The sequence below is a fragment of the Rhopalosiphum padi genome, chromosome 4, assembly GCF_020882245.1.
Source record: "Rhopalosiphum padi isolate XX-2018 chromosome 4, ASM2088224v1, whole genome shotgun sequence".
Taxonomy (NCBI): domain Eukaryota; kingdom Metazoa; phylum Arthropoda; class Insecta; order Hemiptera; family Aphididae; genus Rhopalosiphum; species Rhopalosiphum padi.
The window spans coordinates 25,269,098-25,413,276 of NC_083600.1; the positions used below are offsets into that span (position 1 = coordinate 25,269,098).

The 144,179-nt window shown below is 27.3% G+C and overlaps 12 protein-coding genes and 1 long non-coding RNA gene across 20 annotated transcripts; 5 read left to right on the forward strand and 8 right to left on the reverse strand.

The window, feature by feature from the left end:
* Positions 1-2,865: 2,865 nt before the first annotated feature.
* LOC132928417 (desmoplakin-like) lies at positions 2,866-5,324 on the reverse strand. Its single transcript, XM_060993063.1, has 5 exons — positions 5,148-5,324; positions 4,738-4,913; positions 3,431-3,566; positions 3,212-3,357; positions 2,866-3,085 (listed from the first exon to the last, which is right to left on the reverse strand). The coding sequence occupies exons 1-5, from the start codon at positions 5,316-5,318 to the stop codon at positions 2,866-2,868; spliced, it is 849 nt and encodes a 282-aa protein (XP_060849046.1). The 5' UTR covers positions 5,319-5,324.
* Positions 5,325-5,626: 302 nt separating this feature from the next.
* On the reverse strand, positions 5,627-8,477 carry LOC132928846 (uncharacterized). Its single transcript, XM_060993757.1, has 4 exons — positions 8,243-8,477; positions 8,018-8,177; positions 7,688-7,923; positions 5,627-5,670 (listed from the first exon to the last, which is right to left on the reverse strand). The coding sequence occupies exons 1-4, from the start codon at positions 8,475-8,477 to the stop codon at positions 5,627-5,629; spliced, it is 675 nt and encodes a 224-aa protein (XP_060849740.1).
* A 568-nt stretch (positions 8,478-9,045) lies between these two features.
* On the reverse strand, positions 9,046-12,870 carry LOC132928421 (protein Skeletor, isoforms B/C). The gene is made up of 13 exons (XM_060993066.1): positions 12,392-12,870; positions 12,106-12,322; positions 11,848-11,956; positions 11,605-11,770; positions 11,463-11,535; positions 11,149-11,323; positions 10,833-11,075; positions 10,630-10,765; positions 10,056-10,248; positions 9,895-9,995; positions 9,548-9,802; positions 9,380-9,487; positions 9,046-9,311 (listed from the first exon to the last, which is right to left on the reverse strand). Exons 1-13 carry the CDS (start codon positions 12,444-12,446, stop codon positions 9,115-9,117), a joined length of 2,028 nt encoding a protein of 675 aa, XP_060849049.1. The 5' UTR covers positions 12,447-12,870; the 3' UTR covers positions 9,046-9,114.
* A 1,790-nt stretch (positions 12,871-14,660) lies between these two features.
* On the forward strand, positions 14,661-27,620 carry LOC132928422 (transcriptional activator protein Pur-beta-B). Of its 4 annotated transcripts, none has more exons than XM_060993069.1 (8): positions 14,661-14,936; positions 15,425-15,484; positions 15,811-15,846; positions 23,524-23,642; positions 23,801-23,903; positions 25,111-25,229; positions 25,314-25,553; positions 25,632-27,620. In XM_060993069.1, exons 1-8 carry the CDS (start codon positions 14,894-14,896, stop codon positions 25,785-25,787), a joined length of 876 nt encoding a protein of 291 aa, XP_060849052.1. In that variant the 5' UTR covers positions 14,661-14,893; the 3' UTR covers positions 25,788-27,620. The 4 variants fall into 4 exon arrangements, with proteins under 4 accessions (XP_060849052.1, XP_060849053.1, XP_060849054.1 ...); XM_060993070.1 differs by having other exon boundaries at positions 25,314-25,541; XM_060993071.1 differs by lacking the exon at positions 15,425-15,484 and having other exon boundaries at positions 14,666-14,936.
* Positions 27,621-30,400: 2,780 nt separating this feature from the next.
* Positions 30,401-35,286, forward strand: LOC132929904 (uncharacterized). 2 transcript variants are annotated; one of them, XM_060995535.1, is made up of 4 exons: positions 30,401-30,841; positions 31,819-31,904; positions 31,971-33,045; positions 35,011-35,286. In XM_060995535.1, exons 1-3 carry the CDS (start codon positions 30,766-30,768, stop codon positions 33,042-33,044), a joined length of 1,236 nt encoding a protein of 411 aa, XP_060851518.1. In that variant the 5' UTR covers positions 30,401-30,765; the 3' UTR covers position 33,045; positions 35,011-35,286. The 2 variants fall into 2 exon arrangements, with proteins under 2 accessions (XP_060851518.1, XP_060851517.1); XM_060995534.1 differs by having other exon boundaries at positions 30,405-30,841; positions 35,028-35,286.
* Positions 35,287-35,319: 33 nt separating this feature from the next.
* Positions 35,320-41,511, reverse strand: LOC132929903 (sedoheptulokinase-like). Of its 2 annotated transcripts, none has more exons than XM_060995532.1 (7): positions 41,043-41,511; positions 37,192-37,466; positions 36,849-37,114; positions 36,665-36,790; positions 36,462-36,599; positions 35,907-36,099; positions 35,320-35,620 (listed from the first exon to the last, which is right to left on the reverse strand). In XM_060995532.1, the coding sequence occupies exons 1-7, from the start codon at positions 41,259-41,261 to the stop codon at positions 35,422-35,424; spliced, it is 1,416 nt and encodes a 471-aa protein (XP_060851515.1). In that variant the 5' UTR covers positions 41,262-41,511; the 3' UTR covers positions 35,320-35,421. The 2 variants fall into 2 exon arrangements, with proteins under 2 accessions (XP_060851515.1, XP_060851516.1); XM_060995533.1 differs by having other exon boundaries at positions 37,192-37,433; positions 41,043-41,507.
* A 3,697-nt stretch (positions 41,512-45,208) lies between these two features.
* LOC132929173 (uncharacterized) lies at positions 45,209-47,954 on the reverse strand. The gene is made up of 3 exons (XM_060994322.1): positions 47,880-47,954; positions 47,507-47,649; positions 45,209-47,340 (listed from the first exon to the last, which is right to left on the reverse strand). The coding sequence occupies exons 2-3, from the start codon at positions 47,618-47,620 to the stop codon at positions 46,633-46,635; spliced, it is 822 nt and encodes a 273-aa protein (XP_060850305.1). The 5' UTR covers positions 47,621-47,649; positions 47,880-47,954; the 3' UTR covers positions 45,209-46,632.
* Positions 45,300-50,986, forward strand: LOC132929174 (MOB kinase activator-like 3). 2 transcript variants are annotated; one of them, XM_060994324.1, is made up of 7 exons: positions 45,300-45,994; positions 46,074-46,229; positions 48,152-48,244; positions 48,336-48,486; positions 49,513-49,740; positions 49,820-49,935; positions 50,688-50,986. In XM_060994324.1, exons 3-7 carry the CDS (start codon positions 48,203-48,205, stop codon positions 50,820-50,822), a joined length of 672 nt encoding a protein of 223 aa, XP_060850307.1. In that variant the 5' UTR covers positions 45,300-45,994; positions 46,074-46,229; positions 48,152-48,202; the 3' UTR covers positions 50,823-50,986. The 2 variants fall into 2 exon arrangements, with proteins under 2 accessions (XP_060850307.1, XP_060850306.1); XM_060994323.1 differs by lacking the exons at positions 45,300-45,994; positions 46,074-46,229 and having other exon boundaries at positions 48,030-48,244.
* On the reverse strand, positions 50,983-51,935 carry LOC132929175 (large ribosomal subunit protein eL32). The gene is made up of 4 exons (XM_060994325.1): positions 51,794-51,935; positions 51,495-51,594; positions 51,247-51,399; positions 50,983-51,183 (listed from the first exon to the last, which is right to left on the reverse strand). The coding sequence occupies exons 2-4, from the start codon at positions 51,585-51,587 to the stop codon at positions 51,028-51,030; spliced, it is 402 nt and encodes a 133-aa protein (XP_060850308.1). The 5' UTR covers positions 51,588-51,594; positions 51,794-51,935; the 3' UTR covers positions 50,983-51,027.
* Positions 51,936-55,840: 3,905 nt separating this feature from the next.
* Positions 55,841-59,707, forward strand: LOC132930804 (heat shock protein 60A). Its single transcript, XM_060996866.1, has 10 exons — positions 55,841-56,011; positions 56,584-56,742; positions 56,894-57,146; positions 57,210-57,358; positions 57,450-57,573; positions 57,644-57,812; positions 57,927-58,134; positions 58,195-58,507; positions 58,578-58,756; positions 59,237-59,707. Exons 2-10 carry the CDS (start codon positions 56,584-56,586, stop codon positions 59,408-59,410), a joined length of 1,728 nt encoding a protein of 575 aa, XP_060852849.1. The 5' UTR covers positions 55,841-56,011; the 3' UTR covers positions 59,411-59,707.
* A 1,124-nt stretch (positions 59,708-60,831) lies between these two features.
* On the reverse strand, positions 60,832-65,068 carry LOC132930803 (exosome component 10). Of its 2 annotated transcripts, none has more exons than XM_060996865.1 (15): positions 64,960-65,068; positions 64,790-64,895; positions 64,107-64,240; positions 63,911-64,022; positions 63,579-63,850; positions 63,327-63,513; positions 63,114-63,257; positions 62,861-63,051; positions 62,595-62,751; positions 62,385-62,533; positions 62,166-62,328; positions 61,887-62,090; positions 61,603-61,806; positions 61,147-61,386; positions 60,832-60,964 (listed from the first exon to the last, which is right to left on the reverse strand). In XM_060996865.1, exons 2-15 carry the CDS (start codon positions 64,790-64,792, stop codon positions 60,908-60,910), a joined length of 2,217 nt encoding a protein of 738 aa, XP_060852848.1. In that variant the 5' UTR covers positions 64,793-64,895; positions 64,960-65,068; the 3' UTR covers positions 60,832-60,907. The 2 variants fall into 2 exon arrangements, with proteins under 2 accessions (XP_060852848.1, XP_060852846.1); XM_060996863.1 differs by having other exon boundaries at positions 61,887-62,093.
* Positions 65,069-66,813: 1,745 nt separating this feature from the next.
* LOC132930805 (4-hydroxybutyrate coenzyme A transferase) lies at positions 66,814-73,770 on the forward strand. The gene is made up of 8 exons (XM_060996867.1): positions 66,814-67,486; positions 68,954-69,106; positions 69,168-69,316; positions 71,855-71,945; positions 72,011-72,415; positions 72,489-72,626; positions 72,706-72,855; positions 72,917-73,770. The coding sequence occupies exons 1-8, from the start codon at positions 67,315-67,317 to the stop codon at positions 73,099-73,101; spliced, it is 1,443 nt and encodes a 480-aa protein (XP_060852850.1). The 5' UTR covers positions 66,814-67,314; the 3' UTR covers positions 73,102-73,770.
* Positions 73,771-97,887: 24,117 nt separating this feature from the next.
* LOC132930353 (uncharacterized) lies at positions 97,888-106,037 on the reverse strand. Its single transcript, XR_009662215.1, has 3 exons — positions 105,784-106,037; positions 100,333-100,435; positions 97,888-98,179 (listed from the first exon to the last, which is right to left on the reverse strand). It is a non-coding gene; the product is annotated as an uncharacterized LOC132930353 (long non-coding RNA).
* Between the last annotated feature and the right edge of the window lie 38,142 nt (positions 106,038-144,179).

A 144,179-nucleotide genomic window follows, 5' to 3' on the forward strand; every position in this document is an offset into this window, starting at 1 on the left:
AAAAAGAAGTCTATATGATAACTAATTGATAAGTCTTCTTAAATTATATATATATAATTAAAAATTTGGTCTTCGAGTATACTCAAAAACTACAAATCAGAATTTTAATAAATTCAGTACTTTTTAAGAAAAATAGGGATAAGCATTATCGAGGAATCATTCTGTGTAATGTTTCAGTAATGTGTAACAGCTTCAATCGATTATCTGTATTCGTTATTAATTACTCAGTTATAAATTCCCAGGAAAGTGTTTTAAATGCACATCTCTAGAATTTTTTTGTTAGAGTTGTTTAAAACAGTGTCTCCAAAACTTTTTACATAATTACTTGCCATATGAAGCATAAAAAAAATTTTATTTGAGTTATTATACTATTACAAGTTTTATATTTATAGTGTACAGTGTTAGATTTGAGGTAGGACAGAGACCCTTTTAAAAAAAAAATGCAGGTGTACTCTTGACTCTTCTAATTATATCCCAACAGGGTCGGCCTGGGTACCTGAGGGCCCAGGCAGGAATTATTTTCTGGAGCCCAATAATAATTTTATACTGTATTTTGGGGGTAACACAGTACAGCCAGTACAGGGGCCCAGGAACTATAATACTGGCCAGGCCGACCCTGTGTCCCAATCAATATTCAATAACAATATTTAAATACACACATTTTGTTTTACACTTGTTTCCTTCTAAATTTTTACCATCTCAAACACTATAGAATACTTATATCATTTTATCTTTTAATAATGTTTGTGACCCATTAAAAAATGTTTAGAACCTATAGGTTAAGAAACACTGGTTTAAATTATCAGAAGTTTTCAAAACTTCAAACCTATAGTATTCGACATCAAACATATTTTGTATAAAGAGAATGTCTTCAGAATGCTGACAGTCGAAAGAGTTATAATATATTATATCTCTATAGTATCTCTATTATATTATGATAATAATGAGTCAATTATACAATTTATCAAACACTATTAAAATCACTGTTCCTTAATGTTCACAGTAATGCACCTACATTGCCTATACACCACGCCGCGCAACAAATGGAACCTAGCACGATTCGTTGATATTTTCACACTGAAAATTCAAAACATTTTGAACAACTGTGATGTTATTAGATCTTAAAAATGTTATGACTATAAGTTATAACATCCCACTCAGTAAAAACAAGTCGGGAGAACTCACTGCGAATGTGCTAAATTCCCGGTTTCTATACGTATTTTAATACTATGAGATCAGCTATAAATAATTCCATTTAAAATCTATAAAGAATTTGGTAACCTTTATATTTTGGTACCTATTTTTTAATATTGTCTAGTATAAATCTGTATTAAATACTTATATTTTAATATTTTTTAATTTATAGGCTAGTATGTATATGCATTTACAAACAACCGCAACAATGTACAAGTAATTAATGAATGAACGAAAAAGCTGGAATAATGTAAGGTGTTCCAACTCATTCTAAGCTTATGTCAAATTATTAAAGTTGAATACAATTAATTTTAAATATAATTAAGTCAAAAATATAAAATTTCATTATAATATTACGTTAACAGAAAAAAAACATTTATACCTAATCATTAATTATGAAACGAAACAATAGTTATATGCACTCTGAATTCCAATGCCAGTGCAGGTCTTTAACCGTTCTGAAATAGTATAATATAAATTATAATATATTTTAATATATCATATTCCAATTCTTACGAAAAGTACAATAAACTATATTATTTATCAAGCCGATAGCAAAATGATATAAAAAATAATAAAATAATAAATTTTAAAATACGATATAATATATTTGGTAAGTAATAACAATATCTACTGACTGAAGTTTTAAATTACTCGCTAACTTGTTTCCTGCAGTTGGTCCTGCAACGTTAAAAATCCTGGCCTTGCTACTATATTTGCATGCAGTATTAATGATTTCCATAACTTTTACAACTCGGAGTTAAAGTTCGGACATAAATATAAGTATTTGATATTTTTTTCTACTTAAAATAAGTTCTGTAATTATAAAACTATGTATTTTTTAATATTAATCCATGTATTTATTAATTTTATTTATATCGTAGTATTAGACATAAATATTCGTAAGTTAATATTTCGTTATTTATGAATTTTCAAGTGTTTTTCTACATCTTTCAACTTCCAGTAATTGTAAATTATATTAGCGTCCTAATTTGGATAAATTATGTTATGCCTACAACGGCTACAACACTAAAGCTTTAGGTTTAAGTTGAAGTTGAAGTTATGTGAGATCCAGTTATTACTACTTGTATGGTATGATTCAAATAAAACAAGTTCAATGAAATTGTCCTAACTTAACAATAGTGATATTAAAAAATTAAAGTCCCATAATTTCATGTATTTTCTATGCGGAATGCACCACGCATTATACAAAAAATCATCCATTAAATCGAATATATATAAGATCCATCGACCTTTTATTTATATTAATATTTTGTTCCTATTATATAAGACGTTTACAATTTAATATATTGTATTTAAAAAAACCGCATCTCCTATTGTTATATAATAAATCAATCACCTATACTCTCGTATCGTATTCGATAGATAATTATTACGAATAAATGTTATAGAAACCATCCCACAATTATCACTTAATCCTTATTATTTCCTATCCTACCTCTAATACATTACCAAACAATCTTCCTTGTTGTATAAAAAAAATTTAAATCAGAACCTAAGTTCTATCTGATTTTTGAAATATAAGTACTGTTACTGAATGCTCCTTCCATTTATGCGTCTTGTACAAATGTGCTCCTTGCACATTGCTATTTGTTATATAGAGTATAAATATTTTTTATTTTTAATAAATAAAAATATTTAAGTACAACTTTATTTATTCGTCAGCTGAATATACTGCTGAGACAACAGTTTATTATAATTTGCTTGTTGACGGACCAATTGTTTTAATTTATCTAACTGCAGCATCAAAGCTGTTTCTCTTCTTAAACATTCTTCTCTTTGTTTCTTTATCTCATACCGTTTTTGAAATACCTTACTATCTAAAATTATATTTTTTTCTCTCATTTCAACAACTTTCAACATTTTCGTCCTAAATTAATTTTTATAATTATTGATTTAATATGAAATAATTATTTTAACGTCTTAACGATGATATCCACCAATAAGTTATATAATATGTTATATGTAGTTACAAAAATTTACACTAACGACTGACCTGTAATTCAAAATAGCATCAAAAATATCAATGAATTTTTCTGTTTTGATTGAAGATATTTCCGTTTGGCGTAAAATATTCAATTGAATATTTTTATAATCTTCTTCAAGTTTTGTCATTGTTCCATACTGCACACTTAGAGTTTTCTAAATAAAATTAAATAATTTTAAATTTATAAGTTCAAGGAGAATTGCAATGTTGAATTTGTTAACTACTTACATCTAGTTTTACGATTTGTGATTTAGAATTATCAATTTTTTCTTTAAATTCCGGAACAAACTCTATTATACTGGCGATGTTTATATTGTTATTTCTATTTTTTTCATAGTCTACGAGTGAAATACATTTTTCTAATCTATGTATAAAATAAATAATAATAATTTTTATTATGCTTATTAAACCATTTCTTAGAAAATTAAGAGTTTCGCGCCTGGAAACAAAAAGTAGAGTTTCCATAACATTAATAAATTAATAAATTATACAATTTGTTTTTAAATACATATAGTCTAATACTGTTAATTCAAGTATATTCATAATAATATCATATTTCTTATGTATATCCAGCCAATAAATAATCTACGACTTGATTTACGAATGATTTTCCAGTGACTTTCAATTTTTTCTATTTTATACAGTACTATATAATATACTTCTTATTAACTATATAAATCCGGTAGTCGATCGTTTATTTTAAGTACAAATAATACGATAAAGTAGTACATTTGAAGCTACCCGCTATCTATATTATATTTTATTAAATTTACATTAACTATAAAATAATACCTATTATCTATGATCAGAATTAATATATGTATTATATAGGCCATATAGCAATTATTCCCCAGTAGTTTGTAGGTACTAGGTAATACTAATACTAATATATTAATGTACAATATATTTGTAATATTATAATATATTATTAAATTTGTATGATCAGTGGTGGATTTACGGGGGGGTCCAGGGGTCTGGACCCCCCAGACGCTGATATATATATTTATTATAATTTGGCAGAACTCGGCAAAACTAAAAGATGACTCGATTTTATTTTATAATATAATATTTAGGTCCACTACTGTGAACCGTTCACATACAATACAATAAACACAATATAATATAATAACTTAGATTAAAAAATTCAGTAAATACTTGTTTTTATAAAAATAAAAATAATACATTTGAAATAAGTACGTGTTATGTTTTAGGACCACCGTCCACCACCGCAAAAAAAAAGAATTTTGAAGATCTGCCACTATGTATGATAACCTACAAAATATACACAACTATATTATATCTAAATGTATTACCTATGTAAAATTAAATTAGTTCCGAATTCATAAATGAATACTAATATACTATACTATTCATATGTTTTTGTGAGTAAAAACAATGTAGGTAATAAATAATAATATATTTGGTCTCTATATAAGTTGAAATAAGGCTCAGTAATTATACTAACTAAAATACTGGACAAGATTGTAGGAATTTCTACTGTTAACATTAATTTAAAAATAAATAATAATAATTACTTAAGTTCAAGAGGTCTGATGATATTTTCATTGTAAAATTGTATTTTTTCTTTAGTTTCTTCATTATGATACTTCATAATGGAATTCATTATTTTTAAATTGGTTCGTTTTTTTTGCTGCTCCAATTTTACATTTTTTAATTCATTTGATTCTTTTTTGTATTTTAATTCAATATTCTAAAATCAATTTAAAGGTAGATACAAATTTAAAAAAAAATAAAATATATATTATAATTTATAAGAATAAAGTTATAATTTTATCTATAGTAAGGTCTAAAAGTCTAGTTTCTTAATCACTTTTCCAGAACAGTTCTTTTTTTTTTTAAGAATCTTTTATAAACTTGATAATTAGGTGATTAAATACATAAAGGTACAGTAAAACTCACTAGAACTTATAAAATATGCATTCACCTCTAATTGTGATCGCTTTTTTTCAATTTCAATTTGTGCATCCAGTATAGTTTTGTTTTTATCAACACAGAGATTTTCTAGTTTTTTTATATTACTATTTTCTTCGTCAATTTTTTGACGTTTTATGATAATTTCTTTCTGGTTTTCTTTTATTTGACTTTCAGTATTCATTAAATATCCGAGACTATTTTTAAACAAACTTTAATTAGATATTATTAATAATACAAATAAAATCCTATAAACTAAATACATCCAAATTAAAGGGGATTTCAAACAATGAGTAAATTTAATTGAGAAATATATATTGAATTCACTCCTTTTTCATTTTTAAATAAAATCTTGATTATAAGTTATAACATTGATTGCAAACAATATAATATAAGCAATATAAAGACTAAGTACATCAAACCTTATAGTTTTGTATGTATATAAATTGCGATAAACATAAATTAGAAAATTATGATTTGAATATTTAATTATTAGTGTTCATATGCCATATGCCTAGTGACTATATCTACTATGCCTTTTAATAAATTTATAAATTTATAAAATTTTTAAAAAATACCTCTAAAAAAATTTGAAATTATCATTAGTTTTACTTTTGATTTTGGAATATTTTTTAAATTTAAAGATTTTAAAAACAAGTTAAGAGGAGGTTAAATTTTGAAATTAAAAAAGTAGTATTGTAGGTTCATGTTGACTTCATGTGAAATTCAGTAATGTCATCATCTTATAAGTTTATCTAATTATTCTAATTGGTACAATGGACTTATCATAGATATTTCTTGTTACAAGCTAATGTTTGTTTGTTATCCCCTTAATAGATACATTTATAATTTTTATATTATACTATATAATTAGGTACCTATTTTAAAAGGTACCTTTTTATTATATATAACTAAGCTATTTAAATATTGAATTAATAATACAGATATATGACTCAAGTCTCAAATAAATATATCAATGGTGTAATAACAAACAAGGCCGAATTAGTGAATATTAAGTTTCTATAATATATAGAGTGTAATTGTATGCCCATTGATGAGTCTAGAATCTAGATTGCTGAATGCATAAATATTAAATAATAATAATTAGCAATTGCTCTTGCCTTATTAATTTATTATTAACCAATTCATATCATATAATAAAACCACAGTTTATTATTATTCTATGATTAATACTTGTATTGTGTAATAATTAATAATAAAAAATAAATATCTCATAAGGTAATACTTAACTGATAACTTTAATAACTACCTAATTGATTACTAATAAAATAATTAACTTCAAAAATCAAAATATGAGCACATCATCAACTAGCAATTTAATTGGCCAATAATTTATGTTTTTAACTACATAGTTGCAAGGCCTTCAAATATACAAGAGGGTGGAGGGAGAAGACCTGTTTATAAGCTGTTAAAGAAAATAACCTCTTCCAAGTATATTTAATTTGTAGTGTATAAATAAAAAATAATAATAGTAATATAATAAATTTAATGTAAAAATTCTATATATATATATGTTATCCATAGATGTAGGTACCTATAGATGGAAATATAACAATATTACTTATATACAAAAAAAAAAAATAATAATATATCACTCTGATAAAACTTAACTTGTTTAATAGAAATTCTTCAGAAACAGGAATCTTATTATGGAACTCATTTAAGTATCTACATTTTTCTTCAGCTATTATTTTAACATTGTTATATTTTTGAATCTGATTAAGTATACCACTAATAATCTTGGAAGTTTTACAATTAATATCATCCAAATCTTTATTTAATTCTGTATTAATGTTTCCCATTTGAAATTGAAGATCATTATAACAATCACATTTTTGTTTGTTTACATCAATAAGTTTATGAATATTTTTATACATATTTAAAATTTTTTCTCCCTCCCAAATTAAATGAATTTCTAATTTCAGACATTTGGCCCTTAGTGATAGACTTTTTGACAATGACTCAACTATATTCATAATGTTATTCTTTACCATTAACCTATATTGTATCAAACAATAATTCAAATAATAAATAATAATTTATAACTAGAAATTTAATTTTATGAAATAGTTTTCAGTTTTTCATTGCTTATTAGTTATTAATCTGTAAAAAGATAATGAAGTAGGTATAATTGTTGTTTGGTATACCTATTATATTTTTATAAGCATTAATTCTGAGTAAAATGTAGACAATACAACAATAAACCTAAATTTAATAAATAATAATGATAGCTACACTGCTACAGTCTACACTAAACAATTAACATAATATATGTTCTAACTTCTAATAACTAATAAGTAATAATTATAAAATCCATTAATACATCATGATTTATAAAAAAAAAAATTGGTAATAATAAGAGGTACCTAGCACAAGACACTTAGTATTTATATATTATATAGTACAAAATAGTATTTCTGCTAAAATAAAAAAAATTATAGATTATTCTATGGTAATACACTTAACAATAGATACTATAACCTAATACCTAGTTAAATATGAATTATTTTAAATATTATCTTATATTTTTACTACAAAATAAATGTTGAACATACATGTTTTGTTGATATTTAGATATCAATTTACAGGCTTCATTAATCAACAAGACATTTTCATCATTTTTTTTTATTAGACTTTCTTTCCATTTTCCAAAGGCATTTTTAATTATGAAATATGTGTTATTGAACTTATCAATTTCTTGATTTATTATATTTTTTTGTAAATTTAATTTTTGATATATTTCATTTGTTTGTTCATCAAGTAATAAGCTAATAAATTATTTGTACATTCTATAAAATGTTCAAGTGTAACATTCTATGTCTTCAGTAATTAATATCAATTACACTTTTCCTAAAAACTTACTTTTCTTTATGATATGCATTTAAAATATCTGTAGTTGACCTAATTGATTTTGTTACGTCATCAACTTTAAAATTGATTTCAACCTCAAATTTCTGCATTTTTTGTTTGTAATAATCTTCATTATTAATCATCTGCATTGACTGAAGCATTTTTTTATCATCTTAGTTATAAAAAAAAAATTGTTTAAAATTATTGTTATTTTTATAGCTACTTAAAATGTATTACTGTAAATATTTTGGGGTATATGATGTAACAAATTATTATTAATATCATTCATTATTGTCTGACAATCTGTTTGTACAATTTCTATATACGCATTAATATCATTAAATATTGATGGATCAAATTCATCATTGTGACTAGACTGTTTTATTTCAGAAATTAGTACCTTTAAAGACTTTGCTTTTTGTTCTATATTTTGTACCAATTCATTTCCGGAAAAAACTTTATTTGCATTCATTGCAATTATATTAATATATTTTAATATAAAGAGAAATAATTAGAATTAATAAAAAGTAATTGTATTTTTTATTTAATTAATTGACAAATTGAATATTTCATAGAATTATTTTCATTGTTTTAATTAAATTATTGTTGTTATAAGCAACCAATTACCAGCATTATAATTTTTCATTTTAATAGTGAAAATGCAGATTTTATATATTATCAATTTTTAAATAGTCTAATAATTGTTTTTTATCAATTGTTTAATAACATTAAACAATAGTATTAGTTTATAGTGATTATCTATACAATAATTACTTTACATTTACTGTTTTTACTTTCTTATGTTTTGTTATTTAACTATTCTTTTTATATAATTATTTCACTACAGTGCATGTTAACAATGTACTTCTTTACTCTTAATATATAAAATATATACATATATATATATTATAAACATATACTTATTATATGTCACTCTGTTATTCTTACTGTTGGCCTTAAAGGCATAATCATCTTCATTGATGAAATTATAAATAAATATATTTTTCAGATATAGATATTACTTAACAATCATCAATAACTTTTTTTATGCATAAATTATTATATTTATTGTAATTGTAATCTGTACAAATATATTTAAATCTAAAATATCACATTTGAATAAAAATTAAGTAAAAAAATATTCCTAAGAAACAATTAAATTGTACTTGAGCAGCTGAATTTCTACCTGTACTAAATTTGTCAACAATATGTAACTTCCAGCCCATATTACTTTGAACAAAACTATGGTAATACACTATATCTGGCCAAGAAGAATTAGGTTTAAATTCCAATATAGCTGGATCTCCTAAAATAAAAAATAATTTATACTTTTATTTAAACACCCATAAAATTTAAATATTTGTTTCAATTTACCTGGTTCACATCTCATATCCAATGATTTATTGAATTCTTTAAATGAAAGAAAGTTATCATCTAAACGCCGATCAAATCCTTTTCGTTCACGCAAACATAATGGACCCGCTAAATACATTAAAATATTTATTATTTGTTTAAAATTATTATCATATAAGAGTTATATACCAGAAGTAGGTCGAGCTTGTCTCCTTAATGTGTATTGAACACCAGCTAATATTCTAGTATGTTTCTGCGCGACTTCTGTCATACCATCATAACCACCATTTGGTTCATCAGTTATTACAAATGGATGATAATACTGTGAACTATGAGGATTATTACCTCCATAAATATGAATTACATATGTAATACCACGTTTTAACCAAATTTCAGGTATTAAATATCCATTTATAAACCATGCAAGTCCAGGTGAAGGTAAACCTATAAATTAAAATGAAAAAAAAAATTATTTCATTCAATAAATATTTAACTTTTTTTAACAAGTTCAAATATATTAAATTTAAATTACTCACCTGTTAGACCTTGAAATCCATTTTTTCCACCTGATGGACCTAGAGTAGCAGTCATCATACGTAAACTCGAATCAATAATTTTTGGTTGGTCCCATACGTCTCTAAAATTAAGATATTTATAAAAAATAAAAATAATTATTATTTGATGAATTAAAATTTACTTTTTTAAAGGTTCAGTATTCACAGTAAATGGGTAACAAGTATCAATTGGAGGTTTAGGATCTAGGTCAAGTTTTAATACACTTCTCGGAAAATAATCATGAATACTGGGTTCTTTTTGATGATTCATACGACCAATTGCCCAAATCATTGAATTTAAAGCATTAGTTTTAAACTCTTTATCTCCAACATCATCTAAAATTATAAATTGTAGTGTTTATTAATATTACTATAGGTATAAACCTAAATTTTGAGTTTTATAAACCATAGGAATATTATTAATATACATTAAGTATAGTATATCCTTTAGAACCTTTACTTAAATAAGTAAAAAAAAAATAAAATAATGATAATTACTTCTATAATAGAATTAATATCATTAATCATAAATGTTTAAAATTTAACTATAAAGATAGAAAGTTTATAATAGGTAATCTAATTCTAAAATTAAACAATAAATGTTGAACCATCGTAAAAATTTAAAATAAATGAATAAAAAAAGTTGATTTATCCCTAGCACAACTTTTATTACAATTATTTTTTATTAATTGATTGATTAATAGACAAAATACTTACATGATTGTAAGTTTCTTCTATATGTTATGACATTGATTCCATTTTCTCTAGATGCAGTATGTACTTGATTGTCATCTAATCCACCAACTAGAGTATCTCTACATACTCCTTTATACTGTCCCAATACTTTTACACACTATTATAAAAATCAATGCTATTATAATATTATTTTGTAAATTTAAATACAAATTAGCACTACAAACTGGAGATTTGTCCGTAATATTATAATCCATTGCTTGGCCTCTAAATCCATCAATGTATGTTATAGCAATATCGGCTCCTAACATTTGAGGTGCTTCTTCAGATCCGCTGAACCCAAATGCCATATAATTATCTTCATCTATTTGTCCTGCTAGTCTTATTGTAATTTGAGGGCCAAATACTTGCCAACTTAGTTGAAGCTTTTTATGCAATTGAATACAATGCATAATATTTTCTATTTTATCCTAAAATAAATATTGGAGAAATATAAATAATATATATTGTTGACAATTGTTACTTCATTATAAAAATACTAACAGCAACTTTTTTCAAAGATGGGGGTACATTCGGTTCATCGGGTATTAAAACCCAACCAAAGTTTTCTTTAGTTTGTATATCATACACACTCAACCAATCTATGTCAAAAACTGTAGTATCTCCCACCAGTTCTAGTATAATGGTTTCATTTAAATAAGTTCTTAAATTGTCTAAGCTATAATAAAATCAAATTTATTACATTTTTTCTATTATTCATACAATTATTTCTATACACCAAGTATTTTTACAATGTTAATTTATAGTTTACAATTTTACATTTAATTAAATAAATCTGAAATAAAATATCTACTCACTATCCTGATTCATCTGGAATTTTTCGCCCTTTAGCTGATGGTTGAGGTCCATTCCCAACAACAAAGTATGTGTCTATAAATAATTTAAAAATTGTTTAAATTATTTTAATGTTAAGAAATAATATTTAATATATACATTAACCTTTTCCAGCACCATTGTAAGAAAACATAGGAATCTTGATAGTTTTAGAATCTAATATTTCAATTGGTCCTGATGAAACTCCATGTGATTTAGTTGTAAGATCACCAATTATTTGTTTAACTGGTGGTTCAAAATCTTCCGGAACATAAACATCACCAAATGCAATCTAAATTATATGTATATTGTAACTAAAAATGTTGATAAAATATTTATTCTAGTTAAGATAAGACATAAACTTCTTACATTTTTTGAAAGATCATAAATAGCAAACCAATTAATATCAGTTAATTTTTTATTATCGGGAAGTGTTAATTTTAATTCTTTTCCTAAATATCGTTTAAGCACATCAGTCCTATAATAATATTAAAAACAAAATTATATAATAATTTATTTTAATAAATTTTTAGTAATCATTTAATAAATATCATCAGTAATTAATTTGGCTTATACAGATAGTATAAATAAATTTAAGTAAATAATTTAATAAATTAACTTTCTTACCGTCCATATTCGTTAGCTAAAATAAATCCTTGAGGACCAGGTCTACTAGAAGCTCCTGCCCAGAAAAACGCATCATTCGCACTTCCATCAAACGTAAAATCAGATATCAAAATTGTATATTCATTAACAGCAAACACTTCACCACCTACTTGATGATGATATGAGTTCAGAGTTCCTAATGATTTACCTCTATACTCGGTACTTATGACATAGTTCCCTGTAGGATATAAAGAATTTCAATAAATATTATTTATATTCTAGAAGGCATTAAAGTTTCCACAATTACTTTCAAATAAAAAAATTGAACATAGTAACAAACGGGTCATTAACACAGAACACATTATCTTGTTCACTTATGAACTATAATACAATGATATTTAAAATGTGTAAACTATTTTTAGTTAGAATTTAAACATGAAGGTAGTAAGTCTTCACATTTTGTTCATGATTTAATAACGTAATTATTCTTTATCTTTAAACTAAATTACATTATATCACCGTGATTCACAAGAATGTCATGCGCGATGGCAGTGGCAACTACCTGTTGTACCTACCAGTGCCCAATAGACTACAGAGTTAGAGTGAGTCAACTGAGTCATAATATAAAGAGAGAGATCTTGATAGAATTAGAAAGTGACAGTGAATATTGTTCCAGTATAGTGCATGTAATAACTGTCCATACTCCATTATTTTTGAATAAAAATGTAGTTCAACATTCAACGTGGCCAATTACTCAACAATCTCCCGTCTACCTAGCACAATTTGTACTATTTTTATTAAACGTTCCCACCTATTAAAAACAGCCTATATTCCTAACTATAGTCAATACACTTACTCAATACCGATTTATTAAAATCTACACTCTATAGTTACTACTTACTACTATATTTAACAACTTACCATAATAATATATATATTATCAATACGGCTATAATTGACTATAGTTTATTCTCAAATGATAAATGTTTCATTGAATGATGAACTAATTTAGAAGCATATCTTGTATAACTAAATACATGCGGTATAGGTATTTAGCTGGCAAGCTATATAAGTATTCAGCATTTTAAGGTATTTTACGTAATTATACATATTTATATATGTATAGGTACTGTATGTCTGTATATATACAATATACATAGCACTTAGATCACTGAATAACTTATATGTATATAAATATATAATATTGGCCTTGATGATGTAAGTATGTGGTTTTTTACTGTAATAATTCAAAAAAAAATTATAAAATATATCTTTATATTCGTTATATATTAGATATATATTTTGTTTAAAATATAAAAATCTATATCGAGTTAAATCTAAATAATAAATTTGTTTAAATTTTGAATAACCCGATATTTTATATACTATATACATCAATATTCAATACTATTTACTAAGATATGTACTACATCGATATCTTAGTCATGGTATACAAACACTGTATAGGTACGTGTTTGTTATTTGAAAAATTCATAAATTTATTAAATTATAAATTAACATTCAATATGTACCACTACCTACTTAAGATTTAATAAAATAGAATATATAGCTAGTATAGGTAGGTATTGTCTCTTACAGATGTACTCATGTATTGTTTTAAACAATAACACAAAATGAAGGCCAATAAAATGTATTCTACCATAGTACCATTGATTCAATGTTATATCAATTGACAAATAGCCATTAAAGATTATTGATTCTGCCAGAAAACAATGAAAATACACGTATACGATACACTAATAGCAATTAAATCTTGAAGCTGCTACTATTATTTTAGTGTAAAGGGAACAAAAATTCATCGATAAGCAGAAGTATAAATGTGATGCTCGAGTCATAGGCACAAATGACTGGGGGCTGGAGCTAAAACCAATTGAACATTTCAATCGAATTTTTTTGAATACGGTAAGCCAATTATAAAAAAAAATCAAAATTGTCTTTTCGTCTTTCCTCCACGCTGCGCGCCGCAGACGATTGAAGGCTACGGAGTACGAATTTACCGATCGAATGACCGGATCGGGTGCTGAATCGTGTATCGCTGTGGAGGGTAGGGTGATTATACCCACCACGGCCACCCGCGAGACGGCGCCGACGTCGTTACATAATATAATGTTACATTTTTGTATTATAACAATACGCAGACAGCAGCCTACACCGTACACTTGTGGTCAGGTGGCAAGTGGCAACTGGCAAGTGCGGCGCGCGCGAAAACGGTCGGTCTATTCTTTAACAGTCTTGCAGATGGCGCAGTGCGATCGCTGGTGTGCGCACGCACGCCGATGGTTCCTCAACGCCACAGATCAGCAGCTGATCGTCCGTACAAGGAACTTTCCGGCGCGTAAAAAAACAAAAATTGACGGTCAAAGAACGAGCGAAACGACGCGCGCGCGTTCAATGACAGCGGCCGTAGGTGGGGACTGGGGAGAGACCGAGAGACTGAGCGAGCGCTGACGCGCGCGCGCGCGCGATTCACGGGTTCTCGAGTGCCCCCGCCAGAGAGAGCGAGAGTGCGAGCCCGCCGACTGCTGACTGACGTGGGCCGGCGGCGGGTAGCGGGGAAACGACAAAAAATCGTTCGACCGGCTGTGCGTCGGTGGAGTCGTCGTCGTGTGTCGGTGTGCGCGTGTGTGTACGTATCCCTTGTGTTGGTGTGTGCAGTGGTGGTGCTTGAGCGTGCGAACGAGCGAGCGGACCAGAGGATCGCTCAGACGGGCGACGAGTGTGTGAACTGTGTGTGTGCGCGCCAGGTAGAGCGGGGCGGCGGTTTGTGTGACTGTGCGTTGTCGGGACGATGTCGGACCGAGAGAGCGGCGATGATCAGCCCCAGAGCCAAAGTGAGTTTGTTGTTTTAAATGCATCGCGTAAGCACCGGGACGTCGCGCGCGAAAAACCGTCGGCGGCGCGCGCGTACGACCCGCCGCTGTTTCCCGGGAGATAACGAATCCGCGAATCCAAGATGGCTGACCCTGAGCCGCCGCATCGGTGATACCCGGCCCGCATTCGGTGCACCGGTTTTGTTCCTCTCCCTGTACCGTTGACCGAAATTCCATTATCGCTCGCAACTCTCGTCCTGAGTCCGAGTGTCTGGTTATCCCTGTACCCTGTTTCCACGTATTGCGAATGCACACACACTCGTCACCCCCCCCTAACATATGTCGGTACATTTGACTCATTCCTTTTTTTTTTGTGTCGCGACAAAGTTGAAATAACAGCTAAAATAGGCGGCAAAAAACCACCCCCATCACCCCGGGGCGGTAGTTAAGTTCGTCGACTCCCGTCTCCTCCAAATAGGTAACGCACTAACGCGCCCTTTGTCTTGTAGGTATTGCCGGTCATCAAAATAACATGTCCTCCGGAGACGCGAGACTCAGTCGCAGACGAGGTATTTGTTTTTATCGTGTCGGATGACTGTCCCAGCATTTGACTGTTACCAGACGGTCACTGCTACGCTTACCCCTTACGAGCAGTGGTGTCATTTAAATTTTTTTTTTTAATATACATTTTTAACAGGCTATAAACTCTGTAGAATTTATTCATTTTCCAGGCCATAAATGTAATTAACATAATTGGATTTTAAATACTCAAATCTATATCTTACGTGGTCCACGTCATGACGCCACTGCTAACAATACTATATTGATGTACAAATAATAATTTACTACTACGGTAAATATCTAATGTGTTGGTTATTTTTATTTTTATTTCCAGGACAAGCTTCAAATGGAGCTACAGGTTCTGATTCTGGTAAGAATAATATTTCACAGTTACATCATTTTTATTTAATTGACGACTGTAAATTCTACTTTAGTACTAAGCGAGTTATCTTTATTAAAAGGTATTTTACAACTGACATTTTTTTATATTATGATAGTATGATATTGTGCCGTAATTATGGTTTTTTAATCATTAAGGGTATAATTTTAATTTGTACATTTAGGCTTAAATTAGTAAATATATTAAATAATTAAAAAAAAAATTTAGGTCGATTCGTGATTTATCCAATCTAGAACTTCAATATTTGTTGGAAAACTGAACAAATATTTTATTTTATATGTATTTCCTATATTGACTATATTAACTATCTAGGTTTGAGGTATAATTTACCGTTTAATAGTTTATCTATTGTATTATAGGTACCTCTACTTATTATTTATAATTAGTATAATATATTCCAATACTTATCAAATTATTTTAATATTATTATTTATTATTATGTTCTAAAATTGTGTTTTTAAATTATATATAATGAGCATAATTAAATATATCGTATTTTTGTTCTGAAATTTAATATTTAATTATAGTTATTTTTTAATGTATATACCTGCATAAAGTTTAGTATAGTATATAGTGTGTGTACATACATACTTATGAATCTTGATATTTCTAAATAATTTGCTCTCTGAGTAAACAATGTTTTTGCTTTACTGTCAATCCACTCTGTTTCTAAAAATGTTTCCCAAAGTTAAAAGTTTTTAATTTTTTATAAATAATTACATTTGATGTCATTGCAATAATTTCTGTAGTTTACAAATAAATCTAACAGTTTTTTATTGTATTTAATTATTATTAAGATATCTTGTTAAAATCATATCAAAAGAATTTGAATTATTATAGAATGCATTTTCTTAAAAATCCTCTAGACAAATCCTTGTTAAAGTAGTTAGTTATTACATTTTGATTGATAAGGAAATGTTCATTTTTATTTGAATGTCAGCAATGAACTTAAGATCTTTCATGGTTAATTGGTATGTTATTATCTACTATATTTTTGTTAAATTCTGCGGTAGATATGAGCAGAGCTGACTTATGGTATCAAATTAGACTCTTGACCATAGCAGCTGATTTTTATTGTCAAAATTTAAATATGACATTGTAGCTATTGCACATAAATGGTTTCTTGAACTTTCCTGAAAATAACTATGAAAACTAACATAAAAGTTCAATTTTTAAGTTAGTTATAGTAGAACACAAAAATGGGAGATACTAAACATATAATAACTAAGAGCAATAAAATACCTTGATCTGGCCCTGTATGTTGGTTAGAGCAGGGGTCGCGAACTAAAGCCAGCCATAATTTGTGTCTGTCTAAAGTATTCAAATCAAATCATTATGAAGTACAATAAAAACAATTAAAAATATTGTGTTACACTCTACATAATATCATGATAATTTTACTTTTAAGGAATAATTTTTTATTTTTAAGGCCCAAGGTAGTTTGTTTGGTGAGCTTTGAAATATTTAATTTTGTATCAATATAAAAATGTATTATTTAAATTTTTAGTTTATTATCAATTGAAAGCTGTAGCAAATTTTGATGGTTCTATAAATTATGGTTAACAGGCGTCTCAGTATAATTAAATATTTGTTTAATAATTTAGGTTATTATATTATAGTTCTGTAACTTCATTAATATTAATGTACCTACTTTCCTTTTATTAATGGTAATCATACCAAGTGCCTAAATAGAATTAATATTTTTATATCAAAGCTTAGTTATAAAATATTACGTTGACTCAACCAAATAAGTAAAAGTAAATAAATATTATTAAATAATAATCAAATCATTAAAAAATGTATGGGAAATGTTATAAAGTATTGAGTTAATGTTAAAAATAAATATTATTAACACAATCATAATTTGAAAAATGTATAGGTTGATCATTGTATTTAAGAACACAGAATAATCTAGTGTCCCAATCAGTTTTTGCTATTGTTATTCTTAAGTATTTTTAACATTCATATAAACTTGTAAATATTATTACAACTAAAACAATAAAACCTAAATTACAGTATTGGAAGTATAGTAATATAATAAAGGTAACATATTACATAATTTTGTTAGAATATTTTTCTGAATAAAATAAATGTGGTATTATTTTTGATACTTAATTTAAAAAATATTTTGCGTTGCATTTTCGGGTATTAAAAATTAAATAGCTAAACTTTTAAGCAGTGGTGACCAAGTACAACCGGCAGGCCAAATCTGGCTCGCAATCATTTATTAATCAGCCTGTCAAAGTAATTAAAATTAAAAAAATTATATATTCTAAAAATGTAATGATTATAAAATATTTTCTATGTCTTATCGTATTATCGTCAATTACATATATTTATACTTAATATTTATGTATAATTTTATAACATGCATTATAATAGTTAATAATTAAATTTATTAATATACCTATATTGAGATATGCCTAAAATAAAATATAGCATTCAATTCAAAGAAAAAGTTTAAATTCTTGGCTTGCTGAAAATTTTTTTAATTTTTTTATGGCTCTTGGTATAAAAAGTTTGGTCACCACTGCATTATAAAGTATAAAAAAATAATAATATTGTAAATATCAATTATGGATACATATTTACTTTTATTTAAAGCCATCGTAATTTAGTTTTCAATTTTTTTGACAACATAATTATTTATATTAAATGATAATTCTAAACCATTATACATGTAAAATTATATCATTTTTTGTTTAACTCATTGTTTAAAAATTAATCTATTTACTATTTCTAATTATATTGGTTAATATTTGATAAAATATCAGAAGTACCAATTTTCTTTATATTAACTAAATTATTTTCTTATTGAAAAGTAAAATAATTTCAATTCAATTATATTTAACAAGTAACTTAACAATTTTTTAAAGTTAGTCAACATTACTAAATTATTATTAAATTCATTAAAAATAATTATATAGATCCTAGATAATTTAGTTGTTTATATTAAATTTAAAAATCCTAAGTAAAATAACATAATATATTATCTTAAATCTTGTATTTAAATTACTTAATTATAACTAATAAATAATTTTGTCAAAAAAATAATTATTATGGCCTCATGGGTTATTTAGTTACTATATTAAATAAACAGTATTATTAATTTATTTTTATTTTTTTAGTTCTTAATTAAAAGCTAAACAAATTGTTTACAAACTTAGTTAATTTTACAAAAGATCAAAATTCTAGATATTTATAGAAATATAATACTTTTATAACAAACATAAGAATCAACTAAAAATTAAATTTGTATTCATTTTGATAATTCATATTCAAAATAAAAACTAGGTACAATTTGTCAAATTAAATTCTGAGTTAAATCAATTAATAGGTTGGCTTTATTGAACCAAGTAAATTACAATTCAGTAGTTGAACTAGTAGTAGTTCAAATCTAATAAGCTAGTACACTATAACATTTAACCATTTTACATTACATTGTCTAATATTTCTTGTACTATCGTCTATCAGCGAAAAAAAAAAAAATTTAGCAATGTATTAATTTGTAAAACATTACTCACTTTTTATAGTTGTACTTGGTATTAAAAAAAAATTTGGAAAGATAATCGTTTCTCACGTGATGTATAACATACAATGTACATTCTTCGTTCATTTTTGAGCCATTTATTTTATTTAACATTTATCTATCTATTATCTATGATTTCTTAATATTGTTACTCGGTAATAGCGCTTTTCATAAAACGAAATTTTATCATAACATTAAAATCATTAAATTAAACAATCATTTCTTTTTTTTTTATTCTAACAACTAAACTACATAATTTATTGTATTCGTATTTTTTATTAAATTTACACTGTTTCAATGCATTAATAATAAGGACATTAGTTTAACCCCATGTGATTATTTATGCAATTTGTGTATATGTATTTATTTGTGGATCACGTTTATCGTTCTGTATTTAAGCGGGTGGGGATGACTGACATAATATACTGAGTCATTCGGTCTTCCACAAGAGACGCGTCACCACAGTCAAAAGATTCGTAATTATTTCCAGGCACATGGTTGTGTATAGGAATGGTATAACACGGAACCAGCCACCAGTTGTTTTGTGATCAGTCGACGTCTTATGTTTTGGTGTAATTGTCGAGCTAAAGTAGTTGTCGATTTATAAAACTGGTGACCAGTGAATGTAATTTATGAATGGATATTTCTGCAAATGGGGCGAGTGGCGTTAGCGCTAGATATACTTCGGAAGATAATGCTAATTGGAATTATGGAAAAATATCACATTGGCAGTCATCCCTTGGTAATTTATTGGCTTTTATAAAAATAATTTAAAAGTTTCGTTATTATATTTTATTATTAAACGATAAATTTTTAATAATTAATAATACATTTTAATTGAAAATAAGCAAAAGTAACTAATTAGATTTAGATACATTGTTAAATGTGTATATTATTTATCATTGAATGCATAATTTAAATTTTAAAATGAAGAATTTGTCTACAAAATACACTTAACAATAGTAGTGAGTATTTACAATTGGTTCATTGACTGATGATCTAATCTTAATTTTTGTAAATAGTGAGGGTATTAAATATATACTGTTATTTAATTTTGTAAAATTAATTATACCAATAAATAATTTAATTTAATTAATATTGTCATAATATACCTGATTTATTAGAAATTCAACGTTTCACAAAGTATAATATAATTTATATTATAAATACTATGATGGTTGTTATCTTGTAGCTCTAGCTGTGATTTTGAACCTGAGGGTGGCCAAAAATAACTTGATGGTTTCATATTTTCATGTTATAATGACGTTATTGTATTATATTACTTAAAACATATAATGAAGTCAGAAACTTATACTTGTTTGATAGATGATTTTGAATTATACAACTTAAAAACATGAATAATAACATTATATGTATATTGTACGCAGTATTTAATACCTAAATATATTCGTGTGCTATTTTTAACTTTTTGGAAAGGTCAAATCGCGTTACTAAACAAAAAGATATTACGATTTGTAAAAGGTACTATAAATTTTAATGAAATCTGTATATATTTACGTCTATAGTTCGTAATTTTTAAATTATTACTTTTATTTAATTTTTTGACTATTAACTTTTTTTTATAACTTTAAAGTTATAGTTAACAATAATCGTTTAGATGAATTGGTTAACGATATAGAACGAAAAAGTATAAGTATTACAATAATAACTTATTAACTTATAATTTATAAATAATATAACTATATAAGTAATATAACTACAAGGACAGAACTATGTTTAAGCAAGGATACTTTTTCAATGATTATTATTGAAAATTAGGAAAACAATCGATGTACAGTGTATATTTTACACACATGTTAATATTCATTTGATAAAAAAAAAATCACCCTTTGATAATATCCCATGTTTAAGTATCTAAGGACGGAATAAAATGTATTTATTTTATTAGAATTCAGAGTAATTAGCACTGAAACGTATATCTAAATACATATTAATAAATTTTTTTAAATTTTAAATTGTAGAATTTAATCCGAGGGTTATGTTTTATTTTTTTTATGAATATATTGATATTTGTTTTTTGTAATATATACTTAGACTTTTTATTAAATTAATAGATATGTATAAATATTAAATATTATATATAATTATATTTGAAAATTGTGGATAATTATCACAAAATATTTTAGTAATAATTTTAGTTATGATTAGATATTACTAATACATGCATTTGTAATATATTATTTGGCCTATTTTATAAAATTTAGTTCTTCATTCTTATTAATTTCGAAAACTGCGATTACATTTTTAGTGGAACCGTTTTGTTTTTCCTTAAAATGTCAATCACCATTTAAAATGAAAGTGGTTTTCCCAGGGTTTTACCAATTATGTGAGTGTAATAAAATAATTACTCAACACTTAATTACTATATTATAATTAATAGCCATTGAAATTAAACTAATGAATAGGTACTAAAATTGCTGATTATAAACCTTTAATTTCGAATTAACTAATTAAATAATTGAAAAAATTCAGCGACGTATTTAGGAATTTTGCGCCCCAGATAAGAAAAACCCAGGTACCGTATTATATAAAAAATACTCTCAAAATGTACCGCCTGCCTCCCCCTAAATAGGTCTCTGCTTAAATTATTTAGAAATATATATTATATTGGTAGTCCATATCAACTACGAAGAGATCATGGCAGCTATCGCCAATAAGTACAAAATTATTTATTGTTATAATTTGAAGTACCTATTTCTTGATCTTGTTTTATCGTTTATAGTCATCTTTTGTCTTTAGCATAGTGCCCATTACTTTTGTCATTTAACAAAATTAAATGACAAAATTATTTTATAAAATCTATTCTTAAATTATTGTCATCTTCTATAGTCTCTGTTAATAGAAAACTAAATAATAAATAAGAATACATATTTATTATATTCGTTGCTTCCCTCAAGAATTATTTTGTTTGTATTTAGTTTTTTTTATTGAAATATCAGACCACATTTAATAGATCTAAGCCAGACCTAGTAAAATAAGAATGTAAGTGTATGGCTGGGGCTATCACGACGTTTTCTACGGCAAATTACATCTGTCATAAGTTACTCAAATATAAAACAATGAATATCGAATTCGACCAAAAATGCAGTGTAATAACGGCCACTTCTCGTAACATAGATGGTTTGTTTAAAATTATTTTACCATTAATTACTATGCACAAATACATGTATTAAAGTATACAAATGTCGACAAATTTTTTCATGATTTTGATTCATGTTATATATTTGTTGACAAATAATAGGTGAAGCTATACAATTTTTTTTATCGTTTATTATATTTCCTAACCTACTTAATCGTGAAATAAATAGTGACATTTTATTAAATACCAAATTTTCACTTACGTTTTAATGTATTATATGTATTTATCAAATTATGGGTTGTTAATATTATACGTTCAATACTTTAAATCGCGTCTACAACGAACTTATCAAAATAAAATTTAAAATTGTATGTAGTATCTAAAATATTAAAATAATTCATAATACCTAGGTACTTAATTATTTGTTTTTGGAAATTTGTTTGGTTATTAAACATTTTACGCCGTTTTTAACTTGTTGTGTACAAACCAAATGAAAAGTGATTTAAAAAAATCCCACTAAACGAGTATGTAAAATAAACTTAAAAAAATATAAATTATTTCTCGTGATGGTACTATTTACAGCCCTTAATGCGGCAAGTCAGCTGACGTGACCCACTTATTGAGCGCCCTGACCTAATCCCTACCAGTAGTGTTGTACTGTTGTTGCCATCCCCGAGTGTTGTACCCCTTTAGTCGTGTTGCTCCGCTGTTAATCTTTTGTTAGCGGAATATGACCTTAAATGTTTTTAGTTTTCGTTTTAATATTAACAAAAAATTATGTACGTTTATAAATCATTTGATTTAAGCTGACATTAAAATAAAATGCAAAACCGCGATAACGACTTCATTATGTCAGATATCGACAGAGAAATTATATTTGGTACAATATATCAATATCTACAATATCTTTTGTGAATTTTTTTTTTTTGTATTTGTGTAGATAATAATTATTCATAAAGTAATATTTGCTCAACTTAATACAAATTTATTCATTTACGTTAACTTTTTTTTAATATAGGTCAACAACAGCAAAGTAATGAGCAAGAACTGGCTACCAAAATGCTTCAAATACAATCAAAACGTTTTTACTTAGATGTTAAACAAAATAGAAGAGGAAAATTTATAAAAGTTGCTGAAGTAAGTATAAATATATATAATATAATTTGTCATTCAAGTTGAAAATCATTGTGTTTAAATAAGTTTTTAATTAAATTGAAACAAAATGTAGTGGTAGATAATTATTAAAAATGTGTTATAATGTATGTTAATTTTAATATTATTAAATATGTTTATAGATTGGAGCGGATGGTAGAAGAAGTCAAATCTTTTTGGCTTTGTCCACCGCGGCTGATTTCAGGGATCATCTTGGTACTTTCAGCGAGTTTTATTCACAATTAGGTAAATATTACTGATATTTTAAGTAATTAGTGAAATAATGAATATAATTAAATTGACAAAATATGTTCCGTAAGTCTTAAAAGTTAAAACTGAGCTCCCACTAAACATTTATTTTTTATAAACAGTATACATAATATTTAATCTTTATTTAAATCAAAATTAAAATAGAAATGATTTATTCACAATTAATTTTACTTTAAAACTGAAATTCTTTGTACTTATTTATCTATAGGTTTTATTAAAATGGTGAAAAAAGAAAAATATTTTTGTTACTTACCCATATACTGCATTATTGTTCAAAAAAATATATATTTTGTTTGTCTCAAAAATGATCAAAATATGCAGCTAAAATTTTTTTACTTGAAAAATAAATGTAAAATTTGTATAAAATGTTTTTTTTTTTATTTATTTAATTTTTATTTACAATCTGTTACATAAAATGAACAATAAGTAAAATAGATAATTGAATAAGTGGCTTGAGGAAAGGACAGATTTAAGAAGCCTTCCAGTGAAGACACTGTGTATAAAATGTTAGAAAATAAAAATTTCAAAAATAAGTCAGAAAAATTATTTAGTATTACAAATGTTTAAAGAAAACATATTTTCTCTGAATTCTGTTGTGTATTGACTTATGCACTATTGTTTGATATTTTAGGCATTATTAAACTCACAAAATAAAACTAAGTATTTGTATTTTTTGAATTATACTGAATTATGTAGGTTAGTCAATATAGTTGAATAGTAATTAGTAATATACCGAAAATAATAATCACAATACACATACTGATATTGTCAAGATTTTATTAAGTTTATAATATTAATTGTGTCCAATAACATAAATAATAAAATAACTATAGTCATATGTTGATAACAAGACTTTAAATTACTTATAGAAAGATAATCATAAAATTTATGTCAAGATATTTAGAAAATTCTTTTGAACATTATATCAACAAAATATTAGCCAATAAAATTATGATCATATATAGAGTTAAGAAAAATATGAAAAATGCAATATGCTATAAAATGTTCAATTGGTGTACTTTTTCTCTAAAATATGACTAAATATGCAAAATAAAATGTTGTATTAAAATTATTTACATCTTCACATAAATAATTTCCATCTTACCTAAAAGAATGTTACAAAAAACATGTGAATACTAGAAGTTCCGAACCCTATAAATTATAAATAATCATATTTGTACAGGACCGCCAAATTCAGATACCGTTCCTGAAGATGGAAAATTGAAGTCCGAAATGATGATTAAGGACAACCGTCGTTATTACTTAGACTTAAAGGAAAACGCACGTGGTAGATTTCTTCGTGTAAGTGAATATTTTTGTTTTTCTAAAATAAATTAACCAAATTAAGAATGTATGTATGATGCATGTTTTATGTTACCTTTTTAGGTCTCCCAGACCATAACTCGTGGTGGCCCGCGTTCTCAAGTTGCTATCCCAGCGCAAGGGATGATTGAGTTCCGTGATAATTTGACAGATCTACTAGATGAATTTGGTACAGATGATGGTGGCTTCAAAGGTGACTTGCCTGATGGACGTCACATGAGGGTTGATAACAAAAATTTTTATTTTGACGTTGGGCAAAATAATCGTGGCATTTACATGCGCATATCGGAGGTAACAACTACGGCAAGTCTAAATTATTCTTCATTAAACTATCTTATATGATTAAATTTAATTGTATACTAATATTAATTTAAATAATAGGTTAAAGGAAACTTTAGAACGGCAATCACTGTGCCAGAAAAGTCATGGTCCCGCTTCCGCGATTATTTCAGGGACTATTGTGAAAAGATGGCTGAGTGCAACGAAAAAAGTACTACAGCAACTTCAGTGCCAGCTGAAAGTGTCAGTCCACAATAAACCTCCATGTATAAAAAGTTATATAAAAAAAAAAATATATAATTAAATTTTTTTCACACACACTCATACAAACAAATGAAATTTAAAAAATATTTTAAATTAATTTAGCAGGTCTAACGAATAGTATAATATGACAAGGTGGTGGGGATGATATTCAATTCGTCCTATAGGAATGTGAATTTACTAAGGCATCTGATTTATGTTCTAATTGCACATGAGTTTACCAACTGATTGTACAATGTTAAAGTCTTTTCTAGCTTGTTGTTTAAGTGTTGTTCCATCTCATAATTTCTCCATTAGTGCAATATTTGTTGAACATTTATTTAAATTCTAGTAACTATACCAGATTGATGTTTTTGTTTTATATTTTATTATGAAAAATGTTGTTTAAATTTTATCCCAAAAGTTGACATTTATTTTGTTAATTATTTTTGTTTTAGCTTATTAATCATTCCAAAATTTATTCAGTTATATGTATTATTTATTATTTGACATTTTATAACAATGATTTCATTATTAATACTTTCGAGTTAACAGTAAATAATTTATTTTTTATTTATTTATTTTTTTTTTTTGCCTTTTCATGTAGTGCTTAAAATTTTTAGTATCTCGAGAGTACAAATATTAGACAAATTTTCCATAACATAAGAAAGTTTCAAAGTTAAAAACAATTAAAATATATACTATTATATAACCAATATTATATTATGTATATAATATAAATGTTTTATTTTGTGTTAGACATTCAAAGAAAATATTATGTGTTTATTAGGTTTAAAGAAAAAAAAACAATTTTATGTATGTCAGCTTTATGTGTACCTATTTTATTTACAGATCTTTTTTCTAGTCTATTAAAATTTAAAATATTTATTCTATCAAAAAAATTATAATTTAATGTTACTAATTAAGATTTTTTCACGTACTTAAAATTTTATTTTGGAAAAAAATTTCTAATGAATTGTTAAAGTTTGTTGGGTGTGAATAGTGAAGAGAGGACATTGTCCTGAGTGGTCTGTGATTTTGAAAGTAGAACAATTGGAAATTATATATATTTTTCTCTGTTATGTTTGGTTCTTTATCATGTTGGGCACGCGTTACACATATAAAAAATTGATATGCTCAAAGCGGTTATCTATTTTTTTTCAGTCAATTAGAAAAGATTTATGGGAATGTTAAGTTAAAGGATGCAAACACACTGCCATTCTAAATTTTCCCAAATTAAACAATTTCTTTTTAGTTATTACTTTGTTAACATTTCATATTATATTGCATAATCGTGGAAAAATCTAGCAAATTTTAAATTTATACTATGTTAAATAATTTAAAATATTTGTAAATTAAAAGTATTTATTAGATAACAAATTAAAAATTACTTTTCCCACTTGAAGATTAATTGTATTTTATCTCACATGCAATAGTACCTTAATTATATTATATATTATATTCCTTGTTGATTGTTTTAGATTTTTTTTTTTTACTTTATAAATATTTATTTTTCCGTTTGTACTTGTTTTGTACAAAATTTGTTACCAGATTATTATGATTTTGTATAAAACAAGTCACATTATCTGTGTCTGGAGCAAATAAAGTAATTGTAACGTGAAAAGACATTTGGACTTGAACTTTTCATTGTACCAATTATTTCCTTTATCATAAAAAAAAAAAATAAATAACAAGTTTTCTTGAATATCAATTTTGTCCTAATATTTATTTACAGAGTAATTATTTATTTTATTTTTTTTAATATAAGCTATAATAAACTAAATTTATTCTGTGAAATTATGTTTGAGTTTTTGAAAAATTTAACCACAAAATAAATATCCAATGTATTTATTTATTATTTAAATGTTTTTAACCTCAATCCTTTGAATATACATAATACATATATGCGTAATTGTGAATATTTTTTGGTCATTATTAATTTAATATTATAATATGAAATATTATGAGTATCTTTCTGTTAAAGTTATTTAACAGATTTAGACAAATCAAACTTGAATTACATTAATTTGTCAAGATCTACAATTTACAAATAAATATTGGTAATTGACAAGAATCAAAAGCAATTTAAAAATGCCAGAAGTTAGTCATGATGAAGCACCCTTAGTAATTAGGATGGCCATTCATAGACATTATTGGTTTAAGAACTTGAGTCCCAATTTTCACATGGAAGTTCATCATTTGTGTTACTGGTAAAAGTATTAATTTAAATTTTCAATTTTTTTTTTTTTGTTTATAAAGCTACTAATGCTTATCATCATATAGTTAATAGTTATCTTTCATAATTCAATGTAAACAGACAGGTGCATCATTTTTAGAAGAAGGTGCAGGGTGTACATTTCCACAAACATTTTAAAACGCCTTATTTACACTTTACAGTATGTACTATGTACATATAATACATTTGGTATATAAAAAATTAATGGTTATAGGTCAAGTTCAAACTTTTTGTCCTTAATTTCATAAAATTTAAAATCTGGCCACCTAATAGCTTAGTAGATAAATTTACTTTCCACAGTTAAAAAGGGGAAAGTAAACGGCTATACCATAGAAAAGAATTACTAAACATATTTAATAATATTTTTATATTGCCATCAAAGTTATTTATTTCACTATTAATAGTAATATAGCAAATTAAATTAATTTTTGTCTAAAATATTGTATACACAAAATAAAATAACAAACCTACGTTAAAAGTTTCAAGTATACGCTAATAATTTTAAATTACAAATTTACAATAATGTAACTAAAATAATTTTTTTCATTTTAATTTGAACTTAAAATTTCTATAAAAAAAAAACTATTTATAAACTATTTGGTCATAGTATGAAAAAATACTATGATTTTAATGGATTTCGTCAATATTCTTACTAAATATGCTTAAAAATAAATACGTTGATTTTATGTTTATTTACTATATTTTTAATTTTTAAATGTAAATAATATGTGCCTGGAATTGTATGGTTTCAGTATGAACTTAGAACTACCTTCTTATAAAGAAACTTGTAAACATTTTTTAGAACTTAGAAAAAGAAAAGTTTTTATGAACTTCCAACTACTTGAAAGTTTTTGCGATATTGTCAAAATTTTGACTTCAAATGCATATAAAAAATAATTGTGCATATGCTTTTTTAATATTTTTATACAAATACAAGAATAACTTTTGTGAGATCTTTTGTTACATAATTTTTTTTTTTATTCAGTGAACAATTTATTACGTTTGACGTTTAACGTTTGAAGAAAAAAATATTAAAACATTTCCATCTTCCATGCCTCAAATAGAGAAGAAAAATATGAATTTTATCGTTTGGACAAAATGATAATACAAACATTTGGTGAAAATTTTAAGTGTACCTATAGTTATTTGTTTTCAAGTTGCATAAAAAAACAAAAACGATTTTGTCAAAAATTGGTTTTGCGAAAAAATTTCCGAATTTTTTAATTGTATTATTTGTATTTGCTGATTATAAAAATAAGTATTCAGAATTTTAAAATTTGACTTCTTTTATTACATACTAGAACCAAATTGATATCCAAAACGACCAAAACCACTGCCATTTTTGAAAATCTAACCATACAATTTATCGCATATTCATCCAAAAAAAAATCATGATAAAATCAATAATATTATTGATATTCATCGTTCCGCTCAGAATCTAAAATATTTTTATGATTATTTGAATTTAAAATTTTTATGAAATTCTATAAAAATGTGAAAATTTGGAAATTATGGTTTTTTTTTTTTTTTAATATTAATACCTAAGATTTGAAAATATAATAAACGGTATTTTAACATAGACCTATAAATATATATATATATATGTACTTATAGGTCTATGTTTTCTAAAGACGAGCAACGTAGTGCACATGATCATTCATAATCGCGTGGACGGATTGTATTATTTGTATTGTGCTTCAGTAGGTTGCTACTATATACATGGGTTGGGCAGTATCTTCGATACAAATATGTAGCGAGTATTTCATAAAATAATTTTATCGAAAAATACTCGATACTTTAATGTGACACTTTGAAAAAATAATTTTATGAATCCATAATTTAATTGCAGTACAACTTGTACGAAACCTATTAGCCATATTAAGTTATATCTGTATATCACTGGCAGGATTTATTGATGTTATTTAACAATTGACTTATTATAATATATTAATACTTAAACTTAACTAATATTTGGAATTTTAAAGTTAAATGCATTTGTCTAAATTCATAACCTGCCTAATTGTGTATAAATAAACTTTAAAAAAAATCCTATGTATCACCGGCTATTACTAATTTTTTCAAATTTATGTAGTATTGGGTATCGAGTATCTAAATATTTAAAATGTAAGTAGCGAGTATCTCGATACTTCAAATCCAAGTATCTAGTATCTTGCCCATTCCTGACTATATATTTATTAAATTTGAATACATTTATTTTGGAAAAATTATTTTGTGAAACAAAAACTAGTAATAGTTGTTAGACGTATAACTAATTAAAAACTGGCGGGGAATAATATTGACTACATATCGTCTTTTCCATGCACCGCGGAAATTCCTTCAAATCAAGGTGGATATATATATCCACCTTGCTTCAAATCTTCGCTAGCAGCTGATAAATGGTATCAAACATTAAAATATCGGTTATTTTTCCGCGACGTCTGAATTTCCGATTCAAATTCAAATTAAATATCAATCATATTCATGTATGTAATACAAAAAATTATTATCCTCCATTATCTATGTACATAAACTATTTAGGTACAGCTGTATACTAACGGAATTTTTACTTTTAATTTTTAAAGTTTTATCAATTTAACATTTAACTGTCAAGTGTTGAATTTTGAATTTTGATGTTATTGAATACTTGAATGTTGTCACTTTTGCCACAGAATTTCCTCTACTAATCGATCTTTTGTTGGATTTTTCTAAATCCTTCTGTTTTTTAATTTGCGTGTACATTAATAGATTTAAAGTTTTAAAATGAACAAAGAAAGGCGCGTTGGCCGTCGTAGTGTGGTACAAAATCTTGTTAAACTTACTCCCGAATATGATAATGGTAAGTACTAAGTAGTATAATATAATTCTGTACCTATTTATTACTTTTTATTTTAAACGTAATATTATTTATAACTCATTCTATGTTATATAAATTGTTTTATGAACTTAAAGCATCATATTATTTAATAGTTGTATTTTATAGAATTATGCTTGTCAAAGTTATTTAAATGAAGTAACATGTTTATTGCTATCTTTGTTTATCATGTTTATGAGAATGATAGCCGATAGTTAATTTAAAATAAACATGATATTGGTTACTTTATTAAATACAAAATAATTACATGTTACATATAAGTCCTAGAACTGGGGATAACTAATTACTCGCAACATTATGACTGTGACAAAGTCCGTGAACATTAGGATAATAATCAGTCAAGAACTGAATACTTGGTTAGGTTACATACATTATAATATACTAAGTATGATAATATAGTTTATTGAAATAATGTAATAACTATAGTCGGGTTACCTACAATTTACAAACAAATATATATTTTTTGTTCCATCATATTTTATTCAATATAATCTCTACACTATATTAATAAATTAATTGATCTAATGTAATGTAGCTATGTAAAATAATATAAATAACATTTAAACAAAGTAAATTTTTATTTTTAAAAATTGTTATGGTTAAACATTTTTATTTTGCATATTATAGTATAAATATTGTTGTTTGATAAACACATTAATAATTACTGTGCTGATGTCATCCTCAACTATAATGACGTATAATATACATAATACTTGATATATATCACCAGAGGTGTCCAATATTGTTTTCTTGTTCATTAATATCAATATTTTTTTACTGGATTATTTATCTATTTTATAATATTATTAAAGATAATGAATGATTTAAAAAATTGTATTAATTCTTAAAATTAAGAATTTTAATTTTTAATTATAAATATCACCACATAATTTAAGTATATGTAAAATTAAATACTTTATGTCTTTATTTGTATTCTTTAGAAGAAAAAGTATCAGTGGGACCAAAAAAAGCTTTATTTGATGATGATACATTTGTTATGAAACGTACATTGAAGCCATTACATGAGGTATATACAAATATTTATATACAGCATAAAAATAAAAATAATAAGTATATTTCTATTTATTTTCAGATTAACAATTTTCAATTTACTTCATCAAAATCTAAAAGTCATGATAAACTTTATACAGAAAATACTTTTGACATACCTAAATCTACATACATGGATATGTTTAATAACCATAATAAAATTCCATTATCTCCACCTAGTAGAATCAAACTTCTTGAATCATCAATGGGAAAATCTCGCCAAAAGCCTTATGAACCTGTATTGCAATCAAAAGAACTTTTTAACACCCTAATTGACTCACCTTGTACTAAATATGAAAAGGTACAATTTAACAATGCATTATCATCTGCCTCTAAATATTTATTAAATCGCCATTTAGAATCTGTCCAAAAAAATGCAGACATATTTAATGTTTCAATACCTGATGTAAATTTGACTCCTGTCTATGAAAATAATTCTAATAAACTCATAACTCCAAGTTTAATAGACTTAAGTGTTACTCTGAAGCCAGACATATGTCAGTCTCTTAGCCAAAGTCAAACATCAAATCTACCTTTACTAGATGAAGTAATGAAAAATGAAGAAGTTGATGATACTTGCAAAACTCAAACATCAAATATGCCTTTATTAGTTGAAGAAATTGAAGAATTAAAAAACAAAGAAATTGATGATATTCGCCAAACTCAAACATTAAATCTATCATTATTAGTTGAAGATATTGAGGAATTGAAAAAAAAAGAAATTGATGATATTCGCCAAACTAAATTGCAATGTTGTAATTTAATGAAGACCCGGTTCAAAGAAATTGAACTAGAAATTGAAAAACATTTTGGCATTATGGAAAATAAAGTTAATGAAAACTATGATAAATTGCTAAAAAAAGTTCAGGATGGAAATAATGACAGTGAGTCACAAACATCAAATATTACTGCAGAAACAGTGAAGGAAAAAAATTATACTAGAATGACTGGTGCATATGGAATTTTCAATAATTTAAATAAAGATTGCAGTTTTTTGAAAACTCCTAAGACTAAAGGCAAAACTCGAGAAGAAATGTTAAATAAAGGAGTTTTGACACCATGTACAATGTCATTTGTTTTACAAGAACAATTAATGCACCTGAATAGCAGTTCTTAAGGTAATATTATATATTATTAAAAGCTCATATTGTTACCATTAGTTCTAAATTACTACTTAGAGGTAATATTTTGTAATTTTATGACTTAAGATAATTAGTTTTATCATAATTTCTTATCAGACTTACTGCATAAAAAGTACAAATAATTTTTGGTAGTTCCTACCTTTCAAGTACTGTGCTTTAGTTTATTTTGTTTTAAACTAACTAAATTTAGTGATCAATAGATCATCATAAGTAGGGCTAGGGACTTCTAGGAGTTTGCATGTTTTTCAATAATCATTAAAAACATAGCTAAGTAATATAGAAATTTATTTCATGGTAATACGAGTTCATATTTAAAATTTATAGTTGCATATTTTGCATATTTGGCCATTTTTTAATTATAAGTGCATATTTGAGCATTTTTAATATGAAAATGGTAGTTTTATAATTAAATAAATATTTTATACAAACAATTTTAAATTTAGATCGATTTCCTAGACCAGAAATATTAATTTTATGGTTTTATATATATATAAATATATATAAAATTAGTATTGTTGTTTTTCTCGCCGAACGCTCCCATTGTTATTTATGGACTATGGCTTTAATGGTATACTTCACAAGTGATTCCGATAGGCGATAATATTACCAAAATAACATTCTATGAAATTATGAAATTATGACAATTATTTATTATGACAAGTTTTTTTACTATAAATTAAAATTTTATTAATTATGTATTCATATTAAAATAAAAAGGTTTTTATTAAATACTGTTATTTATTTTTTTTAGTGCATATTTTAATAGCATATTTGGTAATTTTTAAAGGCATAAATGCATACATATTTTAAGGTTTTTTAGGGAATGAAGTCCCTAGCCCTAATCATAAGTATAATTCTATAAATAAAAATTTTCAATATTTTTGTAAACTGATCAATCAAACTTTTCATCATGGCACTAATTTGTATAGCATACTATGTCAAAATTGTTCTTATGAGAGTATTAAATCTATTTTGATTAATACCATTATCATCATTATTTAAAAAAAAGCATAGCGAAGCAGGTTGTCCAATTGTTTAGGCTTACTTTATACCCATAGCTCACTATTTTAGTATAAATAATACATATAATATATGTTACCAGTTATATTAACATTTGGATAATGTCGATATTAACTATGTTTTTTGGATAATGTCAATTGTGGATGATAATTTTGTTATAAGTTTATAATGTTATATAAAATGCTATACAATATATGACACTGATTTGTAGTTAGCCTGTTTTTGAACGTAATATTTGCTAGTGCAACTTTTAAGTGTTAATTTTTTATTTAAATAAAATAAAAACAAAAACAGAATTTTATCAATCATTCGTGAAACTTTTGTCCAAAATATTAGTAGATGATATAGAATAAAAAATATTTAAATATAATAAATAAATTGAAAGGCGGCATTAAATCTTATATATAATATTTCAAGAAATAATTTAAAATATAAAATAAAGTACTCAATTCAATGTTGTATCATTTGTAGATAACTCATTAAAAATAAATTCAAATTGTTTAATAGTAATATAATAATATAATATAATATTTTATTATGTCTTTTATGGTAATTACTAATTATCTCAAATATATTTAATATTATTAATAATTTAAACTATTTAAAGTTATTTTATCTCATGCATGATACATGTTTATAGTTGTTCAGACATTATCCAAAAGTTCTTGGTTAATATCATATTATCTGGTTAATATTAACATTACTTGTAAAATATGTATTTGTATTTATTATAATATATTACTTTAAAAATTATTATTTGAATAAAAACAATATAGTGAGACACTTTGACAGTATTTTCAAATATTATTAAAAATAATAAAAATTTAATGAATATTGTCACAAATTAAAATTTCAGAGCTATTATGAAGTATAATAGTGTAAATTGTATTTAATTTTAATATATTTTATGTATATATTTAGTTTACTTTCTGTTTCAGAATTTGACCTGTGAATAATCCAAAAGATAAAACTAACATTATTAAAAGAACTTAATTTGTTAGTCTTCAATTTTTATTTTTATTGTGACGTTTAATTATTTTTATACAACAATTCAAGTATTTAATATAATTTTATTTTTAATGTTAATAATATTTTTTTTTTTTTTATATATTATTATTATTTTTACACATAAATTAATATTATAGTTGCCATGATGACTGCAATATTGTAGTGTTAAATACATTTTTGAATTGATAATTCCATGTTGTACATCTATAAATATACCAAACATTTCTTTTCTGTTCTTATGTATTTTATGTATAATGTGTATAATTATTATAATATATATAATTTAATGAACACTTTTAATTATAAAATAAATTTTAATATTTATTAACTAAATAAATAAGGATTATTCTTCAATAACGCTAAAGCAACACCAAAAGCGGAATCTTCTGGCATTTTTACAATTAGTGGGAGATTAAAACAATGTTCTATTTCTTTTTTTATGATATGATTTCTAGTTATGACTGATCCTGATCCTATGATTCTTTGAATTCCAGCTTTCAACAACATTTCTCTTGGCATCATTCTAAATTTAAATAAATTAATCTTTATGATTTTATGTTATTATTGCATTCAAGACCCTAACTATAACCATTGATTATAAATACTATTTATAATCAATGCCGTAACCGACAAAAATTACAGGGGGAAGGGGTCCAACATTTTTTTAAATATAAATACTGAAAATGTATAGCTAATAAGCTGTACTCACCACTAAAATTTTACTAATTTTAAAAATGTTGGGAGGGTCCGGACCCCCAGTCATGGCCTTGAATGCATTGTTTTAAAATAATTTAATAATATATACTAACTTAAGTAAATTATTAATAAGTCCTTTGCAAAAACCTGAAAACAGTTCTGATAATGTGAGGTTATTATTTGTAACATTCATTAATGAACCAAAGGTTGTTGGATCATGTCTTTCACCAAAAATTAAAGGGTTTACTATCAGAGGTGTCGAATTTTCATCAGGTGATAACTGTAACAATCGATTCCACAGTTCATCTGAAATAAAATTAATATATAATTATTACTTATACATGTGTTAATAAAATATAATATTTTAATATTTAGTAAATAGTTAAACAATATATTATACATATCACATATGTATCAATAGCAGGAGTTAAAAGTATATTGTCAAAAAACATCATAACTGTAACAAGTTTAATAGGATTAAAAAAAAATCTTTCACAGTATAAATCAGCTTTTTATTTTTGGTTATAGTGTTTAAAAATAAAAAGCCATGGTTTTATCTGGCTACAAGGTAATTATAAATTGATTTTCAAAACCTAATTTTAAGGTATGAATTTAATATAATGCTATTGAGTATTGATCAATAAATATGTATTAATATTTTAAATTACCTTCAGTTATAGTCAATCCAAGAACAGATACCCAGCTAAGTACAGATTTAACAAAAAAGTCTAAGACATTTCCGCCATTCAAAGAAGCTGCTACTGCCAAGAATTGATTTTCGAAATATGGAAAATATTCAATACCATCTAATCTAACATAATACAATAAATTACAATAATATTATTCAAAATACTAATTATTTTTAATTTACCGCATTGTGTCTCAATTGTTTTGGCTACAAATGCAACTTGAGCAGAAGTCGAAATGTTTATAACAGCATCTGTCATTGCTGTTAATGTGGCTATTACTGAACATTGTAAATCACCAAGAGCAACACCTTAATGGTAATTTAATTAAATACACATATTATAATTTTTTAAATGTTAATCATTTACCAACTACTGCGCCTTTTGGTATATGATAAATTGTTTCATATAATGTCCCGACATTTATTCCAGGCTGTACAACTGATGGTAATAGATGAACTGGAAAATTTGCTTCAATTAGAATATCTGTATTCCAGGAACAGTCAATTACATCAAAATATCCCCAACTTGCTGCGTTGTGAGTAGACATGACTGGTTTTCCTTGATTACAAAGTATTGATACAATTAAATCTTGAATTGTGCCACATTGCTTAAAATTACTCAATATTTCTGGTCTAAAATTGATGTATAAAAATATTTGTATTCTATTAAATAATAATATTCAACCTCTTGTTGCTCTTATTAAACTTACTGATTTTCTTTTAACCAAAAAATGGTATTACATCCATAACCTGAGTATGCCTTTAAATGAGAACGAGGTTTCGGCAGCTTAGTCAAAAATTTTAAATCTGTACGTGCATCTTGCCATGTGTATAAATTAGATACCAATTTCTCTGTTTCATTTGTGAACTCACTATCCCAAAATGTTTGTACAAATTGTTCATTCCAAAACACTATTCCATGCATTTGACCACAAATACCGATCGCTTTTACCTTATCAGAATCAGATAGTTGGTCAATTTTTATCTAGATAATTATTCAAATAAAAAATACTCAAGTGATATTTTAATTTATGGATTAAATAACTATTCACCTTAATTATAACTATAAATATGAATGTATGTACTTCCATTATAACAAATATATAATACTTGGTTGAAATTATAGTATTGAATTTGTTAGGTACCTGAGTATTTTTTATATTGAATAATTTATATTTTCTAGGATTGTAAGATATACAGAATGATTCATCAAGGATACACAATACACACACTCTCTTTTTTTTAATAATATATTAAGTTTTTCTAAATTTATTTTTGGTATTTTCAAATAAATTTAAAAACCTTAATTTTAAATTCTTGAGAATTTTTATGTTACTTAAAAATTATTGAGTAAAATAAATATTATCCTATTTTCTTTAATTTTTTTTTTTATTATTATTATTATTATTATTATAACGTATCCAAATCAAAATTTGATCTAGTAGTTTTTGAGTTATTTTACATATGTACTAAGAAGTCCATGTTAATGGGTTTTTAAAGATATGGGGACCATGATAATTTTAAAATTTTAGTAATTTAAACTAGTTTATATAGGTCTATGGATTAATCTAACAATATTATTAATTTATACATTTTATTTTTAAATGATGCATGTTCCCTCTTAGGCACAGTCAACTATTCTTTGTACTTCATAGTTGGTTTTATCTATAATATGAAAATATTCTTTAAAATTAACTCTGTCTATGATTGTATTAAATTATGAACGATCTTAATAGTTTCTCTACCTAAGCTAAAAAAATTGATCCTACAATAAATATCAATAAACAAGACTGTAGCCAGAATTTTTTTTTTTTGGGGGGGGGGGGGGGTGGGAGTTAGAGTATAAATATGTCATATTATACAAGTTTTAAATATTTTAGGTATTTAAACCTATTCAATATCATTTCAAGAAAAAATTTCGGAGGGGGGTCTGAACCCTGAAACCCTCCCCCTGGCTACACCCTTGTCAATAAATGCCAGTTAATGATATTTACCAGGAGTTGCTCCCTTACTACTTTTTCCTACACTTTTAATGGCTCTAACTTACTTCCTGTAGGTACTGAAATTTCTGATTTGAATTTTACTTTTACTCTTTCTGTCTGTTCTTTTGCCCACATTGATAAGGTTACCTGCAAAGCTCTTTAAGTAGTGGGTTTCATTTCATTAAAAGAATATCTGGAGTATCAACAAACTATCTCTCTGAATTTTTTGTATGGTGCACTTGTTAGAGTTAGATCAATATTGTTGAGTAGGTATAGTGCAGTTATATGAGACCCTCAGACAGCTGATGGGTGTAAACTACCTACTTCAGAGGGTACAGGGTAAGTTCTTAAGCTTTATGAATATGTCTAGAACATAGATTACAATTCTTATGAATAAACTCGTTTTCTCCATCTTCTTAACGGTGTTTGTTCGATGCACCCGCAATATTTAAGTATTTTCCATACTGAACTAAGGTTAGCCAACAATGATCCGTAATTTCTTGTTTAATATTTAAGTTTTTATTTATTATTGTATTAATAATAATATTTATAATGTATAAGAATGATTCAAGAATAATAAATACTAGACCTGATATTACATCTATTTTATGTTTAATAAACTATTTTTAAGGATTATAATCTTTAATTTAAGATATAAAATTATTTTAATAATTGAAAACTTTTGAATTAGAACATAAAAATGTTCAAATAAATTATAACCACTGAATAACTTACAGTAAAAAAAAAAAGATTTTTATTAGAAGGAAAACACAAGTTTGAATCACCACAAGATATTCCTGAAGTAGTACAATGTACAAAAATACAAGACTTTGAAAATATAAAAAATATTAGAAATTGAATAAGTTCATTATTAGAGAAAAAATAGGAGCATAGGGTTGGGAGTGAGCATATTGGGTGAATAATGATAACCCTGTGCATAAGTATTAGAAATTATTTGTAGGCTATAATTTACATTAATATAAAAAAGATAAGTTTACTATAGTCTATATATTATTTAAATTAAAATGTATTTTAAATAATTCATGATGACTATAGCTAAAATGTATCTGAATACAAAATACTTATAACCAAAGCTCGATCTTAAAAGCACTAAAAATAACTATAATATGGGGTATTATAAAATTATATGTATAAACATTAAACAATAAGAAGTTGAAATAAATAAAACGTTTTGGAAGGCGATTTCTTATAGAAAATTTGATCTAGTTTGTACTATGAAAATGTCAAAATACTCTTAATATTTTTCAAGATAACCTGAAAAACAAACAAAATTAAGGAAAAACGGGATATTATACTCAAAATCCTATTTAACAAAATTGATTTTGTATTTTTGGTGAAATAATTTGAAAAATTAATAATCGTAGCTACTTTCTCTATAGAAATGTTGAAATGTTCCCCGAATGGGCCGAATGTTTATGTTGATATTTATTTGTTGTGTTATTTATAGACATTAGACATTTTTTATTATTATTTAAAAATATTTAATGTACATAGTAACAATTTGTTTTTATAAAATTTATACTTAGAACTAAAAAAAATCGTAAAATCCTCAATTTTTTTAAATAAAAATGTTTGATACTCCAATAATAGGCAATAGTCCAATAGGTACCAAAGATTTGATAATTTAATTATTTTAATACAAGGTTCCATAAAAATGTTTCTTAAAAGATTTACTAAAAACATTGAGTGTACCAGTTATAATATGTAATCGTCTGTAGTTTAAATTTTGACGAAATTGGATATTTATGCGTAAAATAACAATATCTTATTAAACGATTTTTTTGTTCTTCTGTTTTAATTCAAAAAGTATAAATGCATAACATTCCACTGATAAAGTGTTGATAAAATTTTTAGGCTCAATCAAAAACCTTAAAAAATTCATAAAAAATACTAGGAAGTTGTTATTTTAGCAATTTAAAAATGTTTAATATATACAGACACGGTTTGTTTATTTGTTTAATTTGTATAGCTAACGCTTGAAAATGGTTTATTTACTTTCCTACTTTTAATGTAACTTCCATTAGTCCTTACTAAATAATAATATAATTTTAATAAGCTAAAATTGAACGACTGAGAAAAAACATTAGTTAATATCTAAAATACGCAACAATCCAACATTATACAACTATATTTTGTTATAAAATAAATGCATATAACTTATTCTATTACTTATATGTACATCAGTATAATATATTATATTTATTACCTATGTATTACTTACTATCTGTATTCTATAATTATTATTTATTACCAAATACTATTGAATTCGATTATTCGATCATTCAAGCCCTGTTTATATAACAGCATAGAATGTCTTTGAATGAATTGTAAAATAGTAGGTATCTATAAAAACAATGTTACCTATTCCGTATTTGAATAATTTCCTAATATGTGTAGTTATATTAATATATTACCTATATATAATATAAAATATAATAATATATTATATTATAGTATTAAACCGTATACTATATATATTTTTTCAACATACAATATATTATTGATATACCTATCTATGTATATAGGTATATAGTTCGATTTTTTATTTAAATATTTACCTTTTCCATAATTTTTCCTGGTGACTTAAAACATTCTCGCATTGCTTTCAAAATTTTGACAACATCTTGCTCATCACCATTTTGATGACTAGGATTAATTTTTGCTTTGGTTGGGACCGATTTCGCATAAACAGATTTTGAAGTCCAGCTGTCTAAAAGTGAAATTTTTACTGAACTTGTTCCTATGTCTATTCCTAGTATTAATTTTTCGAAATCCATAATGTAAAATTAATATAAAATAATAACTTTGATGGTAATCAACTTATTATTTGTGTACAAATAATAAATGTTTTTTAACACGATACTAATATTTAATTTTATTAATATAAAAATATATTAACATTAGAACCAACTATATGTCTATTTATATGTAAGTAGTAAGTGCAGTGAAGTGAACTATACGTACGCCGAATATTAAATTAAAACTATATAGTTGGGTTGTTTGTTTGAAATGTTTGTACATAAACATAATAATATGTAGTTTATCATACGAACTACAATATCACTATATCAGTATTAAAAAGTAAATACTCTTAGGTTAAATAACTGGTTTGAGGTCATATTAATTTAGGTAAACGAAACACGTCCTTATCGAATTATTCCTTTTTTATATTTTAACCATATAGTAATTAGTCTTATAATACTATTATAGTAGTGTGTACTTGTAATATATCTACTGTTGAAGTGTGCAACATATATAGCTATTGCCTATAGACTAGATTGTTTAAATCAGATAAATACTTGATGAATATTGTATTACTTACACTAACAGTGGACAACATTTTATTGTGAATAAATAAAGTAGGTTGACATTTATTTGCATTGTATATTTGTATACTTATTTAATAAGTAATATTATCTCATGGTCCATGGACCATGGTGAAGACCTACTTATGAGAGTTGATCCTACGAAACCTGTTATATACTCGTAGATAATATAATTGATAAATATATAACTATAAACTAGATCTAATATTAATTATTATAATTTTATAATTTATAACTTGGAAGTACAAGGTATACGGTATAATCAAAAATATAAATAGTATGATACATTTTAAACCACGGACTGACGAACTTGCCTTAAACTATTCATAAATTATGAAATTTACAGATAACTCATATATTGTAGTATTTTACAATATTGACAAGCAAGTAAGCAACCAAATTATTCAAATCAATTTATCACTGCAGAAGCCAGAAATACAGCATTTAGTTATAAATTATACGACCACGATTATTCAGCTAGACATACAATAATGTCAATTTTTAAACATTAAAAAGTAATAATGAATAGGTAATTATTAGTTTGGTATAAGTAATTAACCTACATAAATATAAAATAATGAATTAGCTATATTCAGAAACCATATTAGGTACCACAATAGTTTTGTATGCAAATTATTATTTGTTAAGATTATAATTTAGTTAACATTAGATTGATTTTTTATTTAATTTAGTCAACAACCTATAATCTACTAGTGTCAATTAAAATGACGAATAATAATATTAAGAGGACGTCAATACGTCATATACCCGCATGTGTTGCATGTCTATGTCTTACGAACGTAGGTAAGACATAGCAAATTTGCATTCAACAGATTCAATTTTATGCTGTTAACTTTAATATTAGAGTCAATACCTATATTATCAAACTTAAACTTTAAAGTTAATAACTAGTAAAATTACCTAGGGCGTCTCATAATAGGCTTTTATTGATCTTTTAATTTTTAAGCGAGTTACGAGCATTTTAAAGTTTAAATATTTTACACGACTATAACTCACTTAAAAATTTAAGTTTAAATTTAATTTAATTTAAATTTAAGCCTTTTCCCCAAAAATATTTTTTCGTATTGTTTAAATAGAAAATTCTAGGGACCGAAGAAAATATTCGAGGTATCGACAATTTCGAGTTAAAAAAGTTTGAGAATCGAGATAACCAAGTAGCAAGTTCGACTGTATATTATTAATAATAAATGACTAAAATTAAAAATCATAAAATTTACCATAGAATAAACTTACTTTTAATATATATATATGTTATCATAATGTTATTTATATCGGTATTCGGCGGTGACAATATAATCGAACAAGTTGTTGACTATTACAAAATATAAAAATCAGAAATATAAATAATATAATTATATTACAAATTACAATATACTAAAAAAATAAGCTGAATTTTGATAGATTGTAGGTAACACATCTAGGTTATACCTCACTTATAAACATACTAAAAGTCCTAATACCTACATTTTGTAGTTTCTTGTGCGTAGTCCCTCACCGCTTTTAAAAGGATCACGCACCCCCTTTCGGCTTTCACTGGTTTCACTTATAACTCATCAGCTGTTCAAATTACAATATTTGCATGCGATAAAGTCCCTTAACAAATTCGACTTAACCAGATTGTAAAATTACAAATACAATTAAGTAGGCAAGTAGGTATGTAAATAAAAAAAGACCAAGTCCCAAGATATTAAGGATTTTAAATTAAAAATAATTGGAAACATGTGAAACAGCTACATAATTTCTAAATTAATTGTATTTCAATAATATATTAACAATTATATTAATTATATTATTTGAAAACTAAACTTATATAATTACTAAAAAAAATGCAAAAAATTGGAATTTTTGTTTATTTTTAACTTTATAGGTAATAATGGATACAATATTGGTTCGCAAGATCGCACATAAATACATAATAACCGTTTAATAATTCAATAATTGCACAATCAAATATTATTGTCGTATCTAAGCTACCTGATCTACTGATATATTATAATTTGTAATAACTATGGCTGGGATTAGTGGGATTTGTATGTAAATACTAAATACATATTTTTACTAAACCATTATAAATTTATAAATTAATTATTGCAAATGATAAATTCATTTCACGTGATTTGGATTAAAATAAAACATATTTTATTTTAAATGTTTTTATATATTTCGTCATGAATAAATATTTTAACATTATTTGTAAAATTTGTAAAATTTTTTTTACATATTTCGTAAATTTTGACGATTTTAGTGGTTTAGTAGTATTATACATTTTTACCTCAATAATAGTATACCCATACAAATTGTAAGTGTGTATAATGCATATAGGAAATAATTATATGAAAGTATCAGTATCTATATATTAATTAAATATTAATAACTTGATTATAGTTTATCTTATTCGTTTCTGTTCAATAATAACTATACATTATAAATTATAATGATCTTAGATTATACTTTATATTCATTAATTGACAATTGTTATAGACAAAATATATTTACGATCTTTCAACAGTGTCAGTACTTAAGTTCGCGTGGTTGTAAAAATATCTTTATATTTTTTAAATGAATTTGATTAGAAATAAAAAACAATTAATTGTATATTATTCAAAAATTATTTAGAATTTAATTTTAATTTTATACGTTAACATCATTTTAAAATTTTTCTTATTATATATTTTTTATTTTATACTATACATATTTTGACCATTTTAATTACATATATACATATGTATATTTTTTTAGTTTTTTATTACATATAAATCCCAGCTCTAATAATAACATATTAATAAATAATAAGTTCAGACTAGCAAATTTAATGTTAAATTGATACAATAAATAATAATATAGGTATCTAAACTAAGCTGATTATAGCTGAATCTATGTATATTATAAACCTTAAATTATCAAAAATCTATTTTTTATTTTTGCGTGGTTATTGTTCTAAAACATAAAATAGGTATTAAAATACTATATTGAAGTTATCCAAATATCTGAATATTTTACTAAAAAATATATTATTGCATAATTAGCTTTGATTAATATTTATATAAACCACCAAATTATAGATGTCAATAGGTACTCAATGTTAAAAACAAAGTTATGTGATAGACAAAATAAAATTAAAAATGTTTTCATATTTATTTTCTGCATATTAAATTTAAATTTAGATTATTCAAAAAATAAATGTATACCTAATACCTATTGATAAATAAATTAAACTATAGTGCCATAGTGGGTTTTTTACGGTATGTTCATCATACATTTATAAAATTACTAGTTTTTTTTTATTATTGAAATACATTTTTATAGTTATATAATCTGTATCTACACTTCAGTCATTCTACACGTTATACAATAGGTAAAAGAATTAACAACTATAATAAGTTAAACTTTTTCTTTTTTTATTAAATAAAAATAAAACATTTATAATCTGTATTTTGTATACATAATAATTAATAATAGAATAAGCAAAATGGACAGGATAATAATAAATATAGTAAAATAGGCGTGGCAGCATGACCGAAGATGGCGTCCATACTCCATTGTCACTATTTTAACACTACTAGTTAGTAGTTTTGCTTATTTTTTATTTTTAGCTATTTAAACAAGTAGATCATGATACCAGTTGCGTAGCTATACGGCATACGCTCTCCGTACTTCGGGATGTCGCAATGGTCGCATTGTTGTGATTTTAGCGAGATTCACGGGATAGTAGTTTGTGCCTGTAGTATCCTTGTCTTACGACTAAAGCATCGACTCGTAGTGGAGCACACACATGACACACGAAGCGAGGAGTGATGAGATGAGACGATACGAGTGAACCAAATACACTTTCATGTTCGACGTCAAGATGAATTATCATTTATCAGGAATAATGGCAGAGGAAATATTAGAAATTAATGGCTTAGGGTGTCTGAGACCAGTGAGACCTGTGTATCGTGTATGTGCATGGATTAATCAAGAAAAGACAACAGTACCTATTGGAACAGAATAGATTAAAATTAAATATTAAATTTATCAATTTAATTTATTCTGTGGCATTGGATCGATAGTTTTGGTCTGTGTTGGTTTCGCTATGAACGCTTGATTGATTTTGGCATTTTTTTATATTGTCTATTTGTCTGAGACTCTGAGCACATGTCTAAGAAGAAACAATGTTATTTGAAGTAATGTTTAAATATTTTTAAATATACATGTTATTACTAAAGAGTTTGGAATTATCGAGTTGAATGTTTTTTTTTTTAGATTGTACATTGGACAACCTCTGTAGCTTACTAGTTTACCAGGTGAGAACCATTACAAAGGGCATATTGGCCTGGTAAATCTAATGATTTTTGACGACTGTCTGAAGAGTGAAGGGAGAAGTTTTCCATCACCACATTGAATTCTGAGTACATTTAGGTGAATGATTACAATAATTTGTTGTGTGTCCATAGCCTTGGCAACTAGTTAAACTTAGAAATGAAAATAAATTCATTGTTTAACTAAGTTTTGAATCTTTTCACAATAGACATTTTTTAAATATTTATACAAATTATAATAAATTAATAACAGTGTAATTATATTATAAAAATTATATAATTAAAAATAAATGTATACATAATAATATGTTAGTATAATATATAGGAATGTAAATTGTATGGGTACTATTGTAGGTACTTTAGCATGTATTGGTAAATATAGGTAGGTACTATAAGTATAAATTATTATTGTTTTGTTAAGCACAGTTATTTGCACAGGGAAAATTTATTGAGATAAATGAAAAAACGTTCACAGCTTATAATAGTAAATGACAAACGACTCTTCAGTATGATAAGTATAAATCTGGAAAATGACTTATTAAACAAATAAATTGCCTGGGGTAAGCTAAAGCTAATTTTTTTACTTCATCATTTAAATCATAATCTGTTACTAAAGTTGAATTTTTGTTTTTAATGTCTCTTAAGGTTAATATACTTCTACATTTGTTAGGATAGATATTAACAATATCAATATTATTGTTAATACACCGTAAACTGACACCATTTACAAAGTAGTTCAAAAACTCCATAAACTTATTACTAAAGTTTAACTTAATGAGCAATTCATTAAATATACTTGAGCATGTTTGGAATACCAATGGTGACTTAGAGCATACATCAATTAAGTCGTTGATTTCCCACAGCGATATTGCGGACAAAATTGTTTTTTCAAAAATTAAAGGATTTACCTTGATGGTTTTTTCTTGAATAATTATAGGCAATTTCAATACATTTGATCCTAATTGAGTCCAAACAGTCATTAAAACTGAATTCAATGCCTTGTTGTTTTTATTTAAGATAGATTCTATGTATCTAGCATATATATCAAAGTCTGCCCCTTGATCAAGTATTGATTTTAATTTGATCATGTGATCAGGTTCTATTACATCAAAATTAATAGAATACAGAAATTTTTGAATGTTAGACTGTGTGCTGAGCTTATTATCCGGTATAAAGTTTGGTGGAGTGTATAATAATGTTTTTAAAATCATCTAAAATCAAAAAAAAAAAATATAATTATAAATATTATAAATTTTAAGTTGAATATTTTAAAGTTAAATAAATTAATAAAAATTAATTTGGTTTAATGACATTTCTAACTTAATTAGATTAAATACACCAAATTAATTATTGAAATGTATATAAATAGTGACTTACTAGACATTTTCCAAATATTTCGTCAGAATTGTCAGATAATTTTTTATTTTCCAAATGTTCCAAAAATGCAGATAAACGATCTTTATTTATTTTTCTAAAATTTGATATTTCCATTTTAATAGTTTACATATTTCTTTAAAGTACTGCAACACAAGCAACAAAAATCAAATGATCTTGATATTTAATGATTCATTGCAATTTAATATAATTTCAAATTTTTAACTGCTTTTTAATATTTCGATTTTTGAATACAAATTACGATTCACGATCTATTATTTATTATTCTAATCAGTACTCGGTAATACACTAATAATCACAATAATATAATACTCTTTATAATACTCAATCGTGAGATCAACTTACAACTACTTACTGTAATGTTTCATTTTTAATAAGAACTAAATAAATATAAAACTATATATAATAAATAAAGATAATAGCAATAATAATAGTAAGCTGCTACTACAGTGATTTTTATTATCGCATATCAGAAAATGACAATTGATAATGTTATCCCAATGTACTGTTTTTGTATATCATTGTATTAAAATGGGAAGATAATAAAGCTAAAAATCACTTAAATATCTTAAATTTAAGTTAATTATTATTTAGTGTATATTACTATTAATTATAATTTAATTTTAGTGTTAATTTTTTGGAACAGTATTTATCCACAGAGTATTAAATAAATTCAACATGTCTTTTGGTGGTTTTATTGATTTTTTTCAAAAAGGAAAAGTAAGTTACAAAATATTGCATTTTATTACAAATAATATACTATTGTATACATTGTGTCAGTGTCCAATTATTTATTAAAATACATTTTCAGACATTTAGGCCGAAAAAGAAGTTTTCACCGGGCACCCTTCGTTATTCGTTGTATAAACATGCACAAGCTTCATTAAACTCCGGCATCAATTTAAGGAATGCAGTGCAATTGCCACCGGGCGAAGACTTATATGATTGGATTGCTGTTCACGGTATTATTATTAAATTCTATGCTTGTATTTACTATTGAAAACGCATCATATCTTAGCAGTAAGTTTAAAAATATTCTATAGAAAGTTAAAACTATATTTATTCAACGTTTTGAACATGTAAACAAATTTTTCACATACTTGTATACAATATGCATGTAAGTGTGGCTAAACTTTAAGAGCAAATTTTGCTAAATTCCTAAATTGTTTATAAAAGTCTTTCAAATAACTTTCATTCATTTTAAACACTAGTCACTGACACAAATCAAAGAATTAGTACAGTTGTACTTATACTTACATAGTTATATACTGTTTGTGTAAAAAAAAATATGTTTGATGATATTAAAATATTTTACAATAACCTTTAGGCTTTAGAACTCAGGTCATAATCTATAATTAAAAAAAAAATGATGGTTCATGTAGCTTATTATTAGCATTGTTAGCAACATAACAACACCCTCATACAAGCCTATGAAGAGATAATATTAGGCACTATAAGTATACATTATCATTATTGTACATAGTAAATTGAATTATGAGCAATTAGTATATTATTTTAAAATTTATTTTGTTTTGTTTCAAATTGTATTTTTTTAAATTTTTATTCTATAGTTAGTACTTAGTTGTGGATCATGACACCCACCACCACTACACCACTCTAGAATATAATCATAAATATAGCTGTTGTGTAACTAGTTGACCCACTGAAAATAATCATGTTGGATAAAAATTGGTTTATTTTGTATGAATAATTTGTATATTATTTTTTTTCAATGACTTATTGGTTAAGAATTAAGGAGTAAACAGCATGTGTATGTTAATTAACAATTTTCTAGTATAGTAAGGATCTGAATAGATAGCCATATGGGTAATTTTATGTTTTAACAAATTGCAATGATAGATACACACAATAACTCAACTTTTCCATTAATAACACAATCTAAATTGTTTTCAATAATACTATTCTGCTTAAATATTATCTCTACAGTTTTAACACTAGTACATATCATAACTTATTCTTATTTTCAGTGGTCGATTTCTTCAATCGAATAAATTTGATATATGGCACAGTCTGTGACTATTGTACAGATACATCTTGTCCAACCATGAGTGGTGGCCCAAAGTTTGAATATTTATGGGCTGATAAAGAAAGATACAAAAAACCAACACCATTACCAGCACCTCAGTATGTTTCACTGCTTATGGATTGGATTGAAACACAAATTAACAATGAGAACTTATTCCCTGTATCAACAGGTATATTTGAATGAAGTCTTTTAATAAGAAAACACATAACATTATTAAAATTGTTGTACTTTTTGATATTTGTTATTAGATGTACCATTTCCAAAGACTTTTATGCCACTTTGCAAAAAAATACTTACTCGATTATTTAGAGTATTTGTACATGTTTATATACATCATTTTGACCGAATTATATCTATAGGCGCAGTAAGTATTATGGTTTATAAAAATAAAGGAAATAAAATATTTAACTTGCAGTGAATTAATATTAATTAATTTTTGGTGATAATTATATAATGATAAGTTTATGTAAAATCAAATAAATAGGTATTTCAATTAAAACTCGAGGGTGCTATAATTTGTAGAATTAAATGTTCTTATAAATCTTTATTTTGTATTTTTATTACAATCGTCATTCAAAACTATTGAAGAATATGTTAAATTAAATATATAAATATAAATAAATACTAACAACATCTATTCTATTTTAATCACGTCTTCATTGCTACATGATGTTGTTATTAGTTTATGTATTTTACTATAATTTTAAAACTGTATATGAATTATTGTAAATGTTTTGTTTTTTTTTCATGTAAATAGAATGGGTGTTAAAATTGTTGAGCACATGTCTTACACCTTATCAGGTTTTTTCTACACTCACTATAACTTGAAACAGATAGTTATTTTATTTTGTTATCATAAATCTATACATAACATTTATAAATTTATAATTTAACAATAATCCTTAATCAAAAATTATTGTTTATACAACAAAAACTAATTCATATTATACCAAATGATGTACCAAGTTAAAATAAATGTATTCAAGATTGTAGACACACTACAAAACTTAAATAACATAAAATTTTTGATATAATTGAAGCGAATTCATTATGACCGACCAGTTATAATATATTTTTACCCTAACATAATACTTTGTATTTTAATTTTTTTTTCAGGAACCACATGTGAATACGTGTTATAAGCATTTCTACTATTTTATAACAGAGTTTGATCTAGTCATTAATAAAGAATTGGAGCCATTAATGGAAATGACATCGAAAATGTGCCAGGATTGTCTTCAGAATCAATAATATCTTATATTTTAAAAAAAAAATATGTGTATATTTTTTGAATTACTATGTGGCATTTATTTTACAATTTTGTTACCTTTAAAAATGTATATTTTTAAATTAATATTCTTTTGTTAATTTAATCAGGAGTTGAATAATATATGATATTAAAACAAGAAAATGGATTTTAAGAACTTTTTATTTTATTAATTAATCATTACAAAACTTAACCCTCTTGTGTACGAATGCGTGCGTTTCCATTGGTTAATCTGATAGATAACTCTTGGGCTCTAGAAACAATAGTTTTACGATTTTTGGATGAAACACCATGAGCGATTTCACCGCAGTACTTTCTGTTCTGCATCATCAACATTTCCAATTCCTAAAATTTGAATATTTCATTAGAATCCACATATTCTAGTTTCAAAATGCAAGTTATACTTACTCTGACATTGTGTACAAGAACTTTACGGAACTTTGAAGGCAACATGTGTCTGGTTCTCTTGTCACTACCATAACCAACATTGGGCATCAAATACTGTCCCTTGAATCGTCTTCGCACTCTGTTGTCAATACCCTTAGGTTTACGCCAGTTGGGCTATAAAAGAATAACAATGAAGTTTTTATATTATTTAAGATCTAATATATAACTAGTTAATAGCATACCAATTATATTTGTTTAAATAAACTTACCTTGAGTTTGTCATAACGATCACTTTGATGTCTGATAAACTTCTTTGTACGTTTCTTGATGATTTGTGGGCGATACTTAGGCTTGATCGACATGGTTAATCTAAAATAATTAGATAAAAATCAATCTCGATATGTACAGATTTCAACTAATCTTACGAAAAGAATATTTTTACAAATATTAATAATTTATCATTTCAATTAAATTGAATATTAGGTACGATTTATAATGAAATCATACAATTGATACTTTAGAGGATCGAATTGATAAATTTGGATTAAAATCTTACAAATATACTTACATTTTATAGGATTGACCTACGGGAAAAGTAGACGTACGTCGAAGTGTCGTACATACAGCGAATAAAAGTAAACAACATAGACTGCTAACCGTATTTTGAGGTTATCATCGGTAAGACATTATCTCATTAAACGTATACCAACCTCACGGTTCTTACAAAAAGGTTAACTTACAATATTTTTTTTTTTTTGTTATCAATTATTGGCGCCTAAATTTGAATGCAATCGTTGTAGACTATGTGATTATAGTAAAAAGTTACTATATGCAGTTCTACGAACTATGTTGTAACATGTTCAGAGTGTGGCACAAAATAGATCACTATAATTGATGTGTTACATTTTAATTCAAAAATGTTTATATAAAGTAATTTTTTAAAAAAATATATTTTTTGAAATTATATTAATTATAATGTTTCTAACATAAACTAAATCGTAATTTACTTAACGAGAATATTGATATTTAAAAAATTGTAAAAAATCAGCCACTGGACTTAAATAAATGTTTTTAACATCTAAATTTTTTTAAAAATCAGATGTACAAATTGTTTATTTTTAAATTTTTTTAATTAATTTTTAAGTTTTATATTTTCTGTATTAAAAAATAAAAAAATGTATACTAAAAATGTAGCGCAAGTGCCTATAACTTATATTTAAAAGGAATTGTATAAAAATATTGATTACAACAAAAATTATTTCATTATTTCATTTGACAGATCTCCATGGGACATATTCCAAATATTAATTTTCTTTTACTAACTTTAGCAGTATTGCCAGTAACAACAGGCGTATGTGAGAAATTATTTACAGGTGCAATACCTGTACTAAACATGAGCGAAAGTGCTCATCTTATAATTTCTTGTACCTCTACCATAAATTATTATTCTGATTATATATAAGTATCTATCCTGAATTCCTGAATCACAATCTAGGATGGAATTAGAAAAAATTATGTGGCAAATTACCATTTATAAATATAGCATTGTCCTGGGTTATTGTTATTAATTGAATGCACTAAAAACTGTGAAATATCAATAAATTATGTATTAGAATTTAGAACTTTAGAAGTTTATTTATAGTTTCCAGTAGTTTCAACACTACCATTTATTCTATGTTTTGTTGAAATAAACATTCAAAATTTAATTTTCAAAAACTGTATCCCTACGTTTTATTTTTATCAATTGAAATTCATTGAAAATTGACATTATTTGAAAAATACAACCAAAAATTAATTTGTCTATTCATTAGGTCAAATTATTATTTTATAGTGCCTCCTAATTGTAATCGAAAATTACAATAATTATATAACAATAAAGTTACAATAATTACATAAAAATATTTACAGAAAATATACCTATTGTAGGTCACTGGAATAGCTGCTAATCGAGAACGATTTCAGCAAATTATTAAAAAATATACTACTTACAAGATTTGTATTATTATTTATGACATTATATAATAGAATTATAAAAGTTATATACATAAATAAGATAGATATGTGAAGAAAATATTCCGTGAATGGCGTCAATAATTTACGTCAAGCCTCATCTCATCATAAATATTATTGTACCTAATTGATTTGTTTTACTTTTCAGTGTAGAATACTAGAATGTAGCACTACGCAATTTATAGATAATGTATTAATGTTAGAATATTTAATGCCAGCTATAATATAATAATATATTACAATTTACATATTATATAATAGGAATAGGTACTTATTTGATTTTTTTCAAATTAAAATACATAATATTCATTCTGTTAATAGAATACAGCGAACATGATCAAGTTAATAAAAACAATCAAATAGAGTTATAGTTAATTCTTTATTTTTTAATTATAGTCACGTTAAAGTTATGAACGTTAAGTTATAAGTCAATAATTAACTAACAATAAATTTAACTATACTAATTTAAAGATAATATTGAGAAATATATAATAACTTAATTCAATTCAATTCAAAATAAATTATTAATTTATTACTTTCAAATAGTTGGAAATTAATTAGAATAATAATTAAACAACTTGTTGGTATATAGTGCATTCTAAATCTTAATCTTGAAATTCTGTATTTCTTTTTACTGCACCACGCTAGCTTAATACCTAATCTTTTTGCAGCAATCATACATATTGGAGTCAATAAAATTATTAAAAATAAGAATATTTTAATTAAAATTATTTATATAATAAGTCATTAAATTATAAAAAAAAATTATTAATAAATATTTTAGGTAGGAGATACCTTTTAGTATATTGGTGTATTGCTTAAGTATAAATATGGCTATTAAGATTCAAGCTACCTCTTAAATTAATTAGAAAATTAACTAAATACAATAGTTAAATTAAGGACAAATAAAATTATATTTTTATTTAGACGATCATCTTCGAATAAACGAGTAATATACTCGTAGTACTATACTACTATAATTTAAAATATAGATTATTGGATGTTAGGTAATTATAATTTATAATACAATTCGAAAACGTTTGTTATTTTTTTTTATAGTGAAATTTATTAGGTACACGTATTATAGACAAAAGAGAAAGTTTGTTTTGTAGACTTTTAGGAGTTTAATTATAATTTTAACTACCGCTATAATATATATTTACTTATTTATAGATAAGTTACCTATATACGTATTGTATTTTATGCAAGTAAGTGTATAACATTGAAATAATATTCATCAATGGTCAATGGATATTTTTAATAGGGTTTGGTAAGTTCTCACACAAATCATAGCAGGCGAGTAGTTATATAATAACTATGTAAATTGTAAGTAATTATAGTACAAATATGTTTCAGTTATAGACTAAATAGACTTATATTTATAGTATAAATCAATAAATTCATAATATTTTGAGTTCAATCGATGAAGAAACTAATATGTTACATATTATATGTATACAAATTACGAATTAAATAGAATTGTTATATGTATTTTGAATTTTCAGATGATGTTAATATAGAATTTTTGAAGCAATTGGAAATAGTAGGTATAATGTTCTGACAGCACTTTTAATTATTGCGATAACCATTTTACATAACTTGATATACTTCTTAGAAATACTATTTTTTTAAATTTCAATTGATGTTTTGCTTTTTAGTTTTTTATAAAATAAATGAAATAAACAAGAATAAATAACTACAGCAATTACATTCAACTATTTAAATTGTTAGGTAGTTCTAACTCCTAAGTCTGAATACACTGGGAAGGAAACTTCTATAGATGTATCGTTGTATCATTATTATTCATGTAAAAATTTACATATCTACTATTTGTGTATTTTTTTTTTTGTGTTGGAACTTACATGGCCATACCAATATTAATAGGTGATTTTTACCTATTAAATATATCTCGCGTGGGAACTTACATTAGTTACATTTTCCCTTTTTAATGGCAACTGGTCTCCCCTTATATTCGTTAAATAATAGTATACTATAGTAACAGGTAGGTACCTAAATCGTATATTATGTGTAGGTAAATATTAATCAACTTTAAATTTTGTATTTATGTGAATAAAATATTTTAACATTGTACGAGTTTAATAGTTTATATTATAATATTAATAATTTAATAAATAATATTCATAACAAAAAAAAGCCAAATAATCAATTTTGGGTTCTTAGTCGTCGTACTAACCTAGTAATAAGTACCTACCTACTTACTATTTTACTAGCAATTATAATATACTATATTATATTATATTCTGTGCTATATATATATGTATATACTATATAGAGTATATACAAATACAATTATATACATATAAATATAATGCTATATACAGACAATGAGACAATACAGTATTTGGTATTAGTTACTAAAAATCTTGTCTCAAGTCACAACTTTTGATTCATAATAGTACAATACATAAATATCTCTGAAATACAAAAATAGTCAAAACCACGGTCCACGGACGTATAAAGGTAAATTTTGGTTTTTGGATGCAACGACGCGATCTTAGTTGTAATTATTATTTAGAAATATTTTCTGTTGGTTTATTGGCTACACTGGTGGCGGTTGAACTTTTTACATTATTCCTTCTAGAAATTTCCATAGATTGCTCACTTTGGTCCCGGCTCCCGGCTTCATATCTACATTCAACTCGTTCTGTTTTGTGGCGTGGTACAGTTTTACGAATCATTTTCGTTTGATTTTAAGTCGTTAAATCAACTTCAATAAATTTCATATTTGTTTGCCGAACTGTTCAAATTATTCAAGGTAAGATAAAATTTACTTTCGTTGGATTGCGGATAAAGGCGTATTTTTGGACGTCGGTATACTACAATAATTAAAACCAATTCTAACCTTTGCGCGACCCGGCCGGCTTAATTCGATATCTGTGTAACCTAATTCGTCGCCAAGTTTCAGCCGATTGAATTTGGAAGTATGAAGATGTTCAAATTTTCGACATTCCCCCGGTTTTACATAATTAATAATTGAAATTAAGAATAAATTAAAATCTGTAAAGAGGTTAAATTCATGTTGGAACTACCCATGTGGTTTTTTTTTTTAAATTATCATTCTATAAAAATGGAGAAAGATATTCTAACATTCGTGAAATTGGAATCAATACTGTTGCTTGCTTCTTAAAAGTATTTTTTTTTTTCAATAATGTATAATTTAAAACCAGAATATTATGTTTTGATTAGACTGTATAGTTATCTACAATAATGGTACTAAAACAGAAAGTATTTACAATTTATGATTAAAATTTATATGGTTCTTTAAATCTTTTACATACCATATACTTAACTGTTTTATATTATTTATGATTGTTTTATATTTAATAGATGTACCGTATTTCTGCTGCTCTTGCTAGAAACAATGTACCCAAATACTTTGCCAGAAACTATGCTAAAGACATTAAGTTTGGACCTGAAGTGCGAAAACTTATGCTTGAAGGAGTTGATATCCTTGCTGATGCTGTTGCCGTAACTATGGGTCCAAAAGTAAGTAAATTAATAAATAATTAAGTTTTATAAATTATTATAATACATTATTCCAGTATAAAATATTTTATCATTATGTTATTTGTATTATAGGTATTTATGTTTTATTAATTTATAGAATATAATATCATATGTATATTTTATTTTTTAGGGTCGTAATGTCATCTTAGAACAGAGTTGGGGTTCTCCTAAAATTACCAAGGATGGTGTAACTGTCGCCAAAGGTATTGAATTGCAGGATAAATTCCAAAACATTGGTGCTAAGCTTGTTCAAGATGTAGCAAGTAATACCAACGATGAAGCTGGTGATGGCACAACAACAGCTACTGTATTAGCCCGTGCTATAGCTAAAGAAGGATTTGAAAAAATTATTAAGGGTGCTAATCCTGTTGAAATTAGACGAGGTACTTGGGAATACAATTTTTATAGGAATAAAATATGTAATAATCTTATATTTTTATCATTAGGAGTAATGTTAGCTGTTGACACAGTTAAGACACATTTAAGTACATTATCAAAAAAAGTTCAGTCTGCAGATGAGATTGCACAAGTTGCCACAATTTCTGCTAATGGTGACACTAGTATTGGAAAACTTATCTCTTCTGCTATGGAAAAGGTAATACTTTTACTTGTAGAATAACAGCTATAGAATGGAGTTATCTTCTAATTTTTTTATAATTTGTACTGATTTTACTAATTATATATAGGTAGGAAAAGATGGTGTAATAACTGTCAAAGATGGAAAAACCTTAGAAGATGAATTGGAAGTCATTGAAGGCTTAAAATTTGATAGAGGATATATTTCCCCATATTTCATCAACTCGGCTAAAGGTAAATATTAAATATAATACATACTATTTTTTAAAAGTATTTTTAATAATATTTAATCAAATCTCTAAAGGTGCCAAAGTAGAATTCCAGGATGCTTTAGTATTATTCAGTGAGAAAAAAATTTCATCTGCTCAATCATTAATTCCTGCTTTAGAATTAGCTAATGCACAACGTAAACCACTTGTTATTGTTGCTGAAGACCTTGATGGTGAAGTTATTGGAATGCTAGTTTTAAATAGGTATTACTTACAAATATTATTTTAAAAAAAATTAATATGGTTTTAAATATTTGATATTATTTATGGTGCTTAATGAATTAGATTTATAAAAAATAAATTAATATTTTTATTCAGATTGAAAATAGGTCTAAATGTTGCTGCTGTCAAAGCCCCTGGATTTGGAGATAATCGTAAATCTACCTTAACTGATATGGCAATTGCAACTGGAGGTGTTGTTTTTGGACAAGAAGGCAATGAACTGAAAATTGAAGATATTAAAGCTGGTGATTTTGGTCAAGTCAAAGAAGTGGTTATTACCAAAGATGACACTTTACTTTTAAAAGTAAATTTATTAATATACACATATTTTTATTGTTATATTTATACTAAAAATAATTATTAGGGTAATGGCGTACCATCTGACGTAGAACAAAGGGCTGAACAAATTAGAGATCAGATTAAGGATACTTCTTCAGAGTACGAAAAAGAAAAACTCCAAGAACGTCTTGCGAGGTTAGCATCTGGTATTGCTGTATTGAAAATTGGTGGTAGCAGTGAAGTTGAAGTCAATGAAAAAAAAGACCGTGTTACTGATGCACTAAATGCCACTCGTGCAGCTGTTGAAGAAGGTATTGTTCCCGGAGGTGGAACTGCTTTAATTCGATGCTCACCTGTATTAGACACAATTAAAGTGGCTAATCAAGATCAAAAAATCGGTAAACATTTGATAGTCCTTAAAATGATGAAGATGGTAAAATTAATTTTAATAAACAAATTGTTTGATAGGTATTGAAATTGTACGCAAAGCATTAACCATGCCTTGTATGACAATTGCTAGAAATGCTGGTGTTGATGGTAGTGTTGTAGTTGCTAAAGTATTGGAAGGTAAAGACAGTTTTGGTTATGATGCATTGAATGACGAATATGTTAACATGATTGAAAAGGGAATCATCGATCCAACCAAAGTGAGTTAAATTAATTAATAAAGGTTATAATAAATCAAATAATAATATAGTACATATTGTTCTTTTCAACCATACTAAATGTATCAATTTATATTAAGAGTTATATCAAGGTTTATTTAGGAGACCTTCAGTTCTTTATTCATTTAATTTTAGTTGAATACCATACACTTTTTCATTGAATTCTTGATACATTTCCTAAACCTTCGTTCCCATATCACTATATTATATACTTGATTTCATCAAAAGTCTATTCATGATGTTAATTAGTAAAAATTCATTTTGGAGTAGATATAGCAAAGTTAAATTACAGACTGTAACATGTACATAATTTCTTTAGTCTTCTATTTTTAGTATTTTAATTTTACATAACCATATTAGAAACTCCAGAATTTTTTAAGCCTTAGGGATCAAGTTTTCTATGTATTTTTCAATTTATGAAATATTTTACTTTACAATCACCTTAAAAATGTTTTTTTTTAGGTTGTCAGAACAGCATTAACTGACGCTGCAGGTGTTGCATCATTATTGACTACAGCGGAAGCAGTTATCACTGAATTACCAAAGAAGGATGAGCCATTACCAGGTGGTGGTATGGGTGGTATGGGAGGAATGGGCGGTATGGGAGGAATGGGTGGCATGGGTGGCATGATGTAATAATTTGTTTTAGAAATCACAAAGACTGACATCGCGCAAGTGGCATAAATATTTTTCTATCCTAGTTATGTGTTGTTCTCGATGTTTTATTTTATAAGAATCAAATTTATTAATTATTAGTAACATTATTAGTTTTTTTTTTATACATATTTTTTAAATTCATATGTTTCTATGTACAAATGGATTGTAAGTTTCATTAGACACATGTTTTAAGAGATATTTTGTCTATTGCATAGATGTTAAAATTGGAAATTGTACAAAGTGTTTTAGATCATATAAAACTCATTCCAAAAGTCATTTGCATATTTTTGTTTATTTATTTCAATAGTAATAAAAAATGATGTTGCAATTACAATTTTTTTTTGTCTGGCCTTTGTTTTGTAACAAATTAAGTACCGTCAAATACATAATCATTAATATATGATTCATAATTAGTTGTCTGCCTGTTAAATTTAGAATACACCAAATAATTTAAAAATCACAACATCATGTTTTATGAATTTATATCATTATATTAAGTTTTTTATGCCCTTTTTCCTTCTAGCCATAGACTTTTTTATAAAATAAAATGGAGCTGTTATTTCTTTTAGTAGAAACAGCATGAACATAACCTGGTTAGCAAAAAGGAGGAAATATATTAATCACAGTGTAAATTTTAGGTTAGGTATATTGAAATGTACAACTCAAATTGTTGTGTTGCGTTCTATTCTAATCATGTTTTTGTCATAAAGTATAAAATGATCAAATTTGATAAAAATATTCAATTTATTGCAAGTTGATATGAATCTTAATTTGTAATGTTGAGATCATGAAATTAACAATAATTATGGTCATTTTCAAATATTTATTAATTTCATACTCATAACTCACCTAAAAATTAAAATATTGTAAAAAGCCAAGAGAGAACACTGATAATGTTCTTACCTAAAAGTTTGATAATAGGTCATTCATTTTAATATTAAGACTAAAGCACACTATTGAAACTGCTGAACGAAAATTTGCTATGTCCTATGTGTATAAGACGGAGACAACACATGCGGATGAGACGACCTCTTAAGAAAATATCAGTACACTAGAATTACCAACACATAAAAATGTTTGTTCAGTAGAACCAATCTTGTGATGGCTTTTAACTAGTTAGATAGTTAGAAGGAAATTAAATAAAAATGGTAATTCTAAACCCAAAATATCTGCTTTTGAAAAGTATAATTTAGACTATTCTTTATAATACCTTTTGTATATTATATATTATTCAGAATAAGAGCGTCAACATAAATAAAGCTATGTATGTCCATCACTAATGATTGCTATGCATTAATCATAGAGATTATCTTTAAACCACATTTACATGTATGAAAGTGGTGAAATTAAACTAAAACTGGATAGAAAAGAAATCCTGTTGAGGAAGATAAAACGCATCATAAGTTTCAGTAAGTTATTTAATTTAATATTAAAAATGATTGTATAACCAATTTAATATCCGATACAATTATTTCTTTATACAGTTTTTTGCAATCTTTTTGGCTTTTTATTTTTCTTTATTTTGTTCTTTTTCTGGAAAAAAAAAATTTAAACAATTTTATTTGAATGATCACCTACTGTACTAATTATAAATTTAATGAATCGTGTTTGACACTGGTAATTAAAAATACTGACAATATTTCTATTAATACATTAATAAAAATATTCAAAGCTGAAAATGAAATTTTATTTTCAATATAATTATGTGTATTTACCTTTTGCAATCGTTTAGAAATTAACATAACCTCTTTTGATTGATTGTGGAATTTGGCAAAATCTGTGTGTTCATACTTATGAGGTTTAAAATTGTTTTGTCTTGAATTATTAGTTGAGTTTTGGGAAGCTGAACTCGTACTAGAACTTTGATTTTCGATTGTTATCTCTCTTATAATTGTGCTTTGAATGTTTTTTTTTACATTTGTGTGGTCAATAATTTCTTTTTTAATTTCTTTAACCTAAAAATAAAAAATATATATAAATCAATTATTCACAATGTGATAGTTTTAAAATAAAAATTATGAAATATAAACAATTTATTTAAATCACGTTTAGAAAATGTGCTTTTAGAAATATCTATTAAAATATTAGTATATAATATTATTATTTAAGTATGATTAAAATCAAATACCTATATTATGTGAAAAATAAAATCATTTAAAAGTAAATCTCACTTGAGTTGTTAAATAAAGTTTGTCCGGACATTCCATCGGGATACTAACATTCATTGGTTCATTGTTTTCGCTTATTTTCTCTTTTATCTCTAATGACTTCTTAAGAACATTATTATACTTAATTGTTTTCAAATACAATTCATATGGCTGTTTATAAACAATATTTGTTAAACCAATATGCTTTCTTGATTTTTTGTTTATTTCCTAAATTATTTATAATAATATTATTTTTATGGCGCATATAACAATTAACTGATGAAAATTAAAATTTAAAAATTAAGTACTTGGAATATAGTAATTTCCTTTGGTGTAAAATAAACAATTTCAATTTCGTCATCAACTAATTTATTTAAATCATTTAATAATGTAGGTAATGAGTCTTCTGCATTTTCTTTTGATTTAGAATAATCATGTAAGCTAATCATGTCAACATCTATATGTTTGACCACATCTTGTGTAAAGCTTTTATCTTCACTCAATTTCTCGGTCTGCTAAAATAAATATATTAAATTTAACACACGAGCATACAAATTATTTTTACAAAAACCAAAAATATTGCTAACATTTTCAAAAGTTTGTTCTCTTGCTTTTTTAATTATGTAATGGATTTCATGAAGACATTGTCGAACCAATGGCGGTATTGGCGAACAACAAGCCAGTATGCCAAATGATTCTTTGGGTAACATTTCTGATATTTTAAGCAACATATGATTTGGTAAAATGTATCTGCAAAAATAAAAATAAAAATATGAGTTATTCATTTTAAAGTTTTTTAATCTTACCCTGGACTTTCATCTAATTCTCTGGCTAATTTATCTCTCCAAGCATATATATGTTTTAGTGCATACATTTGTTGGATGTCAAACATTTTTTTACTCCGTTTATACATACTTAAGTGACTGTCATCGCCTAAAATATTCACTTCATACCTCTAAAATGAAACTTAATAATTAATACCAGTAATAAAAAAATATCATCCAGTAAATTTTTACCGTTTTGCACACATCAGCACTTCGTTGAAATACTAATTCAATATAGTTGCACTGATTAGTAGACATCGCCATTAAATCTTTTTTGATCATATCATACACATAGAGTAAATAGTGAGTATCAGAACGAGCATAAAATATGGCTTCAGTCGATAATGGCCTAAACCAAAATACAAAAACATAATTACATTTTTGAATGGCAGAATATTTGTGATAATCGATAGATGATCTTAAATATTTTTTTTTTATCCGTTTAAGATAATTGTTACCTTGTTCTCCAATCATACAGTTGAAATGCTTTGTCAGCATCTACATTACAATAATGTTTTAGTAAGAAATCTAACCCTTTTCTAGAAAAGTTCAATATTTTGGCAGCTTGATATGTATCGAACATATTTACAACATATAGACCCAGATCTCTTTGCAGCCATGGAATATCACTATCCGCTCCATGAAATACCTGAATATGAACACAAATTAATAATGTATTTAATTTTTTTTATTTTAGTTCAAATTGTTTACCTTAACTACATCAGGATTAGTAAATATTTCATTGAGTACGTGCAATTTGTCACGAAGATGTAATGTATCTATAATATAATCTGCATTTCTAGTAGATATTTGCATTAAACATGTAAATCCCTGATATGTTCGATAACTATGCGCCTATTTAAAAAAGAAAAAAAAATTAATTTGATTTATTGTATATTAAATCAAAAAAAATTTAAATCCTACTTCTAAATCAATAGCCAATTCTGTGACGTTTTCTAAATCAGAAATCATTGAATTCAATTGTTCTTCAGTATATACTTCGACAAATTTTGTGTCTTCTAGTGATGCAGGCTTGACAACTTTTGAAACTTTTAAGTGTTCAGCTGAAACCTTAAATTCTTCTAATTCTAATTGATATGGATGTTTGTAACTTAAGAAAAAAAGATTTCAAAATATTTATTTTTGTACATATTTTAGTGAAGTAAATTTACTTACAACATGATTCCGTCTTCATTCGTTTCCAAACATAAATCTAATGGTGTTTTACTGTTTGGTTTACTAGTAAGAAGAGGTTTAAACGGAACTGGTCTATTATCGACTTTGATCTTAAATTTTATTTGTGGTCTTTCAATATTACGTCCATGTACTAATATTCTTTTTTTGTTTACTGCTTGTGTACTATCAGTAGATTCTGATACAAAAGCTTTAGGAGTGACAGATACACCCACATTCTTGAAAGACCCATTTAATGTATCAATATTGTGAGTCTATAAAAAAAAATTATTATTGACTAGTCACAAAATAAATATTTAGCATATTAGGTATACCACTCGGTCTAAGATTGTGTCATTTCCTTCCTCAATAAGTTCAAATTGATGATCTTCATCTTTATCTCGAATATTACCAGGGATTTTTTGATTTTTCAATAATGCAGATATTCTGTAATTCAAGAAATTAAATTAGTTTGTATCAAGTAGTATAATATATAACATTAATTTGTATTATGTAATAATATGTACATACAACTTGAGAACATGATTTTGACGTGATGAAACAGCTTTTTTAAATTTAGGGTAACTATTATAAAAATTCCAGTTCACTCCATTTGGCAAACTGTTAGAAGCTCGAGTGCCTTCAATAACTGTTTTAAAATCACTCTGCAAAAGTAATGTAAGTATTCACATAATTGATGTTATTGTTAAATTACATATAAATTAGGGACAGTAAATTTTTACACATTTACTTTAAATATCTTTAATAGGTATTGTCATAACTACATTAACAATGAATTAAATATATTAATTTAGTTGATGTAAGGTTGAAATATATGTTTTTGATCATATTTTTTGTTTAGTTTACACAATAGTTAAATATAAAGATGACTTAAAACCATAAAACTTAATTTTTAGCAAAAAGAATGGTCCCAAACTGTCTTCAGCAAACAATAATAATAAATAAAATAAAGTTTAAAATAATTTAAAGATATGAATTGATTGAATAAAAAGATATATAATAATTTTTTCTATGCTAGTATGTTTAGACTATGTTATAAATTAATAATTTTACTACATATTACGATAAATGGCAACTTTTATATTATTATCAAACTTTTTAATAGAACCATTTTTATGAATAAAACACATATTTTGTATTAATACAATACTAGTATGTACAGTATTGATTTTGAAAGTGGTTAATTAACTTACCATTTTATTTTAGATGTGAACAAGTGGATTGTAGTTTGTAACATTCAATACAATATAATAACAATTCCTTGAGATTTCACAACAGTATTTGCAAATTCCAAATTTACTGAAAAGAATCAATTGATAAATTTCAATTCAAGAAAGTTTAATCAATATTTCATAATCCATACCAATGCTCCAAAATCCGATTTCCATTTACCAGTCGCGTGTTCACTATTTAAATTTTCAAGTCACAGACTGTGTTGTGCCTTGTGCAGTGTGCATTAGTCTGTTTATCATCTATAATTTATAGTATCAATAAAAATCGTGTAATGATAACAATGACCCATTACAGGTTAACAAATTTTTTACGTTTCAGTGTAGGAAGAGTGAACAATTATTTATATTAAATAATTGTATACAATATTCTACAGCCGAAGAAATACAGAATACAGATTAAAATGAATATAGTATATAGTATATACTACCTTCAGAATTAAGTTTAAACTTTAATGAGACACCACGCTCGCAAGTGTTGTCTCGGTCTTACAAACAAAAAATATGTCATATGATAAATGTGTGTTCTGTAGAACTAATTTCCTATTATCATATAGTTTTAATATTAGAGTTGTCTGACAGCCTACAGGCTATGTTCAAACTTTAAGGTAACTTACCTTCGGTAGTTCGGTAAGTATATTATCTGTGGTCTGTGATTGGTTTTTTACAAGATTTAAATTTTTAATGATGAGCATTTTAATATTTTACATACTCATAACTAGTTTAAAAATTAAAATACAAAAAAACAACTACAGATCACAGATAATGTTGGTATCTATTTTAAATTTGATCATAGGCCAATATTACTCTAATATAAAAGTTAACATTATAAAACTAGCTTTACTTAACGCGAATTTTTTATACTGTACATTTGTAAGACGGAGACAACATACCAGTAGCATCATAAAAATTTTTGTTTTTATACTTATTCTATCTTCTATGCAAGCCATAAACAGCATGTCGGCATAAACCCTTTCTGGAATTAATCCTATTTTTAATCCAACCTATTGGATTTTAAGTAAGCAATAAGCAAATGTATACCACGTGCGGTATAAATAACGTCATTGTATTACATATAGATGCGGCATCCTCTTTAAGTCTTAAATGGTAAACCGTTAATTGGTATGCATTACACATACGTCATACACCGGTACAGTGGTTAGTGGTCCGTAACAAATTTGTCATGCACTCATGCAATGATCATTGATCGATTGATCTATAAGCAGTATAAGCTATCGCTATGGATCACATTTAGAACTTTAGAAGGTAATTTCAAGGTATAATGTTTTATCTTACTTGGTTTATAAAGTAAAAACGAATACATAATAATAAAATGTTATTTAATCTATTCAGTGACTGTAGTACTGTACTCAGTGTACTCTGTACCGTGTAGATAAAAAAATAATTTAAAATACGCTCTCATCGTCGTCACTTTTAATTGGATGTCTATATTATCCTATACTTTAAATTAAATAGTGAACTATTCCTACGCATCGGTCCAATTACGTGTTCGTGTGGTCTATTATTATTATTTCTATAATAAGCAGAGCGTGTGTGTGTTGTGTGTTTGCGTGCATATGTGCGTGTTAATACGAAACGATTACACAACGTAATACGTATTCCCCTGTGCACACATTGACCTAAATCGATCCAATTACAGCCGGGTTCGCCCAGCCACCGAGGCGTTTGTTGTTGTTATTGTTATTATAATACATAACAATAATAATTAACATGTTGTTTACACGTCTCGTTCATACTTCATTTCCGGGACTTTAATCTGCTCGGGGACTCGGGGTGCTTAGGTAGTTGGTACAATTAATTGGACAGTATAAATCACGCGTGTCCGTCCGTCTTATATGCCTCCGCAAAATCATTATTTATTGATTTATGGACTACCGATATGGGTATTTTTGATCGCCGACTAACACTAACGTCACGGCTACCGACGATTAATACTTAAAAGTAGTTGAGACATAATATTATTTTTATTATTAAATATTAATATGTCATATATTATAATCGTTACGTATTAATCTACGATTACCTCCCCCTAAACCCCTTCTCCAAAGCTTGCTCCGTTTTTTCAGCGGTTGTCGTCAGTCGTTCAGTAGTAGTTAGTGCGCACACTTTTGTCTTTGGTGGTGGCGAAAACTGATAACGCATAAATGCACAATAGTCGTTTATCGTTTTATCTGATTAATCGCGCCGTGTCGCCCGAACCGGCTGTGAAATATTCGCCGTTCGTGTTTGTTTAGTACTTTACTACTTTGTGTCCGCAATTCCGCATTCACGTACGCGCGCTCACCACTGCCGCCCGTTCGCTCTTTCACACCAGCTGACCGTCGCGTCGTCGTCACCTACTGACCCACCGCCACAGCCGTCTTATATCGTTTGTCTACGGAGATAATAGCCAAACCTTTCGATCGTTTTGATTGTCTTCAAGCTATCTGTCCGTCGTTCCATTTATTCAACCGCACACAAAACCAATAATGTCGGTTTCGGCCGTTAACAGGATTGGCCTCAGGGCCAAGATATGGAATTCACTGACAGGACGGGTTGGTCCCAAGACCTATTTCACCTATACGCCTCAAGTGTCGCAGGTGTTGGATCGAGAACCGAAGTGGGTGTCTGCCGACGAAGCCGTCCAGTGTATCAAGTCTGGTAATTGAGTATTTTCTGTTTTCGCATATTAATTGTCGCCTAGTCAACTCGATGGGTCCCAACATCAATATCGCAAGTAGCAAATATTTCCAGGGGGGGGACGATTTGATCTCCTGTTTTTTTATTTAAGTTTGAGTAATATCTATGATTCCGCAGAGGAGTAAGTCAGGATAAATGTATTAAGTAAACAATAGTAACAATACTATTATTATATTATTTGTGGTTGGCTTGCTAAAATTGGCGAGGAAGGGATAAGTAATTACAACCCAATTTGAGGCACTGCTTATCGCACAGACACGTCTGAAATCAACGTTTTTTTGGTTAGAGGTGTATCTGAAAATTAACTAATTCAATTGCCATCAAGTTAAAATAATATATTAAATTATATTACTTTAAAGTTATAGGTTTTTAAATATTTTCCAATACATAAACTCTTCTGACAATGGATAATATATGTTTATAAAAGTCTGAGAAGTTATTTAGTTCATATTACTTACCAGCCATGCAACCAATGCTCGCGATAAATTATTAATTCCTTGCCCTTTTGAACTTTTACATAATAAGTAACATTGGTAGTTATACAAGTACCTTACCTAAAAAAAAAGGTTCACATTTATTACCTATGCTAATTAAAGTATTTAGTTCTGAGACTATATAAGCAATATTCTTTTTTTCATGTAATAATTTGCCTTTTAAAACATCCTACGGGCATTCATTTATTATAAAAAAAAATATTTAGATAATGTTTTTTATAGTTAATATACTTATTAAGTACCTACTTGTGTTTTACCTGTTTATACTTTCAAGATTTTTTAGTTGCCTCAAAATTGATACAAATTGATAATGTTAGATTTAATAATTCAATCCTGAGTTTGAAATTATTTTATTTAAGGTTGAATCTATACATTTTCAAGGTTAAATTTGAAATTTTTCAATATGAAATTATTATACATACCAAGATTCAAACAGGAAATATATGTTTTTTTCTAATGAAGATAATTGAAAATTAAATTAAAGTATCCAAAATTATAAATAAAAAAATAGCAATTAAAATTAATAGCTATACAGTTAATTTGTGCTTTTTATAATTTGCATTTAATTAAAATAAAATGTATGGTACTACTAGATGCCTGAAAAATATTGATATAAATAAATAAATTCCTCTGTAAATGTATTAAGATATATAATAAGGATATTATTAATATCAACTTTCTCATTAAAAATAGAAATTACAAATATGAAAAATGTAGTAAAGTACTAGAGTAGCTATTGAATAGTTATACAAATAGTTAGTATATGTATATGTTATTAAATATTTCAATTGTAAGTACTTATATTTTTATCTTAAATAATAACGTTAATTTTTAATTACTTTATAGAATAGATTAAAAACGTGAACAATAATGTAAATTGCAGTAATTACGTATTTCTGGTAATTTCAGTTCTAAAGAAATATTTTATTTACAGATGATACAGTTTTTGTGAGTGGTGCTGCTACTACACCAATTGAAATTCTCCGTAGTATGACTGATCATGGAAAACAAAAGCAATTAAAAAATATACGCGTATGTAGCATTCACACTGAATTTGAGTCACCTTATTCATCTCCAGAATGTGAAGGTGTGCAATTTTTTTTATAATTTTACAATTGAAAAAAAAATTAAAAATTTTTTTTTTTTAGGAATATTTCGACCAATGGCTTTTTTTATTAGTTCCAATATGAGGAAGTGTATAAATGAAGGTCGTGGTGATGCTGTGCCAATATTTTTACATGATATACCCTATGTATTTGAACGAAATGTTATACCAGTAGATGTATCAATTATTTCGGTAAGGAAATTGACTAATTTTTATTCAAAGACCATAGTGTTATTTATTGTCCATTTTGACCTTAACCAATCATCATAATTTAATTATAACCTTAATAAGATATACAAATAGTATCAATAGTCACAGTTAGTTATAGTTATTATTTGTATAGCTAAAGAAAATTACTTTATTTTGTATTTGGAATTTAAAACCTGTTTATATTTACATAATAATAATTATATTTATTTTCAGTTTAATTTAACATGCTATATTGTAGGAAGATTTTTTTCTTGTATGATGTTTTAGTAAATATTATTTATATTTACATAAATTATCTTGATTCATTTGAAAGTGATTTCTTGGTTTTAGTATTCTATTGATTTTATCAATTTATTTTTATAAATAGCTGTTGTTTTGCATACTGTTAAAGTAAAAATATACATCTTTTTACTTTGTTATGACAAACATCAATTATTAAAAATACATAAATAGATAGTTCTACTATTTACTATATAGTTATATAAGATTCATAATAAATCTAATATAAATTATTAAATAATTTGATAATTATAATTTATAATAGTTAGGTTAGAAAAGTTATCTAACTTAAAAAATAGATACACATTGTATTGGAGGTGAAGTAATAACTGATAGTGCAATAAAATATTTAGTCTATAGTAAACACTTATCTTATTAATTTTACTATCCAAATAGACTATTATATATTTAGATATTTCTTTATTAAATGTGAGAAAGTTTTAAAAATTGAACATTGAACCTATAAATATTGATAAATGTTGTTTTAGTTAAAAACTAAATATAAACAACTGTCAATTAATTAATTAATTAAAATAAATAATATGCACATTTTTATCAAATTCAAATTAATTTTTTGATTACCTAATGATAAGTATTAACCTTTGAACACTATGACTTTAAATTAAATTTTGTTATTACACTTGTAATTAAATGAGTAATAAAATGTATATTGTATATACGTATTTGTTTGATATATGAACTCTTTACTTTATACACAATATACTATGTATTATTTTTTACTCATTCACTTAGATCAAGAGGATGTAATAATGAAACATTTTTCCCTGTCTTACAATAATATAGTATACTCAAATAATTGTTAAGAACAATATTATTTGTTTTGCCAGAAACGTTTTTAATCTTATTATTTTTAGTTGTTAATTATTATAAATACTTATAAAAACGTTTTTATGTAATTACAAATAATATCAATATTGTTTTAATTATTTAAATAATTGGTTATACATTTTTAATTATAACCATGTCATAACAACTTATCAAGTTTAAAAAGTTTTTTTTCTATATTTGTTCTATGTGTATCACACATATCTTATTATTCCACCCTATCAATAATTAATTTTTGGTATATATCCTGTTTGATATAGGTAGCGAAAAACAATGATCGTAAGTCAGAATATAAAATGTTATTACTTATTAGTATATAACAGTACTGCTTTTTTATATTTCAAGTCAATTATCATACATTTTCTCTTTAGTGTCAATCAAAACTAGATTTATGTAGTAGTTGTATTATATAGAAAAACTCAAAAATACTTTTGAAGGAATATTATTTTGTTCAATAAATAGGATTGTTCAAATAAAAGTTAATTAATTGGTTAGTGCATATGGTATATATTTTAATTTTCAATATTAACTTAAGTTCTAGTAAAATATAATTAATTATTGTAAACTAAAGTTTTTCTTTTTGTACTCAGCTTATTTATTGTAAATAATTATAAAAATTGATAGATTTATACATTCAACAGTATTTTATAATATATTTTGTTAGTCAAGTAGTATGTTATAGATAAAATCAAGAATTTATTTTAGTTCTATAAAGTAGCATATGTAAATTTGTTGAGAAGTTTATAATATTATATAGGTAACAATTTTTTTTACTGTAATAATTATATCATTATATTGGTTATTTGTTTCTTTAAAAAAATTCAAATATATTTTTAATAACCAGTGGTGGATCTAGAATTTTTTCTGGGGTGGGGGTACAACAACATTTTTCATATCGTCATTTTGTAAACACAATATTTATGATTTTATTTTAAGCCTTACATATATAATATAATTATCAAGGCCCTTGAATCCAGGGGAGGCCCTAAGGGCTGTGCATCCACATGTCCGTATTTCTAAAAAAATTGTATATTATTAAAAAAAAATTATAAACAAAAAAAACATATTATACGATAGTGGATATACTATCATAGACATGGATGTAGATAGAGGTAAACGGTATGTACTTGCTATCTATGTTATGTATATTATGGAGAACATATAAATAAACTATAATAATAAATTAATATAAAATATACTATGATATTATTTTATTATGTTTAAAAGATTAATTGCTTAGCACACATTTTTATACGGAAATACCAAGAATAATAAGAAAAATTAAAACTAAGGCCCCTCTCCAACCAAATCTCTGGAGCCGCCACTGTTAATAACAATATGCTGATTATTGTTTAACTTTTTAATGCAACAGCTTAATATGATTATTTATTTCAGGTATCACCCCCTGATCATCATGGTTTTTGCAGTCTTGGTACAAGTGTGGATTGCATTCGTTCAGCTTTAGGAAAATCAAAAGTAATTATTGGTAAGTCAAATATTGATTTTATATTTTAACGCCAATATTTTTATTGTATTTTTTTTTAAATTTAGCACAAGTAAATAATTGTATTCCACGCACTTTTGGTGAAGCTATCATTCATCAATCACATATTGATTATGCCGTCAGATGTGATCGTGAGTTACCAGCTCACGAACACAAAGATCCAAATCCTACCGAAACAGCTATTGGCAAACATATTGCTGATAATCTTGTTGAAGATGGTGCCACATTACAAATGGGTATTGGTGCAATTCCAGATGCCACTCTCACCTGCCTTAAAGGTCATAAGGATTTAGGAATCCATTCAGAAATGTTCAGTCTTGGAGTTATTGATCTAGTAAAGTCAGGAGTTATAACCAATCATAATAAAACATTTGACAAAGGATTGATTGTAACAAGTTTCTTAATGGGCAACAAGAAGTTGTATGATTTTGTTGATAACAATCCATTAATATGTAATACATTTTTTAGTTGATTAATTAATTAATTAAAAGTATGTATATTGCTAATTTTATAAATGTTTTATAGGTATGAGGCAAGTGTCATATACCAATAATGTACATATAATATCTCAACAACCTAAAATGACCGCAATTAATTCCTGTATTGAAGTAGACTTGACTGGACAAATTGTGTCTGGATCTATTGGATATAGATTATACTCGGGTAAATAAAATATAAGTTATTTATTGGAAAATTAGCTAATAAATATTAATGAATGTTTGCAAATTAAAATTTATTTTAGGGTATGGCGGTCAAGTAGATTTCATTAGAGGAGCCGCTGAAGGTTTCGACGGTAAGGGTAAGCCTATTATTGCCCTAGGTTCTGTGAATCCAAAAACTAAAGACGCCAGAGGTTTACCCAGTAGTAAAATTGTGCCAAAAATTCAAGAAGGTAAAATATTAGATTTTTACATATAAGTTTTTATCATTGATCTAATAAAATTGTTTTATAGGAGCTACGGTTGTTACTACTAGTGCACATGCCCATTATATTGTAACTGAGTTTGGTGTTGCCTCATTATTTGGAAAGAGTTTGAGACAACGAGCACATGCCTTGATAAATATAGCCCATCCTGACCATAGAGAATGGTTAGAAAAAGAAGCATTTAACCGTTTAAAAGTTATGCCAAGTGCATAAGTATAATATGTATTTAACATTTCAATGTATTACTATTTTTTGTTTAATTAATAATCATATTATCCGAATAATTCATTAATTACATTGATACATGATTTATTCTTATTTATTTGCTTAATACATCTCATATCAAGTTTAAATTGATTGATAATACATTGTAATTCGTAATTGGTTTATTTTTTAATTATTTTTTTTACCAAAACACATTTGTTATTGAATCATTAATATAATATTCATTTAAAAATTAATATTGTCCATAAAGAAATTTATGAAATAAAAATTGTTTTATAAACATGATGTATATTTCTATGTAGTATGGAAATAGTATTGTGGATCTCAATAATGTTATTAAAAAAAAATCTAAAATTGTATAATTTTGTCTGTTTATACAGATCATACCTAGTATATTGCTATAATCAAGGAGTAAATTATTCTATTTTCATATAAACAAATATTTATAGATATGTAATAAATTTATTTTGACTATTATGTGTAAAGCATTAATTAAAGTTGTAATGTTTACTATTGTATTAAAAATAGCATAAATGAAAAGTAAGATAGTTGTTTATGTATAACATATCTTTTGAAATAATATATTCAGTGCTTGTCAAAAATTGATTATCAAGTAATGATTATTAAAGTTAATAAAGATAAAGATTCAAATTTGTATATTTCTGTAAATAATATTCATTTATATTATTTATCATAACTAAAGGATTAAGGTAACAATAAAGATTTGTATAATTGATATTTAATACAATTTCATAAAGTAATAAAATGTAATTCATTATTAGATTCAACTCAACTGAAGGGAAATAAATATTAGAAGATCTATCAAAAAATCATTTGGCGGCATAACTTGTAACTCGTAGTAAGTACATAAGAACATTACTATAGAGAACACTATACCTCTAAAATAATATAATACTTGGCACAATAGTATGTTATTTGTATACAAATGCTTAGGCATGGATAGACTCAGAACAACAGAACACCATTTGACCATATTTATTTATAGTCAGAATTAGACACCTACTTGGAGTTTGAAAGTTGGTCGGTGACCACTATGATCCTACATAATATTTATTAGATAAAACTAATCTTAATGTTATAACTTAAATAAACTATAAATAATTATAATATAGGCTATAGGTACTTTTGAACAACTAAATCTATTCATGTCACAAAGAATATAATTCATAATTAAATAACAATGAAATCTAAAATAATCATTTATGCAATGAATTATACATCCAACATCTTTTAAATTTTAAGAAAAAAAATATTTGGGGGAAGGGGGGCTAAAATACCTTTTTTGAAATATAAACATACGTGTTTAAAAAAACTGCATTGTATTTTAGGTATATTTATTTATTGTAACAACAAATTATGAGGAATCTTGTAGTACATTTTCAAGCTTTTCTTTAACACAAACAATAATCTAATCATTAATAATTTAAAAAAAAAAAACTAAAAAAGTAGGGAGTAGACAATTTAAAATGTCTATAAATAACACAAAAGAGCCAAAAAATATTTTAACATTTTTAACTAGAAAATACTTCGAGAAGAATTTAAGTGTCTACAGACTACAGTTATTCATTTTTAGTTATTTATAGTGTATTAATTATTGTTTACTTATAAAGTTATAAACATAATGTTATATTATATTATGCAGGCCACTAATTATTCACTCAAATTGTTGGGGTACTTGGCCTCTCTCCCATAGGCGCAAAAAGTGTGAAATTTAGGGGGGGGGTGCTATATAATCGCTTCTGTACCCGAAATCCAAATTATTGGCATAGGTTATACCGTATAGCCCCCCCATATAAATTCATCATGCATGGCCATGTTTAGTATAAACCAAATTTTACGTTAATAATAATAATAATAATAATCCATTTTACTGTTGTTTTTAATACTGAAGTCAATTAACAATTTTACATTATATAGTACCTATAATCAAATATTCAAATTAAAAGGTATGATTATATTGTTAAGTTTCCTGTGTAAGTTTTTTACTATATTTTAATACTTAATATAATTTATGAAAACAAACATTAACGTTGAGATTTGAGTTTTAGGGTGTCCGTAAGTAATAACCCAGGGTTTCTTATAAATAGTGACCTTAAGGTAACGAAGCATCTTGATTATTTTCGTATAAACATGCAGGTTCCCACTCGAATGTGGACCCTCGTAACTCTTGCAGACTTGCTTAGTCTACAATTTTTTCCCGAGTACCTATTTGTTTATATATCATACTTGTGCAATATAATTAATTGCACGACTATTATATAGCCATACAGGACTATCAGGCGCGGATCTAGGTAAATAATCTAATTATTTGAAAATATTGACTTTATAGATTGTTTACTGGATATTTTAATGTATATTTACTTAAATAATCAAAATTAAAAACAATTAATTATTAAGAAGTAAATCATTGGATCGAGTAAGCTTAGTGATTCGTTCTATACCCACCACATCAACATATAAAACTTAAGCGAGATTCCAGTAAAATCTCTCCTACATAATAAGTCATCAGCCTACATTTCCTCAAGCTAAAATAATAGCTGGCCACTGAATCAATGTTTAAGTGGTGTATTGCGGTTAAATTAATATAACTTATAATTATATACTTAAAGCGTCCGGCTTCAACACAAATGATGGGTAATATATATATATATATATATCATATAATATACCTAATATAGATAATTATATATTATATAAATAGGAATATTATGGTCTTTTATAGGTTACCTAACCTAACGTAGTAACTTATACATTGAACAAAAATTGCATTTCTCGTGAATATAATAAGCAATACAACGAAAAAAGCACAGAATTGTATAATAACATTGTATGGTATAGTAACTACCTATATATTATATAGGTAGGTTTATTACATATATAGTAATATGAGTACATGACTATATATGTTTAAAGTACCCGATCTTAGTTACCCACAATATGATTATATTTGTATAGGTATAATAACGCGTATATTATTAATATAATACTGTATACATCATGTACACGATTAGGCGCGGGAGTAGCGGGCACCGGAGGGATTGAGGGTTGGTTTTCGAGAGGTCTTGAGTACTGACGCGACGGTCCCTCTCACGTTTGTATCACACGATTTATTGGCTCGCACTTGAACCATATTATATTATATAATATACGTGCGCATAAATAACACCCTTTGTAACGAGCATCCTACTCCTAATCGGGTAAATATTTATTCGAATGTCATGTATTATATATGTTGTACACTGCAATATTTTGAAACATAAATACTGGATTATAGGCACCTCTACCTATAACACGGCCTTGCACGAATTAGGATTAAATAAATAATTGTTGTTCATTGGATATTTAATACTTTATAGTATTATTATTATAGTTGTATGTTTTAAAAAACTAATATTTTTGGTTCTTTATAGATTGTTGAAATATACCAATTGAATAACTCTCGTGATAAAAAATAAAAAAAATTGTGAAATTATTATAAAATGCCTCATTAAAAAGCTGCAGATACATATATTTAAATTTTAAATATATGTGAACCCTCCACAGCCTCTCTCATGAGTCATGACCAAAAATGAAAATAGGTAATCGCAATATGAAATGTATTTTTTTTTTTTGAGTAGGAGGTCTTTTTGTAAAAATTGTTTGAAATGTGCTCCCTTATCCAAAAATGGAAAATAGGACATCTATGAATAATTTAGAACTTCGTGAAAAAAAATCTTAAAAAATTCAATAATATCATTAAAACCGTAGTATTTACATGTCTATATTAAAAACTAAAAATACTGTTCTCTTAAATATTATGTAAAGATATATTTATTCATTATTGTGTAATAATATCATAATAAATTATGTATATAGATTATAGAGTATAGACGAACACCGTCGTCACTGTATAATTACCAATTACGCGTTATACTTAAATTTAACGATTTGCCTTTTTTACCGAGAAAATAATATATTATAGACTATAGTGATTAAACACCAGGGTCGGCCGAGATTCCTGCCTGGGCCCTTGCCGTATTATAGTTCCTGGGCCCCTTTACTGGCTGTACTGTGTTATCCCAAAATACAGTATAAAATTATTATTGGGCTCCAGAAAATAATTCCTGCCTGGGCCCTCAGGTACCCAGGCCGACCCTGTTAAACACACACTTACAAACTGCAAAATTCTAATATTAGTTATATACTAATATCTGAGTAATATCCATAAGCGAAACTATGGGTCAAGCACTCAGGCTAGACAGGCCATGGCCTGACCTAATGCCAACAGGTTATCCGCCTCAAAAATAATATAGATGGACCGGATAGGGTAAATACATAATAGTATTATATTAAACAAAAAAAACATATAAACAAATAATTAAAATAATGTTTTTTGTGGTTATTTTCCCGAAATATATGACAGAATCGATAAATATGGTTCAAAATATCCCTAACAAAAATATATATTATAAAATATCTATTTTTATTACTTTTTGTAATAATAATAATACATAATGTGGCATGTATAATATTAGCTTCTTCTACCTATTGTAATTATTAGTAAATTATGAGAGATTTAAGAATAGGTTTTAAAAATGTTTTACTAAAATCAACAAATGAATATTATTTTTAGGTAATTTTGTTTTTATTTAATTTATTTGAATATATTGCACTATGTTTGATAGAGAAATCGACGGATATTATTTCCGTCCCCAGGAAAAGAGATATTTTGAGCGCAATGTTTTGTTTTAAACTGAGAGATGAATAAAATATTCAACAACGATGTTCTCATAGTCAAACAATTTTCAGCTTCCATGGAGGTTTTTTGTAGGTAGCGAATTGGATCTACTACAGTATTTAGTTTAAACATTAGAATAAAACCATAGATTCCTCAGAAATTAAAAAAAAAAAAATTACAACTAATATTTTTGACAAGATCAAAAACTGAATATTCTTAGACTTAAAATCTTAACATGCTAGAAATTTTCTAGATATAATTCAATTTAAAAAATATTTAAGCTTTTTTTAAGGTAAACAGATTTTAAATTCTCATATTTTCTTAGTTTTTATTCGATTTATATGCATGATAAAATTTTCGTTGATTAAAAAAGCTTGAGAATAATACAACCTGTTTGTTCAACTTTTTTTAAGCAATTTTGTTTCTAATTTTGATTAAGTTTCCCAAAATCACCGATTATAAAACGGTGGAGACTCGGATAAAATAATTGGTTGTTATAGTAAAATTAAAGTGTTAATAAAATTATTATTGCTTTATAATAAAAATATAACTGAAATAATAAATATAATTGAATAGATGTTTTATGTTATTATTTAGTTACTTATTATAATATTCTAGTTTTACGTTGAATTTTTTAATACAATTTAATAAAATATAATATCTTTTTAACAAAAATACTTTTTTCATATATCACCCTTAGCGATAAATGCTTAATACCTTAGTAAGTTTTATACAGTTTTGTATAATTTTCGTGCATAATTTAGTAAATTATAATAATATAATATTATAAATGCGATAAATTAAATTTTTTTTTTTATTTATGTTTTTATATTATAATATTATGTATATAGTCGAAACAAGAACTGCTACTAATTTAATAATCGTAATTGTGTTTTTGCAGCGGTAACTGTCACCAAATAAACTTTCTGAACTAGCATAAACTAAACAAGAGCTATAGACTATGACTATATGTCTATATAGTACTGCAATTGCAAATGACACTTAGTTGTCATACAAGTATTTATTTTATACACGTGTGCACAACTACTAGCAGTAATAGCTACTATAGCTGCACTCGAGCAAAACGAGTAGATGACTATTAATAATCGAACAATGTTCACAGTAAATTTGCATCGTTATTGACGCGAAAACCCTCTATTATATGCACCTGCAATCTCGCCATACATTTGAAATGTTAAAAAAAAATCACCGGACACGCCAGACAACTCTGCTAGCTATTTATTTTATTTATGCCGAATGATTTGACAGTTTTTTTTATATTCTTAATGAGACTAAATGTGACTCTAATGAGTAACGGTTTTTCTTTCTCATCGTAGACGGAGCAGCGTGCGAATTTCGTGTATACCAACGTTTATTTTATGTTTAACGGAATATTGGACTTGAGGACCACGAGGTAAGTGATTTTTATATACATATAAACAGATAAATTTTTTTTAGTATTTTACTGACACAAACGTAGTTGATTGTGTAACAGTTATAATAATAAGTAAGCTATATAGACATTAAAATAATCGCAGAGAAATATGTATAATGGGCTCTTTGCCGTTATTCGATCACCTGCATGCAACCAGCTTGTATATAAAACGTCATATTGATGTAACTATATACACAACTATATATACGTCTAGCGATACATAATGTATTAATGTCATATAGTCTACAACAGTCTACACGCCTATGCCTATTATATATTTCTATATATTATATAGTTACACATGTTTATTATTTAATATTGTATAAATATATAAAGATTACATTAAGCAGATATACTGACTTAATACTGCAGTATAAATACTAAATGCTTTAAAAATTATTCAATTAACGTTTACGTGTATATACATAGTGACATAGCTGAATATTAGATTATATAATTATGGCATGATGCGAATAATAATTAGAGATAAATTTATAGATGATCTGATATTTATTTTTTTCCTCTATAGGTATTAGGTAAGGTACTCGCGAAAACCGATAAATAGTTTTCAACATTTCAACCTCCCGTACATGAAATCGACGCCCGAATACTTTATATATGAAGTCAATGGCCATCGGCTGATATTATTGAAACCCGATTCCGATGAATTGGTAAAAATATCCGGCGGGCACTGATCGCATGTGAAATGTATGCAAGTATGTTACCTATATTATGGTTATCGAAAAATTATGGTTTTTGTTTTTTTTTTTTAAAGAAAGATATCTAATCTTAACATACAAAAATTAAAGTATGAGTAATTATTTTGAATATTGCTCCACATTTCGTATTTTCTGCTAACATGCTTTAAATTTTTTTTGGGGGGGGACTTAAATCTCTCACAGTATAAATTTAAAAAAAACCTGGAGCATTTTGTCTATACAAATAAAAACTATAATTTATGACATAAAAATACAAATTATTATATTTACTCAAGTCTCATAATTTACATTCAATAAATATCTATTAAACAAACAAAGTAGCTAACAAGTACACGTATTACGTATATCTATGTGGTGATATTTGTTGAAAAATTTTATATGGCTGGGTATTATTCTCTTACAACATTTTCTACTGAAAAATAACAATTCTTATTGACTGACACTATACCTATATCAGTAATATATTGTACTACAAAAATAAAATCTAAAATTAATTATAATGAACTTAATTTCAAAATTATAGAACAATATGATAATTGGTGTAGTTGGTACTTATTTGATAAGAAATTTATTTGGTACGAGGGACTTATCATAGTTTTGAGGTTGTCTGATTTACTTCCCAAACGGCCAAGCCATTCCATTTCATACACTATTTGCGCCATCGATACCTTGTTTATCATATTTTTTCATATATATTACATATATAGCATAATATTTTTTATTTTATTTAAAAATGTAATTACAATAATAAAATGTGAACAATAATGAATACACCATGATTCATGACTAAAATATATAAATGAACAAAATAATGCAATTAATGATCATAACTCGCAGCAGGGCTATCCAAATCCAACCAGGAATTTTATTTAATTATATTAGCTAATAGCTGTAGTGCTAGTTGGACGCAAATTGGCTATTGAATTTACTTATTTTTAACCGAATCGAAATTCAAGTATGAAGTCATAATATCAACACTATAACACTAAGAAATCATATACATTTTATGATGTCTAATTTTATTTTATTTTCTTAACTCTTAAGCCAAATTAAGGACATAATAATATTTTTTTAAATAATTTTTTTAGACTTATTGTTCCCGTGGATTTTTAAAAGTTTAAGATCATACATGTCCTAACTCTAAATATAATATAACATTAATGTTACATTGTCACATATCGTTAAATCGTTTTGTATATTACAGTCTATATAGTAGATACGTGCAGGAGGAGATGAGCGTGCGCTCCTCGAACACCGGGCATCGACGGCGCTGCAGCAGACGATGATCTACAGACCGCGGTCACGGCGGGCGGGCGGCTTGTTGATTTGACAACCCTTTGAAACGGTTTTGACGGCCGTAAAGAAAACTGAGTCGACGGCAGATTGACCCCGATCTATGGTAATGTAGTGCGCGCAAGCATCTGCTGCCGTACCACGCACACTCATACGAGTGCTGTATGTATATTATTATAATATCTATAGATAGGTATAGGTACACACCTGACGGACGGTCGCCGCGGTCATTAGTCAGTCAATCGACCGGTCAAGCCCCATCTCGGACCACCCTCCGGCGCGCAGATGGTTCACACCGCGAACACGGTATACGGTGTGGCGTGGTGTGGTCGATCCGTGTGTATTATTGACACGCGGCGGCGGTTTATTGTGCGTGCAGCGGCGCAAGGCGGCGACGGACACATCACAATATAACATAAAGCCCATAAAGGATTCGAAGGGAGAAAGAAAGGATTTGTGTACTACCGTGTGTGTTTGTGTATGTGTATGCAGTAATACAGTACTACCTTTACCTTTACGCTAGTGCGCTGTACCCGATTCCCAGCACGACTCTATCGGCTCCCTGACCACGAGCCGTGTCCGAAACCGCTACACCAAAAGAGCTTTGGACAAGACGAAATGTCACACCTGGCTTTTGTGTGTCGTCACTGCATGTGCTGATGGTCGTCCGTCGATAATCTGTTCATATTTCTCTAATATAATAATACATATTATTATTATTATTATTATATACATATTTACGAATGCGCGTCCGAGTCCGACAAAAGATTCATCAAGGGGTCACCTCGTCACTCCCGTTACCTGCAGACTGCAGTTATATACCGCTGCAGCGGTCGTATACATAGACCATCCATGTGCGTGTACTGTTTCCTACATACAGGGTGATTCACCAAACATATGCTCACTCCCGTACTATATCTTCAATAATGAATTTATTCAAATTCTGCGATTTTTTAAAACTTTTAAGTATTTATTATAGGTACTTCTAAAAAATCGTATTTCCAAATATTTAGATTTTTTTATACTAATCAAGGAAATCAAACTCATTTTTTTCAAACAATTACCGCACGCCTGTTTTACAGTGAATCATTTTTCAGATGATTTTTTTAAAGATATAATGCATTTAAATCAAAATTCTAACGAACATTTTCTCAACTATAAAACCGAATGCAAGTATTAAGACTATAATATAATCTTTCTTAGTAATAGTATTTTACATAAAACCTTTAGTTTTTCCCTTTTGGCAAAAACATAAAATAGCAGTCTTATGGCAGATAATAAAACATATTGTTGATCTTACATCCTGATCTTGAGGTTTATTTATTTATATCAACAAGTATGTAAGCGTTGTGATTTATGATAGGAATGGTACGAAATATAATTGTTCAACGTGGAAATGTTTAAATGTGTATTTGGAAACATGTCATTCTATTAGTTTTCACCTCGCAAAGTAATACGTTGTTAGGGAAACCAAAAATTAGGTATAATATATTATATTGAATGTATTCTAAAGCTTTAATGTCTACTTATATTTTTGATAACTCGCAAAAATATCAAGCCTATAAACACATTCAAATTTTTCAATAAAAAACTTTTAGTCTTATTATCTATATGATGCTTTTTATTTATATTTATGTCATACAATTCATGAACTATCTTGCACTCCGATTTGCATACCTACGTATGGTATATATTATGAAGAAGAAACAGCCGGTCGCTACTATACCACATGCTTAGTGAATCACACCGTATATTTGTTATTTGTATACATCATATTATATATTCCGCCATTAGTTATTATATACTTACATACAAATATACACAATGCGAGGATATTTGATTGTACTTCGTTATTATTATATTATTATTATAATATATGCTTTTTACCTACCTACGTATTGTTGACCGCTGTCGGACAAACATACAAGACGCGTGCGGATTTTCGTACAAAACGTTTTGTCAACAAAATCGTATTGACGTTTTGTATAATAATACTATAATATTATACTTGGCGGGTTTATCCTACTGCTGCGTTCTGCGACATGTATGAGGGCTTTGGGGTCATTGGCGCGGCTATGTAGAAATATCAAAAGAGGGCGGTGCACACTAGTGATAAATATATATATTATATATATATATACGACACCAGTTCATTTGAATAAATATATTTACGTCATAATAAAAAAAAACATATTAATTTAACTGTAAAAATTGTTATTAAAAACATAAATAGTAGGTACCTATTGATCTATTATTTTTACCAGCCTTGTAAAGTTGCATATAACAGCTATACTCCTTGTATAGAACTTTTTAAAGAGACTTCTGGCTTTTGTAATATCGTACAATTTAAAAGTGTATATTATAGTTATATTATACATTTCCTCTACGCCTTTACATTTGGGAGATTTAAGTTCAACGAATGTTGTCCAATTAAATTACGAAGGTGTAACGCTTTACAATAATGAAGGAGTATGAGTGCTATAGCGATGTGTTTTAAAATCAAACGAAAGAATACAATAAAGAAAGCCCAAATCATTTACTTTTTACCGTATTCGAGAAAAAATTCATCAAGACAATAATCAAATCCTAATAGTCCTATAATTTCTCAGGTATGATAAAAAGACGTCTTTATCAATTGCCCGCCCATCTTGTGAAAAAATTCTATGCATTAGCTGTTGTTATTTGTTTGTAGATTCTCGTTATCGTAAAACAACATATACATTATTATTTCCGTTGGTAAAATATACATCATTGATATACTGTAATATAGTATTGTTATATTATATAAACACGGATAAAGCGGGGGCCGGACCACTTAGCGGCTCGCCCCTTAAATACGCAACTGTCGGAGATCGATTCTTCAGATCATATGTGAAATAATGACGATCAAATAAAATCCTAAACAACTGAGTTTTATATGCCGACTTTGAAATTTCAATTTCGATTAATAAATGGAGCCCCAAGCCAGAGTAAACCTATACATTTATGTACCTAAGTATAATATGGTGCGTTAAAGTTCGAATTTTGGTATAATTCCTAATCCACTTTAACGGTTAAGTATATACTTAAATATTATATATTTTCTTTACCTAATAATCTCTTATTCTGCATTGAATTTGAAATTTTTGAATTTTTTAGTTATCCCGTGTTTTGAATTCAGGTTTTATACATCAAGAAAAAACATTAACTAAACATAAAAATAAAGTCTAACGGTAAAGCAAAATATGAAAATTTTCAATGAGTTCATTATGATTTATGATAAATGATTCTAGAATAATGATCTCCGCAGATCGCAACATTTCCGGTGGTGGTCGGTGGAATTCGCGATTTATGTCCAAGTGCAATGATAGTTTATACCAGCGTTTTTAAAACTTTTTTTATCCGTGGAACCCTTTTTGATGTCCACTTTTACCGCAGAACCCCTACTCTTTTTTAGGAGTTTTTGCAAATAAATTATAATCATATAATAATATTATGTTAAAGGTGTATTTAGTTCAAAACACATGTTAAAATAAAAATAAAAATAATAATAATTGTATATGTATATATAATACTTTAATTAGGCTAAGTATACATTTTAATTGGATGAGTGAAAGTGCTTTTTTTTTTACAAATATTCCTAATATTGGGCTTTATTGATTGTACGTTATTAGGTTCGTCATCAAGTCTTTTGCGGTATTTTGTTTTTGTTGATACATAGGTGAGAACCTCATTTCACACATATAAGTGGTCGCAAATGGTAAAAGTCCTAACACGGCCTTTTGTGACAATTGAGGATATTCATCTTTTGAACTGCACCAAAATTAGATATAGCTGATAGTCTATTTTATATGGCTTACATTATTATTTAATATACAAATATTTTTTTTTCTATAATGCAAACTTTTTTTCTCCACTACTAATCTTTAGTTGGATATTTTAAATTAATTTTCTTGAAAATTTTGAAAAAATTACTTAAGCTTCGCGGAACCCTGAAGTGATCTCCACGGAACTCTGCAGGGTTCCGCAGAACACAGTTTAAGAAACGCTGGTTTATACGACCGAAACAACGCATAAATTTCTATTCTTTTTGTGCTTATAGACATTACTTGATTATATAATTATGTTATGTATAAATATACGTATTTATTAGGAAGTTCGATAACTCACTCGTACTCGTTTACGCTGCTATTCGGTTTAATGGCCGATCAGTATAATCGTATAATTTTTTTTTTTATGATCGTTTATAATATGTGTAATATGTCGTAAAATTAAAGTTTTTATAATTTATTATCGTTATCGTTGAAGTCTTTAACAAGAAGATAAAATATTTGTAAAAAAACTTCAGTGTTGGTATAATTAATAAGTATACCTATAGGTACTTATACTTACCAATATATTATTATTATATATTATATATTATACACTAAACGGTCTAAACGTATTTAATGAACACACAAGTACCTATAGATACTATAGAACTATACATATATATATATTATATCAAACCTTATGTTAGATAATTAAATTCGTGTTAAACATTTGCAGTTCGCAAAAATCTGCTAAAAATGAATATTAAGAATAAAAAAAAAATGATGTTTAATTTTGATAGTAATTTACTAATTGACCTCAGTTTTGTCTAAAATAAAATATTACATCCGAGGCCGTCTTTTCTGAAAAATACCGGTCGACGACATGATTGCAAAATATATGCTATAATTTATATATACTCAACCGCTGTATGTATGTAGGTAGGTATATATAGTTGGTTGATCATGATTGACGGGCGATAGCTAAATCGACGGATTTCGACTCGCCGCCGCATCGTTTTATACACGCACTTATTATTATTATATTAATTATATTATTATAGCAGTATACATATACATATATAGACACGATGTCGGTGTGTCATGTAAATTGTTTTTTAATAACCATACTATTACATATATAATATAATATATATATATATACCTAGGCAGATCTTATTCCTAAAATTATCACAGTATGTCAATACATACAATTTTGTCCATTTGTATTTCTACGAGTAAATACTAATAGCGTATTGTTCTTAATAAATGTCGTTTCTTTGTGGGTTTATATGATTTTTGAATGCTTATATAGTCCCGCAGGAGTATGCTGATATTCTATGTAACAACTGCAGACTACGTGTGGTATACGAACGTTCCTTTTAGTCGTTCTATTTATTAATGTACCTACCTGTGTATATGTATAGGTATTTCGCTTCAAGTAAAATTATTAGGGCGTGTTGTCTACATCGATTTTTTTTCATACTTCAGTACGCACGTTGTACGAATAAAATACGATGAGATAAAATAATGAATTGCGTCCGTTAAACTTAATTATTATATTATAATTACGTATTATTTTATAAGTACTATTATAGGTACGTCACAATGAAACCGTCATTTATATAGACTATAAGTGTTTATTATATCATAAGTTTGCATTTTGCAGGTTCGTTTTTATCTATACATAAACGTGTGTAATATTTAAATATTTTAAAGAGGAATTTTAATGAAATTTACCATTCTTGTTTCTATTAATGAACAGATTAACGTGAACGGTTTTTAAATTCTTCAGTCATATCATTTTAAGTAAAATATATTAAAATGTACTTCAAATAATTTAAATACATACCTAACAATTAACCAAAATAAAAAATTACAAGTTTTTCATTTTTATTAGGCAAACGTTATCGTATATTGCTATCGAACAAGGAAATACCAAAAAATGTAGGTATTATAGGTTATACGGAAATTATCGTAATACATTTTATGTAGGTATATTATTTTTATTATTTTACATTTCATAGTTGTATAATATTATACATTTATACCTCTTATTATTCGAATTTCATTGAATTTCATTAGTTTGCATTAATTGTTGTCACACATATTGTGGAACATATTTTTTTAAACATAATTAATGTAATTTTTTTTTAAGACAAAACTACTAATTAATCATAATCATAAACAAATCAATTATAAATCATATAGTATAAAACCATAATCAAACTTGTTATTGTGTGTGCAAATAACGTGTACATTACTTATAAGTTGTAGGGAACTATAGAAGTATAGAATATATAAAATAATATGCTGTCTACGATAATCTTCTATCCTAACCTAACTAGTATTGGAGTTTATAATTTAAAGAATTAACTATGTCCAGTGGTACAACAAATCGAGTTTTGTTAAATAAAATCATCTCTGTGCAGGCATAATAACGTACATTATAAACAGTATTTATTAAAATTAAACACAGTTAAAACGACCAAGTGTGTAGAAGAAATTACAAATAAAGATAAGAAAGAAATGTATTCATTTTAGTAAATATTTTGAGCTTCTTTACATGAAGAAAAAACCGAAAATCCTGTCTTGACTTCCAGTTTTTTTTATTCCAGAATTTAACCGGTTGCACTGGATTTTAAGAATAAAGAATGGGTAAATGTTTCGGATTCTAATCGAACATTGGAATTTAATGTACGGTCGCGTCTTTTACATTACGGATGTCAGGTCACAATACACATTTTAACGATACTTATTACTGCTTATTGTATTTACATTTTGGCACGTGCATACATAGGTACACTGCGAAAACAATGATAATTATTTCGTTCCCATATTATACTATAGTCTATAATCACGTAAAATATTAATTTTATCATATTAAATTCAATTATTATTGTAAACCGTAATATGTAGGTACTTAAAAAATTTACATAATCGTAACTCGTTGTCTGTTTACGTTTATATAGATTGGATACATATTTCATTAGATGTAGATATACCATTAGATATAACTAATTAATTAAATATTATATTATTACAGCTATTAATTATTACATGTTGGATAGATACTTTTATTTATATGAGAATGGGTGTTGGGTGTGTATATTTTATGTTGTACATAATTTAATTCCATATAGAAAATGCCATAAACTATAATAATGCAAATCACTTTATATTATAATTTTAAAATAATGCAATATTTAAGCTTAAAATAAAATGTTTATGCAGTTAAACAGTAACTGAGTAACGTCTCATTATATTGATTTTTTTATTGATATTTTAATTTTTAAGCGAGTTCTGAGCATTTTAAAGTTTTAATATTTTACATAACTATAACTCACTTAAAAATTAAGATAGCATTTAGTAAATTGTGTAAAGTTTTAATTAGAACAAAATAGTAAACGTTTTTTGAGGAGAAATCGTTATCTTCGATTTTTTATTTAAAATAAAATTTGTCAAAAGTTTTTTTTACAGTGACCTATATAGTTCATTTATTTTTAAGCTCAACATTTTTTAAAATAATATTAGTTTTTTGTGGTTATTCAAAAAATTGTATGTATAGGAAACTTGAAACATTTCGCCATAACGTATATTAACTATATATATATATTATTATTATTATTTTCTATGCACAATGAAATTTTCAAAATATTTATACTAAATTTTAGTTAATTATACTACCTAATGTATTCAAATCGTTCTACTGCAGAACATCCTGAACATCGCTATTGACTTATGATCATTGTCCACTATAAGTTAACTTAAAGCTAATAATAGCTAGTAATATTACCTATATAATATTAAATATGAAGTAATATTATAACAAATGTAATATTGTATGCTATAATATGCAATTAGTTATTATTAAATATTTACCGTATTACTAATAGAAAAATAAATTGCTAATATTAATATATTATATATATTTAAATATATAATATATTACAAATTGCATAATTACTCTGATTAAAAGAATGAAAAAAATTTTGAGAGTAGTCACTTCAACCATCTTTCCTCTATAATGGTTTATCACTGAATTAAAATGTAACTCTTCCATTATGGTGACCTACTCGATGACGTAGTACATCCAATAAAGGCATAACCTACTATACAGCAGAGTGACTTTCCATATTATTAGTATTGTTCATAATATTAAATGAACATAATATGTTTAAAGTGTACTAATACTGAAATGTCTATATATATATTTACTATTTGGATTTATAATTGAATAATACATTGATACTTATTTCACACCTAAAATTATATCGTTAAAAATTCAAAGAAAATTTACTATTTGAATGTACCTACAAATGTCATAAAATCATCACAGCCAACATGACAACGTATATAGCATAGTGTAGGTATGTATATATCATGTGTTGGCTATGACAAAAAATACCAACAAATTATTACAATTTTTTGTGGTATACCGTTAACTAACAAAGCTCGTTATATGTTTAACTTTTAAATTTCTCATGATTATATTTTTGTCCTGGTTTATGAATAATATTATGCTTAAAACAATGTGTATTTAGAAAAATTCATTACATGTATAGCAAACCAAGAAATTGAAGCTGTTGTAAGTAACTATATATACATTATACATACATATATATTATATATATATATACAACTGTAAAATTACACTCACGTATATATATTTTAGATAACGGTAGTGATAATAGTTATGATGGTTTAACTTTGTGGTCACTCACCTTTAGTATGAGAAGCACAATACGCATATGCATTCAGACTATATAACCTGTGCTGACTTCTACTACATCTTAGTGAATGTTTTTTTTTTAATTCTGAATACTACAATGAAATTTAAATATATAAGTACATAATATTATATATATTTCATAAAGAACGTACAAATAGTGTCTTTGACGTAAAAATTGCTATTATTTCATAGATACAAAAAATACGTACAATTTAAAAAATATTATTCTAACATTTTACTTTGTTTAACTTCTTTTAAAACGTGCATGCCTGTATTGGCTGTAATATTTGTTATTATTAAGTTATTCTCCTAAAAAAATTTGTAACAAAATAAATACATAGTATAATATATCCACGATTTAAGTTGTCCATTGTATTGACGATTGACATGTGCTTGTAACTCACTTACAGGTCAAAGATTACCTATTTATCAATTTATTTTTACCATTTTCGACTTATCTAAGTAAAATAAATTGTATAGGATTCTGGATTTTATTTGCAAATGGATAAGCAACATAAATCTCACTAACGGCTTAAGACTTTATGATAGCTGATTATAATATATACTGAAATTTTATTATGTAAGTACAGTCTTTAATAAACAAATATTAAATATTTGTTGTGTTTTTAAAATCAAAACGCAAAAATGAATTAATACCTATATTCAGTGGCGTAACTGGGAAAAAATCTAGGGGGGGCAATGTATAATGAATGTAATATATTTATTATTATCAAAACCCTGACACCCCTCCCCCTCGGTTAAAATATATATTTTTAGCTTTCAAAAAATTGTCAGGGAGGGCAAGTGCCCCCTCTTGCCCCCCCCCCACAATTACGCCACTGAATATATTATTTCTTTTTGGGAATATGGATATATGCCATATGGTTATATATTATAGTAATATTGTGTAATAAATATTTAAATAATTTAAAATAACACCTGTAAAAAATAAAAATTGAACATTAATCTATTTGTACATTTTAAAATTACCTAAATAATTAAAAATACTGGCGAAGTCTTATTTCATAGTATAATTCGTGTGTATCTCATCATTGAGGAAGGCCATCAGTGAACGTTTTAAATTTGAACTCAGTAATAAATCGTTGTACGAGAAAAACAATTCTAAATGGAGACGGTGGTAAACTGTGAAAGCTAGAGTATATTTTATAATTTAATTTATTTTATTAATAATCCATTATAGATTTAGTTAATTAGTTTGAACTCATTTTTACTGAAAATATCATTATTGTTACCAATAAGTACTAACTTATAGTTTAATGATACGTATCATAGAATGATTGAATAGGTTCGGTGGTATAAATATAATTTATTTAGGGGAAAGCTTAAGTACCAACTTGATTTAATTTGTTACTAGCAATCACCCTCAAAGTTCAAGATTGAAGCAATTTTGCTTTTCCTAATAAGGTGACGTCAGAAATAGAATTAAACGCTCACTATTGTAAAACCAATACATCTCCACTAGATATCTAGATATTTAAAATTATAAATCATAGTTGTCCGTACCTATTTCAATAATTTAGTTTTATTTAACAAAACTATTAACTTAACATCATACCTCAAAACAATCCTTTCGATAAAGAATAAAAAAAACTGTGTAGCTATAGTATTATAGTTTTAAGTTGATATTCTATAATGCAATATCATATATAATTTATTATTTAAGAAGTACCTATTATAGGTACGTTTATATTAAGTAACCAATATTTATTTGTTTATTAATAGTTATAATAAAAATAACTCACCACATTTATTTGTATATACCAATGACCTTTGATAATGTGTGTTTCGATTTTCGAGTTTGTATGTATGCGTCTAGTGTTTATTTATTATTTATGTATTCATGTGGGTATGAATTAATAATTGTATTCTGTATACGTTGTAAAATTCACGTATCTTGATGATACATCAGATATATCTTTTTTTTTTTATCTATTTATTATACTTTTAATCAAATTTGTGAGATAAAAAAACTCCTGTAATACACTCGTTCGCATAATGTTATATGTATATTACGAGTATATGTATGACTTCATAGAATCATAGATACTTACCTAAATGGACGTAAACATTTTTCAAGAACGTAACATACTGCATTAACGTGTCAGGTTCTGGAATATTTCTATACCGTCGTATTTTATAATTAGATTACGGCCGGGTAATCTGCAGTAAGTACCTACTACCAATTATTTAGTATATTATTGTATATAGAATGCATATGCGAGTAGCGAGTGCGTCTTAAATTCTGCACCCTAAGAAAGGGCATAAGAAAGGAAGAATAGTGATCTAAAGTTAAAATTATTAACGGGCAATTATCAATAAAAGTTCGGAGATAAAAATTGTTTAGACTGTTTATTTAATTATTATTCATTTACTGATATAATTCTACAAAAAAAACATCAAACTTTATTTACGTTATTTTAACTAAAATTGATAAAGACAAAATTTATTTCTGTGGATTATGTTATTATATTTAGGTATTACCTGTTGGCTGTTACAAAATTATTGTTTAGAAAAAATAATAATTGTTGTGTTTTAAACTGCACTTGTTTACTGATCAAATATATAGGAACAGAATTACAGTTTGTAAACAAATATACGTACAGCTCCAATTTTAATTAAAAATAGGTCTTTCGTGATTGAGTTTACATTTAAAAACCAACGTTAAACACTAAACATTTTAACAAACAAGCCAAGTTTATATTTTAAAAACTTCATTGTTCTGGATATTACACAAATGGTTGAATCACCGAACTTTGATATAAGATATTAATATATCATTATAGATTATTTATATCACAAAGCAATTAAGTCTCGGTATTTCTTACAAACGATGGATGTGAAAATAAAACATTACGATATAAACAACATTATTTATGAAGTATAATAACTATAAAATTTAAACACGAATTTTTTTTTTTTTGGTCATTTAATTATAATAAACGAAAAAAAAAGATAATGAACATTTTTATATGAAATAAATTTTGACTGTGAGCCATATACACGTTTGAGACCTCGACTGCCTTATTAAGTGTTCTGTCGTCAACTTTTGAATACATAATATACTCATATTAGTTATATTTGCCGTGGGCGGAGGTTTGGGAGGATTTAGACACCACTAAACTATTCAATATCAAGTTCTTATTCTGTAAAGACTAATAAATACTAAGTAAATATAATTTTATTTTACAATTTTCAAATTAAACGCAATAAAAATTACTGAAAAAAAAAATTATTTTAGGTTCCACCCTTTATTTGTGATACAGTATTTTTATATGGGTGATATAAACACAGATGATAAAATTGTTGTTTTTTTCGTATAGAAAATGTGATAAGAGAAAATTCGATCCAATCATGTAATATTTTACCACAGATATCAATACATGTATAATATTATGTTATGTCATATTACATATGTGTCAGCTACTCCGTTTGCTAAATTGTTAAATATATATTTATTTTAATGTAAATAATAATTTGTATTCGCATATAATATGTCGACAACCAGGTAAGCATGTACAGTTGGTGGGTATGAAGACACTACGTCTAATATTTTTAAAATCAATATTATGCTGGACTTGAGGGACCCACTTCCGAAAAAAATAAATTCCGGCTATTTGCGACTTATACTCATATTATATTGTATGTAATATCTCGTATTGTATCTGTGTGTATATATGTTTATATGTCTGAGCGTTTATGTATATAATAACAAAATGTGTGTCACAAGGGACGCCGTGGACGTCTTCGTCGTTCGCAACCGCGTATATGCTGTGTAACATATATATTAATTACGTGGAAGGAAGGAGAAAAAAAGCGCGTACACACTTGTTGCGGGGGGTCACGTGAAGTTCGTTGACCGGCTATATACGTACATGCGGTGTACATAGAATATCATATATATATATATATATATATATATCATAAATGTATATTGTATGTAATTTAACGTAGAAGCCGTCGCCGATGTGCTCACTTGTCGTCGCCGGGCGTCGTCACAAAACGCCAGCCATATTATAATAAACTCCTATATGTATATTATAATATATTATAGGATATATATATAATATATGCCTATTATTAAACGTGTAATAATAATAGTATAACAATATGATATATATCGCTGTGGTATAGTGTCGGACGAGAGTGTGCTCGTGTGTATATACAATGAAATATCACGAGAGGAGGAAGGAGTGTTTTTTTTTATATACATACTAGTTCCGAGTTCTCTTTCTATTATCGCGCGTTTTGTATACACACAGCCGTCGTCGTCGCTGTAATAATAATAATATTCTTCTTCTTCATCTTCTTCATTTTCCCCTCGGTCGCCTTGTCGCCGCCGTCGTGTTCGGAGTTATTATTATTATTACCGTGTATTATGAAATTGTACCAGCTCGCGTACATTTTTCATTTCTATTTTCGTATATCATATATTATGTAGGCAGGTATATATTATATTTGCTGTCCTCCGGGGCATTACAGTACAATGTAACACTATAAGTTGAATAAAATTAGTAAACGTACGCGTATCTATAATATCATACACGCACAAGCTTATGTTATTAAGTAATGAGTATATATAATAAATATAACATTAATATGTATTATATAACCATATCCTTAACAGGGTCATTCACCAAGAACTATCAGTACTCAGCACCATTTTTTTTTCAATAATAAATTTATTTAAACTATAATTTTAGGAATTTTTCAGTATGTACCTACTTAAAAAGACCACATATTTTCAATTATTCACATTCTTATACCATTTAAGGAGTATTTTATGATGAAAAAACTTCTTTTTTCAATTTATTACCAACTTTTTTTATTGTAAATTATTATACGAATGATTTTTTTTTTTGAAAATTTATTGAAAAAAATGTATTTTGTGTAAAATTAGAATAAATAATTTCTTAGTTACTTTAATGTTTATACGAAGGATAATAGTCCTTAAAAATTGTTTAAAAAAAAATATAAAACTTTATAAAATAATGTAAAATTAAATCTAATATTTATTATACTATGAGAAAATTGTATGGTTTTTAGACTATTTGTTTGTACACATTGTATAGTGTTGATACCAAGATTAATATAAACGAATATTGAAGATTTAAAATAATTGTAGCTCCCCTCCCCAATTTTCCAAACCTAATATCCTGAACGTATATTAATATTATCCTTAGTATACAACAATTACAGCGAAGAAAGAAACAAGATCGCGATTCACGCCTTTCATATAGTTGTATATTATAATTTATAATATTAATATGTATTGTTCATGGTATATTATTATTAGATACTATTATTTTTTTTCTTTAAATACGCCGAGAAAGATAATTTGAACCGATTTTTCTTTCTTTTTGTTTTCCCTTCTTCCTTTCTTTGCGGATCGATGTGAAACCGCACCCGCGCGTCACCCATTGTGCAGGACGTGAACAAAATTATTTTGGCTTTCTTTTGGCACAAACGCGTGCTGTGCCTCGAGGACGTGGCAAGGACGACACGTCGGTGAACAACGCCCGTGAATGCCCGAATAAATTCTTATTCTTATATTTCTTCTTCTCTTTATTATTATTATATTCGCGACCAATAAACAATGTAATCATAATTTTTGCACACAACAACATTGTTGATATCACATGGCTTATATATTATATTATTGAATACGTGCATACTCTCACAGTCTTGTATCTTCTTTTACACGTCTATACTTTGAGATTCAATACTGGTTCTGTTATTATTGTATATACGATATAAACTTCTTTAGAACGCATTGTGAAATAATTATTGAATTTTCTTTCGAATCAATTATATTACCTACTGATGTGTTATATATATTGTCGGCATATGGCGTGTATCATAGTGTTGCCACAATTGTACCTATACATATTCTTGTTTCAATATACATCTTATATATATATTGGAAAACAATAATTATTCGTTTTTAAGCATGCTCATCTAGCTTTTCCATTTCCACTAATAACATTATAATATATACCTATTTTATATGTTTTAATAATTCAGAAATTGTGTATACAATATATGATATATTTATTATTTTATATAAAACAATTATTATACATAAACGAATTTAATACTACTAATATTAGCATAGTAGAATACATTACTTTGCATAGTTACATGTATATCATTATAGCATTTACGGTATTAATCAAAAAATTGTATCATATTATTATATAATATAGACTTTCGTTAAAGTCTACAAATAATTTATAGCTATTCATTTTTAAAAGTCAAATCACATTTATTATAGTATTATTAATTGTGTTATTATTATTACCAATATACCCATGTACTTTAGAAGTAAACAATACCTCATTTTTGATGGAGTAATGTATGTTGCATAGAATAAATTTCAACATTAACAACATCATAAATATTTTTAAGGTATCGTAATTATTAGCTACTATAGCTTTTAATGATTATCAATTTTCAACAACACCAGATACAAATATATAAAGCCATGTAGGTATTTTTTTATATTGACATTTTTATATTTTATTAAGTTGTACATATTATTGTGAACAAATAAATTTATTTTATCGGGTAAAATAGGAAATTTGTTTTCCACTATTATCTGAGTTCTTATTTCAAAATATAAATACCTGTACATGATAAGCAAAATTTTATTTCACCAATATTAATGTAAGGAAAGAGATAAATACATAAAATAACAAGATGTTGAAAAATTTTAACACGAAACCGTGATTTTTTATGGTAAAATTGTTGTTTTGGAGTTTAAAAAATTATTGGTATATCTAGTGATAAATGATAATAAATGTATAAAATTATAATGTAATTTAATGTTTTTCTGAATATTTTCGATAATCGTCACACATTTTTTAAAATTACCAAACTATTGAAAACATTTTTAAGTAGATTAATTTTAATTTATACATAATGTGTTTATTACACATGCATGAAATCAAAGTGTCTTATTCATTATATAAATAATTATTAAATTTTTATTATAAATTAATTGTTATTTTTGAACTTATATTATTAGGAAAAATAAAAAATTACCTACTGGTTTTACTGAATTCTGATCTTATATATCTATATTATGGTAGGTACTTATACTGAATGATTGTTTTATTGAACAATACTTATTATTTTAAAATCTAAATTTTTGAAAATATTTTTTTTACATAATTTCCAGTCAAAACTCAAAATAAAACGATATTTCTTATCGTTATATTTTTTAAGTTGTTTACTTTTTTGAATAACAGCATATATTTTAATTTCATATTCTGAATGAAGCAGAATATATGCCGGAGTATTTTGGTACATACAAATCGAAATTCGGATGAGTTGTTTATGAGATAATTATTTAAACTTAAAAGCATAGATGAGCTGTGAGTAGAATAGCAGACTAAATGTTTGTAGTTTTTCTTCCGTACCACTCCACTCCGCTCACTTTAATTTTAAATACTTAAAACTCAAAAACTACTCGTCCGAATTTCAATTTTTGTGTATTAAAATACTTAAAAAAAAGTATTTTGCTTCTAAATATGAAATTAAAAATGCATATTGTCATTCAAAAAATTAAATATTTTTAAATTAATAAAATATAACGATAGAATATATTAAAAAATAAAATTTTTTTTTAAAATCGTTTTTTGTTTATTAATTTCGACTGGAAATTACTTTTTAACGTTAATGAATTTTGGAATAATGAGTATTGTTCGATAAAAGAATCATCCTATATTAGGTATATTTATTATAAATACTATTTTGTCTGAAATTGTTTTATATATCATAATTTAAAAATAAGATTAAGTACAAAGAATATAGAGTATTTCGTTTTGAAGTATTATAATTCAGAACATAATTTTAAATAGCAAATGCATTTTTGATTTGAACATACCATTATGTATGTATTTGAACAGATCATTTTATTATATGTTAAGTTTTATTTTATCATAAACGTAAACCAAGATAATTAAATATGAAATTTCTTAGAGTATTATAAATTATATAGTAATGAAAAATAAAATAATATACTTCACAAATATACTACGGCAGCGAGTACCTATACTTAGAAATGCGTATTGCGTAGGTACACATAAATAATATTGGCAGTATAGTTTCAAGTTCAAATAAAAAATATATGTTCATTCATCATAATATGTTTTCTTAATTGCATAAAACGACAGGTGTATATATCACTGTTCCATTGTTTTGTGTCATTACCCCTGTGCTAGTAATCTTGCTAGGGTTTTATTTATATGTGTACGCCACAACATATTATGTGTGATTGTAAAAATCCATAATATTTGAACTTTGTAGTCTAATAGTGCTGTATAAACGCGGAATAATGTTCTAAAATAACATAATAAACATGACAATATATTAATATAATATTATTATCATAGATACACATAATGTAATATTATACTTAAAATACTAAAATTATGTTTTATTAAAATATCAAGGCTTTGATATAATTTTTTACTATTACCCATTCAAAACTCGTGTTATTGTCCAGAGTAAACGTAAATATATCATTTAAAAATTAAAGTTACAAACTTCTATTATTTATAATTATAATATTAACCTTATAAATAATATATAGGTACATCTGTACTTAAAAAATATTTAATACTTAAGTTAATGATGTAATTTGTATGTTAATGTGTTTAGCATTTTATTAAAAGTCTGCGCCTTCGTGATATTTTATTAGGACATTGTATGCATGTATGCTATCGATACGAATATACGATACTCCCATATTTATCGCCATCACATGGATTGTAAACGCAGGGAAAAGCGCTCTACTGTATAGGTAGTATCATATAGGTTTTGATTATACATCGTCATCGAGTAGGTCATTATAATAGATGTGTAAAATTTGTATTCAATAAGTCATAACCAGGACTCGGGACATATAGCACTTAAAATCATTAAAATAAGCGCTTAAAAAGCTCTTCAAAACATCATTATAAGCACTCAAATACGCATTTAAAACCTTAAATTTAAGCTAAAATATTAAATCAAAAAAAAAAAAAACTTTTTTTACATGATAAAGTAACTAAACATAATTTGTAACTGTACTAAAAGTAATATAATTAAAGATTACAAATAATATTGAAACAAAATGATTAGGAAAAGTTTCTAGTAAAAAAATAAAAAAATTAAAATAAATCTTTATATTATAAAAAAGTCAATCTTCACTTTCCAGACATTTTGCCTTATTGTTTATAGATTTTCCGAGGGATTTTCTGAAAAATCTATAAAAAGTATGAAAACTGGTCAAAAAACAAAAATAATCAGAAAAACTGGAAATAAGCATCTTTTTAAAAAATCATTGAAAAAGAACTTTTAAATTTCATAATTGAACGTGTTGTAACATGGTATACACTTCTATAGCACTCTGCTACATTTTAAGTCAATCCATAAAAATAAGCAAATGCTTTAAGTCCCGAGCCTTGGTCGTAACATAATATTATGATTATACGATTTTGAACGGATATCGATGTATCTGCTGGCTCTATTTTTAATGATATTCTATAATTTATCTATACTATAGTACCTATATTGGAAATTTATTTTTCTATTAGTACCTACATTTTATATTGTATATGCCGAAATAAATTCTGATAAAAATATTACATAATATATTTTATCTTATAAAATTATTTATATTTATAAATAAGTCAAATAAAGTTTATATAAGTCGATATTGCGTATACTGTAGAATGATGTGAATAAGTTCGATGATATAAATACCATAAATTAATGGTGTTTAAATATTTTAAAAATATCATTGTATACAGAAAATAATTATGTACCTACAGAAAGCAAAAAGTTTCAAGTTCTTATAAATTATAATTAATAATTTTTTTATGAAAACATAAATAACTGAAGTAGCTAGAAAAAAAATTGTTATTTTTCGTTTAAATTATCCAATTTTATCAAAATTTCAAATGACAATAATAACATTATAATACTTACTACATCCTACTACTTTTACTATTTCTATCCTTGGTTATTAAAATTACTTAAACGTTTTCGTGATAATGACAATTTTGTCGAAATATGAACTTTAAATAGTAATAGAAATCATGTCCATGCATTTTAAATATTTTGTAATTGCTCTAACAACAAATTATTTAAAAATTTAAGATGTCTATAAAGAAAAAAGTGTCAACATTAATTGAAAATTATATAATTTCCAACTAGAAAAAGGAAAAAAAATTATATCAAAGTAAAATCAATATATTGGAGACTTGGTTTTAGTTTTTAAAGGCATTATTCATCCTATAAAGTATAAATGGTTCAAAATCAAGGATCACAATAATGGAATATTGGAAGGTTAAAATGTTTAAAACCTATTGATATAATTGACAATGATATCTTTATAATATGTTGGGAAAATAATAGATGCCTCTTGTCCTTTGTACCTGAAACCCGTGATTATTCACTCATGTTTTTTATACCATTAGATTGTTATAATATTATTATGATGTACTTACACAGATGTATATATTGTTTATTGTGTATAAGTTATCGGATTTCTTGTGCGGTTCGTGTTGTACACAACGCCGCGGTACACGTTTGAAGTTTGAAATGCCGACCCTGCGTTTAATAATATTGTCATTTTATCATTGCGTTTTAAATCGGCTTATTTCTATACTTATTCAAATGTTGAGACACCAATAATAATATTTCCTGTATATTTAGTTACACTAAAATTAAATATAGTTTGTATTTGTTTATCAATACAACTGTTCTTTCTAGCTTAGATGGATCATTTGAAGATATAAAACATTGCATTCAATTTATAAATATTTTCACTTCCTCGGTACTATTATAGTATTTTATTATACAAAGCAGAGCAGACTTTTTCTAACCACATTATAGAATTTAGTAAATATTTCTTTGTAGCTTTAAGACTCTTTTAAAAAAAATTTGATATTACAAAAGTTCTAAATTAATAATTAATAATAGTACGTAATCGCAGTTAAGTACTATGCAGTTCGTTATCACATTTATCGAATCAATATATACCATTATAGAGTTGTTAATTGTAACAAATTTATCTTCCTAATTTATCTATAGTATTCATTAATAACATAAACAATGTAAAATATGACGTAATAAATATGTAAGTAAAAATTCAATAATGTTATATGTTTTATGTTTTACTTATAAATGTAATTTAAAAAAATGAATATAGCGGTGAATAACACACAATATATTCTCGTTATTTTATTTTTTAGATATGTTATGGCTCTCGACGAATGAAGATATTTCTTTATTTTACTTGTCAAATTAAGTGTTTTTTATATATATTGGTTACCAGTATGGCAATATGAAAGATTAATTAATATAAAAAAATTACTTAACGCATGCTATAAGGCGTATAAATATTATTGTTACAGTTAGTTATATCATAAAATAAATAGTAAATATCATTGGATAAAATAGAATAAATTATAAGTTTTGAAACTGATCGTTAAATGTTAGTGGTATTATTGTGTTATTATTATTTATAATAACATTTTGAGATTATAAAACACAATATAGAATTGTAATGTCGAAAAAATTCCAAAAAAATAAAAATAATATTATCCAATATTTTCTTAAGCCGACAGATAAAGCTAGGTATAGCTAAACCTACTTAGAATACCTACACGATAAATTTATACTATATAGAATTAATTTTAATGAAATATGTCGGTATGTACATTATATTATATTAAGTACAAAATTAACATGTGTCATATAGGTTTTACTTATTTTTTTTATGAACCATCAGTTTGACTAAAATTATTGTCAAACATTCATGATAATTCGAAACACACTATTACGGGGCTAAACAATTTTATTTTGGAACGTGCATATTATGTTTAGGACATTGATTTACGTACATTTCCTAATGAGGGACGTGTTATAACAATATTGTATTTACACCAAATTATCGTTGTCTATCGCTGTCCAGGCGGTTATATTCAAATATTAATTTATACTATAGGCATTATAATAGTTTACCCCGGAAGAAAGAATGCGTTCAATATATTCAAAACAAACAAAATACTTCATAACATATTATAACATTAATTATTGTCTCTTGCAATTTTAACGGGGTTCAACGAGAACAGACATTTAAAACGAAGATATATGTACTCTGTCTGTTTGCTGTTGCAACAGTTAGTAGTCAGATATAGGTATACTCGTATATCTATATAAGCTCACTTTAAATTGAAAGTTAATGAATTATCAGACAATGCGGTTCTAATGAAGTAAATGCAACTAGGTCACTGTTTTAAATAATTTTTGTTTTTCATTTGACGCAATGACGCGCGTCGTTAACTGTACATTTGACATATGTTAAATATTATAGTGATGGAAATATCGGAAATCGTAATTCTTAAGCAAATACAAAAGAAAATATAAAGAAGCCTACCCCTCTCATGTATGCACGTCTCAGTCAATGTACTTATAGTACTTAAACCTACCTACCTATTTACAGATAATTGGTTGAGTCATTGGGATTAAAACTAATCACGAAATAAAACAACCTGTAATTTAAAAATGTTGTACGAATAAAATATAAATGAATACTCATTATTCAATATGGTTGCAATATAACTTCTATATAGTAGAAGCCTTGTGATTTTCTTTCAATTAAATTCTATGTGTATTCCAATTGAAGATTTTTTTTTTTTGGCAATAGTTTTGCGTATAACGAGTATACATTTTGGTGCCTATATATATATATATAGTTTATCGCTTTATATGGGAGTAGGCGGGGATATTTCATACTTAATAATGCCAAAAAGTAGTTTTTAATGGTACAGTTTTAGCATAATAACCATTAATTTACTAACATACAAATAAATGTAATCAATCATAATTTATTTAAACCATATACGTGTACATATTATTATGTTACCTATTTAATTATAAAGCTAAAACTTTGATTGAATATGATTTTAGTGTTAGAATAAATAATCTTATAAAAACAAAATATCTTTACAATTTATGTGAAATACTAAATTAAATGATATTAATTTATGGTCTAAGGGCTGATTAAAAAATCCAAATTATTAATATATTTTTTTTTATTTTATGCACTACATTTTTATGTCTTATCAAGTACAGTACATATAGTTCATAACATTAATACTACTTACTAAATATCATTAAAAATATATTAAAATATACGTGATTTTCTAAAAAATATAATTATTATAAATATGAAATAATAATTTATATTTTAATTATTTATACTCGTAACTATTTTTACTTGTTTGGCATAAAACATCCGTCATACAATTAATATATACCATGTGTACATACTACATAATATTTACTAATTAAACAATTTTTTTTTATATAAAGAATGCAGATTACAAATTTATAAACGACAATAAGTTGTGCAGTATAATAAATCGTAGATTACATTATCTTGGATAAAAATTAAGACACTACGATGCCATATTATATCGATTATAAAATTAACGATCAACGTTTCACCATAATATATATGATACACGCAGCTTGTTTCGTCTATATGATAATAATAATAATACTACAAGTCGTAAATATGGTTTACAGATGCGTTGCTTAAGACGTGCACACAATTAAGGGTGTTAACGTTCAGTCGCTGCAGGTATGTAATATTATGTATATGACAATATGTTGTTATTATGGTTTTGTCGGTTTGAGAGCGATAAATATTGTATGAGCACAATACGCGTAGAGACCTCATAATACGACGTCATGTGTTCTTGTAATATTTTATCATCGTATCTTTCGAATAATACGTGTGTAGTAGGTAATGCTATACGGCCTCTACGAGTGAACACTGAACACGCTTATTATTATAAAAGTTTATCGATGCACCCAAAAGACAGATACATTGTATTCAATACGAATCATTTCATTGAAATATATAATGCATACACACACACACATATAACAGCTATACAGTATAAAAACGACTTATATGTATAATATTATGTGTACATAAAGCCGTTACATCTCCAGGCGTGGCTGGGGGCTCCCCAACTAACAAGCCCTCCCCAACTAACAAGAAAATTTAAAAATGCTTTCGCCATTGTGTGAACATAATACGTATTATCGTAAGACGTAACTATATGTATTATAATTGTAACTTGTATGAAAGTTGCTATACAAAAGACTTGCTCAATGTATTATCATAAACTAATTTCTTGATGGATCCTAGTTAAGTCTTACTAATATGACAAACTATCAGCCTCCTCAACAAAGCAAATTCTGGGGTAAACCATTCGTGAACAAAAATCTCGAACAAGTTATTAGTTATTTCGTACGAGTAAATAAAAAAATCAATTTATTGTTCGGTGTATTAACTCCCTTAAACATTATAATAATATATATTACGCATTCTCATTATTTTATACTTCAAAATATCAGACGTAATTTGGATCTATAAATACTACAAATATATACGTATCACACATGGAATATGACACGTGCAGTAAATGGAATTAAAAATAGGTGTAGCATATGAATTTAAATAATGTGCAATATTAACAGCATAGCACTGTCAGTTGGCAATATTTGTAGATGACACCACAATTATTAAAACACATAACAACATTTAAAGGTTAGCCCAAAACAATAAGTACTAACCTAGTCCTAGGATAAAAGAGTCCGGAGAAACAAGTTTTGACGAACAGTCAAAAAAAATTGATAAAAACCAGAGATTGGTGCATTATTAATTAACATTTTTACTAAACCATTGAATATATTATATTAGTAAAATGAATTGAAAGTTATTATACCAATATTAATGTATAATACAATTATAATAGATTTAATTTTATTTATTTATTTTTAAATTAATTTAATACAAACATCGTTTATACATAGTTAACATACATTGATGAATTGATACATAATATAATTAAACATTTTAAATATTTTTTTTTTTTAAGTGTAAATTTGAACGTTTTTCTTATTAGACATTTTTACTGTTTAACTTGACGAATTATTTCGGCGGTTTAAGTGAAAACTATATTACTTCCTACTTTAGAACAAATTAACAATGAAAAAATCCAATGGAACACCAAAAATTACTCAGTGAAACGTGAAACACTTAAGGGATATACTTAAACTAAAAGATAACCTTCATTAAAACACACATTAACAAAAAACAAAATCAAAGATACACAACGCTACGTGAGATCCTACGATATAATCCTACATCCTTTATTAAATCACTGCAAGTTCATCCTGCAGATGAAATGTTAATTACTGCAAGTTATACGGTGATAACGAAAATCGTACGTTCAGTATCCATTTTAAAACCAGCGAAAAAACATCCAAACTATAGAGCCGACACCACGCGCCTACCTCAAGAGTTAAGATTGTAGTTGTTAAGAAGACCACGAAGAGCAACCTGAAGACTAGTTATAAAAAAAACAACGACAACAGTTCATATTATAAGTATGTACCTAATATTATTATTGTAAGCTTTTGAAAACGTAATGTCGATTCAATGAATTAAATAATAATGAAAAAAAATACGCGTATATAAACCCGATCGACCGTGCGTTCAAATCCCTCGCTCGAAAAACGTGTACATATGCGCATATCCATCTGACTATAGTCCGACATTATATATATATATATATATATATATACATATCTAGTCTATAGCCAATGTAAAAAAGGTGTGCGGTATGAATTTAAAAATAAAAATAAATAGGGATCGTCGCGCCGCGTACGTGTGTGCAACAGCAGACAGCAGTCAGTTTAAGCCGTAAGGGATGATTTCCGTAATGCACCGCACGGTAGGTATACATAACATATTATACGGTGCACCGGGGACGACGGCGAGTGCATTACTATACATTATACGCGTTACCACCTGCAACAGCAGCAGCAGCAGCAGCAGCAGCCGCTCTAGTTATATATATTATTATTATATTTACTTCCTGGTGCGTGCGTGCGAACGGGGTTCAACGACTGTGTGTAGTTCCGACAAAAATACGTACAAAACACACAAACTCCGACGGCGGCGGCGGCAGCAGTGGCGGTGGCGAGGGACGACGACTATAATACGAGTTCCACGAACCAGGAAAAGCCGAGGCCTGCATAGATAGATCCGGACGACGGCGGCGGCGGTTAGGTGACCCAGTGTCGAGGGAGGACGACGCGGCCGCCGGACGCGACTGTTCGTCGTCGACGTGCGGGTACGCGGTGTGCGCGCGCACGATATATTAGGTATATATTATTATATTATATTATATATACGTGTGGTGTGTGATGTGAACGCGTCGACCGCGCGGCCGCAGCCGTCGTCGTCGTCTTCTTCTTCTGTTTGCGACCACCACCACCACCACCACCACTACCACCGCCGCGGACGAACAGTCGAGGCCAACAACCTGACTAGTAGGTCACAGTGGCACGATGGTCGGCGGCCGCCCGGCCGTTGACTCACGTGACGTCACCGGTGTCCGATCAGGCGGCGGCGGCGGCTCCCTTCCGCGCACGCGGTCCGCCCGATCGTTCGCCGGCTCGCACGACTCGCGCCACCCGCTCGACCAGCTACACTTAACACAATACCTATACAATATTATATAACTATATTATTATCATATTCGCACTGGAACGTATAATAATGTATAATATTATTATTATTGTTGTTGTTGTTGTTGTTGTTGTCGTTGTCGTTGTCGTCGTCGTCGTCGTCGTTATAATAACCTACCTCGTGTGTATGCGTGTCAGTAAGGAATGTCGATATATATATATATACATATATTATGGAACCCAACTATTTGTCGGCTACTGTCCCGCGCCGAGTGTGTGAACGCGTAATGGATGTATAATAAATATTATTAGGTATTATAATTTTATTGTCCGGTGACAAGTTTATCATAGCCGCCGGCAGACGGACCCGGCGGCGTGCGTATATACAGCGAGTCGTGCGTAACGCTCTACAATATGAAATGGGACGACGACGACGACAACGGTTTCTCGGAGTTTTCAGACGCCACCCGCTGCACGTCACATCACATGATATTATTATTACCGATTTATCCGGTGCCCGTGACTATATCTACTGGGGGTGTCGCGTACCCGTCAGATCCGGTGGATTATTGCACCCGCGTTATTCTTTAAAAAACAGTTTGGTGAATTTATATATAGATGCCGAGAACAAAAAAAAAAATAGTCGATCGTGGATTACCACTGAAATAGCTCACTTCCCGCGTGTTTATTAAATAATATTATACTTGGACTACGCCGTCGTATATATATATATATAAAATCATGCGCTGATGGTATATATGTTCACCAATAGGATAATCTATTCAGTTGTGGTAGGTATTGTGCGTATCATACGCAAAGTTATTAAATATTTATATGATATACACCTATCGACACGATTTGGTGTCGCGTTACAACCGAGAGTTGTCTCCAGGACAGGACGAGTGGGGCCCACGTCCCGGGTCAATCGCCCGGTTCACGCGAATTTTCAGTTTCTTGAAAGCCACGATCACGTGTAATATTAAATATTTTAGCGATTTTTAAGTCCGACTGCACGTTGACGACAGACGACAGTTCAGATATACGCACTGTAGGGGCGTCATTTATGCAGTTGTAAAACAGAAATTTGAGTACGTAACTTAAAGAGACTCGTGATAGGCACACGAATTTCCGGTCAAGAGCTGTTCAATCGTAGCCGAATATAGCGCGTGACAATTCGTATATATAATATGACAATATGTAATTCGATGTGCGAATCTCACCGTTTTGAAGTTAACGTTTATGTAAATACAAGGAATTTCATTTTTATAACTCATTTGTGGGGGGGAGATGGTGTTAAATTTAGATCGTATAGTATATATTATGTAGACTACACTCCCTTACACCCCCATTCATCATTTACAACACAAGTGTCTTATTTTATACTTCCATAATAAAACTTTTCCAACTTGATTAATATGTTGTCAAACAGATATATTTTCCGGCAATCACACATTTTATAAATATATTTTTTAAATAGTTTAAATATACGTAATATACGATATTAGAAATCTAAGAAAAAATTACATAGTTTGTTACGTGGTATGCGTTTTAATGTTGTATAGTGCTTACTGCTTGTTACACCTGTATGTATATAATGTGATACTGTGGTCCATGCATCATGATTTCAATCGTTTATAGTAATTGTATTAGACATTATTAGGTAAATATAGTTCTGACACCAATATTCGTAGGCACAAAAGCCAAAAGGTTATTTAGTATTGAATTCGTAAAAATGTAATTTGATGTACCTAATTGAAATGTATTTTATGTATAAAACAAATAATAGGTATAGATATGAATAATTTAGATTTAGATAGATTTTATTCCTGGATTTTTGTATACACTTTTAGAGATCTGAGATGCTTAGATTCTTTAAGTCTTCTCTCCAAAACTGCACATACATTCAAAAATAGAACTGCATAAATCCCATTTACAAAATTGGACGATAAAAAAACTAAAAAGTATTATATGACATGATGATTCCGCCTAATAATGAAAGAGTGTTATTTGTAATTGTTATACTATATATAATGTCAATTGTTTATACTGCCAATGACTACATCTACATATATATTATATATTATGTATTTTAGTAACTCAATGTTGAATAATTTAGTCAATCAATTCAAATCAAATACATCAGGATAGCAAAGAACGGGAAAATACTTTGGCCCGCTCTGTAGTATACGAGTTCATAATACATATATTATGTTATCTGTGAGAAACACGCGGAATAATAGAATTCGCGGTCGCTTCTGAAGTTAGGTTGAAACGTGCAATGAATATTGAGAAAAAAATACGTAAAACTGTTTGTTTATATATATATATATATATGGACACAAGTAACGGTATATTTTGATTTAAATCGAGATTATGCAATTTAATTGAGTTGAATATACAATTAGTAATTCCATATAAACAACAATATATCATCAAGTATTGGACATACTCATGCCTCCGTCCGTACATATTTTAAATTCTGAAGAACGAAGTGAGCGTGAATTGGTTTTATAATAATGTTTTATTTTTATTATTTTTTTCTGATGAAGCAGTACGTTTTATGTTAAATTGTAGAAGACCGTACTCGTATATTGAGGTATTATATAGGTAAATAATTGAATATACATACTAATTTATTATTTGACTTTTTATGTATTTATCAAGAAGTAAACTAATATTACTTTTGTAATAGTTTAACATAGTTAATATAAATTACTTTATTGTCTATAGGTTATTTCAAAACATAATTTAGTTTCAAACTTTAAAAAAATGATCGAGTAGTGTTATTTGAAAGAAATAAGCAGTAGCAAAACTATCTTGTTCGAGATAAAAAAACATATTAGTCAATATCAGTAACATTATTACACGGGTATGTATAAAAGTTATATCTATATTGAATTCTTAAATGGTTATTACAACTTACAAATAGTAATAAACAAGTAACTAAACTACAAATTTCCTTTTTTTTATATTTAATTTAAAAGTAGGTATACAGATAAAATGTAACCATAAAAATATCTTTGGATTTGTATGAAATAAAACAAGTAATACATCTTATATTACCTAAGTATAATAATGATTTAATTAATATTGATAAATTAATACTTACAAATATATGATTGTCATACTGTGATTATTAAAATCAATTATTTTTAATATAGGTATGTCGTATCACTTGTATCTATAAAATATAATCGTGTAATGTTTATTATACATGTTTTGGTTAAAATAGTATAAGAAGTAATTTTTTAATTTTTATGAATAAAAAGTGTTTATAAAAAAATTATGTTATTGTCATTTATAACTGTAACGTTCTCGTGATTATGTATATTTGTGTACATAATTCCATAATTCCTCAGCCTTATTCTAACCCAAGTATAACAAGTTATAATTGTCTTAATCATTTAACTGAATATTATATTAAATTGCACTGATACATAAAATAATTATTTAGCTTATTGTACATTTCAATAAATCTTAAAGTTACATATATTATGCAACATTATATCATATATCTATATTCAATAAATTTATAATACATATTTTATTTATTTATAGACACACATATACTGACATGTCGTACCTAACAACATTACCATACATCATGTGAAGCATCTCAAATTATTTTTTTGATTAATATATATTCATACATTTATTAACAGTAACTAATAATTTTTATACTCTATTTTTTTTAAATACTATATTTATAATATCTTGAATAATTTATCTCCCTATAAATATTAGTGATTTATCACTCATATTAATGTTTATTGTTTATATCGTTTAGTAGTTTTGTGTATCGTTTAAACAATATTATGTAGGCATTTAGGAATAATGTATTGGGGATAGTTTCATCAGCTGTATCATATTGGCTAAGATGTAATGTGATAACTACTGCATTTACGTACCTATTATTGATTTATAGCGAAAAATGAATGTTACTATTCTCCGTGAACTATATAGTAACCTACATATTTATACGTTTTTATCTTTAAAAAAACAACATTTTTGATGATAATGTACATTCACTTTCTACAAATCGTTGAATACCAATTTAGTTCGCGATTCTTATAGAATATATTATCACATAATATGTGTCATATTGACAGTTGACACTATACTACAGTGATTTCGATCTATTTTTAGTCCTAAAAACATGACACTTGGTAAAAATAATAAATAATAGAAATAATTGTTTTGCTTTAAATAAATTGTTTCCGTACAATGGTTTTACTGTTGAGTAAAAAATATTACAAAACAAATCTGATTATCTTTCTCATACAACAACAACTGGCAACTGTCTTTTTCTGCAGCTCAGACGATTAAATTACATTTTTTTATTATTAATATATATATATTATACATATAATAATAATAATAATAATAAAATACAACCATATCATATAATGTAGCTGATTCATCGTCTGGTAAGACGTATAATATATATATATATACACCCGCAACGTCGTTTACATTTCTCATGCAGAGGGTGAAGATAGGGTTAAAACGAACAAAAAAAAGAAGCAACCAGGTAAAGGGTTAATAATTTTCCCGTCTGCAATAAGGGATGGCGGGTTTGCAGGTACGTGTGCGTGCCATTTGCAGTGTGCTGCAGTGTATACCTATATTATACACCTACATGTATAGATACATAGATATACCCGCGCGCGAGGTCCCGTAATCTCGGGGGAGACGTCAAACTTCCGCGTTCCCTTTCATCGTGGGAACAGTGCAGCACAAGACCGTCGTCGCATTTAATCATGACCCCGCCGCCACACCCCCGTATTATACGCACGTAGGCATATAGGTATATATACATATATATAACTACCTATCGTAGGTACACACAATCAAAAGAGAAGGGAATAAAAAAATGAAGTTTTCTTTAATGGTCTTCATTGAACACCTGTTTTTTACGTGTATTTTTTTACATTCTGATAATGGGATCAGGGAAATTTATATCTAGTTACTTCCTTGTATTATAAAGGTTTTAGGTTTGCATGAGAACAGATGGTACAACGGTATCGTACTCTGTAGCAGCGATAGTATACACATCCGCGGGTTATAACAATATTATATATATAATTTTTACAATTATTTATGCAAGTGATGATTTTTTACCGACAATAATTTTCTTTTTCTATATTATCATCTCCTAGACTACGGATAAGGTTGAAATATTTAGATCATACAATTGATAGGTATTCAATTATTTATCCGAATATTTGTTAAATCTATATAAACTTATATAAAAAAAAAAAAAAATGTTTAGAATACTCATCATAATAATAAATTAATAATACTCAATAATATAGAATGCTTTTATATTATTAAATTAACTATATGCAATATAATCTCATATTATGTACTTTGAGCTTTTAAAAACTGAATTTTGTGCTAATTTTCTTTAACTTTAATATTTTTAAACCTTTGTATTTAATATTATGGCTTTGCGATTAATATTTACTTATACACAAATTTTAAATAAAACCAAATTGTTTTGATAGCCCTATATGTATAGGCACTAATATTAACTTTTAGTAGTACTTTTATAAACATTTTTCAATCGCTGTAGCAAATGTGTTATACTATCAATTATCATGTATATTGTTATTTAATAATATAGTGTGTTTTTATATTTCGCTCTATTAATGATGAATAATTTAAATATGCACAAATTCTATCCGTCGTGTCTCATGTACCTATATAAAATACGTAGTTTGTATACAAAAAAAAAATAAATATTTTATAAATCAATTATTATGATCGAAACAAGTTCGAATATATTTTACTATACATCAACAACAAATTATATATAATAAAATGATAAGTGATGTTTACCAACAAAACTCAGACATAAAATACTAATTGCATAAGCAAGTATTAGTATACTAATTAGCAAGTATTGACATATAGTCTGAACAAAAAATATACAAGTATATTCTTTTTAGTTTTGTGGATCATAAACAAGTGATTTATATTTTATGTAGAATTGAATTTCTTCGAGATTTTGTATAAAAACAACTTCGTTTCCGTATGTAATTGATACATTATCGAGTTATTTTAAATATATACCTATAGCGGGCGATAAGTTTTAAAGAAACAAGTAGCACATACAACTATATACAATTATTTATTGATTTGTTATTTTATATACTCGTATTTTATTATATCCTAATAGTTTATACGTTGATTTTCAATTATAAAAATATGAATTTAAAGGTACTAAATATAAGACATAAGTTATAATGGCTTACTGAATATTTCATTAAATATTCAAATAAATGAATTAAATGTAGTACCTATACAGTATACATGTAGCAACAAATAAATAAATACTATCGAATCCCGGATCCATAGCAAGGTAATAATAATAAACGAAAATTGAACATTACAACAAGAACAGGACAAATATATAAATTGTTCTTAAAAACACAAACTTAATTCTATTTTGTCTTTATTCTGTTGTGTGTAGTGAGGAGTGAGGACCTTTCTTAAAACAAAAGTTACCAATCGAATTAAGGTATAGATACCTACTTGCAGAAAAACAATCCAATTATTTTAATATCATACTTTCTTAAATTAAATAAAAACATTATAATATGAATATATTATACGTTTCTATTAGAACCTAGTTCGTACATAGTAATTAGTAGTAGTCAATAATTTGTGATAATAAAATTCAGTGGTACTTTTATACATCTGAAAACTAGTCTCCAATCTCAACGTTTAAACTGTTTATAATATATACCTAATATGCATATTGCATATACAGGATGATTCACCAAGCATTCAAATTTCCATTTTCCCTTTAATGTAGAATCTATTCAAATTTTGATTTTTAAATTTAAAAGTAGATTTATACTCAAAGGACCATGTTCATAAACTATTTAGATTTTTTTGTGCATTAGAGATAGTTTAAATATTTTATTTTTTTAAAGGAGAACTATTCTTTTTTTATTTTAAATTATTAAGGAGATTAATTTTTTTAAATGTTTATATGTTTGTGTATGTATTATAAATATATCGAAATCCAAACAACTAACGATAAGTTTCCACGATAATAAACGTCAATTTTCAAGCGTACTCGGAATAATAGCGTAATGCCTATGATAATAGGTTCAGAAGATATAGAACCTATGATGATTTTAAAATTAAAATATTTATTATTGATTTATTACAATTTTAAAATTAGTAAAAACTGCTCGAGTGGTCGATTATAATAAGCACTTTTTATATTACACATATTTTATGCTTTATATAAAACTATTATAAATAATTATAATATATCCTTACTCCTTAGTACTTACATAAAGTTTATTGTCTAAGAAACTACTTATGCAGCTATACGTGTATTTCAAAATAAGGTATTTAAGAGTTCTTAAAAATTCCAAAATCAGAATTTGAATAAACACATTATTAAAGGATAAATGAGGGGTGAAAATACTTGGTGTATATACTATAATATTATACCTATATAATATAGTAATCTTATAACACCGGGTTATTTACATATTACTTTTTATTTGCCTCCAAGTGAGATTAACATTGCGTATAATACACCTCTGACCAGGATGATACGGTAGTATTACAATGATTTTTAGTACGCACACCATTATTCTTGTTTTTGTTTTATTCCAATATTATGCGTCTTTGTTTATTTTGATAATTGCCATGAACGACTGACTATATGTAATACGACAAATTTTAAAAACAATAACACACAACCCATTTGTCATTGACACGCAATAATATATCACGAAAAGGTACTTACAAATATTTTAAAACCGTGTCCATGATCCGACATCCGTGCAGCTTTTATTGCGATGCTAATAAATGTTGTGCCGCCCGTTGTTGAAAAGGTTAGCATAGCAGTAAAAACCGTGTTGCAACAGGAGGCGGCTCGCACATGTAGTGTAATAATATAATAATATATACGAGTGCGCGTAAACCCTCTGCATATAGACGATGGCGATGAACCAGGAAGCCACCCTTGCGTACACAACGAATAATAATAATAATAATAATAATAATAACACAACCGGTTCGAAGGCGCGTTTTTTTTTCACCCACGCACACAATCGTGGATAATGAATAGTAAAAAAAAAAAAAAAAATCCGTGGTCCGAAACAGAGAGAACACACACACCACGTTTTTTATGCATTTCGTTTCCTTTCCCACACCGGTTTTTTAAGGGGCTTCTTATAAACCAAAGCCACCCGGCTCCGAAATCTACACACGCATACGCACACACACATACATATGCATATACACATATACGCGCATACAGACCCAATACATCGTGCCTATTGATGAAGCAGTTTTACGACAGAAGAAATAGACAACATCCACATATACACGAAAAAAAATTAACTAACAGCTGAAAGGGGCATTATTATTGTTTGGATGTATCTGATTTCGTCTGTCCATCTGTCTTTGAAATCTCATGTGCCAACGATAATATGTACTACCTTATACACACACACACACACACACACACACACACACATATTTATAAATACAAATCTAAAGCGACGACGCGGGGTAGTTATGTTTATACCTGGTCAATTTTTGCGAGAGGAAAAAATGAAAAACCCCACACGAAATACACACGCGATGAGTATGGAATTGATTGAATGCTGATTAATGCAACGTTCATTATTGAAAATAATAGCTGTGTATATAATAATATATTCTGTATTGGCGAGTTAATTAGCAATTATCATATTCTTGGTGATCGTTTTTATCATTTACCTGAGATTCGTTCAAAAATTGCACCAAATGGGTGCACATAATTATTACACATAATTACTACACATGATATTGATTTAAAAAAAAAACGTTGATTTCCCCTACTATAGTTATTGATTTACAAATACAAATTTTCATTTAGAAACATAAATTATACATTCATAATAACTATTTTAAGTATATCTATCTTGCGTATTATACAAATGGAGCAAAACACAAAGCTGAAAAACACACTTGACTACCTATGTTGTAAAGTATTGCTTGGTCTAATCATAATAATTATAATATTATTATTCTCTCGCTTTAATTTCTTCGGTAAACACAACAATTTTTATTGTCCCCGTTTAGATAATATTTCATCTATCAGAAATACGTACCTACCAATAAAACATAATTTTGAACACATTTTATTAATATTTACTGGTTTAAATTTTAAAAATATATATAAAAAAAACGTGTTTGCCAAGTATTTACTTGATGAAGACTTGGCAGGGTTTGGCGATCCAAGCAACACCCCCCCCCTGAGTTCCCATATATTTGCAAAAATGATCTGAGGTATAATGCACTATATTAAAGTATATAGTCATTGTTGCGTGGGCTTTATGTGCGTCGTAGCATCGTTATAGAACACCGAGCATAATCTGCAGGACATTATTTACGATGCCGGTGAAATGGGTTAAGGACATAGGACGTGAATGTATCCATATACATATTGTACATTATATACCCCACGGTTACAATACACGCTAGTTCACTGTAACTATACACAACATATTACACTACACACGCGCGATGGCATTACTTTTTATGTGATAGGTTTTGTGTTTTTTTACTCAAGCCAGAGAAAGTTCTGCAGAAGAAAGTGTTAATCGATTAGTGAAAACGCTATATTTAAAATGTTATTTAATTTAGAAAGTGATAGCATGTACGAAAGTGAAATGATAAAAGTAAAATCACGAGGAATTAACTACAACGATATGTTTGTCGCTAAAAAAATTCGAAACGCTTTTTATACACTATCTAAAACGTGTCAACTATTTATATTAAAATAAATGCAGTGTGTAGACTATGTTGAAAAACTACACCTACTTAATTTCTTGAAATTCTATAATATTATGTTAATCGTTTATAATATGTGACACTATTAGTTATTATAATGATAAATTTAATTTCTACACTTTTTGTTTACTTAACATTAATAAATTATACGTATTACGTATATATTTATTTATCAATACATATTTTATAATCGATATACAATAACAATTAATTTTTATATTTATTTAAAATATAACTTATTTAATGGCAACTAAGAAGTATTATTTATATTTTTATAATTTACTCAAACATTTTAGTGTTATGGTAGTTATTTAATATTAATTGTTTTTATAATCGACAGTGTAAAAATATAAGTAAAATATCACCAATTTTAGGAAAACGAAAATAAGTTTTGTTATCCATGTATTAACTGAAAGGGATTTTTAGAGAGAAACAACTTTATTCAAAGTGAACTGCCCGTCTACCGGGTTGCCTATAAGACACATTGTAAAAATCAAACATAATTGTTACAATGGAATGGATAGTTAAGGTAACAAATAGTACAATAACTTTTGTATTTTTGTTATAAAAACTACGTAAAACACTATTTTCTTTGTCCTATCAAATAATAGTAACGTGTTAACCAAAAACGGCCAAAATTGAGTTGTCCTCTTTTATCCGCGAAACGTCCAAACTATTATAACAACTATATAAGACAAAACGTATAGATTGATAAATTACATTTCGTTCAAAAGTCAAACATTTAAACACTTATCTTGACAGTTGAGTTTATATTAGGTTGATATTTTCGATAAAAATGAACACGGAAATGTGCATTATTAACTTTTCTGGTTTTATTATGTATATCTGTCTAATAATTTGATTATATTGGTATACATTAAAATATATTATGATTTCCTTTTAAGTATTGCACACTTGATTTATTAAATTCTGTGTTATAAAATCAATTGTTGTGCATTTAAACTAGGTATACATAATGTTTTGTTATGTATTTCATGTTGATGTGACATTCTACAAATTATTTCACTAATGACACTACCACGTGTCTAAATTTTTTTAATTATACTACCGGAGAGCAATAAAACCGTTTAAATAACAATTCAATCACTCTAATGTGAAATACTATTTGAAAGAAATATATTAAATTTATCATAATGGTTAAAGAATCAAACTAAATATATTTTAAGATTATTTTCATCATTATGATAAATGTAATAATTAGTAAAAAAATGTCAGATAATAAGTGCTTTTGTTATTAGCATGACAACATTTTTATATTATTTACTATTGTTTTTACGGTGAAAAAGTATTGTTTATATTATATTGTACTTGCACATAATATGATCTACATCTACTGATGTTGTATATGTGTTATGATTAAACCGAAATCTACAAAAACTTATATAAGAAGCTACGACTATGCGGGATCTTGTAAAATTAAAAAATATATCAACACTTCAAATTATTAATTTAGATTAAGATATTAGTTCATATAATAGTTTTGTTCATAGCCGTTTTAGATAGAATCCTTTGTACAATTGTTCTCATGAGTACAATACTTCTAAATATATATTTTTTTAATTTTAAAAAGTGTGGAATCCTAGTTTTAAATTTTGTAAAATAATATATTTTTTTAATATGAGTATAAAATTTACTAAAATGTATATTTTAATTTTAGTAAACACCACTATTTTGCACGAAGGTGAGCAAAAAGCGGCGAGTTCTCGATACCAAGTCACCGATCTTTTACAATATTCATTTAATACCATATTATGTACTAATAAAGGTAAAATATGATACTTACCTACAGTCTTTAATAAAATATTAATAAACAATTATAAAAGTATATCGCAATTAATACATATATTATACCTATAGGTAGTGTAAATAGTGTTAAAAACTTCTAATATAATTATTATTTTTTTTAATTTCTTCTTATAGAACTAAACGAAATTCTTAATTAATGTTACCATGTAAAGTATTAGAATAATTATTTTCAAAAAAATAAGATTCGAAACATATCATATTTATCGTGTATATTATGTATATTATGTGTTCCTTACGTATATAACATAAGGTGGATAAATTAATACTAATGGTTCGGATTTTTTTATTTATCAACGATTGACCTTAACATTTTTTTGTAAGGAAATGTATAGAATATCTAACTGTTATAAAGTTGACCTTGAACGTGACCTGACCAAAGTTGAAGGTCATGTCATCATATCCGAACAGCCTCGGACCTCGGTTGCGGCGACAAGGTCAAAAAGTAAAATTCAGGTCAAGTGTGTTGGTCAGGGAAAAAATTTACTCTATACGTTCACGTCATAAGACAATAATATATTTCTTGTAAAGTATTACGTTTTATTATTATTATTATTATTTTTATTTTTTTTATTTGGTGTATATTATAGTTTTATGTATATTTATTTGTAATAGGTATAATAATTCATAAATGCAATCCTAACAAGGGACACGTGACCGTGGTTGTATATAGACTGACGAAAGTAAAAGCTTCTGTAGGTAATATATAATATCAGATTTTATCATACTTTCTCCTCATCTGAAATTCCCCCAGCGAAAGAAAGGCGTCCAAGGCGGACTCATTCATCTAGGGCGTTACTGAGCTATGTGTGTGTGAGTGTGTTGTGTTTATGTATACCTACCCAATGTCACTACAATTACACGAGGGGCACTTTTACTTCATTCTGGCTAGGTGAAAGGAGTTGTAGGTCAAAATCACTTTCTTTTTGCTTGCTTTTGTTTATTTTCTTTTTGGTGCAGTTTTTTTATATCGCCGAATTTTTGGCACGTTTTTTTTTTTTAATCTTCTGTATTTATTTGATACATACATGTATAGGTGTATATTTTTTTGTCCGTGTCTTTAGTTGTTCTATAAATGATTTTTTTTTTAAGGGATTACAAATATCTAACATTTTATAAAAGAAACTTTAATTCAAACAATTATCTATACAAGAAAAAGGTTCGTTCTATATTTTTTTCTTAATAAGAGTATTTTTTTACAATATCTGAACGGATATTATTTAATTTTAATTCTTTTGTATAATTTTAATATGATAATTATTTTTGAATATTGATACCAGTGGCGTACATAACTATATTATAGATATTTCTTGTATTTTGTATATTGTTTTATAACATGTGGCTACTTATAGTATTGTGTAGGATTATATATTTATATCATTTATTGTCAATATTAATTTTATGTTAACTTATAACGCACCATTCTAAAAATGTTTACGTCAGTTTTATAAAATGCCGAATATAACAACATCATACAATTGTTTTAATGAAATTATGTGTACATCCGCTTTCATTTTTTTTATTTTATTCGAATAAAAGAAAAATAACGTTTTCATATCATAATTTACAACTGGAAAAATAAACAACCTACTACTTACTAGTTACTATATTGGGCGTTTTGATAAATATTCACTTTGATAATATTTAGTTTTTGATAAAAAAAATGTTGTATGATATTAATGTATATATAATTTGAATATACGAAAATTAAAAGTTGGATTGACTTTAATAATTATACGCCAAATAATAAATTCAATATATTATTATAAATTATAATTATAAATAATACAAACAAAATCTTAAACGATTTCATAAGTCGTATTTTATTTGTTCACAACTTAAAAAACTATACATCAAATACTTAAGCTTAAAGATTAAATTATTTTGTGTTATGCCAAAGTATATATTATCTGGCGAGAATATTGAATTTCGTTAAACTGTAGTGTAAATATTATATTTATTTAAAAATTTGGAATTAATGTTGGTATATTTGCATATACATACAAAATTTGATTTATGGCCGAATTTACGTTTTGCAAATGTTTAGAGTTATTAAAATATATTTTCCTTTTCAGGTTTTTGGACTAGGTTCCGTCTGCGGTAAATGGGAATTATTCATGATAAATCGAAAGAAGTTTTCTTACCGGAGCTATGTATATTAATATATTATGATTCGAATAATCTACGAATTACAATCAGCATATTTTAAATCATGAAGAATATGTTAACAGAGCCACAACCATATAGTAACTAAGCTATCAACTATCTACACATTGTATACACGCTGCCAACAGTTAATCTATATTATATTATTCTCGACATCGGACGAAACTATACGTATAATATCCTTTTGTCTCGTTTAAAGAGAACGAGATGATAATTATTACAACTTGTATGATGATAAATTAAACAACAACACAAACCTAAGGAAACGATAAAATATAAATATTAAATATTGATTACAATTAAAACGTAAATATACCAAATGCTTCTAAAATTATTGACGCTATCGTTATAGGATGTATAGAATATATATAAAAATAATAATAATAATAAAATATTATTATTATCTGCACGCACAACTTGATGTACAACTATGCACAAATTGATTTACCAAGCATACTCACCCACATTTAATTAATAATGAATTTATTCAAATTCTAATTTCAAAATTTTCAAAAATACTTATAAATCATATTTTAAAATTCTTGAGATTTATTATACTATATTTTTAAGGAATGCCCTATGGTGATACAAACTTATATTTTTTTAATGAGAACCACCCACATTTTTACTGAAAATTATTTAGTAGATAAAAATGTTAATATGCCTAATTCAAAACGAGTAGTTTTTTAATGATTAGAATATTTTTTTTAATGATATTACAAAAATATAAATTACATTTAATATCGGATTTGTTATATATTTAGATCATTTTTACAAATTATAAATATTGTTGGATTAATATTAATTATTAAAATTTTCAAATTACCTAAACCTCCATATGTTTCAGGACCTATTATCTTTAGTATACAAAATTAAATAATTCAAATTATCAACTGAATAAATTTACTGTTGTAGGAGAAAGAAGTTCTCATTTGAAAAACAAAAGTTTATATTTCCATACAACACTCCTTAAGTAATTCAAAAAATCTTAATAACTTGAACTATTATTTTTAGTTATATTTAAAAATTGCAAATATCGTATTTTGAATGAGATTACATTATTAAAGATGAAGAGGGGCAAGCGTTTTTGATGAAACGTAAATGTGTTGGCAATTTATAATACGCACATTCTTTGACAGATGGATTGAGTGGGACTATGACTAGTATACTCATGTCCGATGTGTGTGTATAAACTATTAACCGTTTGCGAAATCAATTTCCTATTTCTCATGTGTACATAGACATGTAATATACGACGGGGATTGCAGCATAGTATAATATACAACTCACACAGTTACACAGACACAGACATGTATAATACCGATGCATTGGAACAAGTGCAGCAATTATACACTACGCGAAACCAGCCCGCTCGGTTAAACGCGTTTATAGCATATATATATAGAGGTACCTATACCTATACATGTGTAAGTGTAATGTATATTTTTATTGTATATATAAATAATACGAATACGTTTCGCGGAAGTTTCCGTTATAACATAACGTCATAATAAATGTGTATACGAAAACCTTCGGTACGTACTATTGTATTAATAATACGTAGGCGACGGCGACGGCGGCATTGGTGGTCTCTCTCTCGCTGCAGTTTCCGTCGAACATCGCGTTGCACATCGCATAATACAATACCAATTTAATATAATGTATAGTATCGTCGTATATAACGTATAGGTACTGCAGAGGGAAGAAAATACGATAAATATTTCGGTAGGTAGTGAAGGAGACGCGCGCGGGACGAGGAAGAGAATAAATCGATTGGAATGAAAACGTGCGCGGTCCACAGCTTTATATGGGGTTCAAGGAAGAATATATAGTGCACACACACACACGAGGGCACACGCGTAATACACGTCATATACGGTCGGTAACACAATAGCCGCACAAAAACCACGGACGGGGGCCAGATGCACATAACTTATCGAAAGGTACCTATACAGTGTACACACACACACACACACACAGTATTATAACTATGTGTGCAGTGTGTACGTATTACATATTATATACGAAACATAACGGTACATCGTATAATATTATAGCCGACAGCAGGACGGGCGGCCATTTGGCCGCGGGCCGACCGCGATGTTATGTTATACCATCACACGTGTGTGTATATATATATAATATATATATATTATATAGAGATAGGTATACGTGTACATCGCTGCAGCGTCCTCGTCCTCCCCTCGCCCCCCTTCAGCGTGTGCGGTACGCTGGGGAGCTCGGGATTTTTTTCATCGCGACTGTTAATATACACAATATATGTATATTATATTATATTATATTATAGGTATACACATAAACGTCGACCAGGAAGTTACATAACCGCCGGAATATTATTTCGGGTCGGCCGGTGCAGCGCGTGGTGCAGTGTGTGTATAATATGTATAGGTAGTATAATATATAGGAAATCACATCACAAAAAAAAATACCGACGAAAAACAAAACAAGAACGAAACGGGTATCGTATATAGTGTCTACATAAACTATATATTATATTATTTTATACTGCAACGCAACGGCTGTATTATAGTTGCGGACCGTCGAAAAAGTGCGGCTTCGGGGGGTGACAGAGGGTGTGAGAGAGAAAAAGAGATAAAGAGTGAACAGAATTTTAGGAACAAAAAAATGCCGTCAACGATTTTTTTTTTTTTTTTTGTCGCGATACCTTAAGCTGACCGTATAACGTGTAATAATATAATACTAACGTTCGTTGGGCAAAAAAAAAACGTCAGGCGTATGTATAGTTTTTTACGCCGCACAAGTCTCATCGTTCAGACCCAGCTATATAATACAATATACTGTATAATATATGACGGGCGGCAGACTGACATCGTCACGACAGAATAACACGGGACGATCGAAAATATATAACTATCTGGTAGGTATGTATTATAAATTATAATGCATACACCTATTACACCTGCAATATGTATATCTGCATTAGTTTATTTTTATTGCCATCAATCGGTTTTCAAGGCTTACAGCATCACATGCGATATTCTGCCCCAGCGTAAATATTCCAACACAATTGTTGACTGGGATCCCCTAACAGTTCATGACAAGTCCCAAAGGGGAGGGTAAAAAATAGTTCTCATACACATCCACTTTCAGTTCTCGATTTTATTCCGTCGATACCTACATGAGAAGTAATTGTATGTCCTATACATTCTACACACGAAATAATTTTCATGTATAATAACTGTTGGGAAGAAATCTAAAAATCTAAAGAAAATTAATGAAAAATATATTTAATTTCACCATCAAAAAAAAAAAATATCTTGTCTGCGGACCAGAATAAGTTGGTCCGCCGGCTACACGTGCTCATGATGTCACCCATTTAGCGACGCATAAAACTTAAACTTTAGTAGTAAACTAGTAACTCGATAAAGTCCAGAAACAATTTAATGTAATAATCCTGTTCAAATCCTCATACGAACATCTTCAGTTGCCGTTTAATTTGTCCGGATTGATTCTATATTCGTGTCCCAAGCAATAACAGTCTACAGGGATACTAATACTTGCTAAAAGGTAACTCGAAATTTTTTTGTAAGCATTATCTTTTAATTAATCCTTATTAAAATATCATCAAATGTCCAAAATCAACATCAATTCATGGGTTTCGTACTTATACGGACCAATTACAATTTTGTTTTAATAATAATTTATTATTCATAATAATATCTGCTAAACTATTTTGAATTGAAACTATAAATTTAATTATTATAAAAGCCGCGAATGGCGTAAAATCTTAGAAATAACTAAATAAATTATATATTTTACCCATATTGACCTATGTAGATCTATACAGACTATTCGATTACGCTAACAACGTCGTCTTAGTCGTTCGTTGGTAAAAGGGTGCGGAGAGAGGAATATATATTTATGAATAATTTAGGCAACATGGGGATTTCCCGTTGCGAACCCCCCTCACTTTAATCTCGATCGAATGCATATTATAATAATAATAATAATAATATTATATACATATTCGTGTGTATGTGTGTATAATAATATGCACTCAGGTGAGCACGGCCAGTGTCCTAGTTGTGCTGCAATTGTGCGCATATATGTATACAAGCATAAAAGATGTAACGCCACCGCCACGGCATTGGTCTGGGAACGAACTGTAATAATAAAATTATATACAGAGATTGTTGCAATGTGTGTGTGTGTGTGTGTGTGTGTGTGTGTATATATATATATATATATATATATATATATATAAATACATACATAATATACAATATACTATGTACGTATATAGTCATAGCGGCGCGCGAACACAATATTATATTCGTATTGTGAATAATTCATCGGGAGAACACGAAATTTGGACCAAAGGTGGATGACCTAAACGCTGACTGTGACCAAGTCGCGGAAGATAGGCCAGGTCCATTATATACACACACTTATATATATAATAGTTCGCGTATTTATATTATTATGTGTGCGACGAGTTCAATAAACTTAAAACCAACGATTATATTATATACCTACCCACCGGGTTTTTATTCGTAATTTTTTTGTACGTATCGCACTACCTATAGTGCGTTGCACACACACACACACACATACACACACATATATATAGATTGGATAGATTTTGCTAACTTATCGACATTTTTGCGGGCCGCTACAGCAGCTGATGACTATACGAAATATTATAACCATTGTTTTATTCGTTACCACGAAAACGCTTAATTCGTCAGCCAAAACATATTATATCGTATATAATACATTATCTAAGCACATTATCTCATCTTGCACATAAAACAAACATATTTTTGTATCTAAAGCGACTAAAGCATCTTATAATATTATAAGATGCTTTAGATACTAATTTTCAGGGGATGAATATTAAATGTTTATATTATGTAGGTATATTTGTAAAGTATGGTATTGTTTTTTTTTTTTTAAATTAAACCTTAAACATTAACGAATTCACTTTGACGCTGCGTCTGACGCAGTTGTACCAGTGCTGACGTATGCGATGCGTTTTTGAAACTCAGCCAATTTTAGTTGAATAGGGAGGAATAATTATATTATAAATTGTTTAACAAATTATTATAATAGGAATGATTCCTTTTCCACGCCATATACATTATTGAAATTATTTAAAATTTTAATAATTAATTGTTTTAATTAAAAAATAATTTTAATTTGTTAAAGATATACAAATAGATAATACGGTTAGCATTAAGGGTGGCAATAAGATAAACCCTCCATTTCAAATGTGGCACTGAGAAGAACAGTATTAACTATTTAGTAATAATACCGAAAATATGATATAATTATTTATAAACTGTAAAGGCATATTTTAATAACATATTATAGGTATATAGAATTTTAGAATGTATAATACGCTGTAAAATACGTACAATATATGCTTCCGAGTTATGAGAACTTTCAAAAATTTTGAATACTCATAATTTAAGCTGTCATAATTCTTTTTCAAACTTATATTAATTATGTGGTTTTACAAATATACTCAAGTAATAAGTATGATAAGTATGTATTATATTTGTTTGTTCAAACAACTGTTTCGATTTCAAACATAATTTTTTTTATAAAAACAAGAATATTATATTAAATATATAATTCAAATATATTGATATATTATTGATATTGAATTTTAAACCATCTAATTTTCACAAAACATATTAAGTAATCGCCGATTTAATTACGCATAGTGATAACAAATGACAATTACAGTTAGTTTTCATTTAAAAATGTTTATATTTTTATAAATAATATTCCAGTACGTTTAACAAAATATTTAAACACGTATAAAGGTATATATAATAATATCTTACAATAAATAATAATTTCATATATAATTAATAAGAAACAATTTAAAATGTCTGAAGTACATTTTTACTGTGTCAAATACTTTTGTTATATTATATATTTAATATTTTAACTTTTTATAACATTCATATATTTAATGTTTTAAGGTAACAACATTTATAATCATACAGTTAAATAATACACTCGGAGTTTTAGTTAAATTAGTTTTCTAGAAAACTTTTGCATAACATTATTAATTGAAAAAAAGTAAGAAGTGTATATAGTTATTTTTAATTGTTTAGTTGTAAAAACAAGTTGCAAATGTGATATAAATTATTAAAAATAATACAGTAGAAAAATGTTAACGTCATTTGAAAATTGAAAACATCGATGAATACTATAATAATTATCTTATATCATTCTGAATTTTAAATACTTTAAAATTCAGTCCTGCAATTCATATTTACTATTATAGGACTGGTAGGAGTGTTGTAGGACAGGTTGGTATTTCAGTATTTGTATAATCTAAATGGATACTTCATAATACCGTTAAGAATGCTATAATATCTCAACAAGTTGCATTCGCATAATATTATTCAATATTCACATTCGTTATACTACACGCATGATTGAAATTGAAAATACGTTAAAAAAAAACACCAACCGGAAAGTATTTACAGGTTGCATATTGTTTTAAGATGCCTATATCTACTAAACTTAGAGAATCATATAATATTTTATACTTTGATTATTTTATAATTGTTGTTCCTGACAAAATTACAATTACTAAACAATTGAAAACCTCTACTGAACCAAACAACCACAAAATAATTTATCTTAAGTCATTATAGAGCTACACTATGTTATTTTTTTAAGATTTATTTCAACCGTTACTATTACGATAAAAAATTAACATTATGCGGCAGATTGGTTATTATTGAAAATACATTTATAAGGGCACTATATTGTATTATGGTTAATTGATCGTTAAAAAATAAACTTTAAAAATGTACAAACAATAATAACTGGAAAAATCGTATAAGCGCAATAATTATAATACAGTAAACACATTTTTCAGGAAATTATCATTACGACGTAATAATATGCAAGCGGTATATCATGTCTTCTAGGCGGAAGCATTCCTAAACCAACTTGTAGTGAGGGAAACAAAGTATTTGAATACAGTGTATAATAGTTTATCTTAAAAAGCTGGTTAATGTTATTGATTGAATAGTCAATTTTAATCACATTTATATATTATGACAATAAAAAAAACATACATCGTAATAAACGAAATACATTCAATACTTCGTTCAGGATATAATATAATATAAATATAACTTATGCATTAACACTTACAGTAGTTTTAATAAATACATGTTTATACAAGTAATAATACTTCATAATAAATATATGAAATATGAACAATTGCAAGAAAATTAACGAAATATTTAAAAATCTGTAAGTCATGGGGAGAACTATCGCCTTCGCCATCCCATGAAGACGCCACCGATGCGCGATGCTTTCATTTACGTGATATATTATGTACCTATATATGTAATATACATATACAATATAAACATACATAGCAACTTGGAAACTTGGCTTTTTGTCAGCAATGTATAGATTGAATATATGGACAAGTAGACAGTGCCTGATGTAACATCAATATCTATATAGTGTAACGAATGGACAAACCTGTCGGAAAAATAGAAGAAAAAATGAAAGGTGAACAGTAACAATACAAATTTTATGTATATACCAATATTATATATACTCGTACGGACATCGGTTATTTAACAATTTGTTATTTAATTGAAAGTATGAGTAAAAAAAAAACTGATATTTATTTTATGGATGGCCGTACCATATGTTGGTCGTGAAATTCTTTCTGTTAAGGTCAATAATCAGGAGCATTGTGTTTTAATAGTTTTTAGAGTTCAGATAATGGACACATACAGTTACTATACACTGTAATTATTACACACAATTATTATATAGAGAGTATATATATATAAAGGAAAATGTATATATATAGTGACTAAAATACAATCTTGATTTGGACAAATTTTATCATTAATGAAATTGGCCAACTATACAATTATGTAATACACTGCAATACCTATTTATACTTTTCTCCATTGACGCGTTATTCGGACAGGCAAAATTATATTTTTTTTGTGTTCGATACATCAATTTTGCACCTTTTTTATTTGAGAATACTATTCTAGGATAACATCAATGAAACCGCCGAGGGTCAATCGATGTATACAAAAGGTGTCCGTTTCACACATTTCTCTGGTATACATATAAAAAGTCCAGCAAATATAAAAGAAATATGTATGTACCTTATACTTGTATACATAAAGAGATAGAAATCCCATTTCACCGATATCCTCTGTAGCAGGTAATTGGGGTTTTAGTTATTTCCGAAAAAAATAATAACAATAAAAGGTCCTATATTGCCAGTGATTTATTGCGGTACGAATTTGTGTATAATATTGACATTCATTGTCACTCTTGCATATACTATTTATTACATATTTATATGGTATTAAATGGAACCAGAGTTTATTGAAGGTTTTTATTTCGTGACCGAATATCTGTGTATACTAAATACTTTTATTTTATATTGTGATAATACAATTGGAAACGTGAGTCATTATAAAATCTAATAATGATATTATTTAATTGCCATTATATTAACTAATGAGAAATGAATAACTCTAACGCAATTAAAAATATACATTGAATGAAGTCCTATAAACCTATTTAATTTTTAATTTATAACTATACGAGATAAAAATTGCTAATTATATTATTGTTGGCACTTCTTTCACTGGCGAAGATGTATAGCCTGTATAAGTACTTATACAATAAATGATCAGACCAAATATTATTTAATATAGTTATAAAGAAAGTTATAAATAGTTATCACTTTATCAGGTTTCGAATTTTTATAGGTATCTGCGTATACTGTAATATAAACTTAATTAAAAAACAATAATTTATCGTATAATTATTATAAATTTATAACTGTACAAACTTAAAATATGATTATATTTATATAATTTATATATTTCACTTAATTTCAAGTTCTGACAATTTAAAAATTGTTTAGGATTACTTTATATTCATTTTAAAAATAATTAAACATTTTTTTCTCATAAAATATTTGATAATTTTTAAGTAAAATAAAATTTATGGTATATGACATATGTATATTAAAAATAACTATATTAAATGGATATAGTGACACGGTAAAGCATTTCTGCATATTTTAAATTTACGATGTTTAAAAAAAAATCAATATCTTATAATTAAGATGTTGCGATGATAATCGTTGGAATTTTCACGTTTATATCGTAAGTGTATTATTATAAGGAATCTAATATTCCTCATTTCTTCATTTGTATGTATTTATTACTATATTTAACTTATCGTAATAAAATGACAAATTATAAATATTAAGTTGTAACCACCAATATGCAAAATTTGGATGGTAAATTATGTTATTTAGATTTTTTTTGTCATATAATTATTTGCAATAGTAGGTATAATTAATTTTTTTTTATACTCAATTCAGTAATTTTACTATAGAATGTATTGGTTGAAAATAAGTGAGCTTATTGAGACTTAATAAAAATTGTTGAAAAATTTAAAATATTCTGTTTTACAAATCTATGAATTTACATAGTTTGAGTATTTCAAACTTTTTAGTTATGACAAAAACGTGTGAAAAAAACACTGTTTTATTGTTATAGGGTCTATCTAAAATTTCTGGGATGCTTTTACGTTATCAGGTGCCTTGGAGATATAATTCATTTTTATATATCTTCTCTATAACACATAAATAATTATATAATTATTTCCTTGCAAATCAAAAGACGTGTTTGTGATCCAATATTTTTTCCAAAAAAGATTTTTGTTTCCTTCCAAAATAATTAAAAATTAAGAAATAATATTTAATGATATATGTATAATTTCATTTATTTATGTGTAATCATCGTTTCAAATGCGAATGGTTAATTTGTAAACCTACTATGAATGGTAAAGCATATGATTTTTTTGGTTCCCTAAATCGGAATTCGAACGTCTAATTTTCAAGTTATTAAACTTAATGTACAAAACCACTTAGTAAGAACGAGTGACTTAATGTACAATACTGAATACGTTAATTACGCTTTAAATTTGACATTACACGTACGCAATACAGTGTTTAAAGATATGGATTATATTTTTTCAAGTTTAAGCAAACATAACAAAGTGTATACATCAAGTGTATCGCGGTAATTACAAACGTATAAATAGTACATTATATTTTAAAACATAATATTATACGTTATATAATAAATTATCGTTTTGCCCTCAAGTGGCGGGACAGGCCCTTTTGATAATACGTGCACATCGGACGCGTTTCGGGTCGCGCGTGTCTACATATAATACCAATATATATATATATATATATTGTAAAATCCATTATCATTATTTATTATTATTATAAACGACGACGAGACGTCGAGACTCATCCTTCGGCTGCGTCATCTCCGTCGTCGTCTCGTGTATAGGTACAATTACTACGTAATACTCTACACGACACACACACACACATATATTTATACGCGTAATACATATAAATATATAATACATCTATACATATATACGTATATACATCACGTTTCCTGGGTGTATAATGTGTATATATATATATGTACGACCGATGTCACAGTCGCACACCGATCAATCGATTATACCGTTACGTGGCGGTCTTCAGCATATAATATGTGTCCTTCGCGCGAGAGCATATATATATATATATAGGTAGGAAAGAAAATATAAAAAACAACCAATGCCGCCGCCGCCGCCGCCGCCGCTGACTATAATATAGGTCATTTGTACGTCGCCGCGGCCGCCGTTCCTGTCGCCGTCTCCTCCGTCCCCGGTCGATTCCCCCTTTAGAAACCGGTTGCGCGCCCAACTTGTGACGGAGGGGCGGGAGCGGGGTTGGCCGCAGCTTGTGCCCCGTGCTTGTGGACTTCGGTGACACGCGCGAGCGCTCGCGCAAGCGCAATCGCACGCCGAAGGAATACGCGGAGGGAATAATTGCCGTGCCCGTTATGTAGTCGTAGTCATCGCGCGAGACCGGAGCCGCGGTCGGGAATTTAGTGGGAGCAGACCACCGCCGCCGCCGCCGCCGCCGCCACGTAATAATGTAAAGTATATATAATATCGTGATAACAAGAAGCGGCAGGTGGGCGGGGAGAGGAGTATTTTTACCGTTACCGGGTCACTCGCTTTTCCGCTACACCGCTGACCGTAAAGCGGCAGCGCATGTGATGATGATGATGATGATGATGATGACGACGACGAAGACGATGGTAACTGCGCGTGATGAAAACGATGAGTCGATGACTGTGCGATGACGACTACGACGACTATTATGCGACTTCGCCGCCGCCGATGACGATGACGATGACGATGACGATGATAATGTAGTTGTACGGGAAAGAAAATAATAATAATAATAATAAAGTGCATGTGGGCGTGTACCGTTATTCGGTTACGTTAACTCGATGTATTATTATTATTACAGTCGCGGACGCGACGGAAAGAGAAAGAGGGAAGAAGAGACGAAGAGAAGAAGAAGAATAAGAAGAAAGAGAAGAAAGGTTTTTCTATTATCGAATTTTCTACGACGCCACAACTCATAAGTGCGTTCTTACGAAAAACATTTCTCCCACAACAGAATGTTGTTTATGTTATCGAGTATTTTTTTCCCGTTCTTTCTTTGAAAGTATTTTGTGTTTACGTTTTGTGTATTGCGAAATTCGTTTTTTCGTTGCCATTATTATTTACATCAAACGATAACACCAACGTCTTAATGCGTATTTTTGTATACCTACCAACTAAATATTATATGTCATACATAATATATAGCATTACTCATTAGTACTATACATATAACATAATTTTGGCTTGTACGTGTAAACTTTGCAAATAAATAAATAAAATAATTTACTGTGTAAGAATAATTAATAAAATAATAACATAAAACCGACAGGGTATCTTAAATGAACTTAATAATGTGTTTTAGCTTAAAATATCAAAAGCATAAAATGATAACTATCAAAATTTTAAATGTTTTAAAGACTACAGGAGATTATAAACGTATAGTTTTATATTTTTCAATTACTGACAACTTCTTTCTGGCTCTGCTTTATGAAGTATTTCTTCGATGTCACCCAATATTTCATACATTATACATTATACCTAATCAATCCAATAAAAATACACGAATCAATTTGTAAATACCTAAGCACATATTACTCGTGTTGTAAAAAAAAGTTGCTCTTAACCGAATAGAATCGAATAATAGATACAATATATACAATAAAAACAAAAAAAATATGCATTTTATTTGAAACAATTCTGGACGAAAACAATAGGAAAACGATAATTAACGATAGATTTTTTTTTTTTTTTTTATTTTGCGAAATTCGCCAAAACGGTAGTCGATTGTTCTGTCTTGACACTTTCAGTATTACGCGATGGTCTCGAGGGAAGTATTCACAGATGGATCGATAGATAAGAGTGTATAGGTCATCAACGTTAAATAACTTTTCTGAATAATGTGTTGTGTTAGAACCGGTTTATTTTTATAATGATCAACTCGACCTGCGAGTGGTTTTGGATGCAGCCCCGAAAAAACAGAGGTCAAGGTCCAAAAAAAAAAGCCACGCTGATGGACATAAAACAAAAGCTATAAACCCTCCGCGCCCCACTCCATTCCGAATAACCGCCTCGGAGCTTAAACATAACTATAAGGAGTATTTTTTAACCTCAACCATCTGCGTGTTAAACTGGATCTTCGATGAGGTAATTTCAAAATATTATATCACAACAAAAACCTTTAGGATGCAATTTTAATAATGGTTGTATGATTAATACGTTTACTTGTAAATCATAACGGCATTATTTATTGTACTACTTGTATATACTTATACGTGTACCTATACTGTACATTTAAATAAATTCATATTTTCATGTAAAATACTAATTAATGATTTTACCCATAGTTTAATAATTAATAAATTCTAAATTTAAATAATAATAATAATATGATTTATAATTTGTATAGGTACAACTATAATATTGAAAATAAAATATTATTATATTGTATTTATGATACAATTTCAATATCGTTTTAATTCATTTAATGTCTTCTTTTTTTTTTTTAATTGTAATTATTCATCAATATTTTTATCATTTCGAACAAATTTTATTAAAAAAATAGATTTCGTTCAAAATAAATCATATACATTAAACTAAAAAAATAAATAATAAAAAAAAATTATAAAATTTAATAACAATGATGCAATATAATATTTTGTAACAACTTCAAATAAAACGTATTAAAATAATATTATTGTAATTGTATGTGTAATTAATTATACTATTATCCATTGTAACATTCAATTTGTTCAAAATTGATTGACAATAGTTTGATCGTTATTATAACAATTTATCAAGATAAAAACTAACGTAGTGAATAATTTCGTTGTTTTTATATCATATATGATACAAAGTATAGAGTAAAGAGTAGGTATACTCTTTTTCAATCTTTTTTAACCTTGTTCGTTGTATTTACGAGTACGATAGCTGTTGAATGCGCATACACTATTATAGTATATAATATTTATAAATCATAAATTATATAGATTCCTACCTAATATATCAAACCACTTCTGAAGCTTTGATGAAAAAAACCATTCATTATAACAAAATTATAATAATAATACACTTTTAAAATTCTGTTTAATAATTTGTCACCATGAAATCCCGTAAGTATTTTAGTACGGTATATAGTTACGTTCTTCTCGTTATTATAACATCATCCGACTTGGCCAACAAGTATAATTTTTGTTTTAGAAGAAGTACTTCGATATTTTTTGCATGTCTTTTGTTTAATCATCATAAGATGGCAAAGCAAGATGAGTTCATAGCACTAAATGTCAGTGCGTTATTATATTATTATTATTATGCTGTTGTATGTGACCCAAAACAACAAAGTACGACGAAATAAATAATACCTCACACTGATTGTATACCCAACGGCCGCCGCCGCCACCATCACCATCACCATCGGCCAAGACTGGTTTTAAACCGATTCATTCGAAGTGATGTTTTATTATCAATAGACACATATATTGGTATCTTCATTGTTCGGTTTTAATGAACACTCTTGATGGTGCCATGGGCTTGCAGATAATATTTGTGAGCGATCTCTCGTTAAAGTAACTCTATTTTTTATTAATATATTATTATCATCAGGTCGTTCGAAAACACTATATACCTACCTACTTATACCTTTACATATTATATAGCCATCATACATAATAATATGATACAATATGTATATTAAATGATGAATTATCGATCTCCGGTGTTTTTTCTGTATGATTCGATATCGGATTCTTAACATAACCACTTGTATAGGTCAGGTTTATATCTCAGTTACGGGCAGTATGTAAATTTTTTGTGACGATGACCAAAATAATACTTACATAACCTGATAACCATATAATAGTTCTTATGATAATAATTGTTAAATATTTATTACATTCGTAGGCACATCATAAAGACATTCCAATTAAAAAATAACTAATTATATAACAGTATTAATGTATCACGATTTTATAAATACATATCTATGCATACAAAATATTACCATGCATCGATTTGACCTCTGCAGTCTGCCAGCATAATAAAATCATAGATAAAACTATTATAATATTATATTATTTTATTAAAAGAATATTACCTTTTTTAAAAAAAATAAAAACATAGCTATATGTCTATATCTATATTCAGACATTCAGTTTTCAAATGATTTATCAGCTTATAATAACACGCTGTTACATTGTACCTACCTACATTATGGTTTTATCATTTTTATTTCGATTTTGGGGCGTTATTAGATAAAATTAATTAACAAATAACAATCAATCATGTAATTTTATAATTATATATTAATTCGTCTTATGTCTATTTTATAAAAATGTATAAAGTCTATAAATACAAACAGGGTGGCACACCCTATAATAAATACGGTTGTTTTCTATACTATATTATAAATACTTTTATTTTGATTTTCTTAACTAAATAATAATTTTATTTTTTTTATAATTGTTATTATTATTATTACATATTATTATACATTTCTATTTGTTGTTTTAATATTGTACACTGCAGTATTCAGTTACGATTGCGGTTTTGGTTGATCTTCGTGGCCAGTTATAGAACGACAGACATAGACAAGTGCATCGCGTACGTAATAATAAATATATAGTATAATGTCAATGTATATTACATATTATTATTTAATTCAAATATTATATAGGTAATAATAATTGTTCGCATTTCGATCGTGTGAAATCTATTTTTTTTTTTAACATCAGTTGTGATCGGGAGACGGCAGGGAAGAAAAAAGGCAGTTATCGCACGGAAATAACGGGTTACGGGCACAACATCCGATTTTCTTCGCAAACTCTGCACAAAAACGCGGAACCAGTTTTTTTCTCCACGCCATTCATTCATTATATATTATATATATATATTAATAAATACGTGTGTGTGTGTTTGAGATTGATCGGAATTCCTTATTTTCATAAAACATTTTCATGGTATGGATGGAAAAAATTATGAAAAAAAATAAAATAAAAAATTTATTACACGCGATGTGTGTAAGACACACGTATTTTCTGTAGGTACATGCCTGACGTGTAGGCCACATAATCAACACACAGATGAATCATAAATTATTATGCTTCTGCACACATGGTCGAATGTAGTGTTAAGACATTTTATTATTATTATATTTCACCGTCGTCGTGTATACTGATGCAAGTAATAACTAAAACGTAGATTTAGATAATAATTAAAAAGCAATACACGACTGTTTATACTATAGTTGTAAATTTGTAATAATACCATTTTTTATCGATATAGTACACAATGTATTTAATCTACATCAGTTACCACTTAATCAGTATAATATTAATATATTATATAAATATTAAATTTGCATAGGCACACTTTATTATTCCTTTATTATCGTATTCAGCAGATAAATTGTATTTCTCGACTGCAGATAATCATACATTTTGTCATATTATTTAGGCCCTTACACGATTTTATGTACATTACAGACCATTTAATCCCGTTTATATAATATAGATATAACAAACGAAGAAATTCAACAGTCCGTCTACAATGATCGTTAAAACGTTAAATACACTTGATTTATACGCTTATTTATCAAGTACATGATATGTCGTCGGGTTTTATCTATGTATATGTATAATACGTATTATTATCAACACAATAAATAATAATATATATATATATATATATGTTCATCTTTCTATAAGATACAAATGTATTTTATAGTACAAATTATATGTTTATTTATATAAAGCAATAATAACCGTGTGTTGTACAGAACGATTCGTTTCAAACTAATTTGATTTACAAAGTTCAAGGTAACTAAAAATAAACGAGATGAAAAAAAATCGATGAACACAATTAAGATAGACAAATACACGCATACTCGTATACATAATAGTATAATACTGTATGATATATCGGATAACCGTATCATTTTTCCATCAGTGAAATTCGTGCAGCGACGATTTTATTTTATTGATATTACTTATTTAATTAAATAAATTTCACATCAACGTTTTGACAGTCGAAATCTCGAAAAAGTTGAACTATAATAATAGCGATAAAATGCAGATAATAGATACATCAAAATATTATATAATAATGGTTGCAATTTATAAAATAAGTTAGATCATATAGACTAGGTATATTGTTGTGGTTGTCTGCGCGTGCGATGCACTAAAATTGCAGTTAACACCATGCAATCGTGTCGGTTTAATGCACCATTAAACTGTTATTATATAAATATATATTGAAAGTATACAAAATTTTTATTATAATAATCATTGCAGCTGCGCCGATTGTAACAAGTAAAAACGAAACATTTGCACCCTGCACACATGCATTATTCGCGTATAATGTTATATACTGATTTAATTATAATATCCATGCAGTATATTGTATATTAACGCGTTCTTATAATATATTATTATATTATTGTTACATGATTACGTGTACTATTGTATCGAGACACGCGCAAGTCAGCAAATATCGTACCGACCAATGGACAATAAATGGGCGCAACTATAAGCAACTTAGTAGGGTAACTGTAGAATAGCATCCCTCCTTCGAGCAACTCCACGTCTAAATTACCTGACCATAGTCAGTTTTTAGATTTTAAACGTTTCATATGCTGCTACAATCGTTTATTCATATAGTGATGATTGATGATCGATACATTATAGTAATTATGCTTTAAGAATTTTTATTTCGATTCAAAAATAAATGTTGTAACTTAGTAATTAAATTATATTTTCACATGTGGTTTTAATGACCTTGACATTTTGAGTTTTTGGTAGCGACAAGTGAAAAATCTCCACAAAATTAGTCGAAATCTATGTACATGTCTATCAAATAACGAAAAAGTAACACTATAGTTACTACATATTATAAAATATATAGCACATTATGTATTATAGTATTTTAATATGCAGTGTTGGTCGTTTTCGATTCCAAATGCGTATATGCGAGTAAATAAATGTACGAAAAATATTAGACAAATTCGTTTTAGTATTATCCATTGTTTAGTAAAGACAGTAAAGATGAAAATATTATAATGAAAGAATAGTGAATATTATTGGAACGGATCTGGCGCACGATTTTCTCTGGATTCCGGTAAATAATTTACTGTAAGCGGTTATAGTCAAAACTCAGCGTGATTGAGATGAAATACACAACGTTTTGTATAGACAGAGGGATTATGCGTTAATCATTACGATAGTGCTGCAGGCGGTCTAGCCCTAGTGCCATAGGTACACTGTATACTAGGTTATCAATTTATATAGTAGTCCTTATATACCCGTAATATACGTATCAAAAAATAGATAATTTTTATATACCACACGCACACTGCACAGCTACTATATGATACAAATTAAACTGTTTCAAAATTTTGTACGCGCAGTTGATCCAAATACTCCATTTAGCCATTTTTATATTTTTGGTCTACGGAGACTGCAATACTGCATATATTGTAAATGTCAATGTACCAATATTCTGTCAGGCATTTGAATAAACTTTTACGATACAAATTTTATTTTCACGAGCGAAACGTTTTTTTCATGTGGTCCATTACAATTTATATGGTGCCTCTTATATTGCTTTACCAGGTATTTAACTCCGCGCGTTAAGTGTAAACTACCCACGCATATTTTTAACACGTTGATTTGGGTGGCCTCCGCCAAATATAAAATACAGGTCTAAAAAAATATCCGACTATAAATAACTATTTAATTTTTTTTCACAATAAAATATTGGTTTTTTTTGGCGAGCCAACAACTCTATCCTTAAAGTGCAAAATCTAAAAATTTTTCTTCGGGTTGCACATCTCTGGGTGGATATATAGGATTACCCGTGTACCACAACTCAGAAACACGAGTGCGATAGACTAGGTTCTGTATCGCTTACATAGTTACATCATGTACATTCATACACATAAACATCGCCTTTTATTAATAAAGAAGACGACATTCGCCCATTCTATATACGTATAGATTTATATATATATACATAGTACGCTGGTAGCGATTTGTGATGGTGCACAACAATATTATATAATGACGTTCGCAGACGATACGGAGGAGACAACGACGACGACGTCCTTGCAACAGCTGGTGTTTCCGTCTCATAAACCCGAGCGGCCCATAAAGTTCCCGACGACCGCCTTCCGCAGCCACGTTATTATTATTATTATTATTATTATAACGCCGCCGCGACGAGCCTACCAGCCACGAGGTCGTGGGATGGTGAGGGGGGGAGGCTTTGCTCTCCTTTTCCGACGACGTTACGTAGGTATATATTATAATATTTAACAACGCGTGTTCCGTAACGACCGCGTCAAGGACGGAAAGACCTGTGGAATTTCGTGTCATCTTGTTGGAGGGGGTGGTGGTGGTGGTGGTGGTGGTGGACGATTGGTTGACGGGTGTGAGCGTGATATACGATATCGTGTATAAATTATTATAATTGTATACACGCGGCGTTCGTATATTATTGTATAGGTATATACGCACATATACGACGTGTGCAAGTGGTGGCCCTGGGATGACGCGGCGTCGAGACCGGAAGCACTCGGTCGGCGGCGCCGGCGATACGTCACCATCGTCGCGCGACGGTGAAAGGGTCGTTCGCGCGTTTCGTGACGTCACAGCTCACGCTGTAGTTATAGGACGCGTGCCGCTGCAGCGTTCGTATTTTATTACAATTTATGAAATGTTAAACGATGTGATATAACGCGTATGTCGTATATTATTATTGTTTAGGTACCTATAAACCGCGAAATACGTGGTTTACGGTTATTCTGACGCGCGTTTACGACGATAATCATATTTCTTCTGTAGGCTCAAAATGATGAAATAAAATATATCGAAAAATTATAAAATAACGCGCCGTTGACGTGAATTGCAACGGTCTTTCGGCTGGGCATCAATCCAAAATTCACATCGCTATAAGACGATTTTTTTTTTTCGTTACGCTTATTATCAGCGGCTATGATGGTAGACGTCGTATGCATCACTATACCTATGATATGCGATTAACGCGTATAAATATCGCGCCAAAGAAAATTGTTTTTCGAATAATTCCTCGAAACGTTACAAAAGACGTGTTCATGTTATAATCCAATCGATACAGATAGGTATTGTCATGTAGTATAGCGATTAATATTTAATTGGTCTCGTTTTCATTGATTGTAATAATATTGTCATCGTCATAGGACATCGCGGGTAAGTTACATTGTTTTTGTTATGACACTATATTGATAATAATAATAATAATAATAATAATGTTTGTTCTTTCTCCCGGACGGAGTAAAGAGTTGGCAGTATATAATAATATATATATCGGGATCGTGTCTCGCGCAGTCGAACCTGTGGTGGTGGTGTGTGTGTGTGTGTGTGTGTGTGTGGACCGGGAAGACACGTTCGTATGCGGAACGGTGGGCGGGCGGGCAGGCGGGTAAACCGGTGCAGTGGCGAGGGGCGCGCGCGCACACACACACACATGCACACGCATACGCAAACACACACACACACACACAAACACGCACCACACACACATCGGAGCGGTGGCCATCGACCGACGAGGGAACGGTGGACGGGGGGCCCCACTCCGGTGGCGGTTGACGGGGCAGTGGCGCGGGGCACGGTCAATAGCCGCGTTCGACCTACTTCCTATATGTACGTATTAATATACGCGTACATAAAAAATGTACGCGGGCGAGCGATCGCGCGCGCGGTGAGCCGCCGTCGTTACGACCGCTCTCGCGAGACGGATCGCGCGCCGTATCCGCGGCGATCGGCGGGACCCGAAAACGTTGCGCGCGGGCGGGGGGGAGATGCAAAAATTCGCGTGGGTCTCGTCGGGTATTATATACGCGCCCGGTCTTCGTATTGTCGGCGGCACGCGGTCATGACGGCGACGACGGCGACGAAATTTGACTGATATTTTTGAACTCACGTAGGCACCGGTGTCGCCGGGGGGACGGGAGATTTCAATACGCGTTTCGCGCGCCGCGTTATAATATACAAGCTGATTTACTGAATATATGCTCACTCCTCCCCTCCCTCTTCGATGTTTAATAATGCGTTTATTCAAATTAATTAATGATTTTTAATCATACCTTTAAGGACCATATTTTCGAATAGATGTGTGATATGATGTGTGATTTGATAATTTTTTTTTTTGCGACGATACAACATACCAACATCATTTTTCCGTGGTTATTCGCGTTGAAAATAATTAAGTTTCCGAGTTATTAAACTTTGAATACTTATGCCGTGTAAAGAATAATTGAAATCCTTAATAATATGGTTTTACAGTTTTACACGAATTAGTGTAATATTCACTCAACAATTAAATTAAAAACTATAGTATTATTCGAATTTTAATTTATGTATGTGCATCAACATTTTCAAAAAGTTCTTTTCCTAAACAATTTAAAATTAAAAAGGGTGGCGCTTATTTGAAAAAAGAAGTATTTATCACCACAGGTAACTCCTTAAACAATATAAAAATCTAAATAATTTAAAATGATATGGATCAACAAGCATACTAGAAAATTACAAAAATAAAATTTGAATAAATTAATTATTAATTTAATAAATGGGAGTGAGCGTGCTTGATATTTGAAATAATTTTTATCCATTATGTAATATGTCATGTTTAGTGGGTATTTTAAGTCGTTGTAGATATACTAAAGATATTATATTTTTGCATATTCCCGTATTTTATAGTGCACTGAAACGGATTTCAATTTTAATCGAAATAAATTAGAAATTTTAAATAAATATGCAAAAGATCGATTGAAAATGTACTTAATTTTAATACACTCCGCGAATAGCTATAATTTTTTTTTAATCGGATTAGAATATAGCATAGGTATTATTAGTATTTAGTAGGTTCACACAAATCAATTTTTTTATATATTTCGTATATATATGAAAACGAATATAATTTCTACTGATTGCGTAATATACTTAATAAGTAGGTACCTATTATGGTATTTACGCTAATTGCATTAAACACGTAATCGGATGAAAACAAATCGAACAAAGATTCTGAATGTACTAATTTTATTTTGAAAAATATGATCATATCCAAATTTTGTCAACCATTAGCGTAACAATAGGGTGTGGCATTTCGGTCATAATTTTTTTTTTTTGCAGTTAGTTATAACCCATTGTCATGTGCCAGATGATTCCCAAAAAATTAACAATGCCGAATAATATTTATATATAAAAAGTGACAAGTACCTAATACAATACAAGTTGTTCAAAATTAAAATACTTAACGATAGTTCATGTTCACGTAGGGGGAGGCTGAGGGTTTGTCGTTCCTCCCCCAACTACTTAAGGAATAAGAAATAAAAAATATATAATATTAACTATTTATTGTTATACGTTTGAGTTTTATGACGTGTGTGTGATCATTAATGTATTATGGCTTAGAGGACTTAGTAAAGGAAAGGATATATTATTTTTACTTGAACAACCTTTTTTTCTTACCATTCTATCATTTTGTATTTAACAACAAATATAAATTATCCTTTTGGCTCTAAGCTAAAATTCTTAACCACTTCAGTGCTCAATCGTGATCATTAAAATATAATACGAGACACATTATTATATTATCATATTATATATAGTTATAGGTACACCTTTTACATAGTTGAACTATTAAGAAGTAACAGTTCACAACAATAATAAATTAATAATAATCGAATAATACCATAAATTGTTTTATATACCTGTATTAGAATAAACTGGAATTTAAATGTCTTAAAAGTACAAAAAAAGCACTTTTTTGTGTTGATGCAATTACATGGGGACTATAATATTTCTAGAGGCTTGGTCTAATAGAATTCTCTATTAAAATTAGTTTAACAATGTATTTTGGAAGTAATGGATGTGTTCTCTAGTCTCTTCCCTCACGTTTTCAAATCTAGTAAAAATTGTTAACTTATTTACTCATTGTATGACTTTGTGTATATAGATTATAATTAAATAGTATTTCTTAATATGTAAAAAATGATTTAATAAAAACATGTTCATTTGAAAAATAAATTGTAATAAAGGTTCTAAAACCTTACAAAATGCTCCAAAAACATCGAGAAATGTGACAAAAAATGGAAAAAATAATATTATCATTAAAATAATCAGAACACTTTAAACACATTCTAATTATAAGGAATAACGTTTTAAGATACCAAAAAAAAAAAATAAATAAATTACATTAAAATCTCAGTCTTAATTATAATATTCGTTATGCTCATTCATAAAGTATAATATATAGTATATACGTATAACGACTTACGAGCTCGTCGAGTTCAAATCGCCTTCCACTAATCTGTGAAACACATATGCATAATGCTTTTATATAATAATATAACGCCTATGAGCGAAATACCTGCGGTGATGCGCGTATACCTTCGTATAATATAATAATGTTGTATATCGTGTATCGTGTATGTACTACTGTAATGAGGGTTGTTGTACTCACGTGCATATATTTATACATAATATATGTACGTATATTTTTTTTAATGTTTTACATTTGTATATGAACACATATACGCATATATACATGTGAAAAATAATCACTGTGTTCGACACCGTATTTTACATTTTACATTATAAGGAGAGTTACTCAAACACTACACCTCTTTTATTACATGTAATTAATCTATTACGTTTAGCACAATTAATATATTGTATGAGGCGTGATTAATCGTTTGAACTCAACGCGACTAAACGCGATAAATAATGAGCCGATGGCAATGAGTCTTTTTAACGCGATCGATCTCAAAAAATGGGTTCGTGTATATGTGGTATATCGTGTATATATTGTTAACATGCAACTAAATAATGAGTGATACAAATACCCCGAATCGTTCCCTCGCTATTCCTTGATCTATCGGTATGAATAATTCCAAAGTGTTTTTTATTTAGGCAAAATTTCTACAGGTAAAATACATAACATTTGAAAGAATCGTTTAGCTGAGCTAAATATCGTTTGGCCGAAATGTATATGTACATTCAACATGTCTGATATAGGAGATGGTAATTTACGCCACCAATAGGTGTATTTAACTATTTAATTATGTATGTAATCTAAAACATTTTAAAACATTAAAAAAACAACAAGTAATTTACGCGACATATCATCATCCGCGTCTAAATGTTGATTTTAGCGATCTACAGTAGGACGGGAAACTAAATGGCATATGCAATTTGCGCCATACTTTCAATTTAAAATGAATTTATCTAGCTTACATCAGTTATATGTTGTTGTAGTGTTGTATACTATACTAATTATTATTTATATTATTGGTGTTATGTCCATTATAAAACTGTTGTGTTTTACAATAATTATAAGTAAGATAAAGACGAAATCAATTATTTGTCTAATCTATTTTACGAGTAATCACTATAATATACTAAACGTATAGATACTTTAAAGACGATTTTCT

Excerpts from the sequence above, each read along its gene's own strand:
- LOC132928417 (XM_060993063.1), bottom strand. The coding sequence starts at position 5,318 with ATGAATACTGAAAGTCAAATAAAAGAAAACCAGAAAGAAATTATCATA. Across the intron at positions 4,914-5,147 it reads AAAAGCGATCACAATTAGAG|AATATTGAATTAAAATACAA; the intron begins GTGAATGCATAT and ends AATTGATTTTAG. Across the intron at positions 3,086-3,211 it reads GATGCTATTTTGAATTACAG|GACGAAAATGTTGAAAGTTG; the intron begins GTCAGTCGTTAG and ends AAATTAATTTAG.
- LOC132928846 (XM_060993757.1), bottom strand. The coding sequence starts at position 8,477 with ATGAATGCAAATAAAGTTTTTTCCGGAAATGAATTGGTACAAAATATA. Across the intron at positions 8,178-8,242 it reads TATACCCCAAAATATTTACA|ATGATAAAAAAATGCTTCAG; the intron begins GTAATACATTTT and ends TTTATAACTAAG. Across the intron at positions 5,671-7,687 it reads TGTTCAACATTTATTTTGTA|GCATAGTAGATATAGTCACT; the intron begins GTAAAAATATAA and ends ATTTATTAAAAG.
- LOC132928421 (XM_060993066.1), bottom strand. The coding sequence starts at position 12,446 with ATGTGTTCTGTGTTAATGACCCGTTTGTTACTATGTTCAATTTTTTTA. Across the intron at positions 9,803-9,894 it reads TGGATTTCAAGGTCTAACAG|GTTTACCTTCACCTGGACTT; the intron begins GTGAGTAATTTA and ends TTTAATTTATAG. Across the intron at positions 9,488-9,547 it reads ACAAGCTCGACCTACTTCTG|CGGGTCCATTATGTTTGCGT; the intron begins GTATATAACTCT and ends TAATGTATTTAG.
- LOC132928422 (XM_060993069.1), top strand. The coding sequence starts at position 14,894 with ATGTCGGACCGAGAGAGCGGCGATGATCAGCCCCAGAGCCAAA. Across the intron at positions 15,847-23,523 it reads AGCTACAGGTTCTGATTCTG|GTCAACAACAGCAAAGTAAT; the intron begins GTAAGAATAATA and ends TTTTTAATATAG. Across the intron at positions 23,643-23,800 it reads AATTTATAAAAGTTGCTGAA|ATTGGAGCGGATGGTAGAAG; the intron begins GTAAGTATAAAT and ends ATATGTTTATAG.
- LOC132929904 (XM_060995535.1), top strand. The coding sequence starts at position 30,766 with ATGAACAAAGAAAGGCGCGTTGGCCGTCGTAGTGTGGTACAAAATCTT. Across the intron at positions 30,842-31,818 it reads TACTCCCGAATATGATAATG|AAGAAAAAGTATCAGTGGGA; the intron begins GTAAGTACTAAG and ends TGTATTCTTTAG. Across the intron at positions 31,905-31,970 it reads CATTGAAGCCATTACATGAG|ATTAACAATTTTCAATTTAC; the intron begins GTATATACAAAT and ends ATTTATTTTCAG.
- LOC132929903 (XM_060995532.1), bottom strand. The coding sequence starts at position 41,261 with ATGGATTTCGAAAAATTAATACTAGGAATAGACATAGGAACAAGTTCA. Across the intron at positions 36,791-36,848 it reads ACCAAAAGGCGCAGTAGTTG|GTGTTGCTCTTGGTGATTTA; the intron begins GTAAATGATTAA and ends ATTACCATTAAG. Across the intron at positions 36,600-36,664 it reads AACAATTGAGACACAATGCG|ATGGTATTGAATATTTTCCA; the intron begins GTAAATTAAAAA and ends ATGTTAGATTAG.
- LOC132929173 (XM_060994322.1), bottom strand. The coding sequence starts at position 47,620 with ATGGAAATATCAAATTTTAGAAAAATAAATAAAGATCGTTTATCTGCA. Across the intron at positions 47,341-47,506 it reads AAATATTTGGAAAATGTCTA|ATGATTTTAAAAACATTATT; the intron begins GTAAGTCACTAT and ends TTTTGATTTTAG.
- LOC132929174 (XM_060994324.1), top strand. The coding sequence starts at position 48,203 with ATGTCTTTTGGTGGTTTTATTGATTTTTTTCAAAAAGGAAAA. Across the intron at positions 48,487-49,512 it reads TGATTGGATTGCTGTTCACG|TGGTCGATTTCTTCAATCGA; the intron begins GTATTATTATTA and ends TCTTATTTTCAG. Across the intron at positions 49,741-49,819 it reads CTTATTCCCTGTATCAACAG|ATGTACCATTTCCAAAGACT; the intron begins GTATATTTGAAT and ends ATTTGTTATTAG.
- LOC132929175 (XM_060994325.1), bottom strand. The coding sequence starts at position 51,587 with ATGTCGATCAAGCCTAAGTATCGCCCACAAATCATCAAGAAACGTACA. Across the intron at positions 51,400-51,494 it reads ATCGTTATGACAAACTCAAG|CCCAACTGGCGTAAACCTAA; the intron begins GTAAGTTTATTT and ends ATTCTTTTATAG. Across the intron at positions 51,184-51,246 it reads TTCTTGTACACAATGTCAGA|GAATTGGAAATGTTGATGAT; the intron begins GTAAGTATAACT and ends TTCAAATTTTAG.
- LOC132930804 (XM_060996866.1), top strand. The coding sequence starts at position 56,584 with ATGTACCGTATTTCTGCTGCTCTTGCTAGAAACAATGTACCCAAATAC. Across the intron at positions 57,147-57,209 it reads TCCTGTTGAAATTAGACGAG|GAGTAATGTTAGCTGTTGAC; the intron begins GTACTTGGGAAT and ends TTTTATCATTAG. Across the intron at positions 57,813-57,926 it reads GGAATGCTAGTTTTAAATAG|ATTGAAAATAGGTCTAAATG; the intron begins GTATTACTTACA and ends ATTTTTATTCAG.
- LOC132930803 (XM_060996863.1), bottom strand. Across the intron at positions 62,329-62,384 it reads GAATTAGATGAAAGTCCAGG|ATACATTTTACCAAATCATA; the intron begins GTAAGATTAAAA and ends TTATTTTTGCAG. Across the intron at positions 61,387-61,602 it reads AACTTTATTTAACAACTCAA|GTTAAAGAAATTAAAAAAGA; the intron begins GTGAGATTTACT and ends TTTTATTTTTAG.
- LOC132930805 (XM_060996867.1), top strand. The coding sequence starts at position 67,315 with ATGTCGGTTTCGGCCGTTAACAGGATTGGCCTCAGGGCCAAGATATGG. Across the intron at positions 71,946-72,010 it reads AAAATCAAAAGTAATTATTG|CACAAGTAAATAATTGTATT; the intron begins GTAAGTCAAATA and ends TTTTAAATTTAG. Across the intron at positions 72,627-72,705 it reads TGGATATAGATTATACTCGG|GGTATGGCGGTCAAGTAGAT; the intron begins GTAAATAAAATA and ends AATTTATTTTAG.